The 144,179-nt window shown below is 42.5% G+C and overlaps 1 protein-coding gene across 1 annotated transcript; it reads right to left on the reverse strand.

Annotated features, from left to right (window-relative positions):
- Positions 1–20,558: 20,558 nt before the first annotated feature.
- LOC126260795 (trypsin alpha-3-like) lies at positions 20,559–96,701 on the reverse strand. Its single transcript, XM_049958134.1, has 7 exons — positions 96,653–96,701; positions 81,262–81,335; positions 68,655–68,743; positions 37,945–38,086; positions 29,559–29,672; positions 29,043–29,189; positions 20,559–20,752 (listed from the first exon to the last, which is right to left on the reverse strand). The coding sequence occupies exons 4-7, from the start codon at positions 38,068–38,070 to the stop codon at positions 20,606–20,608; spliced, it is 534 nt and encodes a 177-aa protein (XP_049814091.1). The 5' UTR covers positions 38,071–38,086; positions 68,655–68,743; positions 81,262–81,335; positions 96,653–96,701; the 3' UTR covers positions 20,559–20,605.
- Positions 96,702–144,179: the final 47,478 nt, after the last annotated feature.

The raw sequence follows: 144,179 nt of genomic DNA on the forward strand, positions 1-144,179 counted from the left end.
TGCAGAGGCCTTACTCTATACCAACACTTCTTCCTTCATAATTTCTGTCACAGATATGCCTTCTTCATTCCCTGATTTACACTCATAACAATGTTTGGTTAAAACGTGGAAACCCATAACCTTTGCAGTATCCACACTGGCCACCATAGCATTAGAATTCTTAGAACTGTAGCCGCACTTCTGCTAAGTGCCTTCAAAAGCTACTGGTATGTCAGTCATACCATCATTTATTTCAACAGCTTCGTTTGCAGCACCCTTCATTGACTCACATGCAACAGATTCCACAGCAGCTCCAGCTCCTATAAATTCTGCATACTTGTTGATTTTAAAGGTGGGCATGGCATATATATATATATATATATATATATATATATATATATATATATATATATATATATATATATATAAAGTGGCACAATCAATGATAAGTTTCCTGGCTAGTCTATTTGATACCTCACTGTCTTCATGTAAACTAAATGGTCCTCCACATATTTTACAAAACACACATTCATCTAACACCCTCATTAGGATGGGTAAATCTATCTGAATATAAAATAACCTACCATTTACATCACTTTTTTTCGAGAAAACGTTTTATTTTAATCTTCGAAGCACTGATGGGTGTTCCTCTGGATACTTGCATTTCATTGTCTGTAACTTCATATGTTGAACACAATGTTCCCCTTTATTCGAAAATCTATTACCATGAAACCCACGTTTCGTAAAAGCACTTCAGTTTGGCCATAATCATCCTACTCGGAAAATTACATGTTTTGTAATGAGATAAAAATAAGAAAATGTAAAAAAAAAATTTCCATTCCAGCTCCATTTAAAGACACTCGAACTTGCCCATCATCGTCGAGTGTCTGTGGAGTGATGTGACGTGCTGTCGAGACTGTACTACTCTGCCCTGCGCCGACGTCACTGACGCTTCCGCTTCAGCCAGCCCAAGTCTCTGGAGATAGGGGCATAGCTCTGTGTTCTGCTACTGGCCCATATATATCGCTCCCTGGTCGGCGCTCATAGGCAGCACACCGCGCCTGGTACACGCGGCGCTCGGGGACCATAGCACAGCTATGGCACCTGAGGATGGGCTTATAACAGTCCGAAACCGGTCGTGTGAAAATCAAGTAATTTACAACTGAAGCGGTATTTTCAACCTCTGCTATGTTTCAAAAGTCTTACCTACGAAACTGGTCACGCAAATATTTAGTTTCCAAACAGCCAGGCACAAACTCAAGAACAAACATAGTGAAGTGCAGCAATCCTGAAAAAACTGCAGGATGCTTACACGGAGGAGTTACAGAAAAGTTCTTGAATGGACATGTTCCTAGTAGGTCAGGTCATAAGACATGGAGAAAGCATCAGTGTAATGGCTCGCCTTCCACACGCTAAACTATAACTTTGGGGGGATGCTCACAATGTGCTATGTACTGGGACCAGCAAATCTCAGACCATGCAGTAGCATAACATGAGTACTCGGAAATGAATCAACAGAAGTGGAGATGGTATTCTTGATAACCTTCCCCAAATTGCTGGATACAACTTATGTGGACCTGGAATAAAGCTGTAACAGCATCTAGCTCGCAGTGGACGAGGTACACATGGAGCACAACTTCTTATGCCACAAATAAAGAACGTCACATTGCGGACCGAATGTTAGCTGATAAAGTCAAGCAGATACATCATAGTAAATACATTGGTAATTTGCAACATACTGCTACATTCACAGTTGGTAAGGTAATGCACGCCAAACTGAAACTGAAGATCTGGATGTAAAAACATCACCAGTCCACCTTTTGTCAATTTTCGCTTTTAATATGTCCCTGCCGAGAAGCAATTTCCCACTCCAGCTATTACCCCTAAAAGTGTCACAATACATTTTCAAATGAATGAAATAATATCCCAATTCCATGGACTTGGGTTGTTTTTCCATTCAGTAATACATTAGAAGCCACATTCAATTTTCAGTACCACGCGTCAGCTGCATCGATCAATAACAATCAGTAAGGGATCAGCTTAAAACATACTGCATTGTTGATATTTTATATATTTTACCATCCTCACAGTTTCTGTGAGGTCAGTGTAGTGAATGGATCATTTGTGAAAGTTGATATTTTTTGCATTCTAACATGGAGGGGGTTTGCGGTAAAAAGATGAAATGCATGACAAGTGAAAAAAAAGTGCGAAACAAAAACGCGATATGGGACAAGAATATACCACTCATACAGGAGAAATGCATCTGGGTCTAAAAACAGGCGCAAACTGCAAGTGTAGGAGAAAACGTTGTGATTTTTGAAATTCTTAACCTGAACGTGAGGTATATGGTAACGCAAGGCAATGTAAAAGGATTTACAGGGAAGAACTATATCAGGCTAGTTCATGCACAGATTACTCATCCGAATCACTGGGGGCATCTCTGACTTTCACAACAGTACTGATAGACAAAAGCCTCTTAAAACACCAACAATTTCAGATGTTCTCCCCAGAGGGGATACCTCTTCACCCAGTTGTATTCATAAAAGCTTTGAGGGGAATGAGAAACAGAAAATTTAATTTGCTATATCTCAGGACCAGGGTGATATAGCCTTCTGGGCAAGTGAGGCAGCTAAAGCTTGTACATCACATAATGAATTTGAGAAGGCATTCTTCGCCAAGTATTGGTTGACATGCATTCAAGAAAGACTGTGAAAATAAATTTTTAGTCTGGAGATTTGCAGCACGAAACGAGGAAGACATCAGAAATGTTTTGAGAGAAATATAGCTAAGACCAACAGCGAACAACGTAGTTTTGAGAATGCTGAAAACCGTTACTGATTCCAGTATGTGAAAAACTTATCATTGTGATATATAATAACCCGGAATATTTCAGAGTCAAGTGTCGCAATGGCGGGGCACCATATCCTGCAAGCGAAAACTGTAGTAGACAACAAGATACTCATAGACCAGCCCACTCAGACAGGCGACAAAGAAATCGTAATGAGGGACGTAGGTTGACTCAGGGAGTACAATGGCTCTCAGAATGGAAGAAATAACGCACGTTGGCAACCAGATTACACTACCCAGTGGCAGCCAGATTTTAGATGCCCGTCGCTGATTAGTTATACTAACAATAGCCCATGTATACCTGTGTGAAACACGAGGCCTCTGCCAAATAGGTTACCACCCTCAAGCATCATGCAATAAGAATAGTTGAGATATCTGAGGAATAGCTCTCAACTAATACTGACATGTCACACTAAAACTGACCTGATGACGTTCTCTTATGATGGTCAGAAAGGGATGGAATGGGAAATGTTAAGACACAATGTGGAAGTCATCATCGGGAAGAGCTTTGTGGTAATTTTGAATTGTGCAGAGAACCTATAGAAGACTCCCGCGAGGATGGGATACAATGAGCGACTTTCGAAGCGGAACATGCCATTCAGTCAAAGGCGGTAGTAAGTTAATTTTGATTTTAATAAAGATCGAGGCAGGAAATATGAGAAGGAAAAAGTGAAACTGTAAAAGGCTGAGGTACTGTATACTAATGGTGAACAGTACTATGTGCACAATGCAACAGACTGATTGACCGGGTGGATGATTGAGGACGATAACTGGACTCATTGGCGAAGTCATGAGTCCAGCGATTCAAAGGTTAATTGCGTGAGATAGAGGGTCCGGTAAAAGTTGGTGGATCTAGTCAGAGGGCTCAAAATATATAGCGAGGAAGTTAAAACACACACAGCAGAAGGCATAAAAGGATATGCCAAATCCAAAAGCTGGAAAAACACAAGGATAAAAGAGTTGTCTTTGCTCAGGGAATGGACGTGAGTCACACGAAGAAAGGTCCCAACTACAATCATTCGAACCCTACTCGAGCAGTAAAGCAAAACATTATAAATGAAGATAAAAACCACGATCACATAGGTCACTGAGAACCAGGTCAACCACCCGCGAATCATCTACTAACTTTAAAGGCAAGGAATGAGGATGTACATACTACGGAGGGCCAAAAGTCAGGGACATTCCACGATTATATGGGGTACGGTCAGTCTGGTTCAAGAGGAAAATTGTGGAGTTTGCTTGTTACGCAAGAGAAAACAAGGGGTGAGCATAATGTGCCCAATGCTTGGACACTATAAGACAGTGGACTCTTTTCGAAAGGAGTGGAAGGACGGGCGCCAAACTGCAGTAGACTCCTTGATTGTGCGGAGCTCGTACTGAGAGCAGTAACACACTAGATGTCATTGCTCTTTCTCGCAAAGAGACACTTGATGTGCATCCGCTTGTCTCCACCTGGAATCGTGAAACGGGATGGGAGTAAATATCCGCCTCTCTAGCTAAATCATCAACCAGTTCATTCCCTGGGATGCCCACATTACTTGACGCCTAGAGTAAGGCAACGGAACAGGCGGCACCGCCAAAGCAGAGAGAAAGTCATGGATAATAGAGACCATAGGGTGACGAGAATAGCATCGGTCTATATCCTACAAGCGACTCATTGAATCGTTAGATATTGAAACACTTTGGTGGGAGTCTTGAGAAACAGAAAAGAGGGATCTGTTAGTAGCTGGCAACTCTGTTTTGAACATACTACGTGATTATCGAAGTTTTTTTCAAGGATGGAACATACAAGATGCTGGGATATCATAGTGGCGACAGAGACCTTAGGACCACCCAGTACGTCGGCCTCTAAACCGTGGTCTAGGCACCATCCAAGTGGGGGTAGTTTAAGAAATACAATGGGCAATTTTCCAATGAGTGTAGGTGGAGATACCAACAGAGGGAAGCGAGACGTTTTCCAACTGGTAGTCCCACCCAGGGGAGGATACCAGGAAGGAGAAATCCCTCTTTCGCAAAGAGTATGTGGTACGTGGGACAGTCAGGGAATTGTTGAATGGCGATTGCACAAGAAAGAAGGAGTTTGCTCCATCATATTTGTAGAGGGGGAATCCCCACTTCTACGAGGAGCCTGTCGAGGACAAGTGCGAAAGGTATCAATAGCTGGACGCACTACATAGTGATGAAGAGGATCAAGTAGTTTCAGAGTGGAAGGAGGCACCGAGTCATGAACCTGACAACCATAATCAAGCCTGGACAAAACCAGAGTGTGTTAAAGATGGAGAAGAGTAGCAGAGTCTTCACCCCAAGACGTGTGGGCCAGGAGACAGAGAACATCAAGCTTCCGATATGTAGGTAGTCTTAAGGTTTCGAATATGAGGCAGCCACGTCAGCTTTTTATCAAAAATAAGGCCCAAAAATTGGGACTACGCTGCAGTATCTAACACTGGTCGGCTAAATACATTTCTGGATTGGTGTGTACTGTGGGTTGATGGCAAAAGTCCATAAAGCGCGTTTTGGAGGAAGAAAACTGGATGCCTTGGGAGAGGGCCCATGCAGAGCCTCATTGGATGACATCTCGGAGCTGGAGTTCAGCAGATGTTCCTGAGTGGGAGCTGAATCAGATCCAAGAATCATCGACATACTATGCTGGGATAACAAGAAGATGTGGTTTCAGGACGACGTAGGTCACCACCCCGCAAGCTAGCCGCTGGAGAGGACGCCCCCCAACACGCCAATCAAGGTCTTAATCGCCGTATAGAAGCTCCAGCCTATCACCTAGCCGCCGCAACCTGGAAAACTAAAGGGTGCGTCCTTCCTTGGAGGTAGGGCTGCCAAAGAGAAAAATAGAAAAATCCTCCGCCGTCGATCACTGCAAAAATGATATGAAACTACGTCCATATCCTCATGGATGACCGACCAGCCCAAGCTCTTGTGGACTCTGGAGCATCATATTCAGTCATTTAGGAGAAGTACCGTCGCCAGTTGCAGAAAACAGTATTCGTCGACAGCAAAATGTCTCTTCTGAAGGTGGATAATGGGAAATATGTAAAACCTACAGGGAGATGTACCATTCCTGTGGGTACAGTTGTCCATACACAGCCATTAGAATTGATCGTCTTATAAGAGTGTAGTGAAGTGTCGCCGAGAACCGCAGATCCTCCAAAGACGCATGTGCGTAGCAAACGCTGAGCCGTTAATTGAAGAACAGCTGAGCGTCATAGAAACCTCCCATGCTGAGTCTGTGGGCCAAATTAGCGCTACCACTACGAGACAAGATCTTATAGCTAGACTGTCACGAGCTCTCACTAAGGAACAATAGAAGAAGCTACTTGCCATTCTTCAAAAGTTCTGTGAATGCTTCAATCCACAGGTGAAGAGCAAATTACACAAATCGACGGTGAAGCACCTGATTAGTACTGCAGCCCATCAACCAATAAACCAGAGAGCATACCGTGTGTCAGCAACGGAACGTCGGATAATTCGGGACGAGGTAGAGAAAATGATGAAGAATGACATAATTGAGACTTCACAGAGCCCATGGTCGTCACCAGTAGTCCTCATCAGGAAGAAGGATGGCAGTTGGCGCTTTTGTGTTGATTACAGGAAGCTTAATAAGATAGATAAAAAGGACGTATACCCTCTCCACGAATTGACGATAAACTCGACTGTCTGAAGGGGGCTAAGTTTTTCTCAACCATGGACATGTACTCGGGATACTGGCTAATCGAAGTATATGACGCTGATCGCGAGAAAAATGAATTCATTACCCCTGAGGGTCTGTATTAGTTTAAAGTAATGCCGTTTGGCTTCACATGGCTCTGAGCACTGTGGGACTTAACATCTGAGGTCATGAGTCCCCTAGAACTTAGAACTACTTAAACCTAACTAACCTAAGGGCATCACACACATCCATGCCCGAGGCAGGATTCGAACCTGCGACCGTAGCGGTCGCGTGGTTCCAGACTGAAGCGTCTATAACCGCTCGGCCACAACGGCCGGTGATGCTGTTTGGTTTCTGTAATGCATCAGTAACTTTTGAACGGATGACGGATAATCTTCCACGTCACCTGAAGTGGACGATGTGTCTTTGTTATTTAGATGACATTATAGTGTTCTCAGAGACATTTGATGAACATATAAAAAGACTGAGGGCCGTTCGTAAGTGTCCCCAACAAGGCAGACTGAAACTTAATCCAAGAAAGTGTCTCTTTGCGACAAAAGAAATCAAACTACTTTGACACCATGTGACAAACGAAAGTGTGCGACCAGACCCAGATAAGGTGAGATGTATAACGGAATTTCCTATTCCTTAAAGTATCAGAGATGTGATAAGCTTCCTCGGATTATGTACCTATTACCGTCGTTTTATCAAAGACTTTTATATCAAAGCCGCGTCACTCCAAGAATTGTTAAAAGCTGATGCTAAATTTATCTGAGGTGGTGCTCAACAAGATTCTTTCGATGTGCTGCGAAAAGCTCTGACGAGTGATCCTGTACTTGGTCTGTATGATTAGAGAGCACCTACAGAAATACACACAGATGTCAGTGGGTATGGGATCTGTGCAGTTCAGGTGCAAGTTTCAGATGGAAAAGAGAAAGTTATAGCCTAAGCTTCTTGGACATTTACAAAAGTCGAGAGAAACTACTTAACTACAGAAACATAATATCTTGCTGTGATCTTCGCCATGTGCAATTTTCGACATTATCTCTATGGAAGGCCATCATATTTGTTACAGACTATCATCCACTTTGTTGGCTGACAGGTCTTAAGGATCCAATAGGTCGACTCACCAGGTGGGCACTACGTCTTCAAGAGTATGACATTACCATAGTGTACAAAGATGGAAGAAAACACCAAGATGCTGACTGTCTCTCAAGAAACCCTGTGAAAGACCATCAATACTTTGTGGAAGATAGTGACTGTCTCGCTGCACTCCAGGATCTCTCTGCTGAGCAGAAGAAGGATGCCGAGATATCTCAAATTATGCTTGCCTTAAATCGGTCAGAGGATATGAAAGGAGAATTTAAAGAAGTTAACGGATTGCTTGCAAGAAAAACTGTGATCCGTTTGGAAAGAGCTGGCTACCAGTGATTCCTAAACACGTGCGTTTAGATGTTCTACAGGAATTCCATGACACACCTGAGGCCGGACATATTATTAAGACATACGATAGTATAAGCAAGACATTTTTGTGGCCAGGTTTATTAAGACATACGATAGTATAAGCAACCATTTTTCTGGCCAGGTTTATTTAGCAGTGTCCGTCACTATGTGTCGCACTGTCGAGAATGCGAGAGGAGGAAGTTAGTTCCCCGGAAACTAACTGGCCGACTCATACCAATTCGACCAGCCGAAACGCCTTTCCAGCAGGTTGGGATTGACCTCCTCGAACCATTTCCAACGTTTGCTAGTGGCAATAGATGGATTATTGTTTGCACTGATTATCTGACACGCTATGCCATTACAAAAGCCGTTAAAACAGCCGAAGCATCCGAAGTAGCCAAATTCATCGTGGAAGACATTGTATTAAAACACGGTGCCCCAAGGTCGTTAATTACGGATCGAGGGAAATTTTTCAGTCGAATCTTGTGACACAGATAAGCCGTCGGAGCAGAATTACTCATTACATGATGACTGCCTACCATCTTCAAACTAACTGGCTCATTGAACGCCTTAATAAGACCTTAGCCGACATGCTATGAATGTTTCTCATTGTTGAGCAGAACAACTGGGATGAGGTGCTACCTTTCGTGACGTTTGCCTACAACACCACCAAATAAGATACCACAGGATTTACGCTATTTTTCCTGGTGCGTGGGAGTCAAGTGACTACGACGATGGACACTGTCTTTCCATTACATCCTGGTGACGTGGACGACTACTAAATCGGACTGGCGTTAACCAGTGCTGAGGAAGCTCGGCAGTTAGCTCGACTCCGCACGCTGCAGGCTCAAGAAAACGATCGCCGAAGGTATGACACGAGCCACCGCCCTGTTGTCTACCAGCCTGGTGACCTCATCTGGATCTTCACTCCCGTCCGGAAGATTGGTCTCTCTGAGAAGCTCCTCAGGCGTTACTTTGAAGATGTCTACCCCGACACAAGACGACGAAAGGTCAGAGATACGGTCCACGTCCTTCTAATGAAGTCCTACAAGGATTCTGCAACCCAGGGTAAATTCGAAGCTCCAGCGACAGGCAACAAGCGGAAAGGTGATGAAGAGCGTAACGGCAAAAGAAGTTCTGAGAAGATCCCCTCCAGTGCAAGTATCAGTCATCGGGAGTCGGAGTAAGCAGGACCGATGACTCGTTCCCATACTAGGAAGACGTAACACCGAGACGCTGTTCCCTTAAGGAGGGAGCAATGTCGCAGAAGAAGCTGAGTAGCACCATGGTCTAGTGATGCCGGCACGGTAACTCAGCGTGTTCGGTCAGAGGGGTTATCTGCACTCTGTAATAAATAACTGTGTTAATGGATCAACGAAGAACTGAAACCGGTGTCTTGCGACATCCGCCCCGAGAAAATGTAACGAACGAAAACGAACAAAATGAGATTAAAAAAAAGTGGTTATTATATTAAACTGTTGCATGGAGGATCGTGATTTCAAAACTCACCTAGACTGTACAATTTTAATTTCTACATTCGGTTCGAGTACTTTCTAGATGTATCCATAAATGTCAAGAATCATAGTACTGAAATGTTCTGAAGCTGTATATATACTGTATGTGTTCTGGCCCGAGGCAGTTCGTTCCGCGCTTTTGTATGTGCAAGTGCTGAATAAACCTTCGTTAAGTGAAGTGTTCGTTATTCATCTGATTACACCATCTTTTACGTGATAATATTAATGATGAAAGGCATGGCATAAGATACGAATATATGGGCTTCAATTTTTAAAACATGCTTGAGGGAATCGAGTGGTTCTTGGCTGCCAGAAACCTGAGGTAGCTGCCCCCTTCTTGTGGAGAATGGGATGGCCACTGTTGTCTTGGGGAATAGGAGCTTAGATTCAGTTTGTGGAGGGCCAATCAAGAAGGACTCGGTAAGGCAGCAACAGAGAAAGTAGTGTGGATAGTACAGGTGGAGCTGCAAGTTTGCTTGACCAACAGTATGACAGCTTGATTTGGAGTAGAGGCATGAGCTAGCAGCTAGTGGTTACTTGCTATCAGCATGCATACATCGGTTCCTGGGTGCCTTCGCTCCAGTGAAGACCGTGTTTTGTTATTAACGAGTGCTGTCTGATAAGCTTAGTTGTAATATTAATAGATAATACTGAAGTTGACAAGTATTCATGTACCACAAGTTCCCACCATTTACCACTCCTCATGTCCCCAGCACTACAGCACAGCTGTGTGAGGGGGCTCATCTCAGAGGTACGCCAGTTTATATCCCTGTGAAACATTTGCACTGCCAATATTTGGCTGACAGGTTACAAGGAGTGGTGGTACGAAGTTCCTGATCACGAGTCAATGCCCTAATGTCTAGGACTTAATTCGAAACCTCTACACAGTATTTTATAAAATGAGTGCAATGTGACACTCTTGATGGCGGGTTGTCACTCGCCCTTCCTTACATCCATAACAACACCAAACCATCCCTACACTGTACAAGCAATCATCACAGTCATCCACACGACAGGGATGTTGTCACTTCATGAGGAAGTAAATGACAGCCTCCTCCATTCACACCTTGCCACAATGGTGATGCAGGATTCATCCGTCTACTCCCCTGTGTTCAGTCCATCGCAAAGGGATTACTACCACTCCTACCTCCACTATTGCTATTAGTTATTATTTATAGTGTTTTCTCAATAGTTTCTTGAATAAAACAGATTAAATAAGAGAGTAATTATTAGCAGCACTACAATTTGTACTGCAATTGGTTCCAGGGCTTCTGCCTACAACCAGTATCATGACAGGTTCCACTGTGGGGAACGCATCTTTCATTCCTCATAGCAGTTTCATCACTTGACGACTGGTCTACAGGTCTTTGGTAGATTGATGGTTCTGTGTCATGAACTGGTGCCAGCAAGTAGGGGCACCAAATAGGGGCGACTACCAAGTAGGAATGTCTTCCAGAGATCAGTGATCTACTCTCAAACTCACTCAAACAACCATGTACTTTTCCAGAGTGAATGATCGGTGACACAGAAAAAAGAGCAGTAAACGTTCAGATCTGAAATATCCCTCGAGGGACGTCAGTGAGCAGAACAAAAACCCTAGGCGGTGCTGCTGCAGCAGTGTCGTTGCAAAATGCTGAGTTTGTCAGTATGGAATAGAATGTGTTGCAGAAGAATACACCATGGGTGAAGTGTATGTCTATGTTGTTGCACCTCACTTCAGGAGCACCTTCTGTCAGCCTTGAACGAACAGAAAGCGAAGAGAAGTCAGTTCGTTAGAACATCGAATTGACACAAATGACACTTTCTTGCCTCTTACTTGCACTCCTGATTTGAAAGGAAAGCTTGGAAGAAAGTACTCGGCAGCTCTCTTGGGAATGAGTGAGCATCAAGGAGCTCAAAAAGGAGATCAAGGGTCGCTCCATTCTCTGTGCTCTTGTCTCATCCCCTGATTCAGCTCCTGATCGCTGCTCACTGTTCTCTGTTTCTATATAACTCGCCAATTCCCATTCTCTACTTCCCTGCAGTTTAAAGCTCTTTGCTCTTTTATTGATAAATACTTTCAGCTTCCCTACTGCCCACTACTCTCCATTTCCACACCACTGCTGACTCTGTGTGGAGCAGATGTCAGCACTCTTGGCTCATTCATCGATTCAGATCAAAGTTTGACTTCATTCCTTCTTGACTCAGTTTTCTCCCTTAGAGCCTGGATCACCATGGATATCATTCATTGTAATAATAGCAGTATGGTATTGCATTATGATGTTTTATGTGTATATTACACACAAATATATTTTAGAATACATTGCCTGTACATTTCAGCTCACTTCTAGTTTTTAATTTTTAAAAAGTACATTTTAGTAGCAAGTATTTAATTTTTGTATGCAACATATTTTTCTTTATTGGAGGATGTAAGATACCCATGTTACCTTCGACTAGAGTACCTTCATGTGGTATATGTGTATTACAAAATTGGATAAAAAATGTAAATTGTCCTTTCTGTCAGGAGAAAACTCCTTATTTTTCTGATTCCTCATCAAAACTGAAGACACATCTAAACTTCAGTCATCTAACAGTATCTATTAAATGGTATGGATCAGGAAGCAGATGAGTATTACAATCAGCTGCAGAAATTCTAGAAAATGTCCCTCATAAATGGTCTTGAGTGATGACAGTTTCCACTTTAGATGAAATATTCTTCCAAGAAATCAAAGTGAATATCAGTCAGTATCCAGCCAACCATTATTTCGTGACTACACCCTGATTTATTTTCTGTTGTGACGCCTTTGATTTTCGTTTGCAGACTTCTAAAAGTTATAAGAATGGTCACACCAAATAAAGTCATTACGTTGGATACACCATATTTTTATGTTTCGCATAAATTATAATTTACAAACTGGAAAACGTTACCAAACTTCATAACGCCCATTGTTTGAAGAAACTAAAAATAACTGCAAAGGCAACGACAAACTGACACCTGTAAACAATATTATTTTCTACGAACTCATGGTATATTTTATACATGAAAAGAATCAAAGTCATAGTTTCTAGAGTTCTTCCAGATTGAAGAAAGATGCACTATCGAAAATATTTCTAATACGGTAAAGGCAGTTACTATCAAATATAAAATCAGATTTAAAATGACAGCCATAATAATGGACAATGCTTCAAACATGAAATCTTCTCTGATGCTTTTGAAACTTACACGTATGCCATGCTTTGCACATTCTTTAAATTTCCATTAACAACATGGAATGGAAAAGTCAATACAGAATACATTGCATGAGGTCAGACGACACTTTTCGAGAAGAGTCGATTAGCCGTAAGCAACGTGTTGAAATATAATGCTATTAAAGGAGAGGCCATTCGCCACCAGTCGCAGCCATAACAGGAGAAATTCTTCAGTTTGAAAAGAATATGATGATGCCATCATACAGCTCCAAGGATGCCACGACCCAGAACTGCAGCTTCTGTTGGACTAGACACATATTGTGACTCTTTAAGTTCATGGCGTAATTACTATTCTGCAAAGTTCAGGAATTGCATCCAGATGACGTCGGTTTCTTTCTACAGTATTTCAGCTCACAGTTATTCGATTACCTTCAGATAAGTGTTTTACACTGGAGATTGCTAGTGTACGTCCCTAAGTTCATACCAAAAGTTGATGTGGAAGCACATGCGAAAAGTTACCATTCCATGCGTGCGCTCTGTCGAGTTCAGGCCCTCTTCGAGTATTGGTCTATCTCCGGCGCATAGGCACCTGTGTAATGCTCAAATTAGAGGCACGCCCTCTGTCTGAGTGCTGCCCTGCATGATAAACAATTTAGATGTGAAATTAACTGTCGCTATGTTCGTTATTAGGGTAAAATGTATTCTTTCTGTGGCCATGTGTCAGCGATGTGTAAGAGTACGTATTCCCTGTTTGTAAAAACTCTTGTTCCGTGCTGGTAGTCGTTATTTTACTGTACAAATTGAGCTGTGGTGGTGGATGAGGCAGACATGAAGTCCCCAACCTAACTCTCAGATTTTCTTCTGGTGGTGCTAGGAGAGCAGTGGAAATAATCGCATTGGTATTAGATACTAAACCAAACAACTAGTTTAATGAATTACCAAACCTAGAACACTGCAGCAACATTATTGGCAAATGAAAGAAAGATATCAACAATGACAACAATCTCTTAAATTTAGGCACTTTGCAAAGGCAAAGAATCCATCCAAAAAGCGACGACACATCACTATATACGTGAAATCTGGCAAGTAACTGCTCTAAGTAAACAAGTTCCGACTTTTTAATTAATAATTTCGAAATCTCTAATAGACTCTTGACCATGTTTCTTCTCAATTACAAAACACATGTGATGGAGGTAAGCGTATCACATGAGTCAATATCAAACAGTTAAAATTAAAGTTTTTTCTCCAAGAATATGAGTAATGTATTCTTTTCATCTTTGATCATCAAATATTTAGTAACTGCTTGTGAAGAACAAAATCCTACGAGGCAGAGAGTACAAACCGAGGGACCAATTCGCAATGCACATGAAAGCTTCAAAAGCAATCATAACAAGGAATAACGAGGCACACTGACTTGAATTGGATGTGGCATATGGATCACATCAATTACCTGGCATAACGAGATACACAGACTTGAATTAGATGCGACATATACATCACACCCATTACCTGGCGTGAAATACTCTGTGATTTACAATCAACCATTTAATTCGATTATTAAAATAAGTATAGCTACCTAACAGAGACCTAAATCAGCTGAAAAGAGATTAAGAACAAATTATTTGTACTAAACAACTCCTACTATTCCATAGGTAATAACTGAGTATATAATATCCATGCACTGTTGAACATAATTTATTAAATAGTAGCCTTTTCCCCATTGCAGTGCTTGCTTGTATTTATGTCGCATATAATGTGGACATCTTTTGGTCCATCTCCTCCTGTCCTCTCTCTCTCTGCCTGACTCTCTATTGGTCCACCCCATCCTCTCAGCTTTCTTTGTCAATCCTCTCCCCTCTTTCTGTCCATCTCATCTTCCAATCTCTCTGTCTATCTCCCCCTCCCTCTCTGTCTTTACATCTTCACATGCACCTCTACCCCTACTCTTCACCTGCGGCCCCTCTCCCTCCCTATCCAGCTCCTCCTGCCCTCCCTCTCTCACTCCATCTCCTCCTTTATCACTCTCAAGTTTCTGCCAGGACATGCCTATCGATACGTGTAGTCCCTGAAAAAGTGGCCAATAAAGCAGGTTGGTTCAGGTACAACACTCTCTCATGCAGCACAGCCGATATGCCAAGGCCATGAAAACTCTATTTCCCATGATGTATAGGCAGCCATGCAAAGGAAGCCTATACTATTCCAACATAACACACCTGTTTTACTGGCCAACTTGCACATTGGCAGTAGGATAACGGTTTTTTGCTATTGATGTGTAGGATGCCCTGAAAAGCTGGCTGATGTGGCAGGTCGATACCATTCTCACATAACACAACTGTTGTGCAGAGCAGCCTTCATGACAGGACCTTAAAATTAGGTATGTCTGCATATTCATAAATATTAGAGATATCGTTTTATACACCCCACTATGTTAGTTCTCTCGAGGTAAGGCATCTGTGTGTCATATTTGGCCCACAGTGGTATAGAGCCCGGGAAGGGTTCTTACTTGTACAGACATAGATACATTCCACTTTACACACACACACACACACACACACACACACACACACACACACACATGCACACACTGTCATTAAGCCACAGCTGTGTACATATATGTCACATATAATATGCACATCTCTAGGTCCACTCCTCCATTCCTCCTCCCTATCTCTGCCCATCAGCTCCTCACTTCTCCAGTGGTCCATCCTATTCTCACCCACTGAATACCCCAGCTGTACTTGTGTGATGGTGCTCCATCCCAGCAATAATCCTCATGTTGCAGACTCCACCAACTACCAGCGGCTGTTAGATATCCATAGAGGAATGAAATGCAGTCACAAAAGATTATATGTAGGGACACATTTGTTAATAATAGTACACTCTAATATACAATATGTGTACTGTCCCTAGGTACCATGATATATAAATTGCTGGGTGACCTCACTCTGCTACAAGCCATGTACAACTGGCCATGCCGAAACAGGGTGCCGTAAGGTTGATGCCACATACCTCCATACTTAGCCCTTGTGCTTTATCTACCATGATAGGTAAAGTCAATTGTAAGGGATCAGTAACCTACAAAATGGTACTGGGATTCCCTATTGAATTAGCAGTATACAAGACATGGATACTGATTCACTGGCAGCCCTACCTGTTAAGACTGTTGCATCTATCACAGTTGTTAATATCTCCATCATGCAAAACTGCATGCCATTGTGAAGTTTGGTACATTTAGATTATGCAGTAACATAATGCAAGTGCTGTCTTCAGCCCCAAACAGCGTAGTGGAGTGCCAGACAGTCCTAGTGACTGCAAGAATTCCATTGGGAATTGTAGAATACTTTCTTTTTGAGCACTGAGTCAGCAGACATGTAACAGGTTACATCACAAAGCAGCATGTCAAGGATTTCACTATCTGTCAGTATTTGTTACAGATATCGTGTCGTTTCTTGTAGGAAGGACGGCCCTTATAGGCAACCAATCGACACTGTGAAATTAGGGCAATGTGTCGGGATACACACATACACTGACGTCTTTTAGGTGTTCATACAACATTACGTAGCTTGGATCATAGTGTCACCCTTCCCTCAGGGTTGCAGGGTAGGTGTCCTTCCAGCCTGATGTCAGAACATATCACTGTCGTCATTATACCATGTCGTCTTTTCCAAAATGTAGTATTTGTATGTAAGAATATCAGGGATGGAGATGCATAGGTATTCCACTTTGGATGAATACAGTGGAACATGCCATTGCTAAGAAACCGGAATATGTCCAGCAACTTCATGACGTGGGGCATACTCTGAGTGTGTAATTGGAAACCATGTAGTGCGCTCTCTGCGATGTACTGATGGTAATCACCTTAGAAATGACACATTGTTGTATGCAGAAGTCTGCGTGAAGGAAGAATTGGATGGGCCTAAGGTGGGGGGAGGCAAAACATCCACATTTGGTGCGTTGCCTACCATATTGCCTATAAGGGGCCAGACATGAAAGCTGCCTGGCAGAGCAGGTCGATAACGCAGATCGATACTATTCCCAACAACACACCGGTAATGCTATGTAGCGTATACAGCAGGGGAAAAAGGTTAAGATTTATACACATGTTATTTATTTCCCTATAAATTTCTCCACATGCCAATGTAAATGTACAGTTGCTATTATGACTGATCGTATGAGGCACCTTCACCGCAAGGATAAGTGACTGATCCTGCAATGATAGCGGAACCCATGGGGAGGATAGGAAAGTCTCACTGCTCCCTGATGATATGAGTGCCTTGATTGTTAGAGCATCTGAGTATAGGCAGACTAGTCGTAATCTGTCTCTGTTAACATGTATCATGAAGATTCACTTTGAACATGTACGTACATTTTCAAAAACTCTATTTCTACCAAAATATCCTGTATTGCAGGAGATATTGCATGGCATTGATGTAGTAGTATACAAGACATTCAGTGAAAGCAGTGATATTCCGCCACTTAAGAAAGTAAAACCAAACAGTGTATTTATATCTCGTGGTGGAAAACCAGGATCCATTATCCAAAAATGTTTGTTTTGGCCATCGTATGAAACTTGATGTCTTTCACTTGAGCCAGACGTATTACAGGATTCCAAAGCAGTTGGCAAGACATAACACAAACAATATTGTCGCTCGCAAACAGGACAATGTGAACTGAAAAAATATTTACCAAGGGCATGTCAGAACTGGCACAACATATGCATAATATGTTGTTGAACTACCATGATTTTAAAAGGATGAATGTGAAGGTCAAAGTGCAAAAGGCAGTCAACTGACATGTCTCAAATGAGCAAAGCGCGAGCATTTCGTACTGCTGTACATCGAGGGCTGACCTCGTCAGCTTGTCGAAATTTCTTGATGTTTTCTGATGTTCTAACAGTTCGAACACCTCCCAAAGCTGTTCCAGATCTCACCGTTCCTCTCGTTCTGAAGTTGTTGAACCATCATTTTACTTTTGGGCGAGATGGAACAGCATCGTGTTGACCAACATTGAACTGAATGCGAAATCTTCACTGCGTCAGCACTACCGAATGACCGTTTGCAATAAGGTGTCTTAAACAAAGACGTTCCGTTCGATAAAGCAAGGCTCCATCGCTGCTGAAATAGCAACTAATGACGAACACTTGCGAATGCAGTATCTCGCCCACCACCTAAGTTATGGTGGACTCTGAAACGCAACACCGCCACACATTTCCAACCTGACTAAGAAGGCAGGACATCCCTCCTGCAGCTGTTCAGACGAATAGCGTGGTACCCTTGGAGCTTTCACGTTTTTCAGTCAGCAGCTCGTGGCTGGCTTAGTGGCTAGGGTTGCTGCGTCTAAATCACGAGGTCACCCGTCCGATTCCCGGACGGGTTAGAGATTTTCTCCACCCGAGAACTCCGTGTTTGTGTTGTCCTCATCATTTCATCATCATTCATAAAAGTGACGAGACTGGACTGAGTAGAGATCGAAAATTTGTATGGGCGTTCATAACCGCGCAGTTGAGAGCCCCACGAGCCAAACATCATCATCACGTTTTCCATTCTGAAAAGGCACCAAACAGATCCTATCGCGAAATGTATCTCTCTCCGCTGAATCGTTAGCGTCAACCGGCTTTGAATGATAAGGCTAGAAGCTATTTCTTCAACAAGGCCGCCATCTTTTGATTTTGTTACTAATACGGTTTCTAGAAAACCGAAAATTATTTGCACCTCTCCCCCTTTGTTCCCCATCTTGAGAAGTCATTGCTCGCTTAGCAATTGCCGAAAAAATTAGCTATCGAGGTGAAAATTGATCCTCAGATTTATTGGCTAATTAATTAGGCATGCTATACTCCAGTGATTGCCGCCACCTGCTTCGTCCCTTCTCTGAGATTCAGAACCTATTTTTTGGCATTATTCAAATACACTCCTGGAAATTGAAATAAGAACACCGTGAATTCATTGTCCCAGGAAGGGGAAACTTTATTGACACATTCCTGGGGTCAGATACATCACATGATCACACTGACAGAACCACGGGCACATAGACACAGGCAACAGAGCATGCACAATGTCGGCACTAGTACAGTGTATATCCACCTTTCGCAGCAATGCAGGCTGCTATTCTCCCATGGAGACGGTCGTAGAGATGCTGGATGTAGTCCTGTGGAACGGCTTGCCATGCCATTTCCACCTGGCGCCTCAGTTGGACCAGCGTTCGTGCTGGACGTGCAGACCGCGTGAGACGACGCTTCATCCAGTCCCAAACATGCTCAATGGGGGACAGATCCGGAGATCTTGCTGGCCAGGGTAGTTGACTTACACCTTCTAGAGCACGTTGGGTGGCACGGGATACATGCGGACGTGCATTGTCCTGTTGGAACAGCAAGTTCCCTTGCCGGTCTAGGAATGGTAGAACGATGGGTTCCATGACGGTTTGGATGTACCGTGCACTATTCAGTGTCCCCTCGAAGATCACCAGTGGTGTACGGCCAGTGTAGGAGATCGCTCCCCACACCATGATGCCGGGTGTTGGCCCTGTGTGCCTCGGTCGTATGCAGTCCTGATTGTGGCGCTCACCTGCACGGCGCCAAACACGCATACGACCATCATTGGCACCAAGGCAGAAGCGACTCTCATCGCTGAAGACGACACGTCTCCATTCGTCCCTCCATTCACGCCTGTCGCGACACCACTGGAGGCGGGCTGCACGATGTTGGGGCGTGAGCGGAAGACGGCCTAACGGTGTGCGGGACCGTAGCCCAGCTTCATGGAGACGGTTGCGAATGGTCCTCGCCGATACCCCAGGAGCAACAGTGTCCCTAATTTGCTGGGAAGTGGCGGTGCGGTCCCCTACGGCACTGCGTAGGATCCTACGGTCTTGGCGTGCATCCGTGCGTCGCTGCGGTCCGGTCCCAGGTCGACGGGCATGTGCACCTTCCGCCGACCACTGGCGACAACATCGATGTACTGTGGAGACCTCACGCCCCACGTGTTGAGCAATTCGGCGGTACGTCCACCCGGCCTCCCGCATGCCCACTATACGACCTCGCTCAAAGTCCGTCAACTGCACATACGGTTCACGTCCACGCTGTCGCGGCATGCTACCAGTGTTAAAGACTGCGATGGAGCTCCGTACGCCACGGCAAACTGGCTGACACTGACGGCGGCGGTGCACAAATGCTGCGCAGCTAGTGCCATTCGACGGCCAACACCGCGGGTCCTGGTGTGTCCGCTGTGCCGTGCGTGTGATCATTGCTTGTACAGCCCTCTCGCAGTGTCCGGAGCAAGTATGGTGGGTCTGACACACCGGTGTCAATGTGTTCTTTTTTCCATTTCCAGGAGTGTATTTCATGTCTCTCTCTTTATCAGGCTGAACGAAACGGTCGTTGAGACTTCTCACGTTGTGCGTGCGTGCTAGACAAGTTTCTCATATACAATCGCAGCTCACAAGGATTTTTAGAGGGGTGTCGATGATCTTCGCTGAAAAACAACGTCGCTCTGAACTCGAGACAAGTAGCACATTGAATCTCCATTTACCAATTATCGATTTCATTTAATGAAGTATTTAATTTCAGTTTAAAAATTCTGTTCCCCTTTTGCCTGCTTAGGATACTTGTATCAAAATCTTAACCACACTGTTTGTGGGCCACTCTTTTTATGGGTTGTATATCGGTGCTGACCAATACGTGTACAAGTAAAACCGAAAGAAACAATAAGCAGTACAGTAATTAAACATGTAGGAAATCATGGTCAGGCAACACCAGGGTTTCAGACCGTCCTTTTGGTTTCGCCTTGAAAAACCCTTCAAAAGAAAATCTTCAGGAGTAGGTCACTCTGACACTCTTGTCAGTGCTTATTGTAGTCAACACGGAGCAGTGTACATAGATTTTTTACAGTTGGTTTGATTCTTTCTAGGCACAATGTGGAGAGCAAAGTAGATTTTATTTCTTGAGGCTTAGTATTGTGGTTACTATAGTTCACAGAACGAAAAAATCAGGAAGCTTTCCACCTCAAACTGCGTTCTGATTGATCCAGTCGACGTAATAGGAAACTTCAGTAAAGACCCCTGGCGAGTCTGCAGTGGCACAGTCGTAACCACCCCAGGAGGTAATTCCCACCTGCTGCCCGTTCACCAGTAGCGGACCACCACCATCTCCCTGAAAAAGAAAGAAATATTCTTAAAGTTATTCACATATTGTAGAACACTTAAATTGTCCTGGAACGCTGGAAATGAACCTAATGCCGTCTTTTGAAGACTCCGTGCCAGCGGCTGATCCAAGAAACAATCAAGCGTATGCCTAGGTACAAGCAGACAAGCATCGACTGCCGTGGCTTATATCTTGTTTAGCAGTTTATCAGCTCGTTCGTACTTCGCTATCTTGTTCCCCATCCGTAATCCTCATCACCACATCTCAGTCGAACAATAAGCACGATATTGGCTGTAACAGAACTCAAAATCAATAGGGTTCCAATTGTTGCTATTATGCTGAGGTATGAAATGCCATAAGACTTAGTGCCCTGCAGTGCTTTAGAAGAAGATGAAGTTTTAGTATTGAGGTTAGATCACATCTTCAACATTAAATTACAAATTCCTGGTAGAAAGTAATTCCTTTTTAATTTTTTCAGTGTGAGTGAAACTCAGTAAGTCTGTACAAATTTCTAAAATAATTAAACACAATCAGGCATATCCCATTCAGATGTTTGGTGTAGATTTTTATGAGACATAACTTCGCACCTTTCACGTATATACGTGACCTTACGAACAAAACAGGAATCACAAAGTATCTTGAGTTGATATTCTGTTGCTGCGAAACTAGAAAATTACGCGTTCTTTTCTTTTTATCAGTCTTCTGAATGGTTTGATGTGGCCCGTCACGAATTTCCCTCGTTTGCCAACATGTTCATCTGAGAATAGCTCTTGCACCCTACGTCTTTAAGTACGATTTGTTGCACGTATTCAGGCCTCTGCATTCTTCCACACTTTTTATCTTCTGCAGTTCCTTTTAGTACCATGGATGCTTTTCGTTACACCGACAGTTGTTTTGACCTTTCGATATGCTAATTCAGTCCTTCCCGCGATCATTTCTATTTCGATTTGTTGACACATTTCCTTCAGGCATTTCGCCTCGTATTCCACGCAAATCCTATTTATTTCATTCCTAATTAAATTTATATTTCTATATTCCAGTATTTCCCCTGAGTATTTCTGTACTTCCTTGTTACGTCGGTCAATTAAAGAATTTCCCCTATTACGCATGATTTCTCTGTAGTTGCCTTCCTTGTACCTACGTTTGTCTGTTCAACATTTGTAAGTGATGTTTTTAGAGGGATCCACTCTTCTTCAACTTAACTGCTTACTGAGTTATTTCTTATCGCACCACACTCATGAACTTCAAACTGATTCTTCCAGACAATTCTCTTAAAACTGAATTCACTCTTCGTCAATACAAAATAGTTGTCACAGTCGGTATTTGTTCCTCGGAACGTTCTACAATTTAGTATCTGAATCTGGAATCTCTGCGTGAGCATTATTTAAGCCAGCTGGAACTTCCCCTTGCCTTCGGATATTTTCCAAATATACCTCTTCCTCCTGTGATTCTTGAACCGTGTAACTAGTTCAAATCTGTTACAGAACTCAATTAGTCTTACTCCGCTCTCATTTCTACTACCAAACCCATATTCTACCGTATCCCTTTCTTCTACTACTTCCTCTACAACCACATTCCAACCCACATAACCATTAGATTATCATATTCCTTTACATATTGAATCACCCTTCGAGTGTCCTCATATACTTCTAGTACACCCTCTCATTCTGCTTGCGACATTGATATGTATACCGGAATATTGGTTTGCTACTGAATCTGATGAGAACAGGCCTGCCACTGAAATGTTCACATTAACCCATTCTGTGCCCCATATCCCTATTCATAACCAATCCTACTGCCGTTATTGCATTTTCTGCTGCTACTGATATTATCGTATGTTCATTTGACCATAATTCTCACGTTGTTTCCATTCCACTTCACTGACCACACAGTACATGTAGCTTTCCTTTTCAGATTTTCTAGCTTACATTCAACGTTCCAATTTTAAAAGCTCCAGGCAGCGACTCCTAAAGTGTTATCCGTTTATTAGCTGTACCACCTGCTTCTCATGTCCACCTTCCCCTTGGCAGTCCCCTCAACGATATCCGAATGGGGGGCTGGGATCTTTTGGCGATAGAGAGATCAGCATGACCCTATCTCAACTACATGTCACACATCCTGTGGGTATCCCGACTACGCTTTTAATGTACTGTTCCCCACTGACTTCTACAGCCTCATAACGTGGGTTATTGCTGAGTCTTCAGCCTTTTAAACACAGTTTCCTGCCAAAAGGGCAAGATAGTGCCCAGACACTGTGTCCTTTCGTCCATTCGGTTTGACAAGGCCGTTGGCAGAGCGAGGGTGACGTCTAATACCGTTTCCTACGATTTTTATTCAAAATTATGTAGTGGCTAGGTTCTAACCCGTGACATTTGATGTTTTGACTCCTAGTCAAAGACGCTCCCCAGAACGTAAGGTTACATAACCATAGACGAGAGAATAGACACTATTACTTCAAAGCATGTAACATAAATTCGAAAACTAAATTCCTAAAATTCTCAGACTTCAGTAATATCCTGTTGTGTTTCTATTCTTGATTTTGTTTTCTGGTAAATCTCACGACTTGTAAGAAAAGTAGCTGTTGATGCAGTAAGATTTTATAATGGGGTGTTATGGCCAAATGCATTACTAGCCTAGAGCGTCCAAATACCTGTTCCTGAAAGTGTCTGCAACCCTGTGTGTAGCTGAAGTACGTTCCTCAGTGGTTCATAGAACAGTGTCTGGCTCTTACTGCGGCGCCCCAGAGGGACATACAATTAGACTCTGTGTATTCTCTTTCTTGAAAACTGTATCACTGTGTTGAAAATACTTTCAGTTTAGTCACCTTAGCTTAATTCCGTCTCTCAGTAAGTGAATTTTTCTCCCGGAATGAAAAACATACAACAACGGAATTACCTGTCTCAGAAGTTGGGAGATACTGCCCTCAAAATATGAAAATATTTTTCTATTGAAATAGGCAATCGCTCATTACGTGGTTGCCAAATATGTATAAAGTTTTAAATATTCTTCTTTAACAGCCAAACTTAAGACCAATATTGTTTTTAGGTCAGCTATAAATTCTCTAAAGTGAAGTTACTGTACAGTAACGGAATGAAATTTTCAACACCAGGAAGGAGCTGTGCGGCAAAAGCGGAATTTAGTAGACGTGTCCGTACATCTGAAAGATGATGCCTTTTCACTCTTTGCTCCAATCGCGTAAGAGTGGAGGTAGTAGTGCCACTATGAGGATGCAAATCAGTTTTGCTTTAAATACAGGCTGTAACAGTGGTGAGCATTAGTCACCTTTAAGGTTTCATGTGAAAAGTTAATGATGTCAGAAAAAATACCTTTTAAGGCTACATAGACGCCATTGTCAACATCTCGCTGAGTTGAACGAGAACCTGTAATGTGAGGAGCTGGTTGTTCCTTCTGCGGTATTGCAAACAGGCTAGGCAAGAATGTAGGTAATGTATATGATTAACGGCAGCGGTGATCACGATAATATGTGGTCACAAGCAGACTAGGCTCTGGATGGCTACGTGGTATTACCGAGAGAGAAGAACATCGTCTTCCGTATAAGACCCTGGTGCATCGTACTGCATCTGAGCAGCAGTTGGCACCGCAGTGACACAAAGAACTGTTACTTCAAGGACCGCTCCGAACTAGGCGCCTTGTAGCGTGCATTCTATTGACCGCAAGGTATCTCCACTACCGAGTTCAGTGTGTCAAGTGAGATGTCATTGGAGGGCAGGATGAAGGTTTTTTTGTGTTTTCTAATGAAAGATGATTCTTTCTTAGTGCCAGGGATGGCCAAGTGTTGGTAACAAGGATGCCAGTAGAGCGCCTGCAACCAACCTCTCAAGGTGCTAGACACATTGGACCTACATCTATGTTTTGGTCAGAGTTGCGATTTTCTATAACACCAGAATCACCATTGTGGTTACCCCATCCACTCTGACTTCAGATCTTTGCTGTCCTTCATTAACACCATTCCAGGGCGTATTTCTAACCGAATAACGCTCACCCGCATGCCGCTGTTGTAACCCGACATGCTCTTCGGAGTATTGACATATTGCCTTGGCGTACACGATCACCAGAGCTGTGTCCAGTCGAGCACATACGGGCCATTAAGGAGCGACAACTCCAGCATTAATAGTCGTACTGACTGACCAAGTGCAATGGGCATTGAACTGCATCCTACAAACTGACTTCCTGCATTTGTACAACACAATGCATGCGCGTATGTATGCTTGCATTCAACATTCTGGCGGCTACACCGGTTGTTAACATACCACCATTTCACAATCGCAATGGATTTCCTCGCTCTTACATTAACTTGCGATCTTGCAACGCTAATCACACAAATATATTTCCCGGAAAGAAAGATGAATTTCCGAAATTTCATTACTCTAAATTAATTACTTCTGATGGTGTGACTTGTTCCCATCAGTGTATATACTCCATTTCCCTGTTACGTAAAAATCAGTTTATTTTAAACTGGTGAGAGTTTTCACATTCCATTTTTCATATTTCATGTGAAACTGTAAACAGAATGCTATACCAAAAAGAGACCCCACCATCTTCATGTTTTCAATATTTTCGATATAGGATTACATAGCTTTTTGCGCTGCTTACTCTTACGTCGTATAAATGGATATATCAACGTCTTAATATTTCACAACTGGAAACCCCGACTATTTACTTCGTTGTCAATTTCATGTTATACTCCCGATCCCACTCTTACGTTTGTCTATGGATACATGAACCATGGACCTTGCCGCTGGTGGGGAGGCTTGCGTGCCTCAGCGATGCAGATAGTCGTACCGTAGGTGCAACCACAACGAAGGGGTATCTGTTGAGAGGTCAGACAAACGTGTGGTTCCTGAAGAGGGGCAGCAGCCTTTTCAGTAGCTGCAGGGGCAACAGTCTGGATGATTGACTGATCTGGCCATGTAACACTAACCAAAACGGCCTTGCTGTGGTGGTACTACGAACGGCTGAAAGCAAGGGAAAACTACAGCCGTAATTTTTCCCGAGGGCATGCAGCTTTACTGTATGGTTAAATGATGATGGCGTCCTCTTGGCTAAAATATTCCGGAGGTAAAATAGTCCCCCATTCGGATCTCCAGGAGGGGACTACTCAGGAGGACGTTGTTATCAGGAGAAAGGAAACTGGCGTTCTACGGAACGGAGCGTGGAATGTCAGGTACCTTAATCGGGCAGATAGGTTAGAAAATTTAAAAAGGCAAATGGATAGGTTAAAGTTAGATATAGTGGGAATTGGTGAAGTTCAGTGGCAGGAGGAACAAGATTTCTGGTCAGGTGAATACAGGATTATAAATACAAAATCAAATAAGGGCAATGCAGGAGTAGGTTTAATAATTAATAGGAAAATAGGAATGCGGGTAAGTTACTACAAACAGCATAGTGAACGCATTGTTGTGGCCAAGATAGATACGAAGCCCACGCCTACCACAGTAGTACAAGTTTATATGCCAACTAGCTCCGCAGATGACGAAGAGATTGATCAAATGTATGATGAGATAAAAGAAATAGTTCAGATAGTGAAGGGAGACGAAAATTTAATAGCCATGCGTGACTGGAACTAGATTGCAGAAAAAGGAAGAGAAGGAAACGTAGTAGGTGAATATGGAATGGGAGGAAGGAATGAAAGAGGAAACCGCCTGGTAGAATTTTGCACAGAGCATAACTTAATCATAGTTCACACTTGGTTCAAGAATCATAAAAGGAGATGTATACATGGAAGAAGCCTGGAGATACTGGAAGGTCTCAGATAAATTTTATAATAGTAAGACAGAGAGTCAGGAACAAGTTTTTAAGTTGTAAGACATTTCCAGGGGCAGATGTGGAATCTGACTACAATCTATTGGTTATGAACTGTAGATTAAAACTGAAGAAACTACAAAAATGTGGTAATTTAAGGAGATTAGACCTGGATAAACTGACTAAACCAGAGGTTGTACAGAGTTTCAGTGAGAGCATTAGGGAACGATTGGCAAGAATGGGGGAAAGAAATACAGTAGAAGAAGAATGGGTAGCTTTGAGAGATGAAATAGTGAAGGTAGTAGAGGATCAAGTAGTTAAAATTACGAGGGCTAATAGAAATCCTTGGGTAACAGAAGAGATATTGAATTTACTTGATGAAAGGAGAAAATATAAAAATGCAGTAAATGAAGCAGGCCAAAAAGGAATACAAATGTCTCAAAAATGATATCAACAGGAGGTGCAAAATGGCTAAGCAGGGATGGCTAGTAGACAGATGTAAGGATGTAGAGGCGCATATCACTAGGGGTAAGGTAGATACTGCCTACAGGAAAATTAAAGATACCTTTGGAGAAAAGAGAACCACTTGCATGAATATCAAGAGCTCAGATGGAAACCCAGTTCTAAGCAAAGAAGGGGAAGCAGAAAGGTGGAAGGAGTATATAGAGGGTCAATACAAGGGCGATGATCTTAAGGACAAGAAATGGAAGAGAATGTAGATGAAGATGAAATGGGAGATATGATACTGTGTGAAGAGTTTGACAGAGCACTGAAAGACCTAAGTCGAAACAAGACCCCCGGAGTAGACAACATTCCACTAGGACTACTGACATCCTTGGGAGAACCAGGCCTAACAAAACTCTACCATCTGCTGTGCAAGATGTATGAGACAGGCGAAATATCCTCAGATTTCAAGCAGATTAAAATAATTCCAATCCCAAAGAAAGCCCGTGTTGACAGATGTTAAAATTACCGAATACTAACGCGAATTCTTCACAGACTAATGGAAAAACTGGTAGAAGCCGACCTCGGGGAAGATCAGTTTGGGTTCCGTAGGAATGTTGGAACACGTGAGGCAATAATGACCCTACCACTTATCTTAGAAAATAGATTAAGGAAAAGTAAACCTACGTTTCTAGCATTTGTAGACTTAGAGAATGCTTTTGACTATGTTGACTGGAATACTCTCTCTCAAATTGTAAAGGTGACAAGGGGAAAATACAGGGAGCGAAAGGCTATTTAGAATTTGTACAGAAACCAGATGGCAGTTATAAGAGTCGAGGGGCATGAAAGTGAAGCAGTGGTTGGGAAGGAAGTGAGACAGGGTTGTAGCCTCTCCCAGATGTTATTCAATCTGTATATTGAGCAAGCAGTAAGGGAAATAAAAGAAAAATTCGGAGTAGGTATTAAAATCCATGGAGAAGAAATAAAAACTTTGAGGTTCGCCGATGACATTGTAATTCTGTCAGAGGCAGCAAAGGACTTGGAAGAGCAATTGAACGGAATGGGCAGTGTCTTGAAAGGAGGGTATAAGATGAACATCAACAAAAGCGAATGAAGGATAATGGAATGTAGTCGGGTAATGCTGAGGGAATTAGATTAGGGAATGAGACACTTAAAGTAGTAAAAGAGTTTTGCTATTTTGGGAGCAAAATAACTGATGATGGTCGAAGTAGAGAGGATATAAAATTCAGACTGGCAATGACAAGGAAAGCGTTTCTGAAGAAGAGAAATTTGTTAACATCGAGTATAGATTTAAGTGTCAGGAAGTCGTTTCTGAAAGTATTTGAATGGAGTGTAGCCATGTATGGATGTGAAACGTGGACGATATATAGTTTAGACAAAAAGAGAATAGAAGCTTTCGAAATGTGGTGCTACAGAAGAATGCTCCAGATTAGATGGGTAGATCACATAACAAATGAGGGGGTACTGAATAGAACTAGAGAAAGGAGAAATTTGTGGCGCAACTTGACTAGAAGAAGGGATTGGTTGGTAGGTCGTATTCTGACGCAACAAGGAATCACCAGTTTAGTATTAGAGGGCAGCGTGGAGGGTAAAAATCGTAGAGGGAGACGAAGAGATGAATACAGTAAACAGATTCAGAAGGATGTACGTTGCAATAAGTACTGGGAGATGAAGAAGCTAGTACAGGATAGAGTAGCATGGAGAGCTGCATCAAACCAGTCTCTGTACAGAAGACCACAACATGGATACAAGTAATATACATACATCTGATTCGTCCTGATTACAAGTACGAATATAATTCCCGACTACTGGTTTGCCTCTGCTCAGCTTTGTGATGCTATACTCCATTTCTTCTTACATTAACTTTTGTAGTGAGTTACATATAAAACATTAGCATCGGTTTGAAGTTTATACACGGAGAATGGTTACAGTTGATTAATAAAAAAAGAAGAAGGACAATGCGTAGTGAAAATCGAGGGAACACCGTTCACCTGCCTGACACAGCAGACGTTTGAAGTCAGAAACTTTCAGGTAGATTTATAAACGAGGAAGAGAAAATACGACCACTCACCCCACATTCTCCTCTGTCGGCTTCTCCAGCGCAGATGTTGGTCTCCCTCGGGGACATGAAGTAGTACTCATACGTTGCCGCGCAGTCTGCGTCCGACCACACAGGGGCGTCAACCTTTAGCAGGGCACTGGCGACGGATGTGGACGACTGAAACAAATAGGGTGTACATCACTGTTGTATGTCATCACCGAGATTGTCTCACTCCCAGCTGTTACCATCATCATCGTCATCATCATCATCATCGCCGGCCGCGGTGGTCTCGCGGTTCTAGGCGCGCAGTCCGGAACCGCGCGACTGCTACGGTCGCAGGTTCGAATCCTGCCTCGGGCATGGATGTGTGTGATGTCCTTAGGTTAGTTAGGTTTAACTAGTTCTAAGTTCTAGGGGACTGATGACCTAAGATGTTAAGTCCCATAGTGCTCAGAGCCATTTGAATCATCATCATCACCGTGAAGTACAGTGCGAGGTGTTCTGAGGCTCACTTCGTCGTTATCCTCGTAACATTAGTGAACTCACCTCGGTTGTTCCCCAGCCGACCACGGTGGCTGTGGTGCCGGGAGACGTCTGCTGGCCGGATGACGGAAGAGAGACCGCCTGTATTGTCGACGAGAACGACAGCGGTTGCGCCAACTGCAAGAAATGAGACCTCACTGTCAGCTAACAACCACTGGGAAACCTCAACTGTGCGTTAGTAAAAACCTGTGTAACCGATCTTCAAATACATTATATGTTTCGACCTGGCCTGGCCTGGCCTGGTCACTATGTCAGCGGCAGCAGTGTCTTCGCTTACATGGAAAATTAACGAACTGATGCCAAAGAAACTCCTAATACATTGATTTTACAACGAGAAAGTTAATGACCTTTTGAAATTCTAATTACGAGGTAATCTTCAAATTCTTATAGATGTAGTTTAGCTTCTTGAGTATGTAAACTATTTCTTCGATGCTGCGTGTGTTATCAACATATCAACTGTAATCTTTGATTTTATCAGCACTCTGCTTGAATTAAAAAAAAAATCCTTTTCCATCCAGCTAAAAAATATGTTCACAAGTTTGCCCATAAGGCAGTTTCCTATTGCTAGGTTGTCTTTTTATGTTTACACTTGAAAAGAAATTGTACAACAGCACTAACTGTAATGTTACAGTCAACTACTATGTTTTGGTCACACCAACTTTGCCATATTCTAATCAGTTCCTCCTAAAAATGAGTATTGCTTCTGCTAATGGGAAGTTTGTGTGAATGCTTAATCTCTTTTGCTAAGTCTTGCTAGTTTCTAAACATAAATTTAGTATCAAAAATGTATATTAATCAAGCTGTTAAGATTCTTTAAAAAAAATACTCAGGACTAACTTTGCACTCAATAATGGACGAATCATTGGTTCCTCCTTATACAGGGTGAGTCACCTAACATTACCGCTGGATATATTTCGTAAACCACATCAAATACTGACGAATCGATACCACAGACCGAACGTGAGGAGAGGGGCTAGTGTAATTGTTTAATAAAAACCATACAAAAATGCACGGAAGTATGTTTTTTAACACAAACATACGTTTTTTTTTAAATGGAAACCCGTTAGTTTTGTTAGCACATCTGAACATATAAACAAATACGTAATCAGTGCCGTTTGTTGCATTGTAAAATGTTAATTACATCCGGAGATATTGTAACCTCAAGTTGACGCTTGAAACCTCCGACGTTCAGTTGCGTGTTGTAACAAACACGGGCCACGGTCGGCGAGCAGCATCTGCAGGGACATGTTTATGATGACGACCGTGTTTACGAGTGTCGCTGTAGAGCACTGTTGTGGTTTGGTCTAGCTGTCGCAGTGTCCGCATAGAGCGCTTGCTGCAATTGTTATTCTGCATTCGTCTCCGCACGCAGACCAACTGTAGTACACCGTGTTACCAGACGTCTGTGATAGTGTAGTGTTGTAGGAACTGTGACCATGGTGTGTTCGAACTCTGAAAAGGCGGAGATGATACTCATCTATGGCGAGTGTCGACGAAATGCAGCTGAAGCCTGCAGGGTGTATGCAGAACGGTACCCGGACAGAGAGCATCCAACGTGCCGCACATTGCAAAACATCTACCGTCAACTGTATGCAACAGGTATGGTCGTAGCACGCAAACGGGTCCGTAACAGGCCCGTCACAGGAGAAGCGGGTGCAGTTGGTGTGTTAGCTGCTGTTGCCATGAACCCACACATGAGTACACGAGACATTGCGAGAGCCGGTGGACTGAGTCAAAGTAGTGTCATGCGCATACTGCACCGTCACCGCTTTCACCCGCTTCATGTGTCGCTACATCAGCAATTACATGATGATGACTTTAATCATCGAGTGCAATTCTGTCAATGGGCATTAACATAGAATGCGTTGCAGTTCTACCTGTTTACCGATGAAGCGGGTTTCACAAACCACCGGGCAGTGAATCTACGGAACATGCATTACTGGTCCGTGTCAATCCTCGCTGGCTGAGACAGGTAGAGCGACAGCGACCGTGGACTGTAAATGTATGGTGCGGAATCATTGGCGACCACCTCATTGGTCCTCATTTCATTGCAGGGGCCCAAACAGCTGCAACATATATCGCATTTCTACAGAATGATCTGCCAACGTTGCTCGAAAATGTCCCACTGGAAACGCGTCGATGTATGTGATATCAGCATGATGGTGCACCTGCACCTTCCGCAATTAACACTAGGCTGACCCTTGACAGGATGTTCGACGAGCGTTTCATAGGACGTGGAGGACGCATAAATTGGCCAGCCCGTTCTCCTGATCTTACACCTCTGGACTTCTTTCTGTGGGGTGCGTTAAAGGAGAATGTGTACCGTGATGTGCCTACAACCCCAGAGGATATGAAACAACGTATTGTGGCAGCCTGCGGCGACATTACACCAGATGTACTGCGTCGTGTACGACATTCATTACGCCAGAGATTGCAACTGTGTGCAGCAAATGATGGCCACCACATTGAATATCTATTGGCCTGACATGTCGGGACACACTCTATTCCACTCCGTAATTGAAAACGGAAACCACGTGAGTACGTGTACCTCACCCCTCAATGTAATGTACATGTGCGTCAGTGAAAAAGACCAATAAAAAGGTGTTAGCATGTGGACGTAAAGTGCTGTTCCAGTCTCTTCTGTACCTAAGGTCCATCACCGTTCCCTTTCGATCGCTACGTAATTCGGTGCTCTCCGATGCACACGATCGAACAGCGGAGGAGTCAACGTTAGGTTACAATATCTCCGGATGTAATTAACATTTTACAATGCAACAAACGGCACTAATTACGTATTTGTTTATATGTTCAGATATGCTAACAAAACTAACGGGGTTCCATTTAAAAAATCGTAGGTTTGTCTTAAAAAACATACTTCCGTGCATTTTTTATGGTTTGTATTAACCAATTACACTAGCCCCTCTCCTCACGTTCTGTCTGTGGAATCGATTCGTCAGTATTTGATGTGGTTTACGAAATATGTCCAGCGGTAACGTTAGGTGACTCACCCTGTATATCTTTGGTGCAACCCTTAGTCTTGTTGTTTCGGGATTCATAATTACACAAACTTTAATTTCCTTTCCCGTGAAAATAGAGCTGAATTTAAGCATTTTTTTATTTGTGCATGAAATTTATTTGTTGCATCCTCGTCAGGGTTTTCTTTATGAAAAATTCATGTTTTTTTTTCTTTTATTGGTCACTGATAATGATGACCATGGTATTTTCCTATCAACAAACGGTATTTTCTCATGCTTAATCCCTTAGACTCATGACGAAATCACTTTAGCGAGGGAAAAAATTTAAAATACACTGTCATGCAATACATCTGAAAGGAAACAGATAGTTTAGCACATATGCTCCACACTACTAAGGTTCGAGTTGGTTTCTGTACTGAAAACTCGTTAAATTACAGTATACATCATAAAATGCTGAATGAACTGCCTTTCATTCAAACTGGCATTTGCAAAAGATATAGAGGAAATTGCAATAAATTATACTCACGGCAAATGGAGATCAGTTTTAACAAACAGATTAAAGAACACATCGCAAAGAGTGAAACAAATCGTTAATATTTATTATCCATCTGAGAGGAAACAGCCACTACATGTCGGACATAAAGTAAAACTTAAACACTGCACAGACTGGGGGGAAACCATGAACATATTGGAAGAGCAAGACATTTAAGGACATGTTTCAAAATGGGCTACCACAAATGTTAAATAAGCACACGCACATGTAAAATACTTTTAAAGGATTTTTCGCCAGTTCTACTCGTAGTTTTGGTTCGGTGTCAATAGAATAACATGAGGGACTGTTTTTATGTGCATGAATTCAGTCGGTATTTTTTGCAGAGCAGCACTGTGTTTCTAAGCAGGAGTGGATTTTTTACTTATACTGCTGACTAAATTGTTTAATTTTAATGTACTAGTTTAGTGAAAACGAACCCATGAGACAGTTTTAGAAACGTCTTACTAAGACGACTATTACACACAGCAATAATGAATGTCAATGATTTTAGTATTATGCAAATCTCCAAACAATTTTAACAGTTCACAGATTTGTGTTTTGCTGCTTTATGGTTAGTGTACTGGCGACGTGTGTATCGATCATATTTAGAAGTGGCATATAATCAATAACAAAAAATAAATAAAATGTTTAATGACACTTCGAAACATCTGCGTAGTGTCACGAATAATTTATTCTACTAGTAATGGCTGCAAGTAGTTTCAGATTACACTATGTAATATTTTATTAAAAATTTAGTGCAAGTATGCAATGCTGTACCCACATGACTTTAACTCCCTGTCACGATAATCTCTGGCTTCTGCAAAATGTCATGTTAAGTGTAATCTTTGTAAGACGCTCATTTCCCGCTTTTCTGCAACAGGTTTTTTTATGTTTGACGAAGCAAAAGACACATTGTGCTGTTAAGTGAATTTGAAAGGACCAGGAAGATAGCTGTTATTGCGTTTACTTCCGTGAGATGATGTAGAATCTGTGCTTTGAAGTGCGGTGTGATATGAAAGACGTATGACATTCGACATTTGTGTGTGTGGGAACAGGTGTATACCCCACACAAAAGAGTGAAACAGGTTTTAAATGTGATACACACATCACCAACACCATCTGAGTAATTTAACGACAATTGTAATATGAAGCATAACGAAATTTATCAATATGTCTTATCTGTTTACTGTTCACAGATGTCTGAAAATGGTGTAATAAAGGCAGCTGGAATAATAACCTACATTGGCTTATTAAAATTGATTCTACTTTCCGAACTTCTGTGTCATTCTGTATTACATTCTTTTCTATGTATTGGTAATATACGATCTCCTGATATAACTGGTTTAATGGCCTGCTTTTTCTAATAATTCTCACCACACGATACTGATATTTTTATGCCCCAGATGCAAACTCAATGGTGTGCCAGCAAACCTAGGCTGCTTTACATATATTATTTTAAGACGTAATCCTTCTTCATTTACTCAGTCTGAGAACTCCTGCTGGGATTGCTTAGATTAGCACCGGTGATAAAGCGTCAATTTTCAACTCTGATTTCTCATAATTGTGATGGAGCCGCATGGGAGCTGTTGCAGCGATGTACATATTTCTCGCTTTATTTTCTTCAACTGAATCAGTGCTTCGTTTCTCAGGTCGTGTTGGGTTGGATGTGTAAAATGATATCTCAAAATTACTCGAGTAATTTCATTCATAATTATCAAAGCATCCATAATGCTTTACCCATTTCTAAAGTCAACTTATTAATATGGCAGAATAAAAACCGTCTTTTGTGTGTAGCTGACATTTTAGAAGATACTGTTAAATTACTAAGAGAAGACTAGTAGGTCTGTAGTTTCTGTGCTTTCTCTTTCCTTTTTTTATAAAGTAAATGTTTACAGCACAATAGTAGGTTTTTGGATATTGTCTCGTTTCGCCGCTCTGTAAGATCTTTCCTTATGATTTTCCTCCACTTTTAGTAATTCCTGGAGAACGGCCATCATCTATATTGGTCTTCATTTCTTTCCTGAGTGACTAATAATGCCATATACTTTTCTATCTGGAAATATTTTGTGTTTCCTTCTTTCGTCAATCAGTTACATACCTTTCTCTATTACTCTCAATTTCCTTACAGTTAACTGTCTTTCACCCACGTATATCCTTTCAACATCGACGATTACCCTTTACAGAGCTGCCCCTACATCTTTGACGTAATTACCAACTGTGGTATTCATCATTGCAGAATCTACAACGGCAAAAGCTTCACTTGCACATAGATACTAGTTCAATATTCCACATTGTTTTACTCTGATTATCCTCAACAATTCTGTTCAATTGCAGCCCACTCTTCCTCATAAAATATGATCTGTGTCTGTATCTTCTCCAATATCTGATATCTGCACCACGATTAAACGCAGCTCTTATCTTCCAGTTTCTCACCGCGTTTACAGCGTATCCTCCTCCTCCTCCTCTTATGACTTTTCAGCTGTATTTTCCGATATTAGTGTAATGTATTGCAGGAGTTGAGGAACTCTCTCTCCTTGCATTCTTACTATAGAGCCTTTTTTCTAAGGTAAGTGACTTCTGCTGCTTAGACTACTACAGGGTTCCAATACCCATGATTATTAGATTTCTATCTCCTTTGTATGATAAATTATTCGTTCACTTTCCTCACACCTCTGTCTCGTCATCTGCTCCTTGAAACGTTAGCACATATGCCTGATCTATTGTTGTTAGCACTTATTTGATTTCGACTCTAGGGAGAATAATCCTTTTGCGGAATTGTCCACAGTTACTCACTTATTGCCCTACCTTGCTACACGAATGAAATCCTCCATTTTCATACCATTCAGTGATATTTTTTATGTCACCCCAAGTTCGGCTCGTTCCTGCTATGTATCTAGTTTTATCATCTGCATTTAACTTTTCACATTTCCTGATTTACTTTCCTCTTAAAGATTTATGATGTTGCATGTTCCAACTCATGGAATGTTACCTTTTCGTTGGTATTCCGTTCTTCTTCTCATCGTCAGTTCCCCTTGCCAGTCCTCTCACTGCGATCCGAATGCGAACCTCCTACATATAACCAACCAACCAATCGAACAGTGACTGTTTTGGAATCTTTGGCCAATGGATACCGATAACTTCTTCTGTTAGCTTCCAGATATCGAGCGGATATCAGTTTTCCATTCCTTACTGCATTCTAATCCAGTTGATCAAAGTTGATTCTTCCTCCTTCCGGGACATTTCCCATTCAAAGGGAACGATAGTGCTCTGCATGTCTATCCGCTCCGCCACCCTCAATTGATACTACTGTCGTTCTCACGATAATGGTGACTTCTTACACCGGAAATTTTGTACTGCCGTAGCTGATATATTTCTTCATCTTATGGAATCTAATCCACAAATGACGACCGCTGGATATGCAATGTAAGGCGCTAATGCCTAGATCACGTTGCATAGACGATGTGTATTAAGCCTTAAGAATTCTAAATTAAGACCAAATTAGTATTGAAAAGAACGCAACAGTACATACTATTAAGTAGTGGTCCAAAGAACTACAACAATAATACTATAACACTGACGGAAGGAAACGCGATACCAAAAAATAATTAATGTCGTATATCAAGTTTCGGAAATACATTTGTGTATGTAACACTGCAAGATTGCAGGTTAATGTAAGCAGAAGAAAAGCCATCGCAAATGTGAAATGCTGGTACAGTAATAACCACTGTAGCCGACAGAATATTGACTGCATCCATGCGAACGTGCATGCATTGTGTATTACAGGTGCCGATTGTCAGTTTTTGGAACGGAATTCCATGCCTGCTGCATTTGATCGTTCAGTACCGGGGCGGTTAATGCTGGTTGTGGATGACGCTGGAGCTATCGACCGATGTTGTGCCATATGTGCTTGATTGGAGACAGATGACACCATCAAGCAAGCCACGGCAACATGTCTATATACTGCAGAGCACATTGGATTACAACAGCGTATGTGGTCGAGCGTTATCCTGTTCTCATTTCAAATCGCACGTCAGACCATAACTCAGAGTGTGGGTCCAGTGTGTCTAGCACACAGACGGGTTGGGTTCAGGTCCTCATCTGGTCTCCACAGCCAGTTTTCATCAGAAATCACAACAGATCTCCATCCTGTCCTCCAGTGACCTCTCGCTTCACACCACTGAAGTCGCCAAAGGAGGTTGTTTGGGGCCAGAGGAATGTACGTTACAGGGCATCTGGCTCGATGTTGTCTTTGAAGTAACCGATTTGTAACAGTTTGTTTTATCACTGTGATGCCAATTGCCGATCAAATTGCTGCTGCAGGTGCAGTTAGACGCATCTTAACCATAAGTCAATGTTCTTCCCTCTAGATGGCGCAACACGAGAGCCCGAAGTCCGGTCTTTTTGTAACCTTACATTCTCGTGACCACCGCTGTCAGCATTCATGTTCAATGGCTGTATTATTGCCAAGTCTTCCTGCAGTATGACAGAAGAAACATCCAGCTTCTCGTAGCTCTATCACAGAATCTCGTTGAAACCCGGTGAGATGTTCACAGTTGTGACTTTGTAGCCTTAAAGGCCTTCTTGACTAACATCAACTAATCATGTCCAATCCCAAAGGTAACGAACGCTCACGACCGTTACAGAATATATTTAAAGCAAAACTGATTTGCGTCCTCATTCGACTGGCGGAATCTGATTATGCACCATCTTCCAGATATAGAAACACGCCTGCTAATTTTCATTTCTGTCGCACAACTCCTTCTTGGTGCTGCAGTTCTTTTCAATTTAGAAATGATAAAAATAAACCTGTGAGGAAGAGTAATTGCTAATTGTATGCTGTATCCCAGGAACGAAACAGGGTTGTGCCAGAGGGAGAGTTTACCTTGAGCAGGGCGATGTCGTTCGTGTAGGCCATCTCATCGAAGCCCTCGTGTACGATAACGTCGGTTACTGCCACCACCTCGCCAGAGTCGGCGCTTGACTGGGTGGTGCCGGCGTGGACGTACATGGCCTCCACGGTGTACCTGAAATAAAAAGAAGTCGTCTGCATCTCTACGCTGCTACAGGATTGTTTGACTTTTCCAAAAACGAAAATTTAAACAGATATCCAAGTCAAATTAACGGTGATAGTTTCTTTAAATCTTTTAAGACGTACAGAGGTTAGCGATGCCTCAAGAGGCGGTAAAACAAACATTCTAACGGAAGCTGTTTAGTACCTAAAACAGAGGCTTCGTTATGTAGAATATTTCCCGTATTTTCATGTTCTACTGTGCCATAAGGGAAATTTTCGTTGCTAATTATACGATGGCGAGTGACTTAACTGCTCCTTATAGAATCATCAAGAGAGGCTTCCACAGCATCATAACTATAGTTATACTAAACGCTCACAAACCGTTCAGTTTTCCAAAATATGATATTTACTATAGTCACAAACTACCAATCTTACCAGTATCGTTTTTGTCCTACTCTAGTTTTCATGCACCATGTATTATGCACTCGACTACTTCTAATTTATGTAAGTAACAGATCACTCAGAATTTACAGCACCTGGGCGAGCAAAGTTGTTGTATCGGATACGTATAATTAAACACCTGTACCTATTATATCATGGAACCAAATAAGCGACAGTTACACAGTGAGGGCAGTCATTCAGTTATGTACCATTTATATCAACTTGTTAGCGGAACATTAATGGTAGGGCCAGTTTAACGCCAAATGAAACAAGCAGCAACGACTCAATCCAAGTATAGAGGACAACCGTGTTACATATTAAATAACTAATGTCGCCCTTGTATGGCTTTATTAATAAGATACTCGTATTTCGTAATACACAAAAATGTGTGTTTCCCTCCCAGACTCTTACGTAAAAATTTTGACCACCTTTAATAACTTTCAATAACTTTCACGGTAAATTTCTAGAAATTTACCTACATATTGTTGATTTTTTTCGTTGTTGAAGTGTCAGTATATGAGCATGTATAACTTTTGTGTATTTATGTTCAACATTTTCCCGTGGAAATTGTTATAACTTGTAAATTATGCAACAACTGATTTCCGTTTCAAACTAAAAGTTAACGAAATTTTATATTTTCGTTCTTTTCAGTTTAACGGACAGTGCATTTTTATTGAAGTTAGAACAAGACAATAGAAGTAGTTCTTTGTGCTCTCGCTAAAAGCTTTGAAAAATCTTACAAATTATCTGGAATGGAAACAGTTTTTTCTTTGAATTCTTAGTACAGCAATGAGATTAAGAAATTTGTCACTCCTACAGAGGACTGTCAATGTAGAACTTATTTTCAAAGAAAAAAAGCAATTTCCATTTCTTTTTAAACGACTCACCAAGTGCGTGTGGGAAAGACAACAGGTAACTAATGTGTGAATAGCATTCTCGAACTGGCTCCATGATTCTAAACAGTCACACTCTTTTCATGTTCATCAAACGTACTTCCTTGTTAGCCGTTTAGTCAGAGCCAGTTGAATGCCCCAGTGCAACGCCTCAAACACCGGCCAACGGGCAGCCAGCTCAGCGGTGTCAGCGAACGCTGGCGCTTCCAAGTGAGGGATGTCGCGTGTACTCTCGTCGCATGAGCGGCCGACCTGTCTATTATGCCACACCAGGCCATCGACCCTGCTCCAGGTGTTTCAACGCGACGTCGATATTGGGCGCCCTCGCAACTCTCAGCACATGGAAACGATATTGAAACCAGCAGAACCAGTCATACAGCTGGGCCATCCGATGCATAGCCTGCGTCGGTTGTCATCGCATCTATGACAGTCTCTACCGGCCCGCAAAGTCAACAACCGCTGCCTGAGTGTCCTGGTCAGTCTCTGAAGTAACTGTGCCTCAGAAATACTCAGACGAGAGAAAAGCGCTTATAGGTTCTGCTGCAATTGTAAATTTGTAAATCAACCAAAGGCCACTAATGCTTACCCCGTGCCTAATATGACAGAGACATAAAACAGTATGCCGGCCGAAGTGGCCGTGCGGTTAAAGGCGCTGCAGTCTGGAACCGCAAGACCGCTACGGTCGCAGGTTCGAATCCTGCCTCGGGCATGGATGTTTGTGATGTTCTTAGGTTAGTTAGGTTTAACTAGTTCTAAGTTCTAGGGGACTAATAACCTCAGCAGTTGAGTCCCATAGTGCTCAGAGCCATTTGAGCCATAAAACAGTATGGGGCAATGCCGTTAATTCACCACCTTAGGTTTACTCAGCGCTGACACCAATTAGAAGTGTCATCAGAGGATCGGCCTATAGCAGTATTTTCAGTCCCATCTGGACACTTGCAGTGTCGTCGGTTCCATTTCGTTCTGAAAAAAGCGCTAGGGACTTTGTACCGCAAATAAGACTGAGTTCTAAGAGGCCTGAAACCAAAGCACTACCTAGTATATCTAGATGAGATAACAGTGCACTCCAGGGACATCCAGGTGCATATGGTGCGTCTGCAGAAAGTATTTTGAATGGTCGCGTGAAACACGGGTGACCCTGAGGTTAGAATAGCCTCACTTTTTACTGCAGGAGCTTCGCTATCTAGGTCCCATTATTGAAGAGGGCGGGGTACGTACTGACCCTCCGCTTATGCAAACAATAAAAGAAGTACAATCATATCTTGGGATTGCGAATTTCTGCAGAAAATGTATTCCAAGATTCCTGAGGCAGAAAGACCCCTTGCATATTTGTTAAAAAAATATGTACAATTTAACTGGACTCCGTATCGTGAAGAAGTATTTCAATGACTAAAATAATTGCTAACTACAAATTTCTGTTCTTATTCTTCCAGACTATCGAAAACAGTTTATCTTTTACTGTGACTCGAATAGCCATGGTCTCAGCTGTTTTCTGAGCTCTCAAGTGGATGGAAAGGAACACCACACAGGCCGCAGCTCGTGGTCGTGCGGTAGCGTTCTCGCTTCCCGTGCCCGGGTTCCCGGGTTCGATTCCCGGCGGGGTCAGGTATTTTCCCTGCCTCGTGATGATGGGTGTTGTGTGATGTCCTTAGGTTAGTTAGGTTTAAGTAGTTCTAAGTTCTAGGGGACTGATGACCATAGATGTTAAGTCCCATAGTGCTCAGAGCCATTTGAACCATTTGAACACCACACAGCCTATGCTTCCTGGCAACTGAATTATGCGGAAGAAGCTATTCAACTACGGGAAAGGTCACGCTGGCAGTAATTTTTGGTGTCACATATTTTTGTTGCTATCTGCGTGGCAGGTGTTCTCAGGTCACAAGAGATCTCGCCGCTCTAAAATGTCTTCTACGATTAAAGTATCCAACTAGTAGGCTAACCCTCTTTGCCTTAACGCTTAGCATATTGGATTCTGTGTTATTGTATAACCTGGAGAACATGTTAACGCTGACGGGTTAACCCGCAAAGTACATCTCATAGAATCCATAAGAACTAACCTGGAGATAGGCGCAGATTTCCGGGCGCCAATCCGATTGTCAGCGATTAATAAAAAACATGCAGTTCAGCTCTGATGACGGAGTGCTTTACAAGCGAACACGGTGTACTACTGTATAGTTGTACCAACCTGTTCACGGAACGAAGTGTTGAAGCGAGCCCATGATTTCATCTTAGCTGGGCACAGCAGACGACGAACCATGGACCGCCAGGTTGTGGAAAATTACTGGCTTCGACAGAGGAAACGCTACGTAAAAAACTGCATCCGTTGCGTTCAAGACCCGAACTGAGTCGCCAACGAATATGATTGCCAAGACAGCCTGATCCTGAGGAACGTTCCTAATTAATTGACCTCGACGTCCTTGGCCCTTTCGCTCAACGCCAGCAGGAAACCAATATGTACTGAAAATAAGTGATCACTTTTCGCTTTACTTGACCATGATCGCCACACCAAACCCACAGGCAGACACAGTGCGTCACACTTTCGTTAACTGTTTCCTACTGAAATTCATCACACCAGAATCAATAACAACAGACCAAGTCAAGAACTTGAAACGTGAGCTGTTCAAACAACCTATGTCGACTATTGCGCGTTAAGAAGTTGCGAACAAGCACTCTTCACTCGCTAGCGAACGGTCAACAACAGAGAGAAAACACAGGACATTGTGCAAAATGCTGTCATTACGTGAATAGTAGCCGCAACAACTGGGACACGCTCTGACAACATATCGTGAGTTTGTGTAATTAAAACTCCATGAAGACGCGGGTCTTTCACCTTTCGAGGTAGTTCTGGAAGATAAATGCCTTCCCCCTTAGAATTATGTCAACGTGCTCCAGGGGAGGACGTATTATCTCTTCAGGACATTACTAAATGGCTAGAAGAGATATGACATCACGCGAAAAATATGAACTCAAATACTCTAGAAACACAGGTAAACGCTCACAATAAACAAACAAAATTACCCAAACATCATATGAAGCAGTAAGTTGTGCTACTTAACAAGTAGCGGACGGGAAAACTAAGAAGTTGATTCTGCGGAACCGAAGATCCTCTCAGGTAGTCTAAACGACATCCGCAGTTAATGACAAAGTATAACTCCCTATCCAGATCACTGTTGTCCTTATGAGAAAAATCCACCAGTTTCATGGTTACCCAGAAGCACTGCCTCAATTGTCGGCAGCTCCTTCCAAAGGAGGAAGAGAACTGGTAATGGAAGTAGAAGACAGAAAGGTATAAATAAGCCAATGACACAGAGTACACCTGAGAGTGTTCCAACACGCATCCATCTTAAGAGCATAAGGTGGTTTCAAGAACTGAATGTCTGTAAGTAATTAGCGATTAGGTATTACGGTTATACTTGTGATGTGTTATTTCTGTGTGAAAGGTTCACAGGGAATATTTGCTTGTAGGTAGTAGGTTAGGGTACTATCAGTGCAACAGTAGCGTGTCTAATTCAAATCAATTACTGTGTTTAGAATGTTAATACAGAAGTAGATAAGAAGATATTTTGTAAGTTGGTAGTAAAAGACTGACTATATGTGTGACACTCTTTGGGGTGTAACTTCAAGGTTGGAGATTCCTTACAACGGACGTTTTCTAGGTCAGTTATGTCACTTAAGATGATGAGAGATTTGGGAAGGTACTACTCTCCACTATGGAGTTACTGCACTGCTGAGCTGGACAATTCACTATTCACCCCACAAATCGAAAAAAAAAAAATACACCGTACATGAGTAACAAGAATACACTATGTTTCTCTTCGAGAACCCAATCATTAAATGCCACAGGGATATTTTTACAAGTGAAACCGATTTTCAGTACCAAAACCGATTGCAGCTATTGCCACCTACTAAGACAAAGCACATTTCGGCAGCGCTGAGCGCATATGCCTAGAAGGTACGGACTGCTAATGAACGGTACGCAATGCGACATTTCAGTTCCCACATTCCGTTTACCTGCCACAATTATCGGGACCGTAAACTGAGACGAAACAAACGCTGTATCATTGTAAGAGATACAGAAGCCGGCGAGTGTGCGAACACTTAGCTCAGTTCACTAATATCAGCGACACGTTGTCATAACGCACCTGTATTTAAAATACAAAGGTTTGCACCATGATTCAAGAGTGAAATTAAAAGTTAAAATAACTTTTCCAAACTTCGGCAGTGTATGCTTAAGTATCTTAATGCTAACATTTTAAAGTCTCAGAATGTTGAAATGAATATGTTAGTCAAAATAAACGATCCCAAGAAAAAAGTGACACTATATAATAAAACAGGAAAGTTAAGAACTGTTCAGAATACGTAAATGTATGTCACAATTAAAAGTTACAGGTCTCAACTTGATCAGAGCTATATTTCTGTTAAAATCGGCCTTTTTACGAAAAACTGAAGCCGTTAAATATCAGTCTCAGAAAGCTGAAAATACTTATGTAGTCTCAGTTGCATATAAAACCTTAAATATACGACACCACTAAGCTACCTTTATCAGTTTTCAAGTTATTTAGTAAAAACCAAATTTTGGACGAAAACGTCCTTACTCATGGTAGATTAAGTATCATTTGTATTTTTAATAGACTGCTCTATTTATGGCACTCAATTATTTTCATGAAATAATATTGCCGTACCAAGTTTCAAGACTGTACTGTAAATAGCAAAGGTTACAAGAAATCTTTAAAGAGGCAATTCAGAGGCAATGCTCTAAAGTCTGTTCTGTTCTAAAAATTCTAGCCGGCCAAGTTTCAATGCTGTCTAGCTAAAGCTTCTTCAGTAACTCGAGCAAGCTTAACTCTAATTACATAAAAACTAACAGATCGTAAATTGTTAAACGACAGAGCTATCAATTAATGCGTATCCAAGAAAGGTGCCATTTACATACCAATACCTACGCCTATGGCGGTTGGTGGCAGATGATTTGTTTGGCGATTCACTGCGCCCCCGCATAAATACAGCGAAAGACCTAGTAGCAGGACACATGTCGCATCGAGATATCAAACTCTCCGCGTCGGTCAAATGCCGGCGCTCGTTGTGTCTCGGATGACGCCAAAGCTGGGCAGACTTGAATGCGCTATCAGCAAAAGTAGCAAGTAAGCTCGCGAGGACTGTACACCGTCCTGTACAGCTTGGATTTCAGGTAACTGTTTATGTGCCGCCCGCAATATTGACAAAATCGCGTGGGAAGTGACGAGATTTTTTTCGACTCTTAAGGCGAGCAATTAACTTTTAGAGATTAGAAATCAGAGCGATAGACCATTTCACTTGGAACTTCCCCTAGGGGTCGTATCTGAACTGTTAATAGTGTTGTTTCCGATAAGAATGGTAGTTACAGCACTAAGACTTATATTCTGTGCATGTGAACTTTTACCGAGTATATCGATGAATTGGAAAGTAAAACTTTTATTTACAGTCACAGTTCGTCATCCTGCTGGCTAAACAGCACGTAGGAACATCTTCTTTCAGTGTGCACAAAGAATAACGTGGACTTGCAGACTGGAAATTATGGTCAGTGTTTTCTCCATCGTATTTTGGGTGACCGCAAAATAGTTTTCAGCCTCTTATTGACGGCGAGTTAGATGGAAATCACGCAGAGACAGTTTAAGGGTTCTTCCATAATGACAAAACGAAGAAAGACCATTTGATTATTACTAGCCGTCCCACTTATGGTGCACCCATTGAGAAACTGAACTGTGAAAGTGATCGGTACAAAACAGAGAACTCGGTAGGCACTTACAGGATATGGTAGTGAGATAAGCCTATAGCGGCAGGAGAACAGTGTTCTGATTTTTTCGCGAGTGTGGAAGCTAAACTGTGAATGTTAGCCACAGTAGCCGTGAACGTGACACAAGGAGATACGAAGACGACACTGCTTTACAGCTATCACCGGCGCTCAGGTTAGAAAAAGACGGCACATCATCGCGGAGCTGCGTGGATCTGCAAGTTACCTGCAACCTATCGTGCGCACTCAGCGGTGCCCTTGTCCACTTCGAGTTACGGCAGTAGGCTAAACCCACCACAATAGCTACTGTTGCTACCTGCGTTACGTCGCAGCGTGTTGCATCGCATCTTGTGGTACACCGAACCGGCATTGCTCGTCCAGGGCAAAAGTATTTGTTAATTGCTTCTAACAGGCTATTAAAATGTAATCTCCCGGAAAGTATGACGAAAAAGTTGAGGTGTAACCGTTACCTATCGATGAATCCTCAGAATTAGAAACTGAAACTATGGAGCCTGTTTCTGTCAAAGTAATACATCCAAAATCCGTAGGTGATTTGTCAAAAGTAGAATCGGAGATAAATTTCAATGTTACTGCGAAGTTAGGACCAATTTAATGATGGTGTAATTGAGGTTGAAGTCAAAAAAGGAACAGTGGAATTAATTGAGTTACCATATAATGAAGCTGAGTTCAATATTTCTGAAATTTAGCCAAGTCATGAAATGCCAGGAACTCCTTTAAAAGCGGTTCAAATGCCAAGTGGCAATATAGAGGCACCGAACTGGAAGCAGATACTGTGTTCTAAATTTGAATCATATCATAAAGAACTGAACTATAAGATGATATATAGAAGTAGATAGTTAAATGGTAAGATTGATCTAGTAATAAAGAATTAAGGAATGAAGTTAACTCAAAACTGAACAATTTAAATTATAAAATTTGTTCTAACTGCTGTGTTGGCAGAAGAGCCAACACCGTGTTGCTAGAGGCGGCAGAAATGGACGCGTTTAATTACACGCAGACTGGCGTGAGGTCTGGAACAGGACAATGTCTTGAGAATTGCAATAAAGTACGAAGATCTTGGAATACTCAACTTTAATCCATAATTGGAGAACATCGCTCTTGTGTATACATCATTTCCTTCTCAATATAAACTGGTAATGGCGCCTTGCTAGGTCGTAGCAAATGACGTAGCTGAAGGCTATGCTAACTATCGTCTCGGCAAATGAGAGCGTAGTTTGTCAGTGTAGCATCGCTAGCAAAGTCGGCTGTACAACTGGGTCGAGTGCTAGGAAGTCTCTCTAGACCTGCCGTGTGGTGGCGCTCGGTCTGCAATCACTGACAGTGGCGACACGCGGGTCCGACGTATACTAATGGACCGCGGCCGATTTAAAGGCTACCACCTAGCAAGTGTGGTGTCTGGCGGTGACACCACACTAACCACCAAGAATTGCAAGTCAAAATAGGTCAACAACTAACTACAGTGCGTAGTATTTTCAAAACCGAAATTGGTGAAGTTCTTAAAGATTTAAAAGACGCAGACATTCTTATGGAAGGGAGGTTCTCGGAAAAAAAGAGGCAATGAATCCAAACATTGCTGTAATCGGTTTGAAGAGGTAACTAATTACGTAAATGCTTCTCAGGAGGATACTACGAGTAACTGGGTAATGTTATGTGAGGATTTTGATTTAAAAAATTCTGACAGAGTCGAGGCAGTCGAACTACTAGTAGAAGAACTAAATACTAGTATTGCTAACATAGAAAATATAGTAACTTATGGTAACTCTTGTAATACTACTGTACAGAATGGTGCTTCAGCTGACACAGCTTTTATCGGATGTTCTCACTTTTTACATTTTGGTTCACAGTTCTGAAATGATTTTGAGGGTGATTTACCAACGTGAGAAAATGTCTTTCATAAGACGTTATTTGTCTGGCGATGCTTTTCGATGGTCAGCTGACGTAATGAATAGATGCAAAACTCTTTCTGAATTTAAAAATGCTGTTTTTAGTGACTACTGGTCACGCAACAAGCAAACCGTTGTTTAGAGAGAACTTTGAAGTTGTAGAAGGTTTACTCCAGGTCGTGGATTAGCTATCACTTCTGACAGAAAAGATGGAACCAGAAATGCTGATCATGGAACTAGAGGATAATCTACCTTGGTACTAGCGGACGAGATTTATTTCCGAGCCTAGAGAGAACGTGAGCACGTTCATCGAGTATCCGGAGCGAGTGGAAAGAATAGCTGCTGTTGAGGAGCAGGTGCAGAATAATAATACCTCCTCCAACAGTCATATAAACAACCGATTTAATGACAGTGAGAATGTGAACGTTAGAAGTATGGAAGTTCAGAATACACGACCTAATTGTCGTGGTCAAAGCCATGGTAGGGTAAGAGGAGACAGACAGCCACCGTGCTTTCGCAATAATTATTATGACGAAGGCAGAAACATAATGTTCAAATGGTTCAAATGGCTCTGAGCACTATGGGACTCAACTGCTGTGGTCATAAGTCCCCTAGAACTTAGAACTACTTAAACCTAACTAACCTAAGGACGGCACACAACACCCAGCCATCACGAGGCAGAGAAAATCCCTGACCCCGCCGGGAATCGAACCCGGGAACCCGGGCGTGGGAAACGAGAACGCTACCGCACGACCGAAACATAATGTACCATTGAGACAAGACGGAGAGCAAATACTACGTGATTTGATTCTGAATCGACTGAACTCAATAGGTTGCGGTGGGAAACTAAGTCCCGTCTATGAGGGAAACTGTGCTCAACAGGCGGATACAGTCACACAACCAGCAACAACGATACAAACCCAAGTAACTCAGCGCACCAGACCGATAACAGGGATGATGAACTAGAAACAGACCACTCTTATTATTCCGTGGGCAGCATTTTTTACTCACTAGAAAAAGGGGCAAGAAGGAAAAAAGATACTATGGATAGTAGATATGAATCAGTTAACTGGTTTCAATCAGATGAGGAAAAAGATGAAATAAATGCTTACATCTTCACCAATGATGGCAATATGAAAGCTGAAGTTTCGGTGGAGGAAGTGCAGTTAGATTTTTAAGGTTTTGAGGAGAAGGAGATTTTAGATGAAGCGCGTAGGCTTAATTGTGATGTCATAAAACTTATTAGCTGTTTTGTCTTGCCACAAACTGTAAAAGCAGATCACACTACCATAGACAGCAATGTTGCGCAGGAATGCAGTTGCTCAAAGCTAGAGAATAGTTTAGGTGATGTGCAGCAAACGAAAGACGAAGAAGCCCTCAAGAGCTTTGATTTAAAATTAATGGACAGATGGGAAAAGCCAGCTGCAGATGTACAAGTTGACGACCCCTTGAATGTAAATGTAAATGAACTTGCAATTAAACAAAATTACGTTAGTTGGAGACAGATTGAAAAAGATTTAGTAGAAGTCTTCGATGAGAAACCTGTGAAATCTACACTAACTCACCCTATTATAAAAATTAACATCTGAAGAATAACAGTACGTTGTCTTATTGATAGAGGTAGTGAAGCAAATACTTTGTCCCAAGCATTCATTGTTACTACTCCAAATAAAAAGAGTTAATTCTCACGAAAATAAGTGGTTTAAGAATAATAGGCATTACTGGATCAGTTTCTAGCCCAGTACAGCACGAAGCTTTGATATCAACTGGTATAGGTAGCATAATAAAAGGTCATTCTTGTTTAATCGCGTTCAAGTTGTCGAAATGCTGATTGGTGGCGCAGACCTATTAACTAAATATCGAGGAAAGATTGAAGCGAACAGCGCCACTTAATGGTAACTTTACCAGATTTCTGAGTGACCACAGAACCTTTCATTGGAAATTATGTGCGTAGAAATAATGAAGCATGGCAACTGTCTGTTAGAGTAATGCGGACTAAGGGACACTTGCAGAAAGTTACTGAAAGATGGCATCTGCTCCCTCTATTTTAACATTGGTGAACTAGTATTAGCCAAAGCAAAACCAAAATCTAAGGAAATTTCAACGGAAACGAAGAATGTTATTCATGTTTATCAAGGACCATTCAGAATAATAGGTAAGCCTCACGTAAGCCGGCCGCGGTGGTCTCGCGGTTAAGGCGCTCAGTCCGGAACCGCGCGACTGCTACGGTCGCAGGTTCGAATCCTGCCTCGGGCATGGATATGTGTGATGTCCTTAGGTTAGTTAGGTTTAAGTAGTTCTAAGTTCTAGGGGACTGATGACCACAGATGTTAAGTCCCATAGTGCTCAGAGCCATTTGAACCATTTTTTGAACCTCACGTAATACTCGAAAAGATAGACAGATCTAGGTCTACGAAACATATTAAATAGGCAGCCTTTCAGAGCTGACAGTAACTTGTAACGGGACATTCTCCTCTAGCAGCCCACCACCAATTCCTCTCATGTGCTAACCTCTTCATCTCAGAGTAGAGCTTGCAACCTACGTCCTCAATTATTTGCTGGATGTATTCCAATCTCTGTCTTCCTCTACAGTTTTTAACCTCTACAGCTCCCTCTAGTACCATGGAAGTCATTCCGTCATGTCTTAACAGATGTCCTGTCATCCTGTCTTTTCTCCTTATCAGTATTTTCCTCATATTCCTTTCCTCACCGATTCTGCGTTGAACCTTCTCATTCCTTACTTTATCAGTCCACCTAATTTTTAACATTCGTCTGTAGCAACACATCTCAAACGCTTCGATTCTCTTCTGTTCCGGTTTTCCCACAGTCCATGTTTCACTGCCATACATTGCTGTACTCCAGAAGTACATTCTCAGAAATTTCTTCCTCAAATTAAGGCCGATATTTGTTATTAGTAGACTTCTCTTGTCCAGGAATGCCTTTTTTGCCTTTGATGTCCTCCTTGCTCCATCCGTCATTGGTTAGTTTACTGCCTAGGTGGTAGAATTCCTTAACTTCATCTACTTTGTGATTATCAATCCTGATTTTGAGCTTCTCGCTGTTCTCATCTCTACTACTTCTCATTACCTTCGCCTTTGTTTGACTTACCCTCAGTCCGTACTGTATATTCATTAGACTGTTCATTCCGTTCAGCAGATCATGTATTCCTCTTCACTTTCACTCAGGATAGCAATGTCATCAGCGAATCGTATCATTGATATCCTTTCACCACAAATTTTAATTCCATTCCTGAATCTTTCTTTTATTTCCGTCATTGCCTCCTCGACGTAAAAACTGAACAGTAGGGGCGAAAGACTCAATTCTTGTCTTACAGTCTTTTTAATACGAGCACTTTAAAAATGGTTCAAATGGCTCTGAGCACTATGGGACTCAACTGCTGAGGTCATAAGTCCCCTAGAACTTAGAACTACTTAAACATAACCAACCTAAGGACAACACACACATCCAAGCCCGAGGCAGGATTCGAACCTGCGACCGTAGCGGTCGCGCGGTTCCAGACTGTAGCGCCAGAACCGCTCGGCCACCAGCGGCCGGCACGAGCACTTCGTTCTTGATCGTCCACTCTTAATATTCCCTCTTGGCTGTTGTAAATATTGTATATGACCCTTCTCTCCCTATAGCTTACCCAAACTTTTTCAGAATTTCGAACACCTTGTACCATTTTACATTGTTGAACGCGTCTTCCAGGTCGACAAATCCTATGAAAGTGTCTTGATTTTTTTTAGCCTTGCTTCCATTATTAGCCGTAACGTCAGAATTGCCTCTCTCGTCCCTTTACTTTTCCTAAAGCCAAACTGATCGTCACCTAGCGCATTCTCAATTTTCTTTTCCATTCTTCTGTATATTATTCTTGTAAGCAACTTGGATGCATGAGCTGTTAAGCTGATTGTGCGATAATTCTCGCACTGGTCAGCTCTTGCCGTCTTCGGAATTGTACGGATGATGCTTTTCCGAAAGCCAGGTGGTATGTCGCCAGACTCATACATTCTACACACCAACGTGAATAGTCGTTTTGTTGCAACTTCCCCTTATGATTTTAGAAATTATAATGGAATGTTTTCTAGCCCTTCTGCCTTATTTGACCGTAAGTCCTCCAAAGCTCTTTTAAATTCTGATTCTAATACTGGATCCGCTATCGCTTCTAAATCGATTCCTGTCTCTTCTTCTATCACATCAGACAAATCTTCTCCCTCATAGAGGCTTTCAGTGTATTCTTTCCATTTATCTGCTCTCTCCTCTGCATTTAATAGTGGAATTACCGTTGCAATCTTAATGTTGCCACCCTTACACTTAATGTCTCTTAACGTTGTTTTGACTTTCCTGTATGCTGAATCTGTCCTTCCGATAATCATTCCTTTCTCGATGTCTTCACATTTTTCCTGCAGCCTTTTCGTACTTCCTCCTTTCATCAATCAACTGAAGTAAATGTTCTGTTACCCATGTTTTCTTCGCAGTTACCTTCTTTGTACGTATGTTTCGCTTCCCAACATCTGTGATGGTCCTTTTTATAGTTGTCCATTCCTCTTCACCTGTACTGCATACTGATCTATTCCTTATTGCTGTATCTGTAGCCTTAGAGAGCTTCAAGCGTATCTAGTCACTCCTTGGTACTTCCGTATCCCACTTCTTTGTGTATTGATTCTTCCAGACTAATGTCTTAAACTTCAAACTACTCTTCATCACTACTATATTCTGATCTGTGTCTATATCTGCTCCTGGGTACGCCTTACAATCCAGTATCTGATTTCGGAATCTCTGTCTAACCGTGATGTAATCTAAGTGAAATATTCCCGCATCACCCGACCTTTTCCTAGTATACCTCCTCCTCTTGTGATTCTTAAACAGAGTATTCGCTATTACTAGCTGAGACTTGTTACAAAACTCCGTTAGTCTTTCTCCTCTCTCATTCCTCCTCCCACGCCCATATTTTTCTTTTACTCCTTCCTCTATAACTGCATTCCAGTCTCCCATGACTATTAGATTTTCATATCCCTTTACATACTGTATTACACTTTCTATACCCTCATACACTTTTTCTATCTCTTCATCTTCGTCTTGCGAAGTCGGCATGTATACCTGAACTATCGTTGTCGGTGTTGATTTGCTGTCAGTTCTGATCAGAATGGCCGTGTCACTGAACTGTTCACAAAAACACGCTCTCTACCCTACCTTCCTATTCATAACGAATCCTGCTCCTGCTGCTGTTGATATTATCCTATATTCATCTGACCAGAAATCCTAGTCTTCTTTTCACTTCACTTCACTTACCCCTACTATATCTATATTGAGGCTTTTCATTTCCCTTTTCATATTTTCTATTCTATATACCACTTTCAAGCTTCTGACATTCCAGTTCACTTCATTGATCCCTACTATATCTACATTGAGCCCTTGCATTTCCCTTTTCAGATTTTCTAGTTTCCCTACCACGTTCAAGCTTCTGATTCCACACCCCGACTCGTAGAACGTTGTCCTTCCGTTGATTATTCAAGCTTTTTCTCATGGTACCCTCCCCCTTTGCAATCCCATCCCGGAGAATCGAATGGGGGACTATTCCGGAATCTTTTGCCAATGGAGAGATCATCATGACACTTCCTCAATTACGGGCCACATGCCTTGTGGATACACTTTACGTGTTTTTAGGCAGTTGCTTTCATTGCCTTCTGCATCATCATGCCGTTGGTCATTGCTGATTGTTCCGCCTTTAGTGGCAGTTTCCCCATCCCTAGGACAAGAGAGTGCCCTAAACCTCTGTCCGCTCCTACGCCATCTTTGACAAGGCCGATTTCAGAATAAGGGTGACTTCTTATGTGGGAAGTCTTCGGCCGCCAATACTGATTATTAATCTAAATTTAAGCAGCGGCGTGATTTGAACCCGGGACTGAACACGTTTTGATTGTGAATGAAAGACGATACCCCTAGAATATGGCTGCAAAGCATACCAGTATTATTTTTCGAAAATTGGACTGTTCAGTATTATCTCAGTTGCATTTTTCAAACTCTTCATATAATTTTATGCGTAGTATGTTATATTTCAAGCTAAAATTTATGAAAATAAATTACTTTATAAAACGTTTTTGTTTCGATGTTATAATCAACAAGTACTAGTTTTGAATGTACAGTCAAAATAATTTTCTCTCGAAAAATTTGAAATTACGACTTATTGGCACATTTAACATTTATATTACTAATTACACAAATGTGTACAGTCATTATTTCTGGATTCATTTATGAAATAATAATTGAAATTAATAATGTACTTGAAGGTTGAAGAAATACATTTGTCACGATGCATTATAAACCGTTTGCAATATGGTTGCTTAGGCAGAGTGTGACGGGCGTAAGTAAGCCTCTGATGAGATCGGACGTATTTTTGTGTGAACAATGTAATTTCGACTTCGTTAATGTGAAAAGTGAAAATACTGTATGATATACGAAACTGTGAGAAAATGTATTTATGTAAAACAATGCTGCAACAATAATCTTCTAATTTATTTATTAATTCAAACTAACCGTGAGGATGTGGTGTGACATTTAAATCTTCAAGAACCAGTCCCCAAACAAGAAGGTCTGGAGCCAAATCAATATGACAAGCTAAGTAAACTAGAAAGTTTACTGGAATATTCGCACCTCTCAAACCATTATATAGGATTCTGCTTAATGTGGACAATTGATAGAACTAGGAAGGAGGGGTGAGGTTACAAACTATTATATTCTGTAGGGAGTCTGCACTCTTTGGCAGATACACCATTTGGTATGCTCTCCAATTGGAGCAAACTGTATTTCCCTTTCAAGTTTCATTCTCTTCTTCTGTTCTGTCTACAGTAAGTAAGGAGTATATGCCTTCATGTAGTCATATGCTGTTAGTTTTTAATAGCTTCTTAGTAAGTAAGAATAATTGCTATGACCCCGTGACGACTTGTAAGAGATTGTGAAAGGTAGTTTGCAATAGTAAGTTCTACGTGTTAAAATAACAGTGGGTAACTTATGCTCGCCAGTGACATAAAAGTAACGGCTAAAGTAAAAAGATAATAAGTAAGATTCAGAATAAATATTGTTGTTGTTCTTGTGGTCTTCAGTCCTGAGACTGGTTTGATGCAGTTCGCCATGCTACTCTATCCTGTACAAGCTTCTTCATCTCCCAGTACCTACTGCAACCTACATCCTTCTGAATCTGCTTGGTGTATTCATCTCTTGGTCTCCCTCTACGATTTTTACCCGCCAAGCTGACTTCCAATGCTAAATTTGTTATCCCCTGATGCCTCAGAACATTTCCTACCAACCGGTCTCTTCTTCTTGTCAAGTCGTGCCAGAAACTCCTCCCCAATTCTATTCAATACCTCCTCATTAGTTATGTGCTCTACCCATCTAATCTTCAGCATTCTTCTGTAGCACCACATTTCGAAAGGTTTTATTCCCTTCTTGTCCAAACTATTTATCATCCATGTTTCACTTTCATACATGGCTACACTCCATACAAATACTTTCAGAAACAACTTCCTGACACTTAAATCTATACTCGATGTTAACAAATTTCTCTTCTTCAGAAACGCTTTCCTTTGCCATTGGCAGTCTACATTTTATATTTTCTCTACTTCGACCATCATCAGTTATTTTGCTCCCCAAATAGCATCTCCTTTACTACTTTAGGTGTCTCATTTCCTAATCTAATTCCCTCAGCATCACCCGACTTAATTCGACTTCTGCTTTTGTTGATGTTCATCTTATATCCTCCTTTCAAGACACTGTCCATTCCATTCAATTGTTCTTCCAAGTCCTTTGCTGTCTCTACCAGAATTACAATGGCATCGGCGAAGCTCAAAGTTTTTATTTCTTCTCCATGGATTTTAATACCTACTCCGAAGTTTTCTTTTGTTTCCCTTACTGCTTGCTCAATATACAGATTGAATAACATCTGGGAGAGGTTACAACCCTGTCTCACTCCCTTCCCAACCACTGCTTCACTTTCATGCCCCTCGACTCTTATAACTGCCATCTGGTCTCTGTACAAATTCTAAATAGCCTTTCGCTCCCTGTATTTTCCCCTTCTCACCTTTAGAATTTGAAAGAGAGTGTTCCAGTCAGCCGGCCGAAGTGGCCGTGCGGTTAAAGGCGCTGCAGTCTGGAACCGCAAGACCGCTACGGTCGCAGGTTCGAATCCTGCCTCGGACATGGATGTTTGTGATGTCCTTAGGTTAGTTAGGTTTAACTAGTTCTAAGTTCTATGGGACTAATGACCTCAGCAGTTGAGTCCCATAGTGCTCAGAGCCATTTTTTTGTTCCAGTCAACATTGTAAAAAGCTTTCTCTAAGTCTACAAATGCTAGAAACGTAGGTTTACCTTTCTTTAATCTATTTTCTAAGATAAGTTGTAAGGTCAGTATTGCCTCACGTGTTCCAACATTTCTACGGAATCCAAACTGATCTTTCCCGAGGTCGGCTTCTACCAGTTTTTCCAATCGTCTGTAAAGAATTCGTGTTAGTATTTAGCAGCTGTGGCTTATTAAACTGATAGTTCAGTAATTTTCACATCTGTCAACACCTGCTTTCTTTGGGATTGGCATTATTGTACTCTTCTTGAAGTCTGAGGGTATTTCGCCTGTCTCATACATCTTGCTCACCAGATGGTAGAGGTTTGTCAGGACTGGCTCTCCCAAGGCCTTCAGTAGCTCTAGTGGAATGTTGTCTACTCCCGAGGCCTTGTTTCGACTCAGGTCTTTCAGTGCTCTGTCAAACTCTTCACGCAGTATCATATCTCCCATTTCATCTTCATCTACATCCTCTTCCATTTCCATAATATTTTCCTCAATTACATCGCCCTTGTATAGACCCTCCATATAATCCTTCCACCTTTCTGCTTTTCCTGCTTTGGTTAGAACTGGGTTTCCATCTGAGCTCTTGATATTCATACAAGCGGTTCTCTTTTCTCCAAAGGTCTCTCTAATTTTCCTGTAGACAGTATCTATCTTGCCCCTAGTGAGATAAGCCTCTACATCCTTACATTTGTCCTCTAGCCATCCCTGCTTAGCCATTTTGCACTTCCTGTCGATCTCACTTTTGAGACGTTTGTATTCCTTTTTGCCTGCTTCATTTACTGCATGTTTATGTTTTCTCCTTTCATCAATTAAATTCAATATTTCTTCTGTTACCCAAGGATTTCTATTAGCCCTCGTCATTTTACCTACTTGATCCTCTGCTGCCTTCACTACTTCATCTCTCACAGTTACCCATTCTTCTTCTACTGTATTTCTTTGCCCCATTCCTGTCAATTGTCCCCTTCTGCTCTCCCTGAAACTCTGTACAACCTCTGGTTTAGTCAGTTTACCAGGTTCCATCTCCTTAAATTCCCACCTAGTTGCAGTTTCTTCAGTTTTAATCTACAGTTCATAACCAATCGATAGTGGTCAGAGTCCACATCTGCCCCTGGAAATGTCTTACAATTAAAAACCTCGTTCCTAAATCTCTATCTTACCATTATATAATCTATCTTATACCTTCTAAATATTAGTAGCAACAAAATACTGAACTTTTGTTTAAGAAAAGTAATTGGATCTGGAACTTTCTACAATCTGAAAGAATAAACTCTGTATAAATGAATAATTTTCGCGATGGAAGTAAGCTTGTCTTTTTTCGTAAGAGAGAGAGAGAGCAATAATATGGAGCCAACAGAAGCAAGCCAAAGCGTTTTGCACTTATTTATTCGAGGTGTGTGTAAATGGTGTGAGTATCAGTCCTGAAAAATAATGTAAATAATGAGGTCAGTAGGCTAACGAAAATAGAGAAATAAGCGTCGAAATATGTGGAAATTAAAATATATGGACAAATGGCAATAGGGAGAGATAGGAGTAATGAAGTCAGTATGCTGATGTAGAAGAGAAAATAGTGGAAAATTGATGTGTAATTCACTCACATCTTGTAAACAGGGTTGAGAAACGCGTAATCTTACCTAAGGCAGATGGTCAGTTAACAGATAAATATTGACACATACAGACAACAATATAGCCAAACGAGTGTTTTACAAAATACAGGTTGAAGAATATTGGCATCTTATGATAAAAACAGCGTTTTAAATATGTATGTAACAAAACAAAGTAACTGCTGTGAACAAATAACTTCTGTAGAATACCAATCCATACGATAATTGTTACTCGAGATTATAAGCAAAGCAACATCTAAGGTAATAAAGTAAAGAAGAAAAACAGTCTCCTGCAAGGTTAGTGATTTAAGGTTAAGAATGAAGTAACTAGTAAAAGTGAGCTACAGTAGCGTCACAATTTTATGAAGCAGTGTATTGCTAATAATTACTTTGAAAAAGTTAGTAATATTTGCTCAAATCAAAAGTTTCAAAAAGAATATATGCTTTTTGTCATTTTCTCAATTAATTACTTAGATTATAGAAGAAAAATGGAATATACAATGTGTTTTGCCCTCCATTAGATGTAAGTTGGGAACAGAAGCCTAGGCTATATTGACTGTTCCTTATGGATACAGAGGCTCCACAAAAGGCAGCTTACAAGCTCCATGGAAATGAAAGTGAGAAGGAGACCAACCATAATGACTCCTCTCGTTTATCTTTTTATAGCAGAGTGTCGAGGAGAACACCAACCACTGTGATTTCCAATCCCCTACCTAGATTGTTTTAATGAAATTGGTTCATAAGGATGCACACCATAGCCCCTACTGTTGTGAAATGAGTGTGTACTGAAAAACTATAAGAGATCGAAATCCTTTTGTGTGCTTCTCTTTCAAGTAAATGGCGATAACTGTGAATCGCAAAATTAATTTTGAATTAATCGGAAATTATATTTCATCTTCCTATATTATTTCATGTACATGAGTTGTTTCATGTGGGAGTAGTATTAACGAAAATTTATGTCAAATAAATTTCATTTGAAATATGACTGCTATACTAATATTACTTATTTGTAAGACATAATTTCGTTGCAACGTATGTTTTTCACAAATGTATTAGAGGGCGGTAAGGTTAAATAAGAGCTTATCGTTGTAAGAGATACAGATACGAGCGAGTGTGTTGGGGCGTACCCCAGTTCACTAATACCAGCGAAACATCTTCAGAACATGGCTGTGCCTAACATACAAACGGTTGGGTTGCACCACAATCCAAGAGTGAAAATAAAAATTAGAAAAACTTTTCCAAACTTCTTCTATGTATGCTTAAGTATATTAAAGTCACAGAATGATGAAATTAATATGTTAGACAAAATACATGACCTTAAGAAAAAAAGTGACTCTGAATAATAAAAGTACAGAATACACTAATATATGTCACAATTAAAGGAAATAGGTGTCAACTTGATGACAGCAATATTTAGGTTATAATCGGTGTGATTATGAAAAATTAAAACCGCTACATGTTAGACTCAAAGGCTTACATCTTCAACACTGATGTCAATCTGAAGGCGCTGGTTTCAGTGGAGCAAGTACAGTCGATTTTGTAAGGTTTTGAGGAGACAGAGGCTTTGGATGAATGGAGTAGGAATAATAATGATGTCAGGAATTTTATTAGCTGTATTGACATGCCACAAAGTGTAAAGCAGATGACATTATTATAGATAGCAATGTTGCACAGGAATGTAGTTGCTCAGAGCTAGAGAATATTTTAGGTGAAGTGCAGCAAACGAAAGAAGAAGAAGTCTTCAAGTGCTTTGATTTAAAATTGGTGGACAGGTTGGAAAAGGCTGCTGCAGATGTAGAGGTTGATGAGCCCTTGAATCTAAGTGTAAATGTACTTGTAACTATACAAAATTAGCTGGGGACAGTCTGAAAAAGATTTGTTAGAAGATTTCGGTGAGAATCCTATTAAAACTAGAATAACTGACCCCACAACAAGAACTAACACCAAAGGAATAATACAGCATTATCGTATTGACAGTGGCAGTGAAACAAAAACTTTGTCGCAAGCATTCTTTGATACTATTCCAAATAAGAAACATTTAACTGTCATAAAAATATGTGGTTTAAGAATAATTGGCGATACTGGATACGTTTCTATACTAGAACCGCACAAAACTCTGATATCAGCTGGTATATTAACACAATAATAGATCATTTACATCAATCACTTTATGGTTTGCGAAATGCTGATTTGCACAGACCTTTTAACTAAATAGACTGACTTAGACAGCGCCACTTAGTGCTAACTTTACTAGATGCTGGAGTGACGACAGTGCCTTTCATAGGAAACTATGTGGGTAGAAATAGTGAAGCATAGGAACTGCCTATTAGAGTAATGGAGAATAATGAATCCTTGCAGGAAGTTAATGAAGGATGGAATGACGCAAAATCTGCCCCCACTAGTCTTAACGTTGGTGAACTAGTGTTTCCCAAAGCAAAAGGAAAATGTAAGAAAATTTCAATGGAAACAAAGAAGTTTATGCATGTATATCAGGGACTACTCAGATTAGTAGGTAAGCCTCTTGTAATACCCAAAAAGTAAGAGAGATGTAGGTAGATCGGCCACCTTTCAAAATTGAAAGTAACTATTATATTCTGTATGGAGTCAGGCACTCTTTGGCATATACACTTTCAAGTTTCATTCTCTTCACCTATTCTGCCTATAGCAAGTAAGGAGTGTATTCTTTTATGTTGTACATACGCCATTACTTTGTAATATCTTCCTAGTAGATAAGAATGATTCCCAAAAACGACTAAACCCAAATGATGACTTACATGAGACTGTGAGAGGTATTTGCCAATATTAATTTCTATGTGTTGCATTAACAAGGGGTAACCCACGAGCGTCAGTAATTGAAAATTAATGGCTAAAATGAACAAACCTAAATAACTTTATTTTCCATTCGATTTCCATTCTCTTCTTCTGTTCTATCTACAGTAAGTAAGGAATATATGGCTTAATGTAGTACCTACATATGCAATTACTTTGTGATAGCCGGCCAGTGTGGCAGAGCGGTTCTAGGCGCTTCAGTCTGGAACTGCGAGACTACTATGATCGCAGGTTAAAATCCTGCCACGGGCATGGATGTGTGTGATGTCCTTAGGTTAGTTAGGTTTAAGTAGTTCTAAGTTCTAGGGGACTGATGACCTCAGAAGATAAGTCCCATAGAGCACAGAGCCATTTGAATAATTTGAATTTTGTGATATCTTCTACTAAGTAAGAATAATTCCTGAGTTGGATATGCCCCTGTGATGACTTGTAAGATATTGTGAGATATAGTCTTAGATAGTAAATTCTAAGTGTTAAAATAACAGTGGGTAACTTATGATCGTCAGTGACAGGAAAGTAATGGCTAATGTAAAGGAACAATAAATCAGATTCACATAAAGTATTTGTAACAACAAAATAATGAACCATTGCCTTAAGAAAAATTAATTGGGCTGGAACTTCCTACAGTTTGAAGGAACAAAGCCTGTATAAATTAATAATTTTAATGATGGAAGTATGGTGATCTGTAAGTAAGAGAGAGTAATAATGTGGTGCAACAGAGGAAAGCCAAAATGTTTTGCTATTAGCTGACGGAGATGTGTGTAAGCGGTCTGAGGATCACAACCAAAAAATACTGTAAAAAATGAGTTCAGTAGTTGGACGAAAACAAAATCTTATCTAAGGCAGATGGTCAATCAACAGATAAATATTGACGCATACAGACAACAATACAGATAAAAGAGTGTGTTAAAAAAACGTAGGTTGTAGAGTGGTAGTATGCTGTAGTAAAAACGGCTGTTTAATTGTGCATCTAACGAAGCAAAGTGACTTCTGTTGAATAAATAACCTCTTAAGCATGCTAATCCACACGATAATTGAGCCATATAGAGATAGAGCGTACAAAGGTTATTCGAGATTCCAAGTCAAGCAACATCTTACATAATGTAGTAAAGAAAAAAACACACTCCTGCAAAGTTAATGATTCAAGCTTAATAGTGAAGTAGCTACTAAAAGTGAGCAAGAGTAACGTCACGATTTCATGATGCAGCGTACTGCGTATAAGCATTTGAGAAAGTTAATAATAAATTCTCGAGTAAAAAATATTGTAAATAAAATATGCTTTTGACGTTTTCTCAATTAACTGCTTAAATTATAGAAGGAAAACAGAGTGTAGAATATGTTTTGTCCTCCATTAGACGTAAATTCAGAAAAGAAGCCTAGGCTATATTAAGCATTTCTCAGGCAGACGAAGGCCCCACGAAAGGCAGCCTACAAGCTGCATGGAAATGGAAGCGGGAAGAAGACCAACCCTAGTGACTCCTCACCTTTACCTTTTCGAGAAAGACACCTACGATAGTGACTTTCCATCACCTACCTCAAGTATTTTAGTGAAAGTGGTTCATAAGGACACAGACCATAGTCCCTACAGTTGTGAAATGAATGAGCACCGGAAAACAATAAGAGAGGGAAATCTTTTTGTGTGTTTCTCTTTCAGGTAAATACTGACAACTATGAATCACAAAACTAATACTGTAATAATAAAAAATTTAATTTCATGTTCCTGTGTTACTTTCAGCACATGAGTTGTAAAAATCTACTATGTTATGTTTTATATGGTTTATTTTCTGGGTGCAGCATTAACGGAAATTTATCTCACATCAGTTTCATTTAAAAGATGTGTGCTGTACTAGTATCATTTATTTGTAACACATAATTTTGTTGAAATGTACGCTTTTCACAAAAATAATAGAGGCATGAGGCGAAACTGGCGCTGCATCATTGTAAGATGTACAGATGGGAGCGAGTGTGCCGGGGGTTACCTCAGTTCAGTAATAGCAGCGAAGCGTCATCATAAAGTGTCTGTGCTTAACATAAAAAGGACCACACCGTAATTCAAGAGCGAAATTAAAAATTTAAGTTACTTTTCCAAAATTCAGTGTATGCTTAAGTGTACTAATGTTAACATTGTAAAGTCACAGAATGATGAAATTAAAATGTTAGACAAAATGCATTATCTTAAGAGAAAAATACATGGCCCTGAATAATAAAAGTTCAGAATACACTGATGTACGTCACAGTTAAAAGCTGTAGGTCTCAATTTGATGAGAGCGATATTGGGGTTAAAATCGGCGTGCTTATGAAAAGCTAAGGCTGCCAATTATTAGACTCAGATATCCGTTATTTCGTACTTGGGTTCAGTTTATATGTAGAAACATTATGCTTGTGACACCAGTAAGCTACCTTTATCAATTTTCAAGTTATTCACTAAAAACCAAATTTTAAACGGAAACTTCCTAATTCATGGTAGGTTAAATACCGTTTGTATATGCAATAGAATGCTCCAGTTACACAACTAGATTACACTCATTTAATAATACAGCTGTAGGAAGTTGCAATAATCTGTTGTCCATAACAGTGGTCACAAGAAATCTTAAAGGGGCAGCTCATGTGTTATGCATAACAGTGGTTACAAGGAATCCTAAAGGGGCAGCTCAGAGGTCATGTGCTACTGTCGCTCCATTGTAAAAATCCTAGCCAGCCAAGTTCAAGTACAGTCTAAGTAAAGGTTTTTCAGTAAGTAAAGCAAACATTAATCTATTTATATAAAAATTAAGAAATTTGTAAATTGTTACACGACAGGGATATTAATCAATACGTGTCTGAGAAAGGAGCCAATTACATATTGCTACCTCTGCCTTGGACGGTTAATAGCAGATGTTGTGCTTGGTGTTCCGCTGCGCCCCTACATAAATACAGCCATAGAGGGAGTGGAAGGGCAAATGTCGTACTGAGATATCAAACTGTCTGCGTCAATCAAATGCCAGCGTGCGTTATGCCTCACATGAGATCAGAGCTGGGCAGACTTGAGCTCGTTTTCGGTGAAAGTAGGAAGCGAACTCACGAGGACGGTACACTGTCTTGCTTCGCTTAGATATCACGTAAGCCCGTAATGTTGATAAAACCGTGTGGCAAGTGGCGAGATTAGTCTCCACTTTTAAGGCGAGCAATTAACTTTTGGTAATGAGGGGTCAGAGCGATAGATCATTTTACTTGGATCTTCCCGAAGAGAATCGCCCGTGAACTGTTAATTGCGCTGTTTCCGACAGAAATAATATTTATAATACTAAGATCTATATTTTGTGCATATGAACTTCCATATCAGTGAGTTAAAAATCAAAACTTTTATTAATAGGCATTGTTACTGATTCATATGAGTCAATACCAAATAAGAACATTTTCTTTCAGTGAGCACAAAGAGTAATGTTGACTTGCAGGCTGGAAATCATGGTCAGTGTGTTCTCCATCGGTTTCTTTCTGACCGCAAAACCAGATTTCAGGCTGTTGTAGACGGCGACGTAGATGGAAAGCATGCAGAGGCAAGTTAAGGGTCCCTTCATAATGTCAAAACGAAGTAACGAATATTTGACTCTCATCTGCCGCGCCACAAAGTCAAAACACCAATTCCTTGTTAATTTAGCTCCCTGTCCTGCCTTTCGGAATCCTGCACAAAGAAAATCTGACTTTCCTCAAAGGTATATTGAACTCAACTCTTCTGGCTAACCTGGACCGGCTGACAGCAACACAAAATGGTCATGGAACGCTGGAACATCTACTCGATAACTTCAGAAAACGTTAGCATCAACGATGCACCGACTCATAACTGTAAGGGCTAGTAAATAACCTGTCCGTGTAATTCTAAGGGTAATAAATATCGTGTACTGCCATCTCAGATGTAGGGTTGCCCAAATCGCCTCTTGACCTCCCTTCCACCTGTCAGCAAACAGTAGTCATGTCTGTACCAATTTTAAGAAGTCACTCAACCACAGTGAAATATAATAAATTGTGAAGGACGAAAAGAGGGGAAGAAAGGAATGAGAAGAGCAGAAATTCTCTGCTAAAGCATCGTAGGAGTCAGATACTGTATCTAGTACAAAATAAAACGAGAAGAATGACGTACCAAAGTCTTCTTCAAGCAACGAAGAAACACTGATACATGTGGAAGTGTCGCTTTTACCATCAGACCACCGGATTACAAGATTACTGTAAAGATGGATTGAGTGTAGCGGCTCAAACACAGACAGCTGGGACTGCAGCCCTGTAACCTTGTAGTAGTTACCAGCCAATATCCTGCGAGCTCAGAAGCACCAGTAGACGTGGCTTACACAACCGCGCTTCCACGTGATGGGATGTCATGTACACTCCCGTTGCTTTAGCGACCGACCTGCCTATTACGCCACACCAGGCCATTGATCCAGCTCCAGACATTTAGACATGGCAACGATACATTGGGCCTTCCGCAACTGTTAGCACAAGGACACGGGCTTTAAACCAGCAGGATCAGTCTGTCAGCAAGTGGTCCCGCCTGGCCGTCTAGTGATGCAGAGCCTGTGTCGGTTATCGCCGCATCTATGACGCCGCCTCTTTAGGGCTACAAAAATAAATCTGACCGCTGCCTGAGTGTCCAACCTGGCCACAGGGACGCCACCTTGCTGACGCTCCACTACCGTGCAGCTGTCAGCCACCAGCTGCCAGCATGCTATGCTAGCAGGGCCGCCGCTACCGTCCACGGGAAACACATGTCGGCACACCTGTAAGAGTGTGCTGCGATCCCAGGATCACCTCCTGTCACGAGCAGTCTGTCTGATTCAGATGGGCTGAGCCATGTCTGCTCATGTTCATCAATAGAGTGATCAACTGGTTGGCTGGCTTCTTTGCCCACTCTATCGTCAGCCTCCAGCAGATGACCACTTGTCAACTATACCATACAGTAGAAATTTTTACACAACCGACAAAAGCCCCAAGCAGAGAGAGGTGCCAGCAGCGCCACAGCTGTAAGATACCTCTACAGGCTGTATCGAAGATTGTTGCGACCACTAGGACCAGGAAACTGACAGGATTTCCAGGGGCGTCCAGTTGCAAGATTTGCGTTTAGCATCTATCACAATAAGAAGCGAAAACCGACATGGGTGTAAGAGTACGAGGCAAATGATGGCTGGGGGCGGAGGCGCCAAATGATAAGTCGATTGTGAGGAAAAATACTCTATATCCGGCCCTGCATTTAGATTAGTCCTTTACGTAAATTTACAAGTCATAGGATTTAAGTTATTTTGTCTGCTCACACGAAATAGTTAATGACTTCTCTCAATTTTCAAAATTCAAACACCGACGCCAGGAAAAGAGATGAGTTACCTCTTACCACAATGGCTGATGCACATACCCGAAATGTATGATTGCAACTGGATATCATGACAACTGGTTATAAACTCGTAATAGGTCATCCCCAGGTCGGTTATAACACTTGAAGAAGCATGTAAGTGTTCCGCAATAGTTCTTCGCTATTATAACACGGACTGTTCCTTCCTCAGTTTGTTCTCTGAAGTCACGGCCGCAGGCGAAACTTCACGATCGGAAACAGACTATGTCTCTCTCTTTCTCTCTGTCTCTCTATCCTTCTCTCTCTCTGTCTCACTCTCACTCTCTTGGTCCACTTCCGAACTCTACTGGTCGTTGGCGTGTAGCGCCTTCGCACCAGTAAACTCTTGAAGACCAGCGATGTCAGAGCCACCGAAAGCGTGCAGGTGTCGATCGTTGGTGAGGGTATCTTTAAGGTGGCGTTACAAGTATCACTGAAACTACTGCGCGATAATTATTATACTTTCCTTAATTGAGACAGTGTAGAGAGATAATTATTACTATATGAGCACCCAAATTCATAGGAATGATATTCAGGCTGTGCGCTGCAGGATATGCGTTGTTAGTAGTGTTAATGTAATCACTTGCGGATAGGCCATGGTACTTGTGCAGCGACGGAGGAGAAACGTGGATTCCATGGACGAAGGACACGCAGCGTGAATGTCACACGTTACTGTAATCTACTTCGTGAAAATGTGAACCCTGCACTTCGGGACAACTGTACTTGGAACTTAACTATTTTGAAGCACGATAGAGGTCCACCTGACGTTGCTCGTGAGATTATTCGGTAACTCCGTAACACATTTGGAGAAAACCGAATCATTGGCTGATCGTTTCAAACGGCATGGCCATCGAGTTCAATGGATTTGAACCCGTATGCTCTCTGACCGAGAGATTACCTGAAGGACGGAACTTATCAACGGGAAACTAACGCACGTACGTGTTTGAAGATGATTATAACTAGGGAGATAGCCAGCGTCCCACGTGAGATATTCCGGCCAGGAGTGGAGTAAATGCAGATGATCGTCACATTTCTAACCTGAAACGAAACATAGTACGCAATTTACAAATGTTTCCGTCTCATGAGTAAGTTAATATGTTTTTTTTTCAATGGTTTATTTGTTATTTCTCTTCTGCATGTCCTTGCAAATGTTTCCACAAATTTTCATTATCCTGCGATCAAAAGATCTTTTTTTTTTTTTTTGGACCCTCTCTCATTCCGAAGGTTTAATTATTACCATCATGTATGTACTTATTGTACTTTTAAAAATATAGCGAAGACTCGGTACAGCACAATTCAATTTTTACTGTGAAACTAATGATTGTTTCCAAGTCACTCAAATAATATTCAAAAATGCTTCTTGAGGATTACACTTTTAATTGAAATTAATGAGGCAATCACGAAAGAATCTACTTCCAGTCAGTAATATGAATGTAGAAACAGGCCGATCTAATTACACAGACGTTCTGAGTAGCAGAATTTTCAAAAATTTTACTATATTCATGCATATGGCGTTATAATACAACATATTAAATTAAATATCATGTTTATAGAAAATTGTTCTAATTATTTTTGCACCAAAGCAATGCCGTTTCACTTCAGCTGCCTAATAATTGGCTCCACATAACTATTTTATATGACATATTTCACTGTGGCGAAATAAAAGCAACAAAATTTCCTTTACTTGTAATTATCCAACACAGACAAGTAAAAGGAAAAATTTTATATTTGCTCATACTTATCATCCACAGCACTCTCTTTTACCAATAGTCATCATGAAACTACATTGTAAAGTTCCGGGGACCTTTGATACTTCTGGAATAATATCGTAACGAGCATTAAGAAAGAAACGAGACGGTGGCTGTAAAATGAAGAACGCTGAACCGATCGTAATGCCTTGGCCTAATGAAGCAGGTGCTGATCTATAAGAGAGCTGAGGTCCGAAACCCGCCGCTGCAGGGCATGGTCACACAGCCGCTTGGCGACAGAGCGAGCACGTGCACATGTCGACCGTTCACTGCACACACTATTGTGACGCCGAAAAGAGAGTAATTGAGGCTTTAAAGTAAGGGCAGAGGGCATAGCGCCTTTCCTTACAACGGAAAGAGTGGGGCACGGCAGTTTGTTGAAGAATAGCGCCACTGTTCGGAGAGGTCTGCATTTTCGTAGGACTACCGATGCTCAGTCCGACCTTGGAGCAACCACTGCCGCTGTTACTCCCCTCATTAATGACAGCATCCACCTGCTAGAAAATGTCATGTGGCGTTCCGAGGCTTATCCGAGTTGCTTATCCGAGTTGAAACTGTGATAGCTGGACTCTGTTTGTTGCTGCGTTATCTGTAATGAGTCTTCGTTCACTTGGAAAAGTACAAGTAAGGTAAATCTTCTATTTACTGCGTTAACTTGATCGCTAAAAATCTCTGCTACTGTGCAGCTTTCCTACTGCGACAGTTGCCCACCACTCTGCAGCCCACTTCTCCTTACCATTGTGCACAAAGCTGTACACAATAGAAATAAGTAAATTAACTGGTTATTACTTCAAAAGTAATCGCCATAACGGCTAAAACATTTATCCATCTGTCATAGAAGACGTCAAAGCCTACATGGAAAATTAGTTGCATGTGTCTACGGAATCATGATTATAGCCATTCATGCACCTATTTGTTCGATGCAAAATGACGACCACAGATGTCTTTCTTCAGGGTTCCAGTAATATGGAAATAGCAGGTAGGGAGTTTGGGACTGTGTGGAGGAAGTGTAAGGACTTACCAGTGAAACTTCGCTAGCACAGTCTAAACAGACTTGGCAATATGTGAGTTTGACCATGTGTTGCGAAGGTGTTCCGAGTGTGCTGTACCAGTTCCACTGAGAATCTGACACACACCCACAATAGCTATCCAAGCAATTTCCATATTTTTGGAGATCTGAAGAAATACATGCATGACCATCAAATTGCATCATACGAAAAAGGCACGCCTAGGTACAATCATGGATTCATAGGCAAACGCAAACATTTATCCATGAAGACATTCACTCCCTTGTCTGACAATAAGATAAATGTGTTAACAGCTGTAGTGACTACTTTGAAATAATAAACAGTTTACTTCTTTTATTTTGATTGGTCTCATTTTCATTTGACTGCACATTAGGGGATGGTAGTCAAAATGAGAGTACAAGATGATACATAGATTCACTTTTCAGAAACAGCTGGTAGTTGTTTGTAGTTGGATGGAGGCAGTCAACTCAAACTTGGGACCATCGTGTCAAAGGGCCCATTGTACATTGAAGCACACCTCAATTGCTAATTTTAACAGAGAACGGAAATACATTACCATTCAAATCAAGAGTTACTCCGCTGTAGTATTTTACTCCCACCTGTATGAAATACTGTTAAAATAAGATAAATCTGTAATTTATTTAGTAGGGAAATGATTTCTGAAATGTGTAAACCTTACCCACTTACACAGTTACCAGCTGTGATCACCCAGTTTTCGTTGAGGATGGTTCCAGCGCAATGAAAATAGTCGTAATAGTAGTAGTAGACCTGAAAACAAATTTTAAAAAAAGTTTGTTGTTAGAGTTTCGAGAATATTATGAGTCGTCACATTTTATGTTACCTAGTTTATTCAAAAGAAATTCTTTCATTCATTCGGCTTTTCTGTTTTCTTAGGTCACAGTGGAGTGAGAAAATCATTTCATTAGGTACTTGTAACACTGCTACTAAGGCTGCAATCTTCAGAACAATCCTTTGTGATCATATAAGTGGAGCTTAGCTGGGACTGAAAGATTTTGCCTAGATCTACATGGTTTGAAACAGTGTTAACATGTTTTAGAAGAAACTACTAAAGGGTGAGTTAGTTTCTAACGATAAGGCAATTGAAACTTTCTGGCAGATTAAAACTATGTGCCAGACCAAGTCTCGAACACCAGGACCTTTGCCTTTCGCAGGCAAGTGCTCTACCATCTGAGATCCCCAAGCATGGACCACGACCCACTCTCACAGCTATACTTCTGCCAGTACCTCGTCTTCGACCTTCCAAACTTCACAGAAGCTCTTCTGTGGCAAAGCCATGTCTCCGCTATACCCTTTCTTCCAGGAGTGCTAGTTCTGCAAGTTTCGCACGAGAGCTTCTGTGAAGTTTCGAAGGTAGGAGACGAGGCACTGGCAGAAGTAAAGCTGTGAGGATGGGTTTGAGTCGTGCTTGGATTGGTCAGGTGGTAGAGCAGTTGCCCGCGAAAGGCAAAGGTCCCTGGTTGGAGTCTCGGTGCGGCAAACAGTTTTAATCTGCCAGGAAGTTTCATATCAGCGTACCATCCGGTGCACAGTGAAATTTCGTTCTGGAATAAGGAAATCATCGAATGTCATTCAATAAGGCACTCCAATTATACTTGTGCAATACAAATTCATCCTAGTTGTTATGTAACCACCTGAAGATAACATTAAGCAGTACGGAAGAAATTACCAGCACAGACTCTGATCCGGCCACACTGTAGTCTACCTCGCTGTTACGGCAGCTGACAATTTCATTCAGCCTGAGGACAAGTGAAGCACTAAGAAATATATCTAATATTTAAGCGAGAAAGGAGATATCAAGAAATCGAAATGTGTGTAGTGAATGGAGAAAGCTCTTCATTTTAATGTGTTTCAACAAAGCCGAGTATGTTAGCTGACTAGGGAGGATAAGATGACGTGTTTCAGCGCAATATACAGTACTGCAAGGCTCTCGAGGATAATATTGTGTATCTGTGACATTACATCGTAAAGTTTAGAGAGGGACTGAAATGATCGTAGAGTATTATTGCCCTGGAAACCACGACTATGATCACAACTGAAGTGCAAAGCCAAAGTAGCATCTTGAAGTCAGGGGGCAGCTTTTCACTAGCTTTGATCCCGTGCTTATATGTGCAGCATAATTCTGGATGGCAGGGAAATGTTGAGTTGCATTCATTTTCTTTCACTTTCCGTTTTTCTGTTCCATGAATTACTGTTGTTGTTATAGGAGCCTGAACACATGATTGACTCTATCTGTACTTGCCTATACTGTGCATTTTCGTATGCTTACTGAAATCTACACCCACTTCGATATCCTTACTGAAGTCATCAACTGCTTTTACGTCACACACTTACCTTCATTACTAAATTAACTATTGTTTGATTTCATTCTCATTAGGCCTTCTTTTAGCTAAGTTGTGCCATAAAGCCATCTTTTCCTCAATTCGACCAGTATGTTACACTTAATTACTGAATTTTACCACCAAATCAGTTTTCGTCTGTAATACCATATTTTAAAAGCTTATTTTCTCTTGCCATTTGTACTGATTTTTGTCCACAGTAGCTTCCATACAATTTTTTCAAATACTTTCAGGAATTTCTTCAAATTCTTTTCCAAATTAAATTTCTCTTTTTCAGAGATGCTTTTCTTACTGTTGTCAGTATGCATATCATCTTGACTTCTGCTGTCGTCAGTTATACTGCTGTTCAAATAACAAAACTCATCTAGTACTTATAATGTTTAATTCCCTAATCGATTTCCCCCAGCATCATCGGATATGGTTGACTTTCGCTGGTGTTCAAATATTCTCGTGACACTATCGTTTCTGCATGGATGATTTTACAAATCTTTCTTGTCTCTAATAATAATGTCATCGGCAGACCTTTCATATCCTAACCAGAGTTCCTTTTCCCAAGATCTCTTTTGTCTCCTTTAAACTTATTTTCCAAGCACAGTCTAAATAACACAAAGGACAGGTTTCAATCCCATCTCACATTCCTCTCGACTCTGCCTCCCTTTCACGTCCATCGACTCGTAGAAATGCAATCTAGTTTCTATACAAATTGCAGATAACTTGAGATGTCCAGTAACTGTATTCGAGTTAGTACTGCCAAACCTTTTCTCTAAATCAACAAATGCTATGAAAATTGGTTTACCTGACTCTAATTTATCGTCAAAGCTTAGTAGTAGTGTGTGTCTCTATTGCCTCGTGAATTCCCACATTTCTCCAGATTCCACATTACTCTTCCCCTTGATCGACTTCTAGCAATCATCCCGTTCTTCTGAAGTCAAGTCACATTAGTGTTTAGCGTCCATTTTTAACTACTGTACTTCAGTATTGGAAACGAATAAAGATAAATATCGTGCGTCTCCACATGCACACTCGCTAGTCACCTTAACAGCTGTTGAAAGCGTACCACAGCACACTTCCTGTTGAATTACACTGCGATCATTCCACTATATATAAACTGAAAAAACAGTGCAGAGATAGACAATTCAGCACAATCGGCAGTTTATACTTTCACACAATACATCATGAACCAGTAACATTCAGGTAATTTTCGTATTTTAATTTTCCAGTAAAACCAAATCTCTGGTACCAATTTAAGTGTTCAAAAAACTACTGAAACGCGATGCCAACAACAACGCAGCGCTGTTCCACTAAAAAATATGTAACACATTGAAAAATGTGAGCTTCTGATAATGGAAACTAAAAATGTCGCTTTAAGAGGCAGGCAGCTCTTTGCCCTTCCCCATCACCCTTTCCACATAACCGTCCCCCCCCCCCTCAATCCTCCCTGATTCTCTAAGTCAGTTGTGTGACTTCAAAATCCGAAAAAATCAAAGGGTGCTAGCGTATTGGTTGGAAATGTGGGGAGACTGTGCAGTGTTGCCAGTTTTATCTGGACATAGTCCAACTGACCTACGAAGGTAGTCAGATTGTGTCCAAGATGAAAGGCAAGATGTAACGGATTACATGATTTATAAGCTCACTTATGCTGATAATTATAATGATTCTACACATTATCCAATAGATGGAAATTCTTCAAGCTGTTAAGCGAGCAATTTTCAGGACAATTATCAAGGATTCGTTACATGATACACATTTACATTGTGGTTCATACCAATTACACTATGAGGATGTGGTTGGAAAGGAAGCGTACATTTACAAAGTCTTTATTACGTGAGTTTCGTGTGGCACCTGGTAGAGGAAGGTGTTCCATCCCAGTGGAGGTTATTGACCAGGTTGCTGTTGCTGTACCTGACCATGAAGCACATGTCTCATGTTCTTCTTTGAAGAGAACACACCCAGAGGGCCCTTCAAGTGTATCCAACATCTGCACATTATCGAGAGCCCATTGTGCAGCACGTGATTCCTACTTTGGAAGAGCAAAGATGGGGCAACATCGATGTTGGTTTCCCAGTGACAGATCTGCTTAATGTAACCTTCCATGAAAGTGTTATATGCAAAGTTTTTCCGTATGCATCAGCTGCAAGATCATGTGATCAGAATCTATGTTCCTTTTTCTCTGAGGATATAAAAAAAAAGACGCTTTTATCGGCGACACGTTCGGTGTCTACCTGATTTGAAGGTCAGTATCAGAAAAACGTTGCTCAGATTCCACTGGAACTGCTGCAAGCATCTGTTGATCATGTATTAATACGGATGTGACATACTGTCGACGTCTCTGGTGGTAATAGTGAACAAACTGTACTAGTGGCGGTTAATAATAAAATCAATGTTATGCCTTTCTCACTTGTTTGACCTTTGCTGCCAATTGTCCCATTCCTAATCCATTACTTATCCAAACATTTATATACGTTTGTCTTGCATTCACAGCGCAAGATTTGCAGCTGGTGACCAAAAATGTAGATAATTTTTTTCCAGTGTAATCTGATTCCACATTAAAGCATTAGAATATCTACCAAGTTCAGCCTTCGATAATTACAGCCAACACTGGATCTCTGTGAGTAGCTGCACTTTCATTAAAATCACTCGGTATACGTTGTGGGAATGTTACACTGAGAGCTGACTTTACAGAAATTTGTCATCTGTCAACAGCGTACCATGTCACTATAACAGATCTGTCAGTTCTATGTGGAGTTCTCAGGTTATAATGTATCACTTTGTGGTTAAATGTTCTCATATTAATGAATTTCCAAGAAGCATGGAAACTGTTGTCATGATTTATTAAGGGATCCATAATTTTCCTTGAAGTCTGATACGTATGTAGTCAACAAAATAAGCCACTTCCACCCCCGAGGTCTAAATGTTATCAAGACGGCCAGTTGCATCACTTTACTGATTCTCCAAAAAGCTTGCATGCTGCAGTTATAAATTATTTGTGGTTCCAAAATGGTTCACTTTCATGATTTTCCAAGAAATTTGCTATACACTTTGTCAATATAATTTACTACTCCCTATGAGGGCAGTCCAATCCCTCCTTCCCACACACATCTTGCACAGGTCCTCAAATATACTTTCCATGTGTTATATACGTCTTGGATCTGTAGAGTGTATAAGAAGCTCTATGTTTACTGATTGTTATAAAAATTCTTGCCTCATCGTTAGCTAATAAACATTATACACGTTTTACTTTCTCGTGATCTCTTTCAATTCCGTTAGTAAGAAAAATTGTCACTTGGCTGCCTAAAAACAAACTAAGTCTAGAGATATCAACGATTGTGTCATAAAATTCGCTGATTTCAACCCGAAATTCACTGTTTTTTTATATAAAACTGACTGATGTTTTACACAAATTTGTTGATTTAACAAAATTTGCCCATTCTGTAACAAAAAGCTCTGGTTTTACCATAAAATTGATTGATTTAGACTCGAATTCGCTAATTGGAACATAAATACGCTCATTTGAACCCATAGGTGCTGTTTTTAAAAACAGTTTCATAACTGAATTTAAGGCTTACTCGTTTGCTAAAGTGTCAAATATAACTGTAAACTATATGTATATCCATAACATGGGCTCCGTTATGAGTATTACACAGTCTCTGTTAGGAAACACCTCACTTGGGCTGTATTCTGTGGTGAGTTGACTTTCATTGTATGACGGACACTCAAATGTTTCCACATTATGTAGCTGCACTGAATACTGCTATGTTGTTGTAAAGGCGCTAGTTCAGTTACGACTGCAAATTCTTCATCAAGTACTATTCCAACATCGATAGATTTTGATCTGCAATTGGTCAAATAAAATGTGAACAGTAGCACTGCACTGCCGGCTAGATGAACTGGTAGGTTTATACACATGCAGCCAAGTTGAAACGAGTTATTGTAGGGTGGCTAACTTCGAGTTCGCTCAATCCTGTCAAGTACCAGTATGGAATGTGGGTGCACTTGTACAAATCAGCCAGTACTCTGTGGGCAGGTTGGATAGAGCAGTGGAGAGAGTTTCCTGTATGTAGGTCCTGTTGCTGGAAATAAATAAGTCATGGACAGCAAACAGAAATTAAAGTAGCTCATGAACAGCTTTTATAAGCAAGGAAACTGTGAGAGACTGCAATGCTCTTTGAATAATTGTAATAAATCAGATGTGGCTTACTTCGATTACAGTGAGGAAAAGGTATTATACTGTTTTTTTGAATGTATTACATGGTCTGAACATGGATCTGTGACTCAGACCTCCAGACAGCATGTATTTTCTAATCGGAGCATTTTTAGTCTGTCAGTGATTCCTGTATGGGATCACAGTCACCAAAACCGTCCATGTATACTAGTATTGTACATTATCCATCGCTTCACTGTGCAACGATGTACTGTACCTACCAGACTATAATATAAGTGACACGTCAGTGTGTGGAAAAATGGAGAGGATCTATAATTGGTGATGGAACCTGGACGCAGGTAAAAGTACACTACTGGCCATTAAAATTGCTACACCACGAAGATGACGTGCTACAGACGCTAAATTTAACCGACATGAAGAAGATGCTGCGATATGCAAATGATTAGGTTTACAGAGCATTCAAAGAAGGTTGGCACCGGTGGCGACCCTTACAATGTGCTGACATGAGGAAAGTTTTCAACATATACAAACAGCAGTTGACCGGCGTTGCCTCTTGAAACGTTGTTGTGATGTCTCGTGTAAGGAGGAGAAATGCCTACCATCACGTTTCCGATTTTGATAAAGGTCGGATTGTAGCCTATCGAGATTGCGGTTTATCGTATCGCGACATTGCTGCTCTTGTTGGTCGAGATCCAATGACTGTTAGCAGAATATGGAATCGTTGGGTTCAGGATGGTAATACGGAACGCCGTGCTGGAACCCAACGGCCTCGTATCACTAGCAGTCGAGAGGACAGGCAACTTAAGGGGCTCCGGAAAGGCTCAAAATCATGAAAAGTTCAATTTTTACTTTTTTGCGTTTTCTGAATCTGCAGACTATTACCTTTTAATAGATATATAATTTATTCAATTCCGAAGACTACAACTATTTTTAAATTTTTTTTGAAATGTGTTCTACATGGGCGTGACCCACTGTGGCGCTGTTAAACTGCTGTCAAATGGTGTTATTATTAACGTCCGTGTTCATCAGGTACATTTTAGTGATGTGAGATAAAGTATGTGTTGTGGCTAACCTGTGATGGTTCAATATATATCGCTGGTGTGATTGTCGATTGTTTCATGTTTATTTATTCTGTCGTTATCTCGAAAATATTCGTAATTAATTCTGTTTCTTGAGTCTCTGTTTTGTTGAAGTATGATAATGAGTAAAAGTAAAGTTATTAGAAATCCTCTGAAGGCTTTTAAGAAAAGGAGAAATGTTGGAAAGCCAAGGGTATGTGTTATTACTGTAAACAATAAAGACGATAACCAAGTGAGTGAACCTAACCTCTCAAGTACACCTGCCCATAGCAGTCAAAGTGGGAAAGAAAATACTTCACAGAAGAAGCTTGGTTCAATGAGTGAAAACTATGAATGTTTTATGGGCGAATCGGATGTGAATGAAATATTTGATATGTCGGTTCTCAAAGGAATTTTTTCAAACTGTGTAAGATGTATTCATTGTAGTGAAGTTGGTCTGGAACTCTCCATAATAAAGCACGTAGGACTTGCTAGTGAAATACAACTGAAATGTGATAAGTGTTCATACATGACCACCTTTTGGAACAGTGTTGCAGTAACTGCAACTGAAGAAAATGGTAGCAAAATCTACAAAATCTACGAACACAACATTACATTTGTTTATTCCTTGCGTTCAGTTGGTAAGGGTGCTACTGCAGGTGCAATTTTCTGTGGCATCTGTTTACGACCTATAATAAATTAATAGGGTCTAAAGTAGAAGATGTCTGTATAGAATCTATGAAGAACGCTGTGGAAGAGGCAGTAATGGAAAATAATGGTAACAGACATTTCACTGCAGCGTTCGATGGTACCTGGCATAAACTGGGACACACATCTCTTCATGGTGTAGTATCTGCCACCAGTATGTATACAGGGAAAGTTTTAGATGTAACAGTAATATCAAAGTATTGTAGATGTCCACAAAAATATAAAGGTACACATGAAAATAATTGCAAAGCTAACTATAGTGGCAGTAGTGGAGGAATGGAAGTGGCTGGTGTTGCCAGTATATTCCAGCGTTCTGAGGCGTGTGATAAAGTGCGATATGTTAATTACCTTGGTGACGGTGATTCTAAAAGTTTCGAACATGTTCAAGGACTGAAGCCCTATGGTGATGATGTTGTAGTGCAGAAATTTGAGTTTATTGGACACGTACAGAAGCGAATGGGAACAAGACTTCGGCGACTGAAAGCTTCGTACAAAAAACAAAAACTCAGTGATGGTAAAGGGTTTGATGGGAAGGGAAGGTTAACTGACAGTGTAATTGACAAAATACAGAACTATTATGGAATGGCTATTAGGCAAAATACACAGTCGACGAAATGAAGAAGGCTGTTTGGGCTCTTTTTTTTCATACTTCTTCTACCGATGAAAATCCCCAACATAGCTTGTGTCCCAAAGTAAAAGACAGTTGGTGTAAATATAACAAAGGATTGCTAACTGGTGAAGTGTGCACTCATAAGCATAGTCTGCCTCATGCAATAATGGAGGTGATAAAACCTATTTTCAGAGACTTAGCAGCACCTGAACTGTAGAAAAAGTGTATTCACGGAAAAACTCAAAACCCCAATGAAAGTGTAAATAGTGTTATATGGTCGAGAATCCCCAAGACTGTATTTGTTGGAATAGAAACACTTCACTATGGTGTGTATGATGCTGTTGCGACTTTCAATGATGGCAACATTGTAAGGTGCAAGGTATTTAGAAATATGGGAATGAAGATAGGTTCTAACATGGTACGAACGATGCTTGCTTTAGACAAGGAACGCCTTCGGGCTGGAGACAGGGCTGTAAAGAGTCTAGAAATACAAGCAAGAGTAAACAGGAGGAGGAACAAGAGAAGGCTGGAGGAGGAGTTTGCAGAGGATGAAGATAATCCATCCTATGGACCTGGAATGCACTAAAAAGTTAATCCAATCTTTGTCGCTCGATTCGCAAAACTTTTATTTTCTCATACTAATTACATGTTTTCTAAGGATCTTCCAAACATATTTGTTTCAAACTTTCAGTAAATGTTACACAGTACCTTCTGCATAATTTAACACAGCCTTTTCCCAAAAAACTGTATATTTTTGAATATATAAATAAAAAAATTGCAAAAAAGTTGTGAATTTTCATTACAATTGAAAAAAAAATCATCTTTAATAACTGAACTAAAATTTTGTAAAATCCCTGTGTTAAGTTGTAGCCCATATTCCAATAAATAATCTGTAAAAAGTTCAATTTCCTACCTCAAATACTTTGTGAGGAAAGATGTAATTTATAAGCGTTATTTTAACATTGCAAGTATAGGGCGTTCCGGAGCCCCTTAATCGCATGGCTGTAACGGATCGTGCAACCACGTCTCGATCACTGAGTCAACAGATGGGGACGTTTGCAAGACAACAACCATCTGCACGAACAGTTCGACGACGTTTGCAGCAGCATCGACTATGAGCTCGGAGACCATGGCTGCGGTTTCCCTTGACGCTGGATCACATGGTGTACTCAACGACGAACCTGGGTGCATGAATGGCATAACGTCATTTTTTCGGATGAATCCAGGTTCTGTTTACAGCATCATGATGGTCGCATCCGTGTTTGGTGACATCGCGGTGAACGTACATTGGGAGCGTGTATTCGTCATTGCCATACTGGCGCATCACCCGCGCGATATACATTTCAGATGTATTACGACCCCTAGCTCTACCCTTCATTCGATCCCTGCGAAACTCCACATTTCAGCTGGATAATGTACGACCGCATGTTGCAGGTCCTGTACGGGCCTTTCTGGATACAGAAAATGTTCGACTGCTGCCCTGGCCGACACATTCTCCAGATCTCTCACCAATTGAAAACGCCTGGTCAATGGTGGCCGAGCAACTGGCTCATCACAATACACCAGTCACTACTCTTGATGAACTGTGGCATCGTGTTGAAGCTGCATGGGCAGCTGCACCTGTACACGCCATCCAAGCTCTGTTTGACTCAATGCCCAGGCGTATCAAGGCCGTTATTACGGCCAGAGGTGGTTGTTCTGGGTACTAATTTCTCAGGATCTATGCATCCAAATTGCGTGAAAATGTAATCACATGTCAGTTCTAGTATATTTGTCCAATGAATACCCGTTTATCATCTGCATTTCTTCTTGGTGTAGCAATTTTAATAGGCTTGTTCACCTGAAGTAAAAAAAAGAGCGTGTTACACTAAATATTTCTATGTGAGCCCTGCATTGTGCTGTTGACATTTTGTGGAAATAAATGAAATATCTGCTCTGCCTGTGCACTCATCTGAAGGTAAGCTCGTGCCCATCGTGAGTACACACAAAAGTTGCGGTGTTCGCTGGCGCCAGTTTAAGCTGTCGCATCTGTGCCAACATCCATCTGATGTCAGTCCATAGCTGCTGCCGTCATTCCCCACGTGTGGCGTCCACAGAGCTGTAGGGTGCCTGCTGGTATAGGGCCTTTATGGGGCCGGCATATGGCCTGTGTTCTGGCGCAACACCTCAGAGAGCATGTAGCAGGCTTCGACCATCTGCTCGAGAGTCCGGTGTCTGCTTGTGGGGACGGTGGCTATCATGTTGGAGTTAGCATGGTACATGCTTAAAAATGTAGTTATACCCATCCTGTCGTACTAGAACACATGGTTCAGCATGGCTATGTAAGAAAATGGGTATGTATGATACGATGAGGGGATAGCAAACCAGAAAGATTTGCTCAGAAACGGGTTGTGCATATTAGCACACAGTGTATGGTGGAGGTAACAGCATTTAGAGCGGTGTTATTGGAAAATAATTATACCTCAAGCTGGCGCGTCGCTTTTTATAACACAAGTGGTTGTGTGGCGTACTTGTACACATGCAAAGAACATCTGTCTTTATGTTACGAAAGTAAGCATGTAAGAGCAAAATCACAGTTTGCTTACTTAAACAATGATAAAATAAAATACACCCTATGAGCTTCACCACTTTTTTAATTACGCAATAACAAAATAAACTTTTATTATATCATTATGTTGCCACATGCAAGCGTTTACCCATAGTGATGACTCATTAGAATTATTAGACACTACATTTCCATCAGATCCCAGCCAACCGCTTATCTGATTACTAATTATAACATACGCAATGGCCTCATTGTGGAGTTGTGCTACTAGCTTGGAATCTAATCATTTACTTGCACAGATCGTCAATTTTTCCTCATCTATCTCGCATTTTGTTTCACATTATCGCTCCTCAGTTGGACATATGACATTACGACTTATAGCTTCCTTAGCTCAAACAATAATGGAGGGATAGATACAGATTCACAATTGTAAAACAACAATGGAGTGGTTTACGACAATTACTTTTAGGGTTGGCACACTTTGTACATAGGCATGTCCTACAGTTAATTATTACGGAACCACTAATAAATTATAGTGACATCACACGAACTTTTTGGAAAAACATTAAACCGAATGCGTGTTACCATCAGAGTGATGTAATACAACTTGAGAACTCTGTGCAGTCGTAATAGGGTGATCATTTATAGTGAGATGGTACACTGTTATTTAAATTAATGTGTTGGTATGACATTCCAATGATATATATTTACGTGAGATGTCAGACACCGGGAAAACTACATCGCATCTGTTGTAGTGGTGGCAGTTGCAGTGCAAGGGACGTGAAACTTGGATCATTTTTTTGTTTTCGTTCTGTAGACGCTGTGGCGTGTGGATGAGGATACAGCGTCTCCACTGTTGTTCATTCTGTTCCTATAAATCGACAGGCGAGTTGTACAGCTCTCCATATGTCGTTCATGTGTATGGCCTTGTGCCTCCTGGCCGCCATCCCCGAAATATAGATACAACCAACTTTTTTGAGTATGAAACACTTTTGTAAATATACCCTTCATTCACTGCAGTGTAACTGCTGAAGTGAACCACAGTGTAAATGTTTTACACATGTGTATCAAGAAATAAGGGTTTGAAATTGTTCATTTCCCGCCCAACCACATCCCTACACTGTAATTCCTAAACTGAACCACAGTGCAAATGTGAATCATATAACAAGAACTTTATAACTGTCACGACAAATGGTCATTACCCAGTGAAAACGTCGCCCCTATTGTAGTAATACACAGAATCAGGATAACTGCCCATGTAATTGAGCTTGGGCACTACCTAATCTGTTACGAATGTCACGTGGACTAGGTCTGATAAATGTGACAAACTTGCAGGCTGTTCACCTATCAACAACTAGTAGAATTTTCCTGCCATTTTGAAGTCACACAACTACCCTAGAGAAGTGGGTAGTGAGGAGAGGGACAGGAAGAAGGCAATGAGTAGGGAGGGTGGGTGGGGATAGTGAGGGGTGACATTCATCTTGACATTGGTGGAGATCTGACAACAATGCAGGCTATCTTTGTACTGGTACTGATCTGCTACGATGTGCTGCACCTGGGACGGTATACAATAAATGGAAATGCTCATCACAATGATATTTTAGTAAAGACAACAGGTGGCTAAATAATTATCTTTTACTGTCCTATAAAAGGCATCCAGAAAGTACAAAAAGTTTCACAAGTAAATTTGTGCGTTAGTGACATAATTTCGTAATTGTTACTGATATATGGTAGCTTTTACATCTAATATGCTGAGTTTTAAAATACATGTGTATCAACATTTTTCAGCAGTGAAGGTAAAATGAAATGAGGCTAGAATATGTATTATGGAATATTTTGTAATTACCACAAAAGGGAACTCGCCCTCTGCAGCTTCTGAACCTCCATAAATTCTTGAGCTACGCAGCCTGCCAGGTGCACCTGAAACAATAAAAGCATACACTGATATTCTTGTCATGCAGGTTCCTGTTGAGTTTTCATAGGATTTCCAGCTGTCCTGAATTTTGCGGAGCGTCCTTGTATAATTTATTTTCTATCTGTGATCCTAAATACACTCTTAATGCCACAGAATGCCTTGTCTTATCCTCCTTGCACTATTCCTTTTGTATTTATTTTTAAGCTATTTGCCTGAGCTTGTATAGAGGTCAATATATAATACCAATTTCTTGGTAACCAGTGAACGTCGCATCCACAATGGATTTTGTTATTTAATTTCCCAAATTGGTTGTTTACCTGTATTAAGTCATATGTCATAGTTTAGTACTTATTTGGTTCCAGTACTTTCAGCTATGTAATGTATTTGCCATATTTTTCATGTTCAAATTCAAGTGAAAATTAATAGTGTATGCAATAATACCATTTCATATAGACCAAGATGTGGATATTACGCATAGTGTGCGTGGTTTCTACTTCACCACTCGATAGTTCGCTAAACTACTCTCGGAGTTTCCATGAGTTTGTTCTTATTTTGGTATAAAATTAATTGAAAAATGGATAATCAGTGACTGCTGGGTTCATATGTACTGAGTTACTCCGATGACTTTATCACCTTCCATTCTCACAACATTTGGCATAACACAACTGCTTATAGTTCATTGAGCAGCAGGCTGGCTTTCGTCAAAAGTTTTATGTGCTGTGCTAGGGTAGAGAGAAAGGAATTTACGACAGTATTACTGGAACAGGGAAAACACAAAAAGAAAAAACCCTAACAGTGATAAGGCTGAGTCTTCGGCACCAGTCCGCTGGCTGAAGGGGAAAAAGAAGACTCTGAACTAAACTGAACTCCATCCAAACTGGCTTCGGAAGTCCCATGCTCAGGCGATAGGCGTCACTCGCTGTGGATACGGAGGGAACACACACCAATTCCTCGGCCAATGTAAGCTTTCGTGACCGGAGCTGCTATTTCTGAATCAAGTAGCTTCTCAATTAGCCTCACAAGGGCTGAGTGCCTCCACTTTCCAACAGCGCTCGGCAGAGTTGGAAGATGAAGTGCTAGTCAAGCCCAACAACACTTAAACATCAGAAGACTCTGATCGATAAAAATCATGATCCTAAGGAATGCCGGGGCTGAGAATTACACAACGGAAAAGATCTTCTCCAGAGATTCGCGAAAGCATACAGCACTTAACAAGACACCTTTGCTTTCTAACTTGCTTTCGTGCAGCGATGGCAAACGACACCTGCACTGGAGTTTGGAGGGTTGAGATTTGGCGGCATATCTGCTTCGGTTGGGAGCACGTTCGACTGGCTCGTCTGTGCTGATTATGCTGGTGGGAGTTATTATTATCGTCCATCCTTTTGACTGAGAGCTTCGTCTCCCGTCTGCCTCACGATTGCTAGTGAGGCTGAAAGGGCTCACTGCTCTGAGGTCAGGTTTCTATTCCATATTTCGTAGACGGCAGTAGTCATTCTGTGTTCATATTCCGATCTCAGTAGCAATCGTTCGGTTTTCAGATTTGTGGTCATGGTCTTATTAGCCGGCCGCTGGTGGCCGAGCGGTTCTGGCGCTACAGTCTGGAACCGCGCGACCGCTACGGTCGCAGGTTCGAATCCTGCCTCGGGCATGGATGTGTGTGTTGTCCTTAGGTTAGTTAGGTTTAAGCAGTTCTAAGTTCTAGGGGACTTATGACCTCAGCAGTTGAGTCCCATAGTGCTCAGAGCCATTTGAACCATTTGAACCATGGTCTTATTTTCTGATTCTGATTCCAGTTTCCGCGGTGATCAGTATCTTGTTTCACATCGCAGCTGAAGAATTCCATCGTGCACTGTGCGGTGAAATGGCCTTCAACATCATCAATGATCGCCGATGGAAGCACATTCCGGTAACAACCAACGTGCATCTCCTAACTGTGAGCGAAGTGAGGAAGCGACTTGCTGCGGCATCAGGTCTTTGGCGGCTATATTCATCAAGCCATCTATGGTAAGGACAGTGTGTAACGTCAAACTTAGTAACGAGGGTTGGAATGGCTAGAGTCCAGGTTATGCAATGTGGGAGTTAGTGAAACCTTAATATTGATTAACATGGACCACAGAGCCTATGCTTCCAGCTAAAGATCTTTGGGTTTTTCTTCTCGTATTGTGTGAATCGAGTAGTCTCTCATCTTAATAGTTGAAGTCCTGGAACTCATATCGTTACCCCATGAGCAAGACGACTGCAATTAATTCCTCAACCCTGTTCGTTCCAAACATTCCTCCACATACTCTACCTAACATATGTGTTCGATGGTTTTCGTTACTAATTCAGTATGATTCCTTCTTTGCAAATTCCGTTTACCTTTTATTCCAAGCTATGTCGCTCGTGGATTTGTTTATTTTCTTGTGTGTTTCGTCAATAAATCCTTGTTGCTGAACCCCTGACTTTCATTCAGAAGAGTAAAACTGTTCCTTATGTGAAACCAGCACTATATGTTCGCTGTTCCGGCAACTTCTTTAATTATCGTGAGTTTCGCAAGTAGAGAGTTAGTAGTGTGTTCTCATGGCGGCATCCTGTAGACAGTAGGTTCATGGGAACTCCCTGCACCACTAGATCCAACATATCAGACAAATGTACGAACTTGCTTCGCGAGCCCAATGCATTTCGCAATTTGTATGTTTCTTGTTTGCTCATTTACACATTTAGATCGTCAAGCATGATAATGGTCAATGTGAAGTTAAGATTTACACAGCACTTGGTTAGTAATTGACAGCCGTAATAATAACAGTCTAACAGATATAGTAGTGACTATGAAATAACAGAAATGTATGACAGCATAACAGAAGGAATGAGGCGTGGAGAATAATTTCACTGGTCTGAGTAAGAATGAGAAGTAATACTGTAAGATTGACAGATAAGGCTGAAGGTTCAAAACTTTGTGTAATCAAACAGACTTGTAGTAGCCGTTGAGCATAACGCGTCGACACTTAAAAATTGATGACAATTTACCGGTAGTAACAATTTACAGATGTGCGAAACAAGTTGCTAGGCAAGTAGCTAAATGTGCATACGATATTGTGAGTCATTACTTGTGTTTTTGGTTGAGAGATTGCACCAGTGACACACTTAAACGCTTTTCTACTTGTTAATGTCATGCTCTTATCGTGAAATGAAATCAGTTATCATGACTGCAGTTGCATCATCTGCAATCTGACCACTAATAAATATTTAGTTTAACTCAGACCCCTGTACCTAACCATTTGATTCCTAGTGATGGGGACATAATGAGACCCTATAAAGACTTGAAAGGCATTAGCAAACTCCTCATTATCAGACGAAATGCTAGGTATGCAACATGTCTCGAACAACAGCTTAACACCCACGCATCGGAAAACACCACAGATGTAAAAGTCAACCGTGCAAATCTGCGTTGCAGGATCAACTAACCAATAACCTTAAAGAAGTAAAATGTGTTTACAAAATCCTTAATTCTACCACCTAGATGGAATTCAAGCTGCTTCACTTATTTCACATTATTTTAAATAATGGTACTGTAGAAATTCCCGTCAACGTACTAGGAGAACCACAGTTCCAAAGTGTAGTATTTGTATTGGTAAGTAATCTGTATGTCCGATAATTTTACTAATTTACTAAGTTTTCAACGTCCGTTATGAGTATGCCTTTATGAATGAAATCTCGGTTATTTCCTATTTTCGACGTGCTTGCCCCTCTTTTTTTACTGTAATGTTTTTCAAAATGCTGACTCCACTTAAAAATAAAATGTGTTTGGTATGTCGTGGCTCAAGAAGTTCAGTTAGCGGCTGTACGCCAAATCAAAATATAACAGGAAATTGAACTGAAAATTGTTTTACATAGTTCTTTTTTGGCATTATTTGAAGTTAAATGAAGTATTCAGTTCTCTTGCAACGAAATTTCTTTCCGGATGTCTTTCTTAGCAGTTGAAAATACAATTCTCTTAAATTGACCCTTGCATGTTATAAGTTGTAAAAATTTTTTTCTTTCCAAAAATCTTTCGTTCATTCAGGTAATGCAGATTGGATTCAACTGGCTTGAAACAGAAGCAGGCATTCCAAGTGAAACAGTAAAACTATCTGCTGCATTTTCGGTCGTACGTACGAGGGCCGTTCAGAAAGTAACCTTCGGTTGATTTAAAAAAATACACCAAGTTAAATAAAAATATTTTAATATATACATCTTACAACTACATCTTTGCACTATTTTTCTACATAGTCTCCATAGCGATTGAGGCACTTATCGTATCTCTTCACAAGCTTTGAAATTCCTTCTGCATAAAAATCATCCGCTTGTGCCTGGAGCCAGCCTGTGACCGCATCTTTGAGCTCTTCGTCGTCATCAAACCGCTGTGACCCGAGCCATTTCTTCAAATGCATGAAGAGGTGATAATCACTTGGCGCCAGGTCTGGGCTGTAAGGTGGATGGTTGATAACGTCCCACTTGAAGGACTCAAGAAGGGCCGTTGTTCTGCGAGCAGAGTGAGGACGGGCGTTATCGTGCAAAAAAACGATACCGGAAGTCAGCATACCACGGCGTTTGTTCTGTATAGCCCGTCGTAACTTTTTTATTGTTTCACAGTACACGTCTTGATTAATGGTCATACCACGTTCCATGAATTCAACCAACAACACCCCTTTGGCATCCCAAAACACCGTTGCCATCAGTTTTCTGGCAGAAAAATCATGCGAGGCTTTTCTTGGTTTGGTAGGCGAATTTGAATGTGCCCACATCTTTGATTGTTCTTTTGTCTCAGGGTTCACGTACTTAATCCAGGTTTCGTCACCGGTCACGATTCTGTTTAACAATGGTTCTCCTTCGTCCTCATAACGTGACAGAAAGTCTAATGCAGAGGCGATTCTTTGAGTTTTGTGGTGGTCGGTAAGAATTTTGGGCACCCATCGTGCACAGAACTTACGGTAACCCAATCTTGCTGTCACTATCTCGTACAAGAGAGTCTTAGAAATCTGTGGAAAACCAGTAGACAACTCCGACACTGAGAAACGTCGATTTTCACGAACTTTTGCATCAACTGTCTGAACGAGTTCGTCAGTCACCAATGATGGTCTACCACTCCTCTCTTCATCATGAACGTTTTCTCGTCCACTTTTAAATAAACGTACCCATTCACGGACAACTCCTTCACTCATAACTCTTGGTCCGTACACGGCACAAAGCTCACGATGAATAGCTGCTGCAGAATATCCTTTGGCTGTAAAAAACCTTATGACAGCACGCACTTCACATTTGGCGGGGTTTTCTATTGCAGCACACATTTCAAACTGCCACAAAAACTAAACTAGCGCAGGTACGACGTTCACTCGACCACGGCTTGATGCCGACTGACCTGTTGAGTGCGTGAACGCACAGATGGCGTCGCTATTCCCCCCACAACCCGCACTGTGACCAATCGGAGGTTACTTTCTGAACCGCCCTCGTATTACTTACTGACAGGCTACGTAGAAGTTAGAAACTATTCCTTACGCAATACTGTATAACAGGGTCTAATACTGGAGTGCTGACAAACGTAGACCATATGATACCACATACTAAGATGTCATTGATGTACGTATGTAATCAATCGTCGTATGGGTGCAAATAATCTTATTATTAAATATAGTGCTGCTACAGCAGTGATTTCTGATAACAACATTCAGTCCCCATCGGATGGTTTTAAATGTAGTGCAAATACCGCCTGATAATAAGAATAACAATCGAAAATAGTAGTGAAAGCATAAACATAACAGCACCTTTAATCAGTTACAATCAAGTCGTTTCTACAGTTACCAGAATGTATAAGCTAGAAACTTTGCAGTTTTTCGGATAAATAAGTTAACTATAAAGTAGCTTTATACGGTAAAATCGTAATCATTTGTAAGTAAATACTGGCAAAACACTGTGCTGATGGTAGGAATGACCATTAGCTGCTAAATGAGAGAAGTTTAAATTTACGATCTTGCCAAACGTAAGAATGCAGTAGGCATCGACCACAGTATTACTGTGACACCACCAGAGATAGCCATGTCATGCAGATAGCAGTAAGTATCAATGTGTGGATACGAATTGTAGAATTGTCAAATACACTCCTGGAAATTGAAATAAGAACACCGTGAATTCATTGTCCCAGGAAGGGGAAACTTTATTGACACATTCCTGGGGTCAGATACATCACATGATCACACTGACAGAACCACAGGCACATAGACACAGGCAACAGAGCATGCACAATGTCGGCACTAGTACAGTGTATATCCACCTTTCGCAGCAATGCAGGCTGCTATTCTCCCATGGAGACGATCGTAGAGATGCTGGATGTAGTCCTGTGGAACGGCTTGCCATGCCATTTCCACCTGGCGCCTCAGTTGGACCAGCGTTCGTGCTGGACGTGCAGACCGCGTGAGACGACGCTTCATCCAGTCCCAAACATGCTCAATGGGGGACAGATCCGGAGATCTTGCTGGCCAGGGTAGTTGACTTACACCTTCTAGAGCACGTTGGGTGGCACGGGATACATGCGGACGTGCATTGTCCTGTTGGAACAGCAAGTTCCCTTGCCGGTCTAGGAATGGTAGAACGATGGGTTCGATGACGGTTTGGATGTACCGTGCACTATTCAGTGTCCCCTCGACGATCACCAGTGGTGTACGGCCAGTGTACGCCCTCGCTCAAAGTCCGTCAACTACATATACGGTTCACGTCCACGCTGTCGCGGCATGCTACCAGTGTTAAAGACTGCGATGGAGCTCCGTATGCCACGGCAAACTGGCTGACACTGACGGCGGCGGTGCACAAATGCTGCGCAGCTAGCGCCATTCGACGGCCAACACCGCGGTTCCTGGTGTGTCCGCTGTGCCGTGCGTGTGATCATTGCTTGTACAGCCCTCTCGCAGTGTCCGGAGCAAGTATGGTGGGTCTGACACACCGGTGTCAATGTGTTCTTTTTTCCATTTCCAGGAGTGTAGGATAAACTGAAGAAACAGTGAATGACAGGTTACGATTCAGTGCAGGTGTACTAGAACATTTTACGAGGAGCGTCCAATAGCCAATGCCACATTTCTTTTCTTCTGAAACCAGGTCCGTTTTATTCAGGTTCCAATACAGCTTATTATTACTCACTGTTTTGCTACAAAACACTATTTTTCAACATAATCTCCGTTTAACGCGACACCCTTATGCCGTCTTATTAAGAGGGCCTGTATGCCCGCACTGGTCAACGTCGAAGACAACGTCTTACTGAACCAGTAAATTCCCCATCATCTACGTTAGTCAGGAAAAACATATTGAAGACGGAAACTGCGATATCGAAGCTGTAGGGTGGATGAGAAAGAAAAGCGCAATGAATTTTTGTGCGATGCTCTCGGGTGCACAGACTTGTGTGAGGCTTTGGGTTGTCGTGGGAAAGGAGGAGTTCGTTTATATTTTTGTGCCAACGAACACGCTGAAGTCCTGTCTTTAATTTTCTGAGGGTGGCACAGTACAATTCAGAGTTGATAGTTGCACCATGCAGCAGAACCTCAAACAGAATAGACCCTTCAGAGTCCCAAAAGACCGTCGCTACGGCTATACCGGCTTTGAGCAATTTCATCCGAACTGAGGTGGTGTGGCACATCACCATTGATTGCCGTCTGGTTTCTGGCTCGACGTGATGAACCCATATTTCATCGCCTTTGACGATGTTCGACAAAATATTGTCACTATCAGCCTCGTAACGCGCAAGGGATTCAACAGAGATGCTCCTTCGTTGCTCTTCATGGATTGCTGTTAGGCGGCATTAGCCAAACGGGTATACGGCTTTGAGTACCCCAACTGGTGGTCGAGTGTGGCAGCACCACCAACAAATACGTCCGGATGTTCAGCGTGTGTTTGATTTTCATCTGTCGAGCATCTCGAAAGAGAGTGTCCACGCGTTCCGAAGGCAGACGCCTCGCCTAACGACTCAACGTGCTTTTGTTCACAGCCATGATTCGGTAGACATTCCGCAAGCACCTGTGAATATCAGTAATGCTCTGGTTTTCCGTGAAAATAAACTCAATGACATCTTCCTGGTTGGTATTCACCTCCGTTACAACGCTATTTTCAGGGCTACATATACTGTCGCAGCCAATCGGAACTTCATGAAAGTTTCTGGGGCTAAATTGGGATTACTCCATGATCTCTCACAACAAATTCCACATTTTTGGAACCGAAATAGGCCCAAAAAAATGTGTTTTACTTATTGAACGCACTTCTTGAATGTGTTCTATGGAGACTGCTAAAATAATACTTTTACGCCCAGTACTAGGTAATATACAGTGTGTTTCAAAAATGACCGGTATATTTGAAACGGCATTAAAACCTAAACGAGAAGCGATAGAAATACACCGTTTGTTGCAATATGCTTGGGACAACAGTACATTTTCAGGCGGACAAACTTTCGAAATTACAGTAGTTACAATTTTCAACAACAGATGGCGCTGCAAGTGATGTGAAAGATATAGAAGACAACGCAGTCTGTGGGTGCGCCATTCTGTACGTCGTCTTTCTGCTGTAAGCGTGTGCTGTTCACAACGTGCAAGTGTGCTGTAGACAACATGGTTTATTCCTTAGAACAGAGGATTTTTCTAGTGTTGGAATTCCACCGCCTAGAACACAGTGTTGTTGCAACAAGACGAAGTTTTCAACGGAGGTTTAATGTAACCAAAGGACCGAAAAGCGGTACAATAAAGGATCTGTTTGAAAACTTTCAACGGACTGGGAACGTGACGGATGAACGTGTTGGAAAGGTAGGGCGACCGCGTACGGCAACCACAGAGGGCAACGCGCAGCTAGTGCAGCAGGTGATCCAACAGCGCCCTCGGGTTTCCGTTCGCCGTGTTGCAGCTGCGGTCCAAATGACGCCAACGTCCACGTACCGTCTCATGCGCCAGAGTTTACACCTCTATCCATACAAAATTCAAACGCGGCAACCCCTTAGCGCCGCTACCATTGCTGCACGAGAGACATTCGCTAACGATATAGTGCACAGGATTGATGACGGCGATATGCATGTGGGCAGCATTTGGTTTACTGACGAAGCTTATTTTTACCTGGACGGCTTCGTCAATAAACAGAACTGGCGCATATGGGGAACCGAAAAGCCCCATGTTGCAGTCCCATCGTCCCTCCATCCTCAAAAAGTACTGGTCTGGGCCGCCATTTCTTCCAAAGGAATCATTGGCCCATTTTTCAGATCCGAAACGATTACTGCATCACGCTATCTGGACATTCTTCGTGAATTGGTGGCGGTACAAACTGCCTTAGACGACACTGCGAACACCTCGTGGTTTATGCAAGATGGTGCCCGGCCACATCGCACGGCCGACGTCTTTAATTTCCTGAATGAGTATTTCGATGATCGTGTGATTGCTTTGGGCTATCCGAAACATACAGGAGGCGGCGTGGATTGGCCTCCCTATTCGCCATACATGAACCTCTGTGACTTCTTTCTGTGGGGACACTTGAAAGACCAGGTGTACCGCCAGAATCCAGAAACAATTGAACAGCTGAAGCAGTACATCTCATCTGCATGTGAAGCCATTCCGCCAGACACGTTGTCAAAGGTTTCGGGTAATTTCATTCAGAGACTACGCCATATTATTGCTACGCATGGTGGATATGTGGAAAATATCGTACTATACAGTTTCCCAGACCGCAGCGCCATCTGTTGTTGAAAATTGTAACTACTGTAATTTCGAAAGTTTGTCTGCCTGAAAATGTACTGTTGTCCCAAGCATATTGCAACAAACGGTGTATTTCTATCGCTGCTCGTTTAGTTTTTATTGCCGTTTCAAATATACCGGTCATTTTTGAAATACCCTGTATATACTGTATATAGGTACAAGGAGCTGCCACCTACTGCCAGGTACTCCATTTCAACGACCTCAGTGGTCATTTCACATCGTGAGAGAGTAGAAAGGCGCGCTCCGCGGAACTCAAAGACTTCGAACGTGGTCAGGTGACTGTGTGTCACTTGTGTCATACGTCCGTTCAAAATGGTTCAAATGGCTCTGAGAACTATGGGACTTAACATCTGGGGTCATCAGTCCCCTAGAACTTAGAACTACTTAAACCTAACAAACTAAGGACATCACGCACATCCATGTCCAAGGCAGGATTCGAACCTGCGAGCATAGCGGTAGCGCAGTTCCTGACTGAAGCGCCTAGAACCGCTTTGCCACACCGGCCGGCCATACGTCCGTACGCAAGAGTTCCACAACTCCTACATACCTTGGTCAACTGTTTCCGATATGACAGTGAAGTGGAAACGTGAAGGGAAACGTACTCTACAAAAGCGTGTAGGCCGACCTCGGCTGCTGACTTTAACCGCCGACGGTTGAAGAGGGTCGTAATGTGTAACAGGCAGACATCTATTCAGACCAATACACAGGAATTCGAAACTGGAATCAGGATCCACTGCAAGTACTGTGACAGTTAGGCTGTTGTTGTTGTTGTGGTCTTCAGTCCTGAGACTGGTTTGATGCAGCTCTCCATGCTACTCAATCCCATGCAAGCTTCTTCATATCCCAGTACTTACTGCAACCTACATCCTTCTGAATCTGCTTTGTGTATTCATCTCTTGGTCTCCCTCTTCGATTTTTACCCTCCACGCTGCCCTCCAATGCAAAATTTGTGATCCCCTGATGCCTCAGAACATGTCCTACCAATCGGTCCCTTCTTCTTGTCAAGTTGTGCCAGAAACACCTCTTTTCCCCAATTATATTCAATACCTCCTCATTATGTGATCTACCCATCTAATCTTCAGCATTCTTCTGTAGCACCATATTTCGAAAGCTTCTATTCTCTTCTTGTCCAAACTATTTATCGTCCATGTTTCACTTCCATACATGGCTACACTCCATACAAATACTTTCAGAAACGACTTCCTGACACTTAAATCTATACTCGATGTTAACAAATTTCTCTTCTTCAGAAACGCTTTCCTTGCCATTGGCAGTCTACATTTTATGTCCTCTCTACTTCGACCATCATCACCTATTTTGCTCCCAAAATAGCAAAATTCCTTTACTACTTTACGTGTCTCATTTCCTAATCTAATTCCCTCAGCATCACCCGACTTAATTCGACTACATTCCATTATCCTCGTTTTGCTTTTGTTGATGTTCAACTTATACCCTCCTTTCAAGACACTGTCCATTCCATTCAACTGCTCTTCCAAGTCCTTTGCTGTCTCTGACAGAATTACAATGTCATCGGTGAACCTCAAAGTTTTCATTTCCTCTCCATGGATTTTAATACCTACTCCGAATTTTTATTTAGTTTCCTTCACTGCTTGCTCAATATACAGATTGAATAACATCGGGGAGAGGCTACAACCCTGTCTCACTCCCTTCCCAACCACTGCTTCCCTTTCATGTCCCTCGACTCTTATAACTGCCATCTGGTTTCTGTACAAATTGTAAATAACCTTTCGCTCCCTGTATTTTACCCCTGCCACCTTCAGAATTTGAAAGAGAGTATTCCAGTCAACATTGTCAAAAGCTTTCTCTAAGTATACAAATGCTAGAAACATAGGTTTGCCTTTCCTTAATCTTTCTTCTAAGATAATTCGTAAAGTATCAGTACGGGCGGGAGATGAGAAAACTTGGATTTCACAATCAAGCAGCTGCCCATATGCCACACATCACGTTGGTGAATTCCAAACGACGCCTCGCTTGGTGTAAGGAACGTAAACACTGGACGTTTGAACAGTGGAGAAACGTCGTGTGCAATGACGAATCACGGTACACAATGTGGCGATCCGATGGCAGGGTATGGGTATAGCGAATGCCCGGTGAACGTTATGTGCCAGCGTATGTAGTGTCAACAGTAAATTTCGAAGGCACTGGTGTTATGATGTGATAGAGTTTTCCATGAAGGGGTGTTTCAACCGTTGCTGTTTTGCGTGGCACTATCACAGCACAGGCCTACATAGATGTTTTAAGCAAGTTTTTACTTCCTACTGTTGAAGAGCAATTTGGGGATTACGATTGCATCTTTCAACACGATCGAGTACCTGTTCATAATGCACCGTCTGTGGCGGAGTGGTTGCATGACAATAACATCCCCGTAATGCTCTGGCCTGCACATAGTCCTGATCTGAATCCTATAGAACACCTTTGCGACGTTTTGGAACGTCGACTTCGTGACATGTCTCACCGACGGGCAACGGTACCTCTCCTCAGCGTAGGATTCCTTGAAGAATGGGCTACCTTTCCCCAAGAAACGTTCCACCACCTGATTGAAGGTATGCCTGCGAGAGTGGAAGCTGTCATCAAGGCTACTGGTGGACCAACACCATACTGAATTCCAGCATTACAGATGGAGGGCCCCACGAACTTGTAAGTCATTTCCAGACAGGTGTCCGGGTACTTTTGATCGTATAGTGTAATTTATTAAAATTTTTCATGGAGAAAGATGTCCTGTATCTCATTTGTAGCAAATGCCAAGAATGGCCTTCTACCGTGGAGTCTTAACTACTCTACTGGCTTATGCTCGTACCTTGAAGATAATCTTAGACTAACAGCACCCAGAGAGAAATAAGAGGAAAAATTCTTCTCCCATTCCACCTATCAGACAAAAGGGAAGAAACGATAACATGCGATACCATATGAATATCACTGGTCATGCAGAGTACGGTCGATAACCAGCTTAGAAAAGTTACGCTTATTAAAAATTTATCTACAGAGATTTATAAACAAAAGGAATGAAAGTCTACCAGCTTCTAAGTTATATTCAACAAAATTACTGTAACCGAAAGGAAGCAAGACATATTCTGTATCAGACATATGTATAACGAATTGTGGAAATACGTAAACACGTTGATAGCTTATACTGCATGAATGGTAGAAATTTTCTGATTGCTGAGACGAAACCTCAGAAAAGAACAAATTAGGCACTATGAAAGACACGCAGCTCTTTGTGTGCTGTGTGGCATCGACACGTAGAGGGCAAAAGCAGCAACAGTTGATATGATCTGTAACAATAAACTCGTTCAAAGATGGTGTGTATGGCTATTAAACCAAAAGGAAACGAAATGTCTCCACAAACATTGTGGAGTAGATGCCAAAGGTACGAGGATCGACCAGTGTGTTAAACATGTACCAAGTAGTGGTTCAAAAATTGGCTCTGAGCACTATGGGACTCAACATCTATGGTCATCAGTCCCCTAGAACTTAGAACTACTTAAACCTAACTAACCTAAGGACAGCACACAACACCCAGTCATCACGAGGCAGAGAAAATCCCTGACCCCGCCGGGAATCGAACCCTGGAAACCGGGCGCGGAAAGCGAGAACGCTACCGCACGACCACGAGCTGCGGACCCCAAGTAGTGGGAAACTGTTTTAAACCATGTGGTTGTTAGTAAAGATGGTTGTTACTTTTTCAACTAAATTAAAAACTACCAATGATGAAAGGCGCTAAAGTGAAGATGGTGCGTTATACTCTGATGGAGCATATTTTCTCTGGAAGTGTGCAATGCGGAGTAGATAAAAATTGAACCGGAGGAACTACCTGTGCTCAAAATAGTTGGTTACAGTATAAATTACAGTTTCTTCCGAAGAAAACATAACTCTTTATAGATTACTCTGGGATTCACGAGATATACTGAAACAAGTTTTCTTGCGAGGATGCTCAGAACGCAATGTTTTTGTTGACTCCAGATCCAAAAGACTTATGTTAAGAATATTTGCGTTTCGTATATAAAAATGTAAGTATGACATGAATAAATCCTGACGTAACGAGAGTGGTACTATACGTCTCGAGGACAGAACTACAGTCAAACTAGAACAACTTTATATAAAGTTTCGTTTCAAATTTCACGAAATTGGGAAAAATACTACAGTGTCTGGAAATTCCGTGAAAAAAACGCCGTAGATACAATGCATTCTCGAATGGACAGATAAATCACGTATTTTTTCATTGTCCGTGCCACTTTACACACGAACATTACACTAAGGTCCCAAAAATCATGGGATAGTGATACACATATATACAGATTGTGGTAGTATCGCGTACATAAGGTATAAAAGGACGGTGCACTGGCGGAGCTGTCTTTTGTACTGAAGGGATTCATGTGAAAGGGTTTCCGACCTGTTTAAAGTAGCACGAAGAGAATTATCTGACTTTGAGCGAGGAATGTTATTTGGAGCTAGGTGGATGGGACATTTCATTTAGGAAATCGTTGGGGAATTCAATACCCCGTGATCCTCAGTGTCAAGAGTGTGCTAAGAATACCAACTTTCAATCATTATCTCTGATCACGAACGACGCAGTTTCCAACAGAGTTCACTTAAAGGCCGAGAGCAGCGGCGTTTGCGTATAGTTGTCAATAGTGACAGACAAGCTACGCTGCGTGAAATAACCCAAGAAATTAATGTCTGACGTACGGCGAACGTTTCCATTGTGACAGTGTGGCGAAATTTGACGATAATGGGCTATGGCAGCAGACGACCGAAGCGAGTGTCATTGCTAACAGTACGACATCGCCTGTAGCGCCTCTCCTTGGTTCGTGACCATATCGGTTTGACACTAAAATACTGCAATACCGTGGCCTCGTCGGATGTGTCCCAATTTAATTTGGTAAGAGCTGATGGTGGTATTCGATTACGGTGCAGCCCCCACGAAGCCTTGCACTTAGGTTGTCGACAAGGCACTACGCAAGCTGGCGTGCTTCCTGAATGGTGCGGGGTCTGTTTGCATGGAATGGACTGGGTCCTCTGGATGTTCGGCTGCTTGGACACTATTTGCCGCCATGCATGGATTTCAGGTTCTCACACAGTAATGGAATTATTATGGTCGGAAATTCGCCGTGTCACTGGGCCACAATTGTTCGCGATTGATACGCAGAGAATTCTGAACAATTCGAGCGAATAGTTTGACCACCAAGATTCCACTCCATGATTCCATGACATCAATCCCATCGAACTTTTACGGCACGCAATCGGAAGGCCAGAAGGCACACAAAACCATGCACCGGAGGCACTTCAGCAATTATGGAGGCTATGGCGTAGTATTTGCGCAGCTGACTTCCAGTACCATATGTAGTCCATGCCACGCCTGGCTGCTGCAGTAAGCCGGGAAAAGGTGGTCTGACACGGTATTGGGAAGTATCCCATGACTTTTATCACCTCAGTGTAACTTATGCAAGTTGCGACTCAAAAACATTATTTAAAATTTTACTTTATTAAGAAGATGTTGAAATACAGCTATCCTGCGACATTTATGAAGTCCAACATCTTCGTTACACAGAATTCTTTGTTACTGAGACTCTTACCGTAGCACTGGCTGGCTGAAATCAGGAGCAAGCATACTATCAAAGAAATCATAATGTACAGCTGTGATACGACTTCATGTAGGTATCATTTATATACAGATGGTCAATGATATGGCGGTACGTATTTTTTCTTCCTCGATAGTCTCTTTATCTAATCTGTTCTTCGTTGTTATTCATCGTCTCAGGCGTTAGAAAGTGCTTTATAAGGGGTCAGTTGATTAACGGTCTACACACACAGTGAGATGTTACGCAACACAGAAACGTAGACCCCAAAGTTTTATGATCGTGCGCTAGATCGCACGTAGTTGTTTGCCCTCAACGCACATATTTTGATGCTACAACCACCATCTAAAATTGACTCCGAAATTGTGTATTAATTAGCTGCAGATTGAGGAGGTATTGAATGCTACGAAAATAAATGTCTATCCTGTATATGGAAAATCTGTGCTTTGTCCAAATAAATATTTTTCTATTATCTTAAATGCACCACTATCTAGCTTACGTAGTTGGTTGCAGAAAGTTAGAGGCTCTATTAGGTTAGTCTTGCGTGGATACTGACACTTTATCGCGAGAACAGATAACAAGTATAAATTGGCTTCCACGTGAAATGCTGTATCATCAGTTATATACATCGTCCGTATCGATAACGTTAACTCTGACAGGGTGCAGTACCTATTACACAGTACTCTCTATTGATAAGCCAAAACGTTATGGCCACTGCGCACCGCGACGCTGAATGCCACCTGGTAGCGTTGCGAACAAGAGACGCGGTGACATAAGTTTAATAAACGGAGTAGACACGAACGGCGGCTGATCCTTGCGAAGGCATGGACTGCAAATGGGGAAATCCATTGAGATAAGTCACTCTGACGACAGGCAAATTATTGTTACGCAGAGACTGTGAACGAGTATCTCAAAAACGGCAACGCTGGTCGAATGTTTGCGTGCTACTGTCTTTAGCATCTACGGAAAGAGGTAGAAGGGCAATGAAATTACCACTAGCTGCTAAATGGTTAGACGTCCACGACTCATCACAAAACGTGGGGTTCGGAGGCTTCTTTGCTCTGTAGAGTAGGACAGATTTTAGTCTGTCGCATTTCTGTCAAAAAAGCACTATGCTTGTGTACGTAAAAGTGTTTCGCAGCACACCGTTCATCGTACATTGCTGAACATGGACTTCCACAGTAGATCACCCTGAGGTTTTCACATCATGACCCAACGACATCGTCAAGTACGATTTTAGTGGACATACGACCATCGGGATTCCACTGTCGATCAGTGATAACCTGTCGGCTCTTCAGGTGTTCGTCACACCAGATCGTTGGTCTTTGACACAACCGCCTTCATAGAGGTGATCTAAGGCGCGAATCGTGCAGCGCCCACGGACGCACGCTGGGGGGAGCAGTACTATGCAATGGGAGACATTTCCCTGTGCTTGCATGGGGCCTGTGGTAGTCTGACAGCAGCGAGCTACCTGCATTCTTCACGGTTGATGTCTTCCCCGAAGATGGCTCGGTGACCGTGCGGTTCTAGGCAATTTAGTCCGGAACAGCGTGACTGCTACGGTCGCAGGTTCGCATCCTGCTTCGGGTATGGATGTGTGTGATGTCCTTAGGTTATTTAGGTTTGAGTAGTTCTAAGTTCTATGGGACTGATGACCTAAGTTGTTGAGTCCCATAGTGCTCAGAGCCATTTTTTTCTTCCCCAAAGGCGATCTCATCTTTCAGCAGTGTCTCGGAGGCAGAACCACGTCACAGTGGTTTGAAGAGAATTATAGTTAACTCAAGTTGATGTCTCGGTGACTAAATTATCTTAATGTAAATCCCATAGAACCCATCTGGGTCACTATCGGCACCATCACCGCGTACGAAAATCAGTGGCCCATTATTTACGCAAAGTACATGACCAGTGCTTAGACATCTAATGCCACATACTTGCACAAACCTACTAACAAACTGTCGGATCCCTCATACGCAGAATCGGTAACGTATTTCGTTCCGAAGCAGGAAAAGTAAGCAATTAAACAAGTAGTCATAATGTTTTCGCTCGTCAGTGTAGGTGGTAAAGGAAATCTACCGTTAGGTGGCAATAGAAGCCGACCGGTGTGGCCGAGCGGTTCTAGGCGCTTCAGTCAGGTTCGAATCCTGCCTCTGGCGTGGATGTGTGTAATGTCCTTAGCTTGGTTAGGTTTAAGTAGCTCTAAGTTCTAGGCGACTGATGACCTAAGATGTTAACTCCCATAGTGCTCAGAGCCATTTTTTGGCAATAGAAAGAGAATAACAATGAAATTCGTTATCTTCCGACCAACGTATTTTGGTCCAACTTCTACATGAATGTAGTTTACCACACAATTCTTTATAAAGAGCAACACTATTCACAAATTTCCTATTCAATCATTAGTATATTTCTAGATAGTATCACTTAGTATAGGTCTCCATAGACATTTGTTATTAGTTTGACACTAAAATAACTGTTTGCTGCCGCCGTTTCTCGTCAGCTCAGTACTAGGCATGCTAGCTCTTGTGACAATATGTCAGTGATCAATATTTCAATGTGATTTACATTCTTCATTAATATTAATAATATGGGTATTAATTTCAAGTCATGATTTTATCCAATCTGTCCAAGACCCAAAATTTGTAGCTGCCGTGAATATTAAATTACGATTATAACAATTACCCCACTAAGCCTTAAACAAGTTGGTCACACTTACGTTGCGAGCTAATATGTTTTTTGACTGTCAAACTTTTAATTATCATTTTTCGGGTTTTATCCATAGTATGTTAGTATGAAGAAGGTTTCACGACTTTCTGCCTCTAGGTTTACAACTAAACTGGACAAATATGTGTCCACAACAACAGAACCTGTAGATTTAAGCTTAGCATAACACACAAGAACAATTTTCAGCTTTTTCTCTATTGCATATTCCTTTTCACTTTTGAGTGTAATATCTAAACTTAATCTTGGTTTGTAATTATAGGGCAAGGTAGTGATCTCTATAGAAACCACTGACTATTAGTAATCACTAAAGTATTTGATCACTAGTGGTTCGCACATTTTACTTTCTTTATTATGATCTCTAGATGATTTCAGTGTAAGTGAACGTCATATAGGGAAATATCACAAGCTGGAAAAAAAAATTTTTTTATTTCTTCTCTGTACGTAACAGTACGCTCTGTCAACAAGAACTCGGCTATTATACGTACAAGACGTACTTGTGATAATTGAGGACCTGAGTTGCCGAATGCACTTTCACTAATCTGTCCTATTCAAAATTAAATAGCTAGTGCCGCCGTCACGACATTTCTGTATCTAGAATACGAAACAAAGCTGAGCGTCTTCAGGCACTGGAGCTTATTCGAACAAAATCCATATAACGTTGTCGCAGATTGGACTGCGCAGCAACAGCAACTAGTCCTCATAAGAGAATAATGGCGCTCATCATTCTTCAATTAATGGTTCATCCTGTAACTAGCTTTTACTGTTCACTCGTCCACTGTTTGGACAAACCAATAATATCTCACCGTCATTATATTTAATAATCACAACAGAAGCATTACTGTTAGAGAATAAGCTTGCATTCGAGACGACATAATGTACCAAATCCGTATTTAATATCCAACAAAAACACTAGACGATCTTCGAGTTTTCTGAGCAGTATCAACACATAACAAAGCACCACAAACCACTTGACTAACTTAGAGTGTGCTGAACAGAATTGCCGGCCGCGGTGGTCTCGCGGTTCTAGGCGCGCAGTCCGGAACCGTGTGACTGCTACGGTCGCAGGTTCGAATCCTGCCTCGGGCATGGCTGTGTGTGATGTCCTTAGGTTAGTTAGGTTTAAGTAGTTCTAAGTTCTAGGGGACTGATGACCACAGCAGTTGAGTCCCATAGTGCTCAGAGCCATTTGAACCATTTGAACAGAATTACTAACCATCAGATCACTAGAAACCATTTGACTGCCTTTGGGTTTATGAGCAGTATTACCATCTAACAAATCACCAGAAACAACTCAAATAACTTAAGAGTGTTAAAACTAGTGTTACCACCCTGTTACCACCCAACAAAACACCAGAAGCCACTCAATTACTTTAGACTGTTCTGAGAAGTACTACCATCCAACAAAACACAAAAAATTACTCGTCTACCTTATAGTGTTCTGAATAGTGTCACCATTTCGTTATTATTGAACCAAATCTGAGACAAGCCAATACTTTAATCGATCATTAGTACCACACAATAATAAGACCAATGACGTCTCATCAAACAAACTATCCGTTGCTAAATTCCACCAGACCAGAAACTACCTTTTTATACTCCATCGTATAGTAGCTCTGGACAATCTCACAGAATTTCTAAGACTCACCTTCCATTGCAGAGCACTGACTTAATCAAACTAATGGTCAGGATCTTGGATAAGTTTATCAAGAAAATCTCGCTGTAACTGGTACTTCTACTCAAAGTAATTCGAAGTCAAAACTCACAGTTGACTTACCGCCTCATAACCTTACACCTGACTATTCTCGGACTAACAACTCCCTCGGCCAGTTACCCAATCCATTACAAAGTATAAACCCGCTTACGAGTCACTGGTATTGTCCATTATGCCCACGTTAAAACCATCATGAACTATTAAAAGAAACAATTCAACAGCGTCATTACCTCTTTTTACAACTAGCTAAGCAAATGTCAGTGCAGTCTGTTGAAATTTCTGGTGGCCATCAAACTCTCGCTGCTTACTCCCTGGTGTGGAGCATTCTACCTGGCCGGTAAACTGCGGTCCCATCGGACACCACCAGTCTGCAATAACATTTCATTATACACGAAATCAATAACACGTTAACAATACATAACAATACACACTATTAATTACACCATGTAATAAAAACTATCCGGACACCCCTAAAAACATGCCACCTACTGCCAGGTACTCCATTTCAACGACCTCAGTGGTCATTTGACATCGTAAGAGAATAGCATGGGGTGCTCCGTGGAACTCACGAACTTTGAACGTGGTCAGGTGACTGGGTGTCACTTGTGTCATACGTCCGTAATTGAGATTTCCATAACTCCTAAAAATCCCTTGGTCAACTGTTTCCGATGTGATAGTGAAGTGGAAACGTGAAGAGACACGAGCAGCACAGAATCGTACAGGCCGACCTCGGCTGCTGACTGAAACCGCCGACAGTTGAAGATGGTCGTAATATGTAACACGCAGACGTCTATCCAGACCATCACACAGGAATTTCAGACTGCATCAGGATCCACTGCAAGTACTATGACAGTTAAACGGGAGGTGAGAAAAATTGGATTTCAGCTGCTCATAAGCCACTCATCACGCCTGAAAACGCCAAACGACGCCTCGCTTGGTGTAAGGAGCGTAAACATTGGATGATTGAACAGTGGAAAGACGTTGTGTGGAGTGACGAATCACAGTACATAATGTGGTGATTCGGTGGCAGGGTGTGGGTATGGCGAACGCCCGGTGAACGTTATGTCCCAGCGTATGCAGTGCCAACAGTAAAATTCGGAGGCGGTGGTGTTATGGTTTGATTTTAATTTTCATGGAGGGGTCTTGCACCGTTGTTGTTTACCGTGGCACTATCACAGCACAGGCCTACTACATCCATGTATTAAGCACCTTGTTGCTTCCCACTGTTGAACAATTCGGGGATGGTGACTGCATCTTTCAACACTATCGAGCACCTGTTCATAATGCACGGCCTGTGACGGAGTGGTTACACGCCAAACATCCCTGTAATGGACTGGCCTCCACAGAGTCCTCATCTGAGCCCTATATATCACCTTTGCACTATTTTGGAACGCCGACTTCGTGCCAGGCCTCACCGACCGAAATCGATACCTCTCCTCAGCGCAGCACTCCGTGAAGAGTGGGCTGCCGTTCCCAAAGAAACATTCCACCACCTGATTGAACGTATAACTGCGAGAGTGGAAGATGTCATCAAGGTTAAGGGTGGGCCAACACCATATTGAATTCCAACATTACCGATGGAGGGCGCCACGAACTTGTAAGTCATTTTCAGCCAGGTGTCCGGTTACTTTTGATCGCATAGTGTATCTACCGGATGATATGTAATTAGTTCAGGCGATTCACTTGCACGTGATGTACACACATGTACTGTGTCACCTCACAGCACGAACGTGATTATCATATTTTTCTGGTAAAGTACAGTGTATATCCACCTTTCGCAGCAATGCAGGCTGCTATTCTCCCATGGAGACGATCGTAGAGATGCTGGATGTAGTCCTGTGGAACGGCTCGCCATGCCATTTCCACCTGGCGCCTCAGTTGGACCAGCGTTCGTGCTGGACGTGCAGACCGCGTGAGACGACGCTTCATCCAGTCCCAAACATGCTCAATGGGGGACAGATCCGGAGATCTTGCTGGCCAGGGTAGTTGACTTACACTTTCTAGAGCACGTTGGGTGGCACGGGATACATGCGGACGTGCATTGTCCTGTTGGAACAGCAAGTTCCCTTGCCGGTCTAGGAATGGTAGAACGATGGGTTCGATGACGGTTTGGATGTACCGTGCACTATTCAGTGTCCCCTCGACGATCACCAGTGGTGTACGGCCAGTGTAGGAGATCGCTCCCCACACCATGATGCCGGGTGTTGGCCCTGTGTGCCTCGGTCGTATGCAGTCCTGATTGTGGCGCTCACCTGCACGGCGCCAAACACGCATACGACCATCATTGGCACCAAGGCAGAAGCGACTCTCATCGCTGAAGACGACACGTCTCCATTCGTCCCTCCATTCACGCCTGTCGCGACACCAATGGAGGCGGGCTGCACGATGTTGGGGCGTGAGCGGAAGACGGCCTAACGGTGTGCGGGACCGTAGCCCAGCTTCATGGAGACGGTTGCGAATGGTCCTCGCCGATACCCCAGGAGCAACAGTGTCCCTAATTTGCTGGGAAGTGGCGGTGCGGTCCCCTACGGCACTGCGTAGGATCCTACGGTCTTGGCGTGCATCCGTGCGTCGCTGCGGTCCGGTGCCAGGTCGACGGGCACGTGCACCTTCCGCCGACCACTGGCGACAACATCGATGTACTGTGGAGACCTCACGCCCCACGTGTTGAGCAATTCGGCGGTACGTCCACCCGGCCTCCCGCATGCCCACTATACGCCCTCGCTCAAAGTCCGTCAACTGCACATACGGTTCACGTCCACGCTGTCGCGGCATGCTACCAGTGTTAAAGACTGCGATGGAGCTCCGTATGCCACGGCAAACTGGCTGACACTGACGGCGGCGGTGCACAAATGCTGCGCAGCTAGCGCCATTCGACGGCCAACACCGCGGTTCCTGGTGTGTCCGCTGTGCCGTGCGTGTGATCATTGCTTGTACAGCCCTCTCGCAGTGTCCGGAGCAAGTATGGTGGGTCTGACACACCGGTGTCAATGTGTTCTTTTTTCCATTTCCAGGAGTGTAGTACCTTAATCACCGTTCGGGTTGTGTTGAAAACCGGTCTAAAGCAGATCATTTTTATAAATGGATTTATACTTTAATCTTAACAAATATTAAAATTTAATACTTGTAGCGCAACAACACAAGAGTATTATCTACTCAGATATAGTGTATGGAACAGTAGACGTTGTTTAACAGTAATTATTTTAATTATTTGTATCTGAACTGTTTTCTGGTGTTTCGACCTCTATGAGGTATACATCCTCCTTTTAATATACAAATTAAATCTCTGAAAACAAATCACAGATGGTGTCACACGATAACTTATACGAGTCAACGGTATGTTACAGCCACTTCATGTTTGAATATCTCGATTTTCCTAATTATGATTGTTGTAGAAGCTTTTGTGGCGTTGACAATTGCTTCTTTGGTTTGTAGTTTCTCTCTTGTGGGATTTTGTCTTTTCTAACCTTCTACGCTACTACATTTTTGATGAAGCAGAAAAACAAGGACACAGATCTCACGAGCTTGGGTATAAAACAGTTAATTTACTTTGTTTTCGGTTTATATTGTTGGGCAACAGCTTGCTCAATCGATATGACAAATTCATTTATATTCATTCATACTCCCGAATTTGGCATATAGATGCACTGTTGGTTTTCATACCGTATACGGAACTACTAAAATAATGCATTTTTCGTCACCATGTGTGTTTTTGTTAATTGAGAGGAAACATAGTCAATGTCTCAAAGTTAATGGTTTTGTTTTGTTAGAGATTCTAAAGCTATTTCCCTTCACAATATGACGTGACATACGTTTAGTTACAACATTCACTCGCCTGATCCCGCATATGAGAAGATATGTCGCCTGCGTTCACATTTCGGAACACTCGTAGCTCTTTGGGATGGGATTTATGTCTGTATACAGTGTTTGAATTTATGGGGTTATTATTTTTCTTTACAAATGGTTCAAATGGCTCTGAGGACTATGGGACTTAACTTCTGAGGTCATCAGTCCCCTAGAAATTGGAACTACTTAAATCTAACTAACCTAAGAACATCACACACATCCATGCCCGAGGCAGGATTCGAACCTGCGACCGTAGCGGTCGCGCGGTTGCAGACTGTAGCGCCTAGAACCGCTCGGCCACTGCGGCCAGGTTTTTCTTTACAGCTACCTGCGTCTGATATACCGGTACTATCCTAGTGGTAAGCCAGGCCTAGAAAATCATTAATATAGTGGTGTGTTTTTGTATCTAAATGCACAGAACCTTCCGAAATCCCACAATAAGCAACTCATCCAAGTGTTACACGAGCTGAAACAATTTCACCACCAGCAGTTTTCAGGCAAGCAGAGGACAGAAGCTATGATGTGATACCATTCTTGGTCACCTGAACGTTCCCCTGTGTCCCGTGTTAATTTCTAAATCCATCTGCAGTGACTCACGGTATGAAGTATAGACCAGTTCTCCAACTTGTTAAAATAAAACTTACTTTCGAATACTGGTGAGTTGGAACACAATACACCGCTCACAGTATAGTCATTATGGCAAGCATTAGGTCTACTATAGAACGTTGAGGAAGGAAAATTTAGCAGTCTTCGTGTATTTAAAGCAGCGATCCAGGTATTCACCAAAAACAATTTAGAGAAATCATGTGAAAAATCAGTCTCGATAACTGAATGCAGGCATTTACGTCATTCCATTGAAAAAATACAAACATTTGCATTTGGTTACATGCAAACAGCAACAAATATGTGAAAAATTTAAATAAATTTATAAATAAATGCATACATTTTTAATAATGTTGGTGTATAGTGGCCAATCATTCGGTACTTTCCGGGGTCTGCTGTGGTTTAACACGTAAAGGCTAAGGTAAAATTCACTCGTGCGTGATGTTCAGTTCTCAACACCTCATATATGTTGGTTTCTAAATTGTTTGAACATCCATCATGATAAACACAGTAACGAACCATAAAATCATTGGAGACTACAACAAAAGACGTCAAATACCATCAAATGTGAACACCAACAATGCCCCATAGCCCCATTCATTTGCTGTTGCGGTTTACCGTCCGTGGCAGCCGGCCCTTGCAGTGGGTTCTACTGGCTTCACAATAAGGATCAGAAATAAGATGTATAGTTTAGCTTGAAACTCGCCAGTGAGTCCTGTGACGTCATCGCTGAACTCAGCTTCTCCATGTTTACGTAGATTCGAAATTTTGGAAACACATGTATGAAAACGACGAGCTGGCCACACTATCAGATTGTGCCGCGCATCAGAATGTAGATAGGAACGTGTATCACTCGACACTACCGTACCAGCCGTTGTAGCTGTAGACTGCTGGGACATCAGGCCCACATCCACCATGGTGCTCTGGTTCGAAACTTCGTCATGTTCTTTTTCTTATTTTTTGATACCCGTTCCCTAGTTCTCGTCTTGTGTAAGCAGGATATAATTTTGTCACATGACAGTAGCCTATCACGTGATGATGGGATCTTCTCAACTGCATGCATGTGTCTACTAAGCTGCAGTGCACAACCATAACTGGTCCTGTCATGTTCACGTAGGGCAGCTTTCCGATGGAGTACACAAACAATGGGTACTCAATATGCTTTTGGTACTGGGTGTATCCGATAACCCAGCTGCAGCTGCTGTTCCTCATTTATATTGCGCTACAACACGTAAACTGACTACCACAGCTTTCGTATCCCAGGCAGCCTGAGTTAGCGGCTGAGATAAATATTGTAGGTCATTGGGGTTTATTACTGTACCCAGTATCAGACTATGGGAATTCATGAACAACGACTCCGTTTTCAGAGAGCCACTTATTTGAATGGATAATGAGGCAGGTGGTGGAAATCGCAACACAAATAAAAGACTTATAAATCAGTGCAAAGAGATATAGTCTGAAATTACCACAAAACAACCTACTAATTATCATTCACAGAATGACATGCATAAATACCACTGACTTACGTTACTCTAGCTTAACTGAGATCACGTCGGAGGGGAGAATAAACCTGTGGGCTGGAATCATGAGAGGAGTGCTTTTGAGCCCTTACCTATACCATGAGAGGAGTGCTTTTGGGCCTTCACCTATTGCAGGACAAGTTGACTGCGCCCCTGTATCGTACCTTTCTTTGCAATATTTTGCCTGACGGCATTAGGTGACAGCTGTGACTTCAGCATGATGCTATACCGAAACACTTTGGAATTAATATGCAATTTCAGAGAAATGGATTGGTTTTGAAGGTCCAATATTCTGGTCTCCACCTAATCCGGACCTTAGTCCAATAGATTTTTATTTTTTTGGGGGCACTTACAGACACAATTCTATAGTTCTCTATCTTTGGATGTACAGGACGTAATAGTTCGTGGACACGTCACTTCGTCGATGGTGGATGCAGGTACATTGCCTAGGGTCCAGCAAAATATGATCCAGCGAGAGGCGATGTGTTCGCAAATGCAGGGTGGTCGTTTTGAATGTCTTCTCTAAAGTCAATGTTTCAGACAGATATAAGTGAAAGGGCTTTGGAGATAAGTCTGCACGTCCAAAGGAATCATCATACATAACATTAAATTCAGTTAGTTGAGCTTATCTATAGTTTTTTGTACCTCATAGGATACAAACGATGTTACTGTATCCATTATTATTTCCGTTGGCTTTGTTAGCTTCATCAAGTAAACAAAGTGGTCGTTTACTTCTGTAAGAAGTTCATGTTATGTGTTAATGTGTAAATAAAGGTAACAGTAACAGAAATAAACATATGATGTGGATTGACAAATCTAGCTTCACTCGTGAAGATATTTTCAAACTCTACAACAGCCATTACTGAACGGAACATAACTCAAAAGTCACATACGGACGTGGCTTTCAGACACTCTTTGGCATAAATGTTGAGCTGATGGATTGTTAACCAGACACAATTTGATGCCTTAACTGAAAAATTAGATCTGCGTGAAAACGACGCGAAGACTGGTGATTCTGCATTTCGATCTCTAATGTGTTGCTTCGTCTCACTGAGTTAATGGGACAGCTCAGGCACAGCACTCAGTTCATGCTAGATATCCTTGGCGATGCTGCACGCAAATACAGCGTTGCCAGAGCCTGTCTTTTTATACCGTCTATCTGTTAAAGCTATTGGAGGGGCTATGTTTTGGTAGATACACTTTTGTATTGTACTGGATAGTGAATAGCATGTTGACCGCCAAGTGCGGCATATTTTCTTCTTATGTACAGACACTGACGAAAACCATCGCGACACCGAAAGATAATTAGTGTCGAGAAACGAAATTTCGGGAATGTAATTGTTTGGATAACATATTTAAGTGATTAACACTGCAAGTTCACAAGTCAATGTAAGTGAGATATAAGCCATTGCGAATGTGAAATATTGGTACAATACTGGCCATTAAAATTGCTACACCAAGAAGAAATGAAGATGATAACGGGTATTCATTGGACAAATATACTAGAACTGACATGTGATTACATTTTTACGCAATTTGGGTGCATAGATCCTGAGAAATCAGTACCCAGAACAACCACCTCTGGCCGTATTAACGGCCTTGATACGCCTGCGCATTGAGTCAAACAGAGCTTGAATAGCGAGTACAGGTACAGCTGCCCACGCAGCTTCAACACGATACCACAGTTCATGAAGAGTAGTGGCTGGCGTATTGCGACGAGCGAGTTGCTCGGCCACCATTGACCAGACGTTTTCAGTTGGTGAGAGATCTGGAGAATGTGCTGGCCAGGGCAGCAGTCGAACATTTTCTGTATCCAGAAAGACACGTACAGGATCCGCAACATGCGGTCGTTCATTATCCTGCTGAAATGTAGGGTTTCGGAGGGATCGAATGAAGGGTAGAGCCACGGGTCGTAACACATCTGAAATGTAACGTCCACTGTTCAAAGTGCCGTCAGTGCGAACAAGAGGTGACCGAGACGTGTAACCAATGGCAGCCCATACCATCACGCCAGGTGGTACGCCAGTATAGCGATGACGAATACACGCTTCCGATGTGCGTTCACCGCGATGTCACCCAACACGGATGCGACCATCATGATGCTGTAAACAGAACCTGGATTCATCCGAAAAAATGACATTTTGCCATTCGTGCACCCAGGTTCGTAGTTGAGTACACCATTGCAGGTACTCCTTTCTGTGATGCAGCGTCAAGGGTAACTGCAGCCATGGTCTCCGAGCTGATACTCCATACTGCTGCAAACGTCGTGTAACTGTTCGTGCAGATGGTTGTTGTCTTGCAAACGTCCCCATCTGTTGACTCAGGGATCGAGACGTGGCTGCACGATCCGTTACAGCCCTGCGGATAAGATGCCGGTCATCTCGACTGCTAGTTATACGAGGCCGTTGGGATCCAGCACGGCGTTCCGTATTACCATCCTGAACCCACCGATTCCATATTCTGCGAACAGTCATTGGGTCTCGATCAACGCGAGCAGAAATGTCGCGATACGATAAGCCGCAATCGCGATAGGCTACAATCCGACCTTTATCAAAGTCGGAAACGTGATGGTACGCATTTCACCTTCTTACACGAGGCATCACAACAAAGTTTCACCAGGCAACGGTGGTCATCTGCTGTTTGTGTATGAGAAATCAGTTCGAAACTTTTCTCATGTCAGCACGTTGTAGGTGTCGCCACTGGCATCAACCTTGTGAGAATGCTCTGAAAAACTAATCATTTGCATGTCACAGCATCTTCTTCCTGTCGGTTGAATTTCGCGTCTGTAGCACGTCATCTTCGTGGTGTAGCAATTTTAATGGCCAGTAGTGTACGTTAATAACCGGTGTAGCGGCCATAATGTTCAATGCAACCGTGCAAACGTGCGTTTGATGTGTTGTATAGGTGCTGGATGTCAGTTTGTGAGATGGAGGTATGTGCCTGTGGCACCTGGTCAGTCAATACAGCGACAGTTTATGATGATTGTGGATGACGCTGGAGTTGTTGTCTGAAGACGTCCAACATGCGCTCGATTGGTGACGGATCTGGTGATCGAGCAAGACAACACAACATGTGGACACCCTGTAGAGCATTTTGGTTACGGCAGTGGTGTGTGAGCGAGCGTTATCCTGTTGGAAAAGCCTCCCCCCCTGGTATGATGTTAATAATGTCAGTACAACAGGTCGAATCACAAGACTGACGTATAAATGTGGAGTCAGGGTGTGTGGGATAGCCACGAGAGTGCTCCTGCTGTCGTACGTAATCGCACAGCAGACCATGACTCCATATGCCGGTGAAGGGTTAGTAGCATACGAACAGGTTGCTTGTAGCCCATGAACAGGCCTCCTCCTAACCAACAAATGGCCACCATTGGCACCGAGGCAGAACAGTTTTAATCAGAAAACACAACAGAGCTCTCCACTGAACTCTCGCTTGGCGCCACTGAGGTCGCAAATGTCGATGGTTTGGGGTCAGTGGGATGTACGCTACAGGGCGTCTCACTGGGAGGTGACACTGAAGTAATCGATCTGTGACAGTTCGTTGCATCACTGTGGTGCCAACTGCCGCTCAAACCGCTGCTGCAGATGTAGTACGATACGCCACAGCCTTAGGCCAAACATGATGGTCTACCCTTTCGGTAGCGCCACGTGGCCTCCGGAGCCCGGTCTTCTTGCGACTGTGCATCCTCGTGATCACCGCTGCCAGCAATCACGTAAAGTGACTACATTCCTGCAAAGTCTTTATCGATGTCCCAGAAGGAACATCCAGCTTCTCGTAGCCCTATTACACGACTTCGTTCAAACTCAGTGAGGTGCTGAAAATGGCGTCTTTGTCGCCTTGAATACATTCTGGACTAACATCAATTCACCTCGTTCAATCTCAGAGACAGCAAGTATGAAGCATCTGCAGCGCCAAAGTTCTCAGACGCGTCATCCTCGTGGAACTACAGAGGGAACGAAGGAAGCCCGTTAGCACTCATGTAACAGTGGTTCCTTGATTTATAACGTTCGCATCTCTAACCGTTAGCCTAGAACTCGCTCCGTTTCTGATCACCTCTTGCCGCAGCAGCAACACGACAGCTTCGTGTCGCATAGTAGGTGCCAGGATGTATGAAGTGTCTCATCCGACGTACAGTCCTAGACTGTACTCCTCGACTATTCGTTTTGCCGAACTATTACAGAGAGTAGCAGTCTAGGTGACGCAATGGTACCAACTTTCTGTCAATCACGAGCGTACTTAGTATCTTCCACAAAATGCAAGGTGCGAGAAAAACAGTTACCTACAAGCATTAAAGCCTGCAGTAATAACTCTCTCTGAGAAGGGCACTTTTTTCTGCAGCGTGAAGTAATGAAGCGGATCTCACTAACATTATTTGAGACTGCTTTTCAATCTCTTTTTCTCAGAGTGTTCCACTCTTTTCGCGACTGAAATATCATCTGTTTTGTCATAGTTTCAGTAAACGAAAACAGAAACAAAAATTGCGGTGTTGCAGTGCGAAAACCGCCTGTAATTCTGGGAATTAGGTGATGGCAAGCAAATTATAGACAATAGGTATTACTAACACCAGCTCGACTCGACAGATGTTCGGTCGATGTTACATCGGCAGCATTGGTGAACACACAATTAATCGATGGCGGGACAGTTCCCGTTTTTCACTCTTTGTTACGAAACACTAGGGGCCACAGCGCATCACAATGTTCAGACTGGCCGTGTGGCGGCTTCCGCCCACCAGCTCTGTCACGCGCTACAATGGCGATAACTGTTTGTCGTGGCAGATCGCTGGTGCTTTTCTCAAGACTGAAGATTTTATTCTAATTTTCATATCCGTCGGTTTTAACACTTTTGGTTGACAGTGCAATTAACTGGATCTAATACGAAAAATGGTTCAAATGGCTCTGAGCACTATGGGACTTAACATCAATGGTCATCAGTCCCCTAGAACTTAGAACTGCTTAAACCTAACTAACCTAAGGACATCACACAACACCCAGTCATCACGAGGCAGAGAAAATCCCTGACCCCGCCGGGAGTCGAACCTGGGAACCCGGGCGCGGGAAGCGAGAACGCTACCGCACGACCACGAGCTTTTTTTTTGTTTTGTTTTGGTTTTAGGGCGCAAAACTGCTATGGTCATTAGCGCCCGGTCCGTGACTTAGGAAACAGTAAAAAACCGAAAATGGAAACCAGGAGCAATGGGAACGAAAGTCATAAAATTGGAGAAACTAAAAGCAGAAGGAAGGCTTAAAAATCCACTACAGAAAGGGGTTGGTTGTCCCCAAAAAAAGCTTCAAATGACTGACGTCATTTCATTGGCACTAATAAACTCGAGAACGCGATCGGCTGAGCGCGTGTCATCTGCTAAAATCGACTATATGTCAGGCGACAGCTGTAGACGGGCGCGTAACGCATTAAAATAGGGGCACTCAATTAAAAGGTGTCTTACCGTCCACAGCTGAGAGCAGTGGGGACAGAGTGGGGGAGGATCGCCGCTTAAAAGATGTCGATGGCTAAAAAGACAGTGCCCTATCCGTAGTCTAGTTAAAATTACCTCCTCCCGACGACGCGTTTGGGAGGAAGAGGTCCAAGCACAAGGAAGAGCTTTCACGTCCCGCAATTTATTATGGGGAAGTGTCGACCAATGTGCGTGCCATAAAAGAACAACACGACGACATAAAACGCTCCGTAGATCGGCGTAGGGAATCGATTGAATAGCTGGCCGAAGAAGAGAGACTGCAGCCTTGACTGCTATATCGGCCGCCTCATTTCCACAAATACCAACGTGTCCCGGGAGCCAGAGGAACGCCACCGAGACGCCCCCCAGGTGGAGCAAGCGCAGACAGTCCTGAATCCGGTGGACCAGAGGGTGCACAGGGTAAAGAGCTTGGAGACTGAGGAGAGAGCTGAGAGAATCTGAGCAGATAACGTACTGTATCTGCTGATGGCGGCGGATGTAGTGGACAGCCTGGGGAACAGCGTAAAGCTCCGCAGTATAAACCGAACACTGGTCGGGAAGCCGAAAGTGGTTTGGGGTGTCGCCAACAATATAGGCACTCCCTACACCTAACGATGTTTTCGAGCCATCGGTGTAAATCAATGTGGCTTCCTTCATTTGTGCACATAGAGCAGCAAATGCCCGAAGATAAACAAGTGAAGGGGTACCATCCTTGGGAAATCGACAAAGGTCACGGAGCAGGCAGATCCGGGGACGGAGCCAAGGCGGTGCTGTACCCCAAGTTGTCAAGAAGGTTTTAGGAAAGCGGAAGGAAAGAGAATGGAGCAGTTGACGGAAGCGGACTCCCGGTGGTAGTAGGGAGGAGGGGCGGCCTGCATACCCTACATCAAAGGAGGCGTCAAAAAAATGTCATGGGCTGGATTAGCAGGCATGGAAGACAGATGGCTAGCATACCGACTCAGATGGACTGCTCGCCGATTGGACAGCGGAGGTTCAGCAGTCTCAGCATAAAGGCTTTCCACAGGGCTGGTGTAAAAAGCTCCAGACACTAAACGTAATCCACGGTGGTGGATAGAGTCGAGACGCCGAAGAATAGACGGCCAAGCAGAGGAGTAGACTATGCTTCCATAGGCCAATTTCGAGCGCACTAAGGCGCAATAGAGGCTGAGAAGGACCACTCAGTCCGCTCCCCAGGAGGTACCATTCAGGACACGAAGGGTGTTGAGGGATCGCAGACAGCGAGCCGAAAGATAGGAAACGTGGGAGGACCAGCACAGTTTTCTGTCAAACATAAGACCCAAGAATTTAGCGACGTCTGAAAACGGAAGGTTGACAGGTCCTAGATGTAAGGAGGGTGGAAGAAACTCCTTACGTCGCCAAAAATTAACACAAACGGTCTTACTGGGAGAAAAACGGAAGCCTGTTTCGATGCTCCAAGAGTGGAGGCGATCGAGACAGCCTTGAAGACGTCGTTCAAGAAGGCTGGTCCGTTGAGAGCTGTAGTAGATCGCAAAATCGTCCACAAAGAGGGAGCCCGAGACATCAGGAAGGAGACAGTCCATAATTGGATTTATGGCAATGGCAAACAGTACAACACTCAGCACGGAGCCCTGGGGTACCCCGTTTTCTTGGGAGAAAGTACGGGAGATAGTAGTGTTCACCAGCACTCTAAATGTGCGCTCTGCCATAAATTCGCGAAGAAAAAGGGCAGCCGACCTCGAAAGCCCCAAGAGAATAGTGTGCGGAGGATGCCTGTCCTCCAACAGGTATCGTATGCTCTCTCCAGATCAAAAAATATTGCTACTGTTTGGCGTTTCCGGAGAAAATTGTTCATGATATAAGTGGAGAGAGCAACAAGATGGTCAACTGCAGAACGATGCTTTCGGAATCCGCATTGGGCAGGTGTTAAAAGACTGCGGGATTCCAGCCACCAAGCTAAACGGTAGTTCACCATACGCTCCAAAACCTTACAGACACTACTCGTGAGAGAAATGGGGCGATAGCTAGAGGGGAGATGTTTGTCCTTTCCAGGTTTCGGAACAGGAACGACGATAGGTTCCCGCCATCGTCTGGGAAAAGTACTGTCGGTCCAAATTCGATTATAAAGGCGAAGGAGGTAACGCAGACTATGGGTTGATAAATGCAGCAACATTTGGACGTGGATACCATCCGATCCTGGGGCGGAGGAGCGAGAAGAAGAGAGTGCATGTTGGAGTTCCCGCATGGAGAAAACAGTATTGTAGCTTTCGCGATTTTGAGAGGAGAAAGCAAGATGTCGCACTTCCGCTGTACGTTTCTTCGGGAGAAACGCTGGCGGGTAATTTGAAGAGCTCGAAATCTCAGCAAAGTGCTGACCCAATGAGTTAGAAATTGCGACGGGGTCCACTAATGTATCATGCGCGACAGTGAGCCCAGAGACCGGGGAGAAACTAGGCGCGCCTGAGAACCGTCGAAGCCGACTCCAAACTTCCGAGGAGGGAGTGAAGGTGATAAATGAGCTAATAAAGAATTTCCAGCTTGCCTTCTTGCTATCGCGGATGACACGACGGCATCGCGCACGGAACTGCTTATAGCGGATACAGTTGGCCAAAGTAGGATGGTGGCGGAAAACGCGAAGAGCACGTCGCCGCTCACGTATTGCGTCACGGCATGCCTCGTTCCACCAAGGAACTGGGGGGCGTCGGGGCAATCCGGAGGTGCGTGGTATTGAACGTTCCGCAGCTGTAAGAATAACGTCGGTAATATGTGTGACCTCATCGTCGACGCTGGGAAAGTGACGGTCATTGAATGTCGCTAGAGACGGAAAAAGTGTCCAATCGGCTTGGGCAAACTTCCGGCGTCGCGGGCGCATATATGGCAGTTGAGGCTGCAGTCTAAGGACACATGAAAAGTGGTCACTCGAGTGTATATCATCAAGGGCGAACCATTCGAAGCGCCGAGCTAGCGGAACAGTACCGACCGCAAGGTCCAAATGAGATAAATTTGTCGTGGAGGCAGACAAAAATGTAGGAACCCCAGTGTTGAGGCAAACTAGATCCGCTTGGTGGAAGACGTCTAGCAATAGTGAGCTACGTGGACAAGGATGTGGAGATCCCCAAAGCGGGTGGTGGGCATTGAAGTCCCCAACCAGCAAATAGGGGGGTGGAAGCTGACCAAGAAGATGAAGGAGATCAGCTCGTGCCATTAGTGTGGACGATGGAATGTATACAGTACAAAGAGAGAACGTGTATCCAGAAAGGGAAAGACGGATGGCGACAGCTTGGAAGGAAGTGTTTAAATGGATTGGGTGATAATGGAGAGTATCATGGAGAAGAATCATGAGTCCTCCATGGGCTGGAGTGCCTTCAACAGAGGGGAGATCATATCAGACGGACTGAAAATGAGGGAGAACAAAGCAGTCATGGGGACGCAGCTTTGTTTCCTGAAGACAGAAGATGACCGGCGAGTAGGATCGTAAGAGGATCGACAATCCATCCCGATTGGCTCGAATGCCGCGGATATTCCAGTGGCTAATGGACATAGGGTGAACAGAAAATGGAGAAATGTGACCAAGGTTGCCGTCAACTCAACAACTGCTCGGAGCTTGCGACCGACAGCATGGAATGGCATTCAGCCGAAGGCAGAAGATCCTGATCCATAGGTTGTTCAGGAGCAGCTCCTGCCACCAGCTATCGGCCGGTTGATCGGCCCCCAGCATTACGCCTCGGCGACACAGAAGACGGCCGAGGGCGATTTCCGCCAGGTGGTGCTGTAGATGGGACACGCCTTGGCGGAGAAGGAGATGAACTGGGCTTCTTTGTAGCCTTCTTGGAAATATGATGTTTAGATGAAGAAGGAACCGATGGTTGTGAAGTTGGGGTACGTAAAAAATCTTCACGAGTATGCTCTTTTTTCGAATTCTTGGTGTCTGACTTTTGGGCTCCAGATTTAGCAGAACCCGATGAAGGGTGAGCCATAGAGTGGGCAGGCGAAAGTGGTGAGGTTGAACGGGCGATCTTTGCGCTGGCCGATCTGACGATCGTGGCACTAAAGGTAAGGTCGCAACTCTGCGTGGCCGCCTCCTTTGTTGGCCAAGGAGAGGCAAGGACAGTGCTGTATTTTCCTGTCTGAGGCACAGTGGGCTGTCGAGTGGCGAATAATTTTCGAGCAGCAAAGATCGACACCTTTTCCTTCACTCTGATTTCCTGGATGAGCTTTTCGTCCTTAAAAACGGGGCAATCTCGAGAGAAAGCAGCGTGGTCACCCATACAGTTGATGCAGCGAGGGGATGGAGGTGGACAAGCACCCTCATGGGCATCCTTTCCACACGTAACACATTTGGCCAGATTGGAACAGGACTGGCTGGTGTGATTGAACCGCTGACACCGATAGCAACGCGTAGGATTTGGGACGTAAGGGCAAATGGAAATAATCTCATAGCCTGCTTTGATTTTCGATGGGAGTTGAACTTTGTCAAATGTCAAGAAGACAGTGCGGGTTGGAATGATGTTCGTGTCAACCATTTTCATAACTCTATGAACAGCCGTTACGCCCTGGTCAGACAGGTAGTGCTGAATTTCTTCATCAGACAATCCATCGACGGAGCGTGGATAAACGACTCCATGTGAGGAATTTAAAGTGCAGTGCACTTCAACCCGGACAGGGAAGGTGTGGAGCAGTGAAGTACGCAGCAATTTTTGTGCCTGAAGGGCACTGACTGTTTCTAACAACAAGATGCCATTCCGTAATCTGGAACAAGACTTTACAGGACCTGCAATTGCGTCGACACCTTTCTGAATAATGAAAGGGTTGACCGTGGAGAAGTCGTGACCTTCGTCAGACCGAGAAACAACAAGGAACTGTGGCAATGATGGAAGAACTGTTTGTGGCTGAGACTCAGTGAACTTACACTTGTGAGCAGACATAGTGGAAGGTGAGGAAACCATTGCGGAAGAATCCCCCATGATTACCGGCGTCTCCGATGGCGCGCTCCTCCCTTGTGGGGGCCCTCTCTGAGGGCACTCCCGCCTTATGTGATTGTTCACACCTCAGGTCACACCTCCCGACAAACAGACGGAGGGACCAATCGGCACTTTCGGAAGGTATCAGCTCGGGTAATCACCCCTCCCTGGGCCTGGCCGTTACCAGGGGGTACGTACGTGTCCTACCTGTCTACCGGGGCGGGGAATTACGCGTTACCCCGTCACCGGCTACGCACAAAAATGCGTGGGTCGGCCTTCAGACACGCACAGGGAGGAAGAAAGAGAAAGGGAAAAACAAAGAAAGGGAAAGGAAAGAGGAGAGGTCTCAAACGCCGCAGCGGAGAAAAGGGTAAAGAGAAGAGGTAAGGAAAGGAGAAGGACAAAGGAAGGATGAAGACATACAAGCAGAGAAGGCGAAGAATGCGGTACATTTACGAGCGTCCGTCTCCGGACGTAGGCACAAACCATACTCCCAGAGGGGGAGAAAGGGAAGGAAAGGAAAGAGCCAGAGGTGAGGGGAGGAGGGGCGAAGATGGGGGAGAGGGAAGGATGCGGAAAAGGAAGGTATGCAGCCCAGAAAGGAAGGAGGGCCACATTAGCTCGGGGTCCTGTGCTCGCTACGCACGTATCCACAAAGGAGTTGTGGACCCCCTGGGGGTACGACCACGAGCTGCAGACATGTAATACGAAACAGTAGCTTTGACGGTACTTGAAGACATATTTATCACTGAGTTCCAGGGCACAATTGTTATTAGTTTTCGTAATAGCGCAGCTGATGTGGTCAAGTAATAGACATACAAATTTTGTGAACTCTCGAATAACAGTGGCTAACCTAAGCGCACATCTTCTTTATAATTCCTATACATTAATACCCAAAACAACCCATGCTGACAGTCGTTTGTGAAAATTCACAGCTGCATCTAACTGGTCCAAAGTCGTTACCTTATTGAAATAATTAATGATACGTATACGACAGCTTGCTGTGCCCTAATGCTGACATTTACTGTTACCTGGAATGAAATGAAAACTCAGAGCCACGAGTATTGCTAAAAGATGAGCTTATTTATTAAATCTGAACAGTTGAACGAACGACGGCTCCAGCACAACCTTACTCATCATCTTCTTCTACTTCTAAATGATTCTCCTAACGTTTCTGTCGACGGAAAAACAAACGCATATAAAATTTCAATAATAGTGAAGATCGAAAATTTTATGACAATACTGACGTTATTCACAGGCTTCTTACATAACCTTGAAAAAATATAGTTAATAAGAAAAGAAACATGTGCAACTGAGAATTGTTCTCTGACCCATCGTACTGAGGCATAATGATGTTTTTGTTTGTCATTTTTTGATCGTGTTACAGAATCTACATTGATAATTTTAATTGGCCTTCACATCCACCAATGCCATGTTCTAATTTAACACGATTTAATTCCGGGCGGTAGTGGGAGCACGTTGCGTTTGTTGAGAATTCCGAATAACTACGGAACCTGGCCTTCTTTACTTGGCACTGTTAGTGGTAACGGAGGCGATTGGATGTGAGGTAGATTTTTCACCGCTGGTCAGTACCGAAAACGAGACTTATTCTGGAATCGGAAATCTTTTCCAAAGAGCACGCTCTAATTTGATATTGTGCTTAGCGAACAATGAAACCAAAGATGCTCAGTAAATTATAACAACTAAAACTTCATGGCTACGATTCGACTATTCGACTTTTTCTTCGTAACGACAGTCGTACTGTATGAATATAAGGCGTAAAATTTGAAAAAATTGAAGTGTTAAGTGATTCGTACACTGATCTCTTGGACTTAAAAGCCGACACTTATTCCAGTGCAGACGCTCACGCAGAAGGACACCATGATACTGTGATGCTTCGCAGTTAGTACATAGAAATCAAAACCATGATTTCCCAGCAGCGATTAGAAGGTGCGTGGTTCCCAGATGGCGTCTGTAGCCTCTGGATAACATTATGTTCATGGGGAAGTTCGAAAATCAGTTCTTCTAATAGAGGCATGAACCTTAATTTTGCTGAAAGAGGGTCGAATCACTGAAGAAAAACACTCGTTCGTATTACTGGAAATTAATTGGGTGAGAAGTTCCTCTTGTTGGGTTCCTTGCCTGAGACGTGTTGGTAATGCGAAATCTGCTGCCTTAATCAAGTTCAAATGGTTCAAATGGCTCTGAGCACTATGGGACTTAACATCTGAGGTGATCAGTCCCCTAGAACTTAGAACTACTTAAACCTAACTAACCTAAGGACATCACAAACATCCATGCCCCTGGCAGGATTCGAACCTGCGACTGTAGCAGTCGCGCGGTTCCGGACTGAAGCGCCTAGAACCGCTCGGCCACCGCGGCCGGCCGTTAATCAAGTAACTATGGTAATAGAGTGAAAGGAGAAATGTGTGTGTTTAAATTCATAAAGGCGTAAACATTCACATGTCTACGTGGCATGTTCAATGAAACACTTCTATTTTCTGAAAGAAGGTTCTTTTTTTTTCAGAATTCCAATACATCATATTATTCCCTAACCATATGGCTACAAAACCTAATTTTCAACATAATCTCCGTTCAGTGTGGCGTCCTTACGCCAGCTCACTAGGAAGGCCTGTGTGCCTGCATGGCACCACTCTACAAGTCGACGCCGGAGCCAACATCTTGCTGCGTCAACAACCTTCCCATCATCCACGTACTGCTTTCAGAGGAGTTTGTGCTTCATTGGTTCCAGCAGATGGAAGTTGGAAGGTATGAGACCTAAGCTGTAGGGTGGATGAGAAACGGCAGTCGAATTAAGTTTACTGAACTCTTCTTGGGAGGTCAGACTTGTGCGAGTCCTTGCGTTGTCTTGGAAAGGACAAGTTCGTTTGCATTTCTGTGGCAACGAACACGCTGAAGCCTTTTTTTTAATTTCCTAGGGGTAGCACAATTCACTTCAGTGTTGATCATAAGCCGGTCGTAGTGACCGAGCGGTTCTAGGCGCTTCAGTCTGGAACCGCGCGGACGTTACGGTCGAAGGTTCGAATCCTGCCTCATGCATGGATGTGTGTGATGTCCTTAGGTTGGTTAGGTTTAAGTAGCTCTAAGTTCTATGGGACTGATGACTTCAGATGTTAAGTCCCATAGTGCTCAGAGCCATTTGAACCGCAGTGCTCATAGCCATTTGAGTTGATCGTAACACCATGCAGCACAACATCAAACAGAATAATCCCTTCAGAGTCCCAGAAAGCCTTTGCATTGACTTTACTGGCTAAGGATGCCGCTTTTAACTTTTACTTTGGGGGCGTGGTGATGTGGCGCCACAGATGGACCATCGTTGCTACTCTGTAAGGCGGCGAGGAACCACACTGGCCAAAACTTTGATTGGTTGGTTAATTTTGGGGAGACTACCAAACACCGAGGTCGTCGATCCAGTCCGATTAAGGAAGGATGGGTAAGGAAGTCGGAAATGCCCTTTCAAGGGAGCTACTCCGGCATTTTCCTGAAGCGATGACGACCGACGCCTCGCCCAACGACTAACCGTGCTTTTATTCACTGCCAGGTTCCCGTAGTTATTCCGAAAGCTTCTGCGAATATCAGTAATTGGTTTTCCGCCAAAATAAACGCAACGACAGCTTTCTGCTTGGAAGATACCTACACCATAGGTGCCATTTTCAAAGCTGTGTACAGCGCCACCACCAGTCGGGACTTCATGAAACTATAGAGGCTGAAGCGGGGTTATCCCACGATGTCCCACAACAGATTCCGTATGTTTTCAATAGGAACTGGCTGCGAAAGAAACATGTTGCCTTGCTTACTGAACGCTCCTCGCATAAACGCCGAAGCTACGAAACAGTCACGAATCTAAATTTTTAACATGGACGTGCTTTATATGCGATTGTAGTCTTTCTCGCCGTATTCCACTGATGAATTCTTCTCGGGTTATGAGCCCCAACACCACAGACGCGGTACCCCCTCCCGGAGGAACGTGATTGGCCGGCCTAAAGAAGCGGACGACGGCCAACCAACTATATAGATATCTAGAACACAGCATCCCGACACTTTGCCAGCAGTTGATATCAGGTAGTTAAAATGTAGCGACCCCCTTTTTGTACCTATACGAGAGAGCAGGATTTTCGAATGTTTCAGCGATCTCCGAAGTCCAGCCATGACAGTTACTAGTAAGAATTGGATCGTGGTTTAAGCCTATCACGTTTAATGCTTCTGAGTACATTGCAGTGCACTCCGTCTTGCAGTGGTGGTTATTGTAGTCTCTATGCTATCATGCAAAAGGCCCTTCCTCCTCCTTCGGAATATAGTGCAGAGAACCAATTAGGAATTTTACATTGCTTTAAAAACCTAATAGCAAAGTCAAATTTCCGATTTATCAAATTATGTTCCCAATAGTGGTGTTGCGAACACGTATCTGTGCAGCCAATCCCGCAAATTTTTTAAGGAGATGGCGCAATTGAGCTGAGATTTTAAATTCTCAGCTACCACCAGTATAACTAATTTCCTGAATAACGACCAATATGTATCCACCAGTAGGAGGTATGGAAAAAATCCAGAAATGGGAAGAGTAGGGTATGAAAACCATTGGCTGCAGGATAACATCTCAGAATTTCCCCCCCCCCCCCCTCCCCACATATACCAGTCCTAGTGTCCACCAATAGGATAAAGGAGAAACTGTCCCACACAGAGGGTATCGATTTTATTAATTAGTCAAGTTGATAGAGGAGTGGACACGTTGCCAACATATCCACAGCCCAGGTTTTTTGGAAGGGCAACCTCGTTCTTCTGGAATGCCTTTGTTCCATCTGCTCCAGGTGTCCATAGTACCAGACTGAGATCAAAGGGATGTACTGCCAGGTGAAGCGCCAGGTGTGGATGAGGTGTAAGGAGGAGGAGGTTCCTCTTGGTTTGTGTGTGGTTGCACACCTTGGTCCACACAAAAACATCATTTAGCCACTTGAGACAGAGGGGGAGAGAGAGAGAGAGAGAGCGAGAGAGAGAAAGAGAGAGGCAGGTCGTGAGCCTGATATAAAAAGGATGCAGGCATTTGACGATTTTGTTGAGGGGAATTAATGCATTCTGACGGCTGCAGCGTTGGCATTAGCGCAGTGCATGGATCCAGCAGGTAGGCTCCGACAGCAGTTTCGACATGTGTGCACACCTCATGGTCCCGCTGACAACGCGGCCTTAACAACGGATTCATGGCGCTTCCAGTCTTACACCACAGCTAGAGTGCCTGCGTTTTCTTCACAGAAGAAAGTGAGTGCAATGTAATTATGTGTGGTAAGCGTTTTATGTTGATGGTATTCCTTGTGTGACCAGCAAAATAAACCTGTGCACAGTGTTTAAATATTCTATAAACTGCAATCCATTTCATGAGGCATTCCTATCAATCGAACGTGTGTCATTATTTCCAGAAGAGGTGGGGAACCGAGGGGCTGTAGGATCGGATCCCAGTGGATGCAGTAAGGATTTTGACCTAACTACGTGAGGAAGACCCATGACGTCATAAGAGTGGATGAACTGTTTCACAGCAAATTCTGATCAATTTGGGTAATTAGCCAATTAATTTGATATCAAATGTGGTGAAGGGTTTCTGGGAGGGAGGAAGGCTGGGGATTTTTGAGAGGGAAAGGCAGAAAAGAACATGGAAAACCATGTAACACATAAATAGGTTAAGGAGGATTACAAATTTGGTAACCAAACAGAGTGGGGTGAGAATTGAACAACAGGTTAGGATGAGGGGGTGACGTAGTACAGAACAACAGGTTAAGGAGTAGGTTATAAACTTGGCAAACACACAAAATGGGATGATGTCGCCATTCCATCTTGAATAAATTTGGCAACAAGGCAGAGTGGCATGATGCCTGCTTTGCTCTACTACTATCTACCACTGGAACAAAGATTGGTACAGCTCTGCACAAAATGGAAGACAACACTTCCTCTCCTCCAGACTCTTCCACATCCTAGAGTACTGCCAGATTGTGCAGATGGGCAGGCGTAGAATTCTGAGGTGCAACCTGGTTTTCTGTCTCTACAGTGATGGTTCGGACTGGCTGGCAGTCGGGTTTTACGTTTCTGTACATAGTGTCAAGTATTTTATTGACTATTCTTTGTCATTAGAAAGTGCTTCATAGAAAATGATCAAAGGAAAAATACATGTTATTGCTGTTATTATTACTAAAAGAAATATTCTGTTCTAGCATACTGTCATTTATGAGAATATTCTAGAAACATTCAGCCTGGAAAGAAAATTACTACCATTCTGTTACCAGCACTTCAAAACACGTGTTCCATATGTACGTATAAAAAATGCTTCCAATGTCTTATTTACAGCCTTAACAACAAGTTCTATTAGACCACCCCGTACATGAAGGACAGGAAGAATCAATATTTTTGGAATTACACAAGGTTCGTTTAATGTGTTGTGTGTTACACATAAAAGTGACAGACAGCAAGACTAATCTTTTCGGTTGCAATGAGACATTTGACACGCGTTAACAGACATAGAAAGCAACACAATGTGGTGTTACTCGTTTGCAAGCCTACTAATACACTAGTGCTCTTGGTTCTGCTTATGAGTTGCTTCAGTTTATACTAAGATACATTAATGTACGGTACCTAACCTACCTGAACCGATAGAAACAAGTGGCACTATGCTCTGCAGCTACCTTTAGACTTAACTTGATGAACCTATAGCCGGCCGGTGTGGTCGTGCGGTTCTAAGCGCGTCAGTTTGGAACCGCGTGACCGCTGCGGTCGCAGGTTCGAATCCTGCCTCGGGCATGGATGTGTGTGATGTCCTTAGGTTAGTTAGGTTTAAGTAGCTCTAAGTTCTAGGGGACTGATGACCTCAGTAGTTAAGTCCCATAGTGCTCAGAGCCATTTGAACCATTTTGATGAACCTATAACATATACAGAATCATCACCAATAATCACATTTTGGAGTCGACGTGGGACATTCTACATTATTGGGCGGTAGTAGACAACTTCGTATAAGAAAGTTGTAAAACTGGAGTATTGTGGCCGCTGTACATAGTCACAGTTACACTTCCGCAATCTTCTTCCTAGATTTTATACGTTCAGTCTAAAATTAGAGCCGGCCAAAGTGGTCGAGCGGTTCTAGGCGCTACAGTCTGGAACCGCGCGACCGCTACAGTCGCTGGTTCGAATCCTGCCTCGGGCATGGATGTGTGTGACGTCCTTAGGTTAGTTAGGTTTAAGTAGTTCTAAGTTCTAGGGGACTGATGACCTCAGAAGTTATGTCCCATAGTGCTCAGAGCCATTTGAACCATTTTTTTCTAAAATTAGATTACATAAACTAATACATCCAGCACGTCACCTGAAGACGACATTACACGAGCAGTTACGAGATGTTCAAAACGAATGCTTATAGTTCATGTTGCTAGAGACTGCTGATGACTAGATGACTTGATCGAAGAACGAATGAACAAGTTCTGCACTGACCCAACGAGAAGAAACCTAACAGATTGAAGAGATAGTATGATAGTATGGTTGAGCACACATCGGGCGAGGTGGCGCAGTTGTTAGCACGCTGGGCTCGCATTCAGTAGCACGTTAGTTGAAAACCACTTCCGGTAATTCTGATTTAGGTTTTCCCTGGTCTCCCTATATTGCTTCAGGCAAATGAGGATTGGAAAAAGCACAGCTGATTTCTTCCCCATCCTTCAGTAATCCGAACTTCTGATCCGTCCCTAAGGACCTCGTAGTTGACGGAAGGTCATACACTAATCTTCTCCTCCTTGGTTGAGAACGAATTACGACATGAATAAATTTTGAGAGAATGGAAGGAAAGAATTGCAGTTAAGGTCAAAATATATAAAGTAGGTTATTGATTATGTAGGATGTAGCATTTGTGCTTCAGTGTTGGGTGACAAGCGAGGGGAATTGAGATGTGCAAGAATTCATTCTTATGGTAGATGACCAAAGATACAACATTGCTTAATGTTTTCTATTCTTTTCCTGCCTACCACTAGGCAGGAAAATTGAAAAATAAAAATATACACTCCTGGAAATGGAAAAAAGAACACATTGACACCGGTGTGTCAAACCCACCATACTTGCTCCGGACACTGCGAGAGGGCTGTACAAGCAATGATCACACGCACGGCACAGCGGACACACCAGGAACCGCGGTGTTGGCCGTCGAATGGCGCTAGCTGCGCAGCATTTGTGCACCGCCGCCGTCAGTGTCAGCCAGTTTGCCGTGGCATACGGATCTCCATCGCAGTCTTTAACACTGGTAGCATGCCGCGACAGCGTGGACGTGAACCGTATGTGCAGTTGACGGACTTTGAGCGAGGGCGTATAGTGGGCATGCGGGAGGCCGGGTGGACGTACCGCCGAATTGCTCAACACGTGGGGCGTGAGGTCTCCACAGTACATCGATGTTGTCGCCAGTGGTCGGCGGAAGGTGCACGTGCCCGTCGACCTGGGGCCGGACCGCAGCGACGCACGGATGCACGCCAAGACCGTAGGATCCTACGCAGTGCCGTAGGGGACCGCACCGCCACTTCCCAGCAAATTAGAGACACTGTTGCTCCTGGGGTATCGGCGAGGACCATTCGCAACCGTTGCATGGGGGCTTAATTATTATGAAATGCAAATAATTTTAATTTTTAGCTTCAGTAGCTGTCTGTTCGGTTACGAAGTCTCGTAACGGTTGGCCCTGACTAGTATTATTACGCAATCTGACTGCATAGAACAACAACAAAGAATGAAATGCAAATTTTCATTAACACAATTAATTAATTAAGTCCCCAGCAACTATAAAACCTACGAAACCAAAGCACAAGTGTAACTGTTCTGCGTGTGGAAGTATGACTCAACGTACGCATCTGGCACGGTTCTTCTTCAACAACACAAGAAATTTTAAATATCATTTATACTGAATTAATTAAAGAAAATAGAAATACCATAATTACTCAAGAAAACCAGAATTACACTCTAATACAAGAACACAAGCCAGATGCTTTGTTGACTGAACCTGTAATGACGCATTATTCAGGACATTGAAATAATGAGAAAGAAAAGAAAAGTTGTTTGTTACCTTAATTTATATTGATGAAAAGCACTCTAGACATTACAATCTCTCCACACCGACTCGCTACTATCACATCTCAACAAGAACTTTTCAGTATCACATCTCAGCAAGCACTGCCTACTAGCTCATCTCAACAAACACTCCTCACTACGACATCTCAGCACTGACTACCACGAGTTCTCCCAAAGCACTGCCCACTACGAGTTCTCAAAAATCACTGCCAGTGAAGGCGGCGGAACAATACGCTCTAGCGCGATCTCTGGCGCTGTGGCTCAGTGTAGCCACCTTTCATATGCCCTTCCTCCACAGGCTAGAATTTGATGGTATTTTTGCCAGCATTGGTGCTGAAAATACCATCAAATTCGTCAAAAAAATACAGACAAAAATAAAAGACAATATTAATGCGTAAATATCATATAACTAGATAAAATTTTGGCATTGCACTGACCTTTCAATAACCTAATATATAAAATACAGTAAGCAATACAAATTCCTTCATACATGTGACTTTACATAACAGTTTACACAAGTATTATGTGGTTAAACATTTCAATCAATAGCGTCAGCAATGACGAATATGTGCAGGTATGAGTCTCATAACTTTTTACAAACAGTAATACACAAAAAAATCAGTTTATACAAATATTCACATAAACGCTTTCCATAGCTCAAGAATAAGCAGTTGACAGTTCCAGCAGTAGCACCCAGCAATGGTCAACAGGTGCAAAAACCAACAAGTGACATTTTTTCAGTAGAAACAGTCCATCAGTGGCACCCAGTAATGTTGAATAGGTGCAGACACCAACAAGTAACACCATTTCAGTATAAGCAGTTCCATTAGTTGCACCAGCAATGTTGAACAGGTGCACACAGCAACAGGTGACATCTTTTCAGTAGAAGCAGTCCACCAGTGGCACCCAGCAATGTTGAGCAGGTGCCGACACCAACAAGTGACATCATTTCGGTAGAAGCAGTCCATCAGTGGCACCCAGCAATGTTGAGCAGGTGCAGACATCAACAAGTAACACCGTTTCAGTATAAGCAGTTCCATCAGTGGCACCAGCAATGTTGAACAGGTGCAGATATCAACAGGTGACATCTTTTCAGTAGAAGCAGTCCATCAGTGGCACCCAGTAATGTTGAATAGGTGCAGACACCAACAAGTAACACCATTTCAGTATAAGCAGTTCCATTAGTGGCACCAGCAATGTTGAACAGGTGCAGACCGCAGTCCATAATATTCACTTTCACTAATCACACTGTTCATCAGCAGAAATTAAACATGACTAAATGTCACACATCATGTTGAAAAGTGCAGCACCATCACTAATCAGACAGTTCAGGCATGAACAATAGTTTGAATACACATACAATGCTTTTACACTAAACATACAAATCATAACAAACACACAAATGATATCAGATAATTGTCCTATTAACTATTACAATACACAAATACCAGTAAACCTATAATATTTATGGGTGTCAGTGCAAGCCACAACAAACAAGTAAAATAATATTTAGGAGATAGGTTGGTACCAATTTGGGATAGGAAAAGGAAAACACACAAAACACACTCACTCATCTTTCATCCACATTAGTGCTACTGTGTAATTGAATAGTGTTAACTGTGTAAATGCAATTCTGTCAAAATTTTATGTTCATCATGTGTATCAAGTAGTAGTGGCAGCAATGTATAACAGTCAATAATAGTTAGTCAACGTCATAGTCATCATGTCAAGACCAATGTTTGCCAAGCCAGATCAAAATGTACGGTTGCTGAACAACTGTCAGTGAGCCAAGATATGCAAATACTTCCTCTCTTCAAAAAAAGTATATACTGCTTAGTGATTTAACAAAGTGTGTGTGTAGACAATCTTCCTTCTACTTGAGTGTTCTAGTCTGCCATCTTTATCCTCCTTGTTCCATATAGACCAACAAAAAAAAAATATGCTCCTCACTTACTTCACCTCTTATCCACCAAAACTCCAATAATCATCAGCATCACATAATCTCAATACTTCAATAATACCTCTTCAATACGTCGATCATCAATATCATTTACCTTACCTCTTGTCCACGAAAACTCCAATAATCAACAACTTCACATAATCTCAATACCTCAATCATACCTCTTCAATACGTCGATATATATAACCTCATTGGCAATATCATTTCACTTCCATAACAACTCTTTCCTCTAGTCAGTCTCCTCGAACAAGTGCAGACAAAATCCTAATGCAAACCTTAATTCATCATCTCATACAATCCGAAGACACAATGTCAACACACAACCTCTCGTGTAATCCATCTGATCCAATCTGCTACTCATTATAAATTATAAGATACATTTTGTTTACCTTGTCCATCATTAAATAAAAGAAATGCGTACATGACCTCTAACAGACTTAGTTCGAATAACTCTCAGTGATTAATTACGATTACGGAGTGTGAATGATCATAATATTTCACAGTGTGTACACCACTTCAAGAATCATGGCAGAAGCAAACATGTGGAGTATTTCTTGTGTCAAGTGTCACTTCCTATTTCAATTACTCACGAAAAATGCAGTGTAATAACTGTCGATGGTCTAAACCTAGTGTTGGTATGTCATGTCGTTATCTTCCTTCCTATTAGCATAAATTTATACAGCTTCCATAAAACCTCCAGCTCATGTGACTTCTATGAAGTTTCTCGTATTAATGTCGTTCGTCGAATTATAGCAGTTCATTTTCTTATCTTAAAAATATAAGGCACTGAGCATAAGCAAAACAAGCAATAGCGAGTAAATATACCAGTAGAGAACAGAATGTCAACAAGTGGATGCAGCACAATCCCTACAACGAGGCTCTGCCAAGCGAACAATCTATAATTAATACCATAGTGTGACCTAAACTCTATGTTTGTACACAGTATATCAGCATTTCTATATACCAAATTAAAGAGTACTTATGACAACAAAACAGAAATGTGTAAGTATGCAATCCATACGCATAGCAGCAAACATATGTTATTTAACATAATAAACAGGTCATTAGCATCATATCAGCATAAGCAAATAAATGTTCGTGTGTCATCTTAATAAGTAAACATGAAGGCGCAAGCAGATAAATCACAAAGTATAACTTACATACATAACCACAGTCAGCACAATTAATCAGTTGACAATTACAATTTAAATAAATAAGCACAGCAGGCACATAATAAAAAAATATGGCATCAGTGAAAAGGCATAGCAGCCAAGCGATGCATAATATACATAAGTAACAACACTGTTCATTAATCAATAATTGTCAAAATCAGTAAAAGTACACAAGCACGTCGCTTCACAAGTAAATTCATAGAACATGAAATTAGCACAAAGTATGAATCACGTAATCGCGAGCAGCAAATTACATCTAAAATACGTACCTAAGTGGAATTATGTTACCTGATAAATAAACTCAATTAATCGTTACCTTTTTGGTTTTTTAATTCTTTTTTTTTCGAAATTACATTCTTCCTGAAATTTTCTCCATAGCAAGTCCTCTTAACGTCGGACACACACAGAATTTACCTGAAGGTCTTAAATACTTTATACAACCGTATCCTGAAAAATACTGAACGTTAATAACATAATTCATCAAGTCACTATAGCTTTATACTGAATTTAATCCGAGAAATTAGACTGTGTATTTGTTTACTTCTGTCAGTGCATTCGCACTGAGCGCTCGATCAGCTGTAGGCGCGTGACGTAGGAAGTAATTGTTTGCTGTCAACGACTGCCTTGTGCGGCGCGCAGACTGACTGTTGCTTTGAGTATGTGCCGCCGCCAAAACACAGCGCGGTATCCTTGTATTCTCCGCATGTTTACATGTAGCTGTTAGTTTCTCTAAAGTATGTCATTCCACAAAAATTTTAACTTTTGATATATGATGTATTCCCTTAGAGCGCCGAGATTTAAGAGTTTCTACTTCAACAGTGTTATCATGAATAATTTGGCGAAATCTATATGGACCGTTATAAAGCAGAAAAAATTTGCGACATAAGCCTTTCCCTTTATGAGACAAACGATGAGACTTAATTAACACCTTTTGACCAACTGACAAAATTTTTAAACGACCAGGACGTTTAGCTGATTTCTCTCTTCTAGCAGCCGCAGATGCAACATTTCGTAAAGCCAGGTTGACAACTTCAGAATGCCGCAGTTTCCGTGAAGGAGGAAAAGGAACGATTTCAGAAATGCGATTTGTTGGTACTTTATTTTTTAATATCAATAGAGGCGGTAAAGAAGTTGAGTCATTAGGAAGCTCATTCAGAATGTTTTGAAAAATATGAAGATACTGATCCCAAGTTCTGTGATTCTGATGACAATAAAGACGGCACAATTTATTGATTTCCTTCATCCATCTCTCTGAAGCATTAGATTGAGGGTGAAAAAGTGAAATAAAAATTGGTTTAATCTTACGACGCCGTAGAGTACGAAGCCAAATTTTAGAGCGAAACTGTGATCCATTATCTGATATAACCTTATCAACATGACCAACTTCTTTAAGAAAATGTTTGATGAAAGCATTAGATACTGAACGAGCTGTTGCTTTGCGTAAAGGTGTAAAACACACATATTTTGATGTCAATTCCACTGCTACGAAAATGTACGCAAAACCATTAGTAGAACGAACCACTGGACCGAACAAATCGACTGCAGCCATGTCCTTTAATTTCGCTGGAATGATAGGAAACAACGGTGCTCTGTGAGAAACAGTTGGCGGCTTAGCCTGTTGAGATAATTTGCATTTGGCAAGAACAGATCGAATACGTTTTTCCATATCACTGAAGTAGCAATTTTCTCGTAATTTATGAAAGCATTTTCTGGGACCAAAGTGCGCATAACTGAAATGTGTAAACGAGGTGTGGCCAAATCATCCAATCTAACAAAGCGTCTAAGAAAATTACAGACACCAAGGAAACTACAAACATTACGTTTTGTGGTAGGAACAGCATAATTACGAATAGCGTCTAGTTTCTCTGGATCAGGAAGAATACCGTCTGTAGAAATAATGTGACCGAAAAATTTAACCTGAGAACGACCAAATTCAGATTTTTCCAAGTTCTCTGTAATGCCAACTCTTGCAAAAATACGTAATAATAAATCCAAAATTTTGTTATGCTCACTCCAAGAACGTTTAGCAATAAGAATATCGTCAACATATGAAGTAATATTGTCACGAAGATAAACAGGTAAGATTTCGTTTAAACTACAAATGAATGCTGCAGAAAATATAGTAAGTCCAAACGGTAATTTCCAAAGTCACTTTTGGGTAAAACAGTCAAATCCGGTTATTGTTTACCTACTGTCTAGATAGATGGATAGTAGAAGTGTTTTTTTTTTTTTTAGATGCAAAGAATAGTGAAAGAGTAGGCAGCGGTGCAGAAAACTAAAAGGGAAGTAGCACCACTACAGCTCGGGGCCCTGTGAGCGCTACGGCACATATTCACTTAGTGTAGTGAATCCCCTGAGGACTTTAATAGCTGCACATAATTTCCAGTTTGTGACACTATGGCACATCTGGCGGAAGTGCGTACGTAAATTGATCTAACCATGAACATGGATCTATCTCATTCTTAGAATTACGAAAGATCTTAAATTTCCGAACAGTCAAAAAGTGTTTATAGTCAAAGTTTTCGCCTCGTGGCGACAAAGACCTACCGCGTCTGTCCCAGTCCCAATGTTGATTATTGTCAAGTTCGCGCACCTGGCGCTCTCTTGTTGCATCACGTAAATGAAACAAATTATTTTCTTCAAACCCTTCTGCTAAACTAACACTTGTCAATTTATCTGAGATCTCCTCAACTCTTTCCGATGAGTCACTTAATTGTTCTTTCTGTTTATTTACGTCTTCTGTAAGTGTCGCAACTCGGGTTTCGGTATTGTCACATTTAGTAGTTAACTGTTCACACTGTTGCGTTAAGTCATTTGGTACGGATTCCTCGATTCTCTCAAATATTTCTTCCTTATCGTGTGCACGTTGTAAATTTAACTCTGAAAATTTTTGTACTATCACGCGATCCTTTTCTTCCCGTTCTCTGTCCTGTTCCTCTTGTCTGATTTCTGTTGAAATTAAGCTATTATTGTGACCATTCAAAATCGGTTGTACTTCTCTAATTTCTTTCTTTGATTCATCTTTCGTGATTTTGAAACATGTCCCTGTTCGTGAGCCTAACTGTGTTTCCATTGTCTCCATCTCGGTTTTAATTCCAGATCGTAACTGTGATCCCACTGTTTTTAATTCGGTTTTAATTGTTTCTATTTTTGAGCATATCCGTGTTGTCATAATTTCACTCTTCGTGTTAATTCTTCCTATCTCTGTTTTTAATTCAGATCCCAAATTTAATATTGCACTCATCAACTGCTCCATAGTAACTGGTTCGAAACTCTTTTCGCCCCTAACATTTCCCGCAAAACCAGTTTCATTCGTCATAGCTGTAAAGCTATCTGTGTTCGATACTATTCCAGAATTTTCTATCGTTAATCTCGTATTCTGTGAATTTTCTGATTGAGAAAAATTTTGAAATGGTTCCGGACTGTCTTCCCGACTTATTAAATTGTTTTCAACTTCATTATTCATCATACTGTTATCCTGTGTTGGCGAGTTCGCCATGTTAACAATTTTGTCATTCTCACTATCCATGATTTTCGCCTTTTTCATTGATCGCGTAATCATTTACAAAACATACAAAAACTCGTCACTGTACGAAAATTACACACAATGCCTCCTTATTTCCAACAATACCATTCACACGAAATGCTTCCCTCAACCACGATTAATCGAACAATTGAAAGCTTCCTAACTGCACAACATTGTCAAACCCGTATACAAGATAACAAAATAAAATTCTGCAGAAAAAAATACCATTAGAAGAATGACAGTTACCAAATCTACACATGCAATATAGGCTACAATTACTAAACTACAAATTACTACAACAATACTACTGTCTACTATTTTTGCAATCAGAAGAAATCCAAGGGACGATCCGAAGCAGCAGTCGCCACGTGCATGGGGGCTTAATTAAAATAGAATGCAAATAATTTTAATTTTTTGCTTCAGTAGCTGTCTGTTCGGTTACGAAGTCTCGTAACGGTTGGCCCGACTAGTATTATTACGCAATCTGACTGCATAGAACAACAACAAAGAATGAAATGCAAATTTTCATTAACACAATTAATTAATTAAGTCCCCAGCAACTATAAAACCTACGAAACCAAAGCACAAGTGTAACTGTTCTGTGTGTGGAAGTATGACTCAACGTACGCATCTGGCACGGTTCTTCTTCAACAACACAAGAAATTTTAAATATCATTTATACTGAATTAATTAAAGAAAATAGAAATACCATAATTACTCAAGAAAACCAGAATTACACTCTAATACAAGAACACAAGCCAGATGCTTTGTTGACTGAACCTATAATGACGCATTATTCAGGACATTGAAATAATGAGAAAGAAAAGAAAAGTTGTTTGTTACCTTAATTTATATTGATGAAAGGCACTCTAGACATTACAATCTCTCCACACCGACTCGCTACTATCACATCTCAACAAGAACTTTTCAGTATCACATCTCAGCAAGCACTGCCTACTAGCTCATCTCAACAAACACTCCTCACTACGACATCTCAGCACTGACTACCACGAGTTCTCCCAAAGCACTGCCCACTACCAGTTCTCAATATTCACTGCCAGTGAAGGCGGCGGAACAATACTCTCTAGCGCGATCTCTGGCGCTGTGGCTCAGTGTAGCCACCTTTCACCGTCTCCATGAAGCTGGGCTACGGTCCCGCACACCGTTAGGCCGTCTTCCGCTCACGCCCCAACATCGTGCAGCCCGCCTCCAGTGGTGTCGCGACAGGCGTGAATGGAGGGACGAATGGAGACGTGTCGTCTTCAGCGATGAGAGTCGCTTCTGCCTTGGTGCCAATGATGGTCGTATGCGTGTTTGGCGCCGTGCAGGTGAGCTCCACAATCAGGACTGCATACGACCGAGGCACACAGGGCCAACACCCGGCATCATGGTGTGGGGAGCGATCTCCTACACTGGCCGTACACCACTGGTGATCGTCGAGGGGACACTGAATAGTGCACGGTACATCCAAACCGTCATCGAACCCATCGTTCTACGATTCCTAGACCGGCAAGGGAACTTGCTGTTCCAACAGGACAATGCACGTCCGCATGTATCCCGTGCCACCCAACGTGCTCTAGAAGGTGTAAGTCAACTACCCTGGCCAGCAAGATCTCCGGATCTGTCCCCCATTGAGCATGTTTGGGACTGGATGAAGCGTCGTCTCACGCGGTCTGCACGTCCAGCACGAACGCTGGTCCAACTGAGGCGCCAGGTGGAAATGGCATGGCAAGCCGTTCCACAGGACTACATCCAGCATCTCTACGATCGTCTCCATGGGAGAATAGCAGCCTGCATTGCTGCGAAAGGTGGATATACACTGTACTAGTGCCGACATTGTGCATGCTCTGTTGCCTGTGTCTATGTGCCTGTGGTTCTGTCAGTGTGATCATGTGATGTATCTGACCCCAGGAATGTGTCAATAAAGTTTCCCCTTCCTGGGACAATGAATTCACGGTGTTCTTATTTCAATTTCCAGGAGTGTATTTGCGGATGATCTGATTCTACGGCTCACTACTTTAAAAGACAAAGAGATAAACCGGAACAGGATCGAGTATACACAAGCGAATGGATCGTTTGATGGTATTCCAAAATGCATTGGAATGGTTTTCAGCAGTTCCACGTTTATGTTACGAGAATGCTGTTGTCGTTCCACATATTCCGTTCTAGTACGGAATCTAGTGAAATGCACAGGACAATGTTTACACGGTACGTGGGCAGTTGGAGGACACAGAATGAAGGATATCCGTAAGCGGTAGCAAGTGTCTGGCCCTCGATAAGTGCATTTAAATGGATAATAACTACGGAAGGAAGAAAAAACATTGTACAGGCAGATTTATTCGACTAAGAAGCTGCGTTTCGAAAATCGCAATTTTCTAGCAGTGTCAATACGTTTTGCGAGCAGTCGTAAAAGCTAGAGGGAAAATGGCGACAGTGATTGAGTGCTCACCGGGACAGGGCGTGGGTGTAGTCCTGTCTTAACACTAAAAAAGCAGCTATGATAATGACTAAAAGCCATCTCAAAAACCCTGGCAGGTTACATTCAGAAACCGCCAGCAGCAAAGAGGTGCCAACGATTTGCTACAAGTTGTAGACATATTGGGCTTAGGGAAGCAACTGCAGCGTTGTAAGAACAATTGTAAAATGGTCCTAGCCCACGCTCTTTATCAGGAAACGATTTGCAATGGGCTTCCTCTTTGATAAACTCCAGTCCAGATTCGTCGCACCGACAATAAACATTAACTTTCATCACGTAAAAAACATCATGTATTTTACTGTCTCAAGGTTCTAAAAGATTAATGTGAAGTGGCGTCCGCCCCCGGTAGCTGAGTGGTCAGTGCGACAGACTGTCAATCCAAAGGGCCCGGGTTCGATTCCCGGCTGGGTCGGAGATTTTCTCCACTCAGGGACTGGGTGTTGTGTTGTTCTAATCATCATCACTTCATCCCCATCGACACGCAAGTCGCCGAAGTGGCGTCAAATCGAAAGACTTGCACCAGGCGAACGGTCTACCCGACGGGAGGCCCTCGTCACACGACATTTCATTTCAATGTGAAGTATTTACGCTTCAACTAATGGCGCCTGCCAGTCGTACAATGCAGACTGGTTTTATATCGTATATACACACCAGATAGATCATATAAATCAACAAGGTAATGATAATGAACAGCGACTCTCTAGAAACCTGTGACAGTGAACTTTTCAAACTGCAGATCGGAGGGAGATGTGTGGGCAGCGTTCTTCTCGAAAAGCTCTCCTTTTGTGATGAAACGAAAGTCACACAATCCGAAATAGTGCTTGACAGTTACACCTTTACGCATCAATTTACTTTTGTTTCCGAGTGCTCCATAGAGGGCTAAGTAGCGCTCCATCCATTTTGAGAATAGAGATACTAAATCGTAGCATGCCTCTAATTTATTGGCAATCGGCACTCACCATAGAGTGGAAATATTAATACCGCCGATTAGCACATTTCATCATGGATTCTCCGTACTGCGAATGATTTCATGCCTTAAGCGAGTATTATAAACTTATAGATCCCATTGAACGGATGCTTCTGTGTAACTGAGCAAGAAATTTATATGCCTCTGAAACTCCATACGACTGCGAGAGACAGATTATCTCTGACTCGTGACACGTGTTACCCCATGATTTAACAAATTCCTTTGGAATTTTGTCTATTCCCTTCTGCCTTGTTTGATTTCAAATTTTACATAAATTTCGACTCTAATAGTGGATCCCCTATGACTGCCCTATCGACTCTTCTTCTGTCACGTTACTGGAGATGTCCTCCCCCTCATAGAGGCCATCAGTGTACATTATCGACCTATCCGCTCTCTCTTCTGCCATTAGTAGTGGAACTCCCATTGCACTGTTAACGTTAGAAGTCTCGCTTCTAATTTCTCGGAAGGTTGTTTCGACTTACCTGATAGCTGAGTCAGCCCTTCGACGATCGTTTCTTTTTCTGTTTCTTCAGATTTTTTCCTGAAGCCCGTTCGCCTTGGTTGCCCTAGACTTCATATTTGTTCCATTCCTAAATAATTTGTGTTGATATATTCCTCTCTTACCCTGAATAATCTTGTTCTTCATTTCTTTCGTCAATCGGTTGAAGTATTTCTTCTGTTACCAATGTTTATTAGGTGTTACCTTCCTTGTACTTATATCTGAATATCCAGCATCAGTGGCAGTCCTTTTTAGCGCTGTCCATTCCATTTCCACTGAATTGCGTACTGTGATATTCCTCTTTGCAGTGTCCACGTTCTCAGCAAACTTCAAACGCGTCTTATCATATCTCAGTATTTCGCAATTCCACATTCTTCCTCGCCGATTCCTCTGGACGATTCTCTTCATCCTCAATATAGTCTTCATAATTACTAAATTACGATCTGAGTATATATCTGCTCCTGGGTACGCCTTACAGTCGAATATCTCGTTTTGGAGTCTCTGTCCGAAGATGATGTAATCCTACTGGAATCTCCCTGTATCTCCAGGACTTTCCATGTATATCTCCTCCTCTTGTGATTCTGAGAACAACGTTCGGTATTACCGTCTGAAATTTATTACAGATATCATTCTTCCCTTATAGCCGATATTCTCCTGTAGCCTCTACTTTCCATTTCTTAGCCTGTAACTGAGTTCAAGTCCCCCGTGGCTGTTTGATTTTCATCTCCATTTGCGACCAGAACAACCAGATCAATATCCTCATGTACCTTCTCTATCTTTTCATCTACCGATTGCGACATCGGAATGCACACCTGAACTATGGTTGTCGACTTCAGTTTGCTGTCGAATCCGATGAGAACACTAAGTCACTGCACTAGTCAATGTAGCTGATTCTCTGCCCCGCTTTCCTACTTTTTGTGACGGCCTTCGTAGCGACCACACTTCGCTGTAGAAACGGCCTACGAAGTCACCGCCACACTTTTAATAGCGGGCCGACCGGTCCGCTGGAACAGTGAACAGAAAGAGGAAAACCCAAACACTCGGATTAAGTGAAAGTCGGTACTTATCTTTATTAACGACGATACAGAACACAGTGGTGAACATGGTCTACAGAAATCTGTCTAGTTCGAGTCGGAGCGGCTTGGTCAGCGTCGGCTGACGACAAACAACAACTCTGCTGCGATGAACACACAACTGACTAGCAGGTACACAATTCGGTGGCGAGTATACAACTGAGCGGCGAATCCAGAACTGTCCTAGCGCTCGCGACTCCAGCGCTTAAGAAGCCAGAAGCCAGCGGTGGCGCGCGCAGACTTGCGGCGATTTCCTGTATCGCTGGCGCTGCTTATGCGGACGGCGTCCGGACTTTGATGCTGCCAACCTTTTTGGCAGCGGGCTCGGTTGGCATTACTGGCTAGGATATAACACTCCTCCCCCCCAAATCGCCGCACCGTCGTTGAATAATGACGTGGCGAGCGTCGACGGCGGGGGAGGGGTCCGGCCGCAGACGTAGCAGAAGGGACCGGGGCGGAGCCTTCAAATTCAGCAGAGGTAAATTGTGGACCATTGTCAGACACTAAAACTTCTGGAAGACCCTCAATACAAAAAATTGAAGTCAACGCCTGTATAGTTTGTGCAGACGTTGTAGACTGCATGGGCACAACAAACGGAAAATTACTAAATGCATCTATCACGATGAGCCAACGAGAATGCCAATATGGGCCAGAGAAATCAATATGTACTCGCTGCCAGGGACCGGCAGGGCGTGCCCACTCAAAGTAGCGTTGAGGCGGAGCAGCTTGATGTTCGGCACACGTCGAACAATCTGTAGACATCTGCGTAATCTGCTTATCAATGCCGATCCATGTACAATGACGGCGGGCTAGCTGCTTGGTGCTGACCACTCCCCAATGACCTTGATGCAACAAGTCGAGGACCTTGGATTGGAGCACTTGGGGAACCACTACACGAAGCTGGTCATTCTCGGTGCGTAACAGCAAAACTCCGTGCGAAACAGACAACAGATGACGTTGCGGATAATAGCGACGAACCACAGGATCCGATATGTCCTTTGCCTTGGACGGCCAACCACGTTGAACAAAACGTAATAGGAAACTCAGATGAGGATCCGTAGCTGTCTCACGTGCCACCTGACGATAATCAATCGGAAAATCCCGGAGGGATTGATGCTCATCGGCGTCAATCTGATGGCAAGAGTCGTCAGAGGAATCGAAGACCTCATCCGCAGCAATCGGCAATCGAGAAAGCGCGTCAGCGTTTGCATGCTGAGCTGTGGGGCGATATAGTATCTCATACTGGTATTGTGATAACAAAAGAGCCCAACGTTGTAGTCTCTGAGCTGTCCGCTGAGGAACTGGTTTAGACGGATGAAACAGCGACGTCAGGGGCTTGTGATCTGTGACTAAATAGAATGGTCTACCATAGAGGTAGTGATGGAATTTTGTGACACCGAACACAATAGCCAACGCTTCCTTGTCCAATTGGCTATAATTACACTGAGCTTTGTTTAACAATTTAGATGCGAACGCAATAGGACGTCCGGTGTTACCGACTCGGTGAGACAACACAGCACCGAGGCCGAAAGAAGAAGCATCACAAGCTAACACCAGAGGCTTGTTAGGGTCGTAATGGACCAGACAACGATCATTCAATAAAGCCTCTTTAAGCTGCTGAAGGGCTGATTGGCAATCAGCTGACCACACAAACGGAACATTCTTACGGCGGAGACGATGCAACGGTGCAGCAATCTGTGATGCATTAGGTATAAACCTAATATAATATGTCAATTTGCCAAGAACTGCTTGCAATTCATGCAGATTGCGAGGGGCGGGCAAATCACGAATAGCTGCTAAATGTGACTGGGAGGGATGAATGCCTTGAGCATTAATAACATGTCCCAGATACTCCAACTCCGTAAGGAAAAATGAACATTTATCGATGTTGCAACGTAGGCCTGCCTGAGACAACACTGTAAACAAACACTCCAAATTACGGAAATGTTCAGCAGGCGTCCGACCGGACACAACAATATCGTCTAAATAGTTGCAACACGATGGCACATTAGCCAAAAGTTGGGACAAAAAACGCTGAAAAACAGCTGGAGCCGACGCACAACCAAAAGGCAAACGCAGAAAACGGAACAACCCCAACGACGTGTTTATGACAAAATACTGTTGTGATTGCTCGTCGAGGGGCAATTGCAAATATGCTTCACGAAGATCAATTTTGGAAAAGAAACGAGCTTCCCCGAACTTATCCATCTGCTCGTCCGGTCTAGGTAAAGGAAAATAATCAATGACAGTCTGAGGATTAACTGTCGACTTAAAATCAGCACACAAACGTAACTTGCCAGATGGTTTCTTTATAATAACTAAGGGAGAAGCCCACTGGCTCGCTGAAACGGGTTGAATAACACCGTCGTTTTGCCAACGACGAAGTTCATCTTCTACAGGTGCCCGGAGGGCGTGAGGCACTGGACGAGCACGAAAAAATCGAGGCTGAGCATTATCTTTTAACGTAATATGAGCGGCAAAGTTCGCAGCACAACCGAGTTCGTCTTTAAATATGTCACTGTATCGTTTACACAAATCGGTTATGCTGTCTTGAGGAACAACAACAGAATTAAGTTGCAACACATTGTCTTGGATAGACAGGCCAAACAAGTCAAAACAGTCTAATCCGAAAATGTTTTCACTGTCTGTAGCGCGGAGCACGGTGAATGAAACTGTTTTTGTGATGCCCCGGAATGTGGCTGGCACGCTACATACACCTAACACAGGAATGTGTTCGCCACTATAAGTAGCCAAAGAATGTTTTGCCGCTGAAAGTTTAGGGCGGCCGATAGCCGCATACGTAGCACTATTTATGAGAGTCACAGACGCACCAGTGTCTAATTGAAAATTGAAGGTCTTATCCTGGATGCGTAGCTTCACAAATAGTTTATTACACTGTCTCTGGATCGGTGCAGCGGAGGCATAAGACACAAAATCAGCGCGTTTAGCGCGTGTTCGCTGCTTACGACAACTCGTGGGTTGGGCGGGTGGAACAACAACTCCCGCTTCACTTGCAGTCTGTACATTACGTGTTACAGCGTTTGAAGTACGCTTGGGTCGCATAGCAGAGGGCTTGGTGGGTGGCTTATTGCGAACAAGTTTATTACCCACACGAACCGTGGAAGAGTCTTTAAACGCGACCTTCTGGGCGGGCTGGCTTTGAAGAACATGAACATCCATGGGCTGGGCAGCACTAGAATTGTTCTTGCGTTTACGCAAACAAACAGTCTGGATGTGTCCTTTCCTTTGACAAAAGCGACAAACCGCGTTTCGTAACGGGCAACGTTCACGAGGATGAGCAAGAACACACTTAGGGCAAGACTTAAGTCTATCATTTTGCACACGCGGCTGACGAATGTGTTTAACATGACGCGGCTGGCTAGTGTTTACAGTCTGACTCTGCCGGTGGGGCCGCGGGCGTGACATAACTTGCTTAGCACATGCAATTTGAGAAATACATGGCTGATCTAACTCACACTCAGCATAGTCAAAAGTATCTTGGGCTTCAATAATGTTCATCACAGTCTCTAATGACGGGTCAGGCAACTTTAAGATAGCAGCACGAATACGAGAATCTGCAATGTTTTGAGTAATAGCGTCTCATAATATGACATCACTGTAGGAAGCTCCACACACACAATTAAATCGGCACTGACGGGTGAGGCCCCGTAAATCTGTTAACCACTGTTTATTAGATTGATGTGGCAGTTTCTTTAATCTGAAAAACTTGAATCTGGCCGCTGCCACATGAACTCGCGACTCGAAATACTCAGCAAGCTTGGTAACAACAACGTCATAGTCTAAAGCTTCTGGCTTGGATTCCGGGAACAACTTACAAAGTAGTCTATAGACTTCCACGCCTGCAGTGGAAATTAAATAAAGCTGCCGCTCATTACCTGTGATTTTGTAGACTGACATGTGCGCCTGCAACTGCGCGAAATATTCTTGCCATTCTTCTCGTGATGCCTCAAAAACACGAAAAGGCGGTGCTGCCTGTGCTTGTTCCTTGTGTGGTGGTGGATTAGCCGCTTGTTTGGCGATTGCTTCCACCAGACTTTGTATTTGCTGACTCTGTAACAAGATCAACTGTTGTAATTCGGCAGACATAGTGAACACAAATTAAACCAGCCCCCAAAATTCTATCTCAAGAAACAAGTTGAACCAGCCCTGCACACGAGTTCGGAAGTCCTCGTCGCCAGTTTTGTGACGGCCTTCGTAGCGACCACACTTCGCTGTAGAAACGGCCTACGAAGTCACCGCCACACTTTTAATAGCGGGCCGACCGGTCCGCTGGAACAGTGAACAGAAAGAGGAAAACCCAAACACTCGGATTAAGTGAAAGTCGGTACTTATCTTTATTAACGACGATACAGAACACAGTGGTGAACATGGTCTACAGAAATCTGTCTAGTTCGAGTCGGAGCGGCTTGGTCAGCGTCGGCTGACGACAAACAACAACTCTGCTGCGATGAACACACAACTGACTAGCAGGTACACAATTCGGTGGCGAGTATACAACTGAGCGGCGAATCCAGAACTGTCCTAGCGCTCGCGACTCCAGCGCTTAAGAAGCCAGAAGCCAGCGGTGGCGCGCGCAGACTTGCGGCGATTTCCTGTATCGCTGGCGCTGCTTATGCGGACGGCGTCCGGACTTTGATGCTGCCAACCTTTTTGGCAGCGGGCTCGGTTGGCATTACTGGCTAGGATATAACACTACTCATAACGAATGCTATTACCGTTACACCATTTACTGCTGCGACTGATATTACCCTATATTCTTTTGACGAGAAATTTTTATCTTCATTCCGTTTCACTTCATTGACCCTCTCACTCGTACAATGTTATCCTCTTGTTGGCTATTCAGTCTTCAATCTCTTTCTACAGTGATATAAATCCCTTGTGACTGAAATAAATTATATGTTCAGGGCAGCCAAAGCGAAATGGCTGCAAAAAGCATGTGAAGAAATCAAAAACCAAATGATCGTCTGGAGGAATCACACAATACACATAAAAGGCAAAATAGCCATCCATGAAATTAAAAGAAAGGGGAGAAATATTAATAGTGTAGTGTGAATTCATCTGTTAAACGCAGAGGAGAGAGCGGGTAGGTGTAAAGAATACAAAAGAATATGAGAGGCAGGACTTTGCTGTTGACTTGATACAAGAGGAAATAGGAGTCGATATGGAAGAAACAGCTGATTCAGCATTAGAGTTAGAAGTCGAAGCACGTCTAAAAGACTGGAAAACAAAAATAGGGCGGAAAGGGTAGATAACATTCCTTCTAATATGTTTGGGAGAATCGGTAACCTCTGGACTAAAATTTATGAGAGTGGCGACATATAATCAGACTTGCGGAAAAATATCATCCAGATAATTTCGAATACAGGTAGGGTGGATAAGCGCAAAATTAGCGCACAATCAGCTTAATATCTCACGCATTAAAATTGCTGACAAGAATGATGTACAAAAGGATGGGAAAGAAAACTGAGGAAATGTTAGATTACGATCAGTTTGGCGGATACAGGACTGAAGAAAATAATGACAAACTATTATGATATGTGGACCTAGAAAAAACAGTGATACGTAAAACGTGGGAGATGTTCTAAGGAAAATAGAAGAACCTATGTTGTACAATAGGACCGGAACGAAGTGGCGGGAATAAAAACAGTGTAAGACAAGGATGTAGTCTTTCACCCAACTGTTGAAGCTATACATATACCGAAAAAACAGTGAAGGATGTAAAATGAGAAAATTCAGGACTTGACCAAGATTAAGAGTGTTGAGTTCTCGTCGCCAAATGTAAGGTCTTGTCCACTCGTCTCTTATAGGTGCCTAAACCATGCTGCATTCTCGGAAGGCTGTAGAATAATTCAAGCAAATAACATTAATAGTTTTATTTCAATAAAGCAGATTGACAATACTCAACTTGAATGTACAAAGGTGTCGCAAGTGATGGCCGACATGCAACTTAAAT

This window comes from Schistocerca nitens, chromosome 5 (genome assembly GCF_023898315.1).
Source record: "Schistocerca nitens isolate TAMUIC-IGC-003100 chromosome 5, iqSchNite1.1, whole genome shotgun sequence".
Classification (NCBI taxonomy): domain Eukaryota; kingdom Metazoa; phylum Arthropoda; class Insecta; order Orthoptera; family Acrididae; genus Schistocerca; species Schistocerca nitens.

Bases quoted from the DNA above. Each gene is read 5' to 3' on its own strand.
- LOC126260795 (XM_049958134.1), bottom strand. From the start codon at position 38,070: ATGTACGTCCACGCCGGCACCACCCAGTCAAGCGCCGACTCTGGCGAG. The intron at 29,673-37,944 runs GTAAACTCTCCC...CATTTCTTGCAG, and splicing joins ACGACATCGCCCTGCTCAAG to TTGGCGCAACCGCTGTCGTT. The intron at 20,753-29,042 runs GTGAGTGGTCGT...TTTCTTTTTCAG, and splicing joins CCGACAGAGGAGAATGTGGG to GGAGATGGTGGTGGTCCGCT.